We start from the raw sequence: 142,188 nt of genomic DNA on the forward strand, positions 1-142,188 counted from the left end.
GGGCTCTTCAACACAGGAATCGAACCCACATCTCTTATGTCTCCTGCATTGGCAAGTGGGTTCTTTACCAGTAGGACCACCTGGAAAGCCCACAAGTGGCCGGGCCCTCTCCAAATTTTCTCCTGTAAACAGGAACTGACTATCCTTCTGAACACATTTTTAACGGACTGTAGTAGACATGTAAAACTGTGTTTAACCTCTCCACAAATGGTGATTATGATGGAAGAAATTTTTACACATTGAGGTTTGAGGAAGTCATTATAGCTTATACATGATTTAACTTTAACTTTATGCTAACTAGAAGAGCTTGTCTTATGGCCTGTCAAACATGCATTGTACATCTGCTTTAACTATTACAAAAAATAATGTATTTAAAAATCAAAATAGAGTAACTATGGTTCAGGCATCCACAATGGAACTGGGTGGCCACTGTGGATATGGTTTCATGTATGTTCTTGCATCACTGAGAACTTAAATTTTCTGAACTGTATCAGACTCAAAGATGCCATCAGTCATTCTCAAAATGATACCTTTTAGCCTCTGCCAGCTGTAAACTCTTGGTATCAAGGTCTCCGCTGGCAACTCTTCTAGATGCCTAGCAATCCTTGCTTAACAAGTATACTTAATTCTTGCCAGTTCTAGTCCTCTTATCAAACAATTTATGTGATTTTGTTTTTTGTCTTCATAAGCCCCTTGTTATTTTGTAGCTGGCTGGGACACAATTTGAATGCTTCTCAAATCTATGTCTCTCAGGCTACGGTTCTCAACTTGGCTCAGATGAAACTTTTCTATTCCTTTTATGGACTGATTATTTCCATTGACAGTTAGTATACTGCCTCCAAAGCAAAAAATTGGAAAGACAATCTTCAGTCTTGAGGAGCTTATATAAATGTAGGCAAGACTTGTGTAGTATTCATGAAGTCATTAGTGAATAACACACAACTAAGGCATATTCCCTGGTGGTTCAGTGGTAAAGAATCTGTGTGCAATGCGGGAGACCCAGATTCAATCCCTGGGTTGGGAAGAGCCCCTGGAGAAGGGAATGGCAACCCACTCCAGTATTCTTGCCTGGAAAATCCCACAGATAGAGGAGTCTGTTGGGGTACAGTCCATGGGGTCACAGCAACAAACACAACAACATTTGTAATGACTGAGAAGTATCCCATTATTCATTTAACCATGACTGTTTTAAAAAATCCCTCAGTGAATGAATCACATTTAGATTTTTTTCAACATTTCTCATATAAAAATAATACTTTCATGAACCTCTTTTACACATCTTTGCAATATTTGAGTAATTATTTCCTCAGAATAAATTTCTGAAAGTATTATTGCTGGGTAGGAGCTGCTAAGTCATGTCAGTCGTGTCCGATTCTGTGCGACCCCATAGATGGCAGCCCACCAGGCTCCGCCATCCCTAGGATTCTCCAGGTAAGAATACTGGAGTGGGTTGCCATTTCCTTCTCCAGTGCATGAAAGTGAAAAGTGAAAGTGAAGTCGCTCAGTCGTGTCCGACTCTTCCCAACCCCATGGACTGTAGCCTACCAGGCTCCTCTGTCCATGGGATTTTCCAGGCAAGAGTACTGGAGTGGGGTGCCATTGCTGGGTAGGAGGGAATGTATTTTTTAAAGGGTTTTACATATATATTACCAAACTTTCCTCCAGAAAAGTTATATCAATTATTTTATTTAAAACTTTACAAATCCCATACTCTTAAAATGACTGTCATCTTAATTAATTTTTTTGCAATTTCTTGTCCATCTTACTTTTTATGATTGGAAGCTAATTTTTAAAATTAATTTATAAGACAGCATATGTTAAGAATACTATTCTTTTGTCATGAATTGTACTCATGTTTATGTTTTGTCTTTTATTTTATTTATGCTAGGTTTTGTACACAGATTTTTTTAATGTAGTCAAATACATATTTTTTTCACTTTGGTTTCCATAATGTTTGGTTAATTCTATGTTTAGAAAGACCTTCTGCACTTAGGGCAGATGAAATAATTCATCTGTATTTTTAACTAATACTTTTACCATCCTCCCCCTTTTTTTGGATTTAAAGCCTTAGTTGAGGATTCTGGAAAGTTTGTCTTGGTGGTAAAGTTTTTATTGTATTCAGTCCTAGAAACAACCAGAGAAGCTAGATGGCACAATCTCATCAACAGTATTTATAACAATATTAAATGACAAGCTATCCCTATGAGGGCTTCCCAGGTGGTGCAGTGGTAAAGAACTGGCCTGCCACTTTTCGGGAGACTAAGAGATGAGGGTTTGATTCCTGGGTTGGGAAGATCTCCTGGAGAAAGGCATGACAACCCACTCCCTTATTGCCTGGAGAATCCCATGGACAGAGGAGCCTGGCGGTCTATGGTCCATAAGGTTACACAGAGTTGGACACTACTGAAGAAACAGCACACAAGCCTGCACATATCCATATAAACCCAAAGTACCAGTGGGGTGAGGACAAAATAGTGGGTCACAACACCAGCATGCTTTGGTGTCTGTGTGGGGGAAGCAAAGCCAAACAAGAAGATATCTGACAACCTGAAAACAGGAGAACAACAAAACTGTCAATAGATATTTATTGGAAAATTCAGCAAGCCAATTTGAGAACAGCAGACGAAATTAGAAGGGATTTTGCCCAATCCAATAGTGACTGTGCTCTGAAAAAAACAGCAATAGACCAGGAAATGTCAGAGAGTGAGCAACCACTTTTTAGAAGCAATAGAAGAGATAGCTCCATGAAGTTAGAAAAGCTATCCTGAACCATGGCTCCTAATGTGTAGGAAAACAAATTTCACAGGGAGGTGAACAGCAGAAAAAAAAATCAAGGTCAAATTATTACTGAACCAAATAGGGTCCTCTCACTCATTCACAATATAGCCAATTGATTGATACTAGGTTGTGGTGAAGGAAAGTGCAATATTTATTGCAAGGCCAAACAAGGAATATGAACTGCTAATGCTCAAAAGACCTGAACTCATCAATGGCTTTCAGGGAAAGGTTTTTAAAGACAGGGTAAGGGAGAGAGTTGCAGAGAGCATGATCACTTCATAGACATTTTTCTGATTGGTTGGTGGTGAGGCAATCAGGAATGAACATCATCAGCTTCATGGTTCAAACTGGTCTGGAGCCTATGTGCTTGTGGTAGCATGCAGTTAACTTCCTTCACCAGATGGGGGTTTCAGTATCTGCAAAGTACCTCAAGGACATGGCTCAGAATATCATCTTTGGCCCCGGAGAAAAAGAACTAAAGATGTTCGGTTTAATGGCTAAACTATTATTATTTTGTCTTGCTTGACTATTTTCCTTTGTTTCTGCCTTTTCTCACTTCCTCTTATTAAATCTGTTCTTTGGAACTCAGGGAAGGCTTAGGAGGCTAAAGTTTTTCTACAAACATGAGGCATGGCACAGGAAGGGGCTGGAGTTGTCTGCCCCAGAAAGGCCCCACAGAGTTCTCCTTGGATTTATTTTTGTTGCTCAGTTGCTATCATATCCAACTCTTTGTGACCTCAAAGACTCAGCAGGCCAAGCTTCTCTGACCTTCACTGTCTCCTGGAGTTTGCTCACATTCACATCTATTCAGTCGGCAATGCTATCCAACCATCTCATTCTCTGCTGCCCTATTCTCCATTTGCTTTCAATCTTTCCCAGCATCAAGGTCTTTTCCAATGAGTCAATTCTTCACATCAGATGGCCAATGTATTTGAGCTTCAGTTATAGCATTAGTCATTCCAATGACTATTCGGCGTTGATTTCCTTCAGGATTGACTGGTTTGATCTCTTTGCACTAAAATGGACTTTCAAGAGTCTTCTCCAGCACAATTGAAAAGAATCAATTCTTCAGCACTGACTTTGGAACCTAAGGAAATAAAATCTATCACTATTTCCAATTTTTCTCCTTCAATTTGCTATGAAGTGATGGGATTGGATGCCATGATCTTAGTTTTTCTAATGTTGAGTTTTAAGCCAGCTTTTTCACTCTCCTCTTTCACCCTTATGGAGCGGCTCTTTAGTTCCTCTTCACTTTCTGCCATTACAGTGGTATCTTCTGCATATCAAAGGTTGTTGATATTTCTCCCGGCAGTCTTCATTTCAGCTTATGATTCCTCCAACCCAACATTTTTCATGATGTATTCTACACATAAATTAAATAAACAGGGTGACATTATACAGCCTTGTCATACAACTTTCTCAATTATGAATAAGTCAGTTGTTTCATGTTTAAGATTCTAACTGTTGCTTCTTGACCTGCATACAGGTTTCTCAGGAGACAGGTAAAGTGGCCTGTTATACCCATCTCTTTAATAATTTCCCACAGTTTGTTGTGATCCACATAGTAAAAGGCTTTAGCATAGTCAATGAGGCAGAAGTAGATGTTTTTCTGAAATTCTCTTGCTTTCTCCATGATCCAACAAATGTTGGCAATTTGATTGAGGGTTTCTCTGCCTTTTCTAAACAAAACTTGTACATCTGGAAGTTTTCAGTTCATACCATGTTATTATAAGAAAAAAGAGAATAAGAGTGAAATAAAATCTCTACAAACAATGGAAATAAGCTATAAAGACATGCCAATGACACAAATCACCCATGAGTTCAAAAAGAACTAAAATACATTTAGAAAATAATATAAGATGTGAAAAAACAATAGAAATAAAAAATAGAAAAACACTGGAGTTTTTGTATAACAAAGAATTAGAATAACAGAAAAATTGATATTACAATCGAAAACTAAACTGGAAGGAATACAAAAATAAAAGACCACGTCAAAAAATGTCTTAATACAAATAGAAGATGAAAAGGAAGAAAACAATTTAAAATAAATAAATAAAGAAATGAAAATGATTCAAGACAATTTTTTTAATTTAACATAATAAGGAAAATCCACAATATGGATAATGTGAATACATTATAAAGAAAAATAAAGCAAAGTAACAGAACAAATTCTGAAAGCTAGAATTTAAAAAACTTTCAAGAAAGAGACAAAAAAAGATTTGAACCTATATTTGAAAGAGTACACCATAAGTCTAGGTATACCAACCTAGAATGAGTGATACAGAGATATAAACTAGTAAAATTATTGGATTTGAGAGAAAAAGAAAAAGAAATCAGTTGAGAGTGTTCACAGAAAGAATAAGTGACTTGACAAGAAATAAATTAGGTTATCATCAAACTTTTGGCAGCACTCATACCAAAAGAAATTGACATTAAAATACTTAAGGAAATTAATGATTTTATGATTAATGATTAAGGATTTTATCACCAACAAAATTGATATGCATTGTGACCAAAGGGAATAGACAAAAGGTTATTATCATGCAAGAGCTCAAAGAAAATTTTTCCTATGAGCACTTTTGTTATGTATCTGCTAGAGAATGGGCTTTAGACAAAGAAAATGACAGGAGAAAACGGACATAAAGAATATACGGGGACATTAAATACAGAGTTACTTGTAGAACTAATACTAAATAAAGGTTGAAAGAGAAAATAGTTTGCAGTGTCTATATGGTTCAATCATGCAAATATAGTACAAACGTATTTTAAATGGAGAGAGAATGAATAGAAAAAATGTTAATCTGTTTTCAGCAATTATAAAATTGATGGCAGTATTAGTATTACCTTTGTTGAAACTGTTGTTTACGTGATATATGGAAAAACAAACAAATAATACTAAATCATGCTAATTCCATTATTTCCTCTTTTCTTGAGATCCAGGATTCTCAGGGTTTAAGAAATGAGGTAAAGATGTATTATAGAAGAGATTTAGTTTTAAAAATCTTTGAAGCTGCATTTAATTTATAAGTATGAATGTATGAAGTGTCTAATGTTTCCATTCTGTCCACTGAAAAGGCTTATAGATAATAACCAACCAAGTAGTATTGAGTATTCCTCACCCCCAGAACAGATCATGGTTTTGAAATACCATTTCCTTGTTAAAGAAACTAAAGAGACTTGGACAAATGGTTGATTCCAGGTCCAGAACAAGAAGTACACAAGATAAGCCTAGAACATCTTGTAATGCTAGAAAGCCAAGAATCTAGAAGAACTACAAGGGTCATGACTAAAGGACTTGAAGGTCAACTTGAAAGGGCTACCACCAGTCAAAGATGGGACAATTATTTTTTAAGATGCGACAATCTTAACTTCAATAATAACAATAACTGCAAAGGGTTAAAATGTATCCTATATGTTTAAAAATCATAATTTCATAATGATACCAAAAAATTATTTGGTTACACTTGGAGAATTATATAGCATAGAATATTATCTTGAAAAGTAGTGAATTAAAGAGAAAAATTTATCTTTCTTGTATGATTTATACCAATAGGTATAGAAGTGGAAATGCCTCTTTATAAAAAGTATTCCAACTAATAAAAAAAGAAATGATTGTTTTAGAATATCACATTTGTAACTCCCAATGAAGTAATGGACTTAACGGATTTGGGCATTGAGCATCAACAGTTGCTAATATCACAAAAGACAAATTAGACATGAGGTTCCTCTTGATGAAGGAATATACCATCTCCTGCCAAAGGGAACAAACCTGGATCTGACCAAGCCTCTCAACCAGTTAACCCAAAGCTCTGAGGACAGAGAAGCAGGGAAAATAGCACCACAAGTTCGCAAACAGCGATGTGCAGACTAGGAGAAACTACAAGTCAAACATCCAGCACCTTTAACAGATTGTGAATTGTAAAATGAAGGAAGGATGAGACTAAATCATAATGTCCGGGATGTTCCTTGAGTAATAAAGTTATAGAGAAATGCAGATGAAACTGTTATGAAATCAGCTGGAGGTTGCTTTGCTGGGTGAGGCCAGTGTGACTGAGGTGGGCACAAGGAGGGGGCCATTGGATGACTGCTTTTTTTGCCCAGATGGTGGTTATAGGGTGGCAATTCGTAAAATATATTATGTCATTTGTTGGTTTTCTGTATTTGTGCTTCATTTAACAATAAAAGTAGTTGCAAAAATTTAGTCTATCTGGATTTATTTTGCTTTGGCATTGAGTAGTCATCTAATTTTATTTATTTTTCCCAAATGGCTAGTAGCTTTGTAGAACTTCATAAGAGCCACAGACCCAAGTGACAACTCATATAATACATTCAAAAGACAGTTACTTTTTCTTAATTGTTAATGAAGTTGAACATAGAGAAAAGGCCTTCATGATGTAGGTTTAAAACTCAGGTAGAATGGACATATGCCCAAGGGAAATAAAAAGTACTTATCACTACCAAAAGTCATGTGCTAAAATGCTCTCACAACTTTAGTCTCAAAAGCCAAAAACTGGAAACCACCCGACTGTTCATCAACAGTGGGATGAGTAAATAATTGTGGCATATCATGAGTGTCAAAAATGATACCAACTTACTACACCAACAACATAAATAGATGCAGGATTCCCCAATGGCTCGACAGTGAAGAATTCACCTGCCAATGCAAGAGACATAGGTTCCACCCCTAGTCCAGAAAGATCTCACATGCTGAAGAGCAGCTAAGCTGGTGAACCATAACTATTGAGTCTGTGCTCGAGAGCACTGAAGCCAAACTCTGAACCTGGGGGCCACAGAGCCGGTGCTCCACAACAAGAGAAACCACCTTAATGAGAAACCCACACACTGCAGCTAAGAGTAGCTCCACTTGCAGCAACCAGAGAAGACCCAGCACAGCAACGAAGACCCAGTGCAGACAAAAATAAATAAGTAAATAAATAAAATTCTTTTAAACAAATATGAATAGATCCTACAAACACAGAACTGAGAGAATGGTGATGCTGTCTAAATGAAGTTCAAGAACAGGTCATAATAACTGTATTTAATGCATTAAATTTAAAATACACTTAAAATTTAAATTTAAAAAGTAAGTAGCATGGGAAAAATAGGTAGAAAAGTCAGGAGGAAGTAGGACATCTAGGTAAAGCATTAAGCATGGGGAATATTTGATGCCAGTTTAGTAGTTCTCAGCTAAATATAAAACCAGCCCAAGGCTCACAGTTGAAGCTCTGGGCAGGGCAGGAGTGGCCAGTGAGAGTGACAATTCTGAGTACAGAGTGCAGAGCTGGAAAGGGACCTCAGCAATCTTCTGGCCCAGAGTCTCCAAACTCAGTGCTGGGGACCCAAAAGCTACAAACATTCTTCAGCAGAGGTAGGAGGAGTGAGGAAGAAGAGGGCAGGGAAGACCCACAAGAATCCTGAGTGCCACTGAGAAAGGCCCACAGGGCACACAGTGGGAAAAACAGCCCCTTTCCTGTGTGAGGTCTGGTGGTAAATAGCACTGACCAAACAAGAAATCAAAGAAGCAGTCCAGCCAAGAAGTGTACAGCTGTGAGAACTGCCTCAGTTCTGGGTTGTGTGGCTGGAGCCCCAAGATGAGTAAGCAGGTTGGTCTACTCTCCCACTTCTCTGGGGTCTCTCCTCCCTCACCCTCTTCTTCTCGTGGAACCAAGAGTAACCCAGAGACTCCAAGACTGACCAAAACTCACACTGAAATGCAAGTTGCCCCTAACTTGTGAGTCACTGTGGGTCATCTCCTCTCACATGATGCTTCTGATGCTGGGAGCAAGGATGACATTCAGAAAGGCCAGGAACCAGGCTCCGCTGTCTCCACCATTTCTAGCTGCATGGTGTGGCCTTGGAGGTTGACTTGGCATCTCTAAGCCTTGCTTTGATCATCTATAAAACTGAAGCAATAGCACTGTACTGTGAGATGAATTATACTATGTAAAGTACAGAACTGGCTCAAAAAGAGGGCCCAACCTCTGTGACTACTCGTACTGGAGCCAAAGCCTTGGGCTTCCAATTCACTTGCTTCTTGCACAACTGTGAGTCAGCTCTGCCCCTCCCTGACCCAGGTCAGGCTCCATCGTCACTTTTCCTCTTCTCCACTGCCCAGGACCACTCTGTGCGGAAACTTCTCCCTCAGAAACTCCTGCATACAGAAGGAAAATGAGCTTAATTATGAGGATGACTGGAGAGGCAAGAGGTGTGATTTACTGAAAGTTTGTCTCTGCCAAATTCATATGCTGAAGTCTTGACCCACAATGTGCTGTTGTTCAGAGCTGGAGCCTTCAGAAGGTAGTAGGTTTAGATGAGATCATGAGGCAGGAGCCCCTGGATGGGAATAGTGCCTGTAGAAGAAGAGGAAGAAAACAGATCCCTCTCTTCCTTCATTGTGTGAGGACATGTCAGGCAGGTGGCTGTCTGCAAGTCAGGGAGGACCCGAGCGTCCTGAGGACCCACATCTCAGCAGGGTGAGAACAGACCTCAGAACTTCCGTTTCAAACCCAGCTTCTGCCACAGGCCTCAGTCTTTAGCAATGCAGACTGCAGAAGACTATCTTCACATCTTTATTTGGAATTCAGTTCAACATTTCTCATATGCTTTTTCTGAGCCAGACACCAGGCTAAGGGCTGGAGCTTCTACAACAAAATGTGAGGTTTGTTGATCTGAAATAAATAGACTGCCATTTATTTCTCCAGCAAAGACGGGTCTATTTGGGTTCAACAAAGAATTACAATTCAGGGTCTGCAACCATGGCAAGCCACATGCAAGTCTCTCTTGCACAGTAAAGGAAGGAGAATGCTTTTATAGAGTGAAAAAGGAAGCTGGAAGGGTTATCCTAAGCCAAGAGTTCCAGGGTTGTTGACTCAGTCTTTACCAGAAAAACCATCTCTTCATCCCACCTGGGCTCTGCTATCATTGCAAGGTATGAGAGCTCCCCCTTCTGGTCTCCCAATCCTATTTAAATGAGATTGCTGTTGATTGATTTTTTTGTATTTGCCCCTTTGAAGCAAGAACTTTCTTTGAAAGCAGAACTGGTCAAAAATCAGGTTTTTTGGTTTCAGCGACTTTTCATCTCAATATCAAGAAGGACCTTTGCTGCTAGTAGTGTCTCAAATTTAAGGGAAATGGCACGTTTTGGAGACCTATTAAGGTCACATCCAAATAACGAGGAGGGGTAGGAGAGAGAAGTCTCAAGAAGGTTTTACCTAAAGACTATTATCTGTTATCAAGATCACAGATATTGAAGATCATATGAAGTGTTATGTATCATCAGAGGTTGGGCAACAAACTTCCAACAGGCCTGGTCCAGATATCTTAGAAAAGTAGTCTCATCAGATGTCATCTACTTCAGTTTGAGGAAATCTATACTTTTAGGTCACCAGACAATATGTAGATTCAGTCAGAGTTTGGCACTTTTTTAAGGTATATCACATGAATCCAAGAGTCTATTCCTTGGAGTTTGGCAGCACAAGGGTTGGTTAGTAGTACCTGATTGGAGTCTTTCCAGTGAGGTTAAGTAGAGTTCTTCTGGATGGGACTTTTGCAATATGAAATATCTAGGTTGCAAAGTATAATATGATGCTTAAGGCCTTCATTTCCCAAGAGCTCACTGTGAAAAAACTGCTCTACCAAAAAATGGGCTTCCCTGGTAGCTCAGATGGTAAAGAATCTGCCTGCGATGCAGGAGACCCAGGTTTGATCCCTGAGTCTGGAAGTTCCCATGGAGAGAGGTTGGCTACTCACTCCAGTATTCTTGCCTGGAGAATTCCATGGACAGAAGCTATATGACATGTGACCATGGGGTCACAATGAGTCAGACACGACTGAATGACTAACTACTGCACGTCGCCAAAAAAATGGTTATTTTTTAATAGAAGCAATTAGGTATTTGTAGCATTGAAGGATCTCTCCTTTCATCATCTGTCAGTCAAAAGAAGCACAATCCAATTGCATTGGGCGTTCTATGACTATCTCAAAGGATGACAGTTTATAGATTATAAGAAGAGTGATGTTGACATTTAGAAGGACCAATGTTAATGCTTTTAGCAAGGGTATTGGAAAGGCCTCTATGAATTTTTGCTGACTGAATTTTAATAATGCCATTAGTGCATTCAACTAAACCAGATAACTGAGGATGATAAGTACAGCTGAAGTGTTGTAAGATCTGCCAAATAGCACAGTTTGTTAAAGTACTTAACCAGAAAATTAGGTTTTACTCCTCAATCACTATGCAGTTTGAGAGGAGTTTCCCAGGTAAACAGAAATTTTCCCGAAGGACTTTAGCTACAGAAGAGGTCATAGCCTGTCTCCAAGAGAAGACTTCAGTCAAATGTGAAAACACACAGACCATGACTAAAACATATTTATATTCATGAGATGAAGGAAGCTGAATGGAATCCATTTGCCAAAACTTGAATTGTCCATTGGGCCAATTAAAATGTCCTGGAGCAGTATGAACATGTTTCTCTGGGTTGTATTTTATATAAGTGGGGCAAGTGAGGTAGGTATTTTCTGTGACCTTGTTCATTTCCCCTCATCAACACTGATTCCTGAGTGATATCATGTTGTCAGTAGACCAATGGCTTAATGTGTGTACAGTGGTGAACATTGGGGATTTTAGAATCTCTGGTAGGACTGAGTTATTATTTGACCTCAACTGAGAAAATTTGATCAGGTCAACATTTGTTCAATTTCCAATCTTGTTTTTCCCTTCCTTGGGTCCATTGTTGAGCTTCTCTAACCAGTGTTTCTTTTTTAATGTTTATTTGGCTGTCTTGGGTCTTAGTTGTAGCATATGAGATCTTTGCTGTGACATGTGGGATCCTTCACTGTTGCATACAGACTCTCCAGCTGTGGTGCTCAGGCTCAGTAGTTGTGTTCCATGGGCTCCAGATTCTGCAGGATTCAGTAGTTGCAGCATGTCGACTCTCTAGTTGTGGTGTGTGGGCTTAGTTGCTCTGAGGCATATGGAATCTTAGTTCCCTGACCAGGGATCAAACCCGAGTCCCCTGCATTGTAAGTTGGATTCTTAACCACTGGACCACCTGGGAAGTCCCTCTAGTCAGTTTTTCTAAGTTATCATTTGGGGAAATAGGGCTTCCCCGGTGGCTCAGATAGTAAAGACTCCACCTGCAATGCAGGAGACCTGGGTTCAATTCCTGGGTTGGGAGGATCCCCTGGAGAAGGAAACAGAAACCCACTCCAGTATTCTTGCCTGGAGAATTCCATGGACAAAGGAGCCTGGTGGGCTCCAGCCCATAGGGTTGAAAAGAGTTGGACACGACTGAGTGACCATCACTTTCCTTTGGCCTGTGACAGAGGTTTGACTACTGCTGGTCCCATTAAAGGCAGCATTCCTTGCCAAAATGTCAGCAAAGTGATTTCCCTTAGCTTCCAATATGTCAAGTTTAGAATGCCCCAGAATCTTAATAATTGTGAAAGTGGCAGGTTAAAGTATTGCATCTAATACTTCCTGAAGATGGGGACCATTTAAAATTTTATTTCCACTAGAAGAAAAGAAACCATACTGCTTTCACAGCATTCCAAAATCATGAGCTATGCAGAAAGCATGTCTACTATCAGTATAAACATTGGCAGCTTTGTCCTTGGCTAAAGTACAAGCCTGTGTAAGAGCATATACCCACCTCAGCCTGTTGAACAGAAGTAGCCATAGTAAAGACGCTGTCTTAACAACATCAAAAGGAGTTGCAAGAGGATCTGTTGTGTAGTCGCTAAGTCATGTTCAACTCTTTGCGACCCCATGGACTGTAGCCCACCAGACTCCTTGGTCCATAGAGTTCCTGTATACCCAGCACGATATTTACCTTAGTCTCCTTTCAAATACGAACCATTGGTGAACCATGAGAAGTCAGTGTTACTCAAAGACATATCTAAACATCATCATGGGGAATCAGAAAGTGATCCATCAGCATTAAACAATCATGAGGGACATCAGATAGTGGGAGGAGAGTATCAGGGTTAAGGATATTAGAACATAAAGTAGTTAGGTAAAGAGGGTTATCAATAGGACTTCATATGAGGTGAGGCAGCTGACTGAGAAATGTTGAGTGTGATGAGAATTCTAGAGAACTTTGACTGAATGAGATGCAAAAATGGTTAAAGGGGATCCCACAATGATTTTCTCAGAGGTCTTAACCAAAAAGGTAGTATCCATAATGGCACTCAAGGCAAGGAGGGTATCCGTGTGCCATTGGTTCAGTTGCTGACATTAATACCCTAAAAGCTGATGGTGGTCCCCTGTAGGGTGAGTACCAACTCACTGTTGGGTGAGTACCCCAAGGGCATACCCTTCCTTTTCACAGACAAATGGTAAAAGGGAATCTGATAACTGTGATGCCCAATTCATCAAACTCTGCTTTAAGGCCTTGAAAACCATGTTGTCAGGTTCTTTTCATAAAATTGGGACGCGTTCTTATTCTTTAGTAAAACATAAGTGGCTTATGCTTTAAGTCTCTTGAAGCTTGACCATAAGAGAAAAATTTGTAATTCAATTCTAGCAATAAACAGCTAGTCTGAGAAAACTTCCCAGTTGGTACTTAGTACAGGGTTTTGGAAAACATTATTGTTGCTGTTCAGACATTTCTCCAAAGAAGACATACAGATAGCTAACCAACTCATGAAAAAATGCTCAACGTCACTCATCATTAGAGAAATACAAATCAAAACTACAATGAAGTATCACCTCACACCAGTCAGAATGGCCATCATTAAAAAATCTACAAACAATAAATGCTGGAGAGGCTGTGGAGAAAAGGAAAACCTCGTACACTGTTGGTGGGAATGCAAACTGATACAGCTACTATGGAGGACAGTATGAAGATTCCTTTAAAAAACTAGGAATAAAATTACCATACGACCTAATAATTCCACTACTGGGCATATATCCTGAGAAAACCATAACTGAAAATGACACATAATGACATACATACATCAATGTTCACTGCAGCGCTATTTACAATAGCTAGGACATGGAAGCAACCTAGATATCCATTGCCAGATGAATGGATAAAGAGGCGGCAGTACATATATACAATGTATATTATACATGTTTTACATAAAAAGGAATGAATTTGAGTCAGTTCTAGTGAGGTAGATGAACCTAGAGCCTGTTATACAGAGTGAAGTGAGTCATAAAGAGAAAAAAAATCACATATTAACACATATATATATGGAATCTAGAAAGATGGTATTGATGAACCTATTTGCAGGGAAGCAATGGAGATGATTGCCTCCTCCTTTCTAGAATGAAAAACACTAGATATCTCTTCAAGAAAATTGGAGATACCAAGGGAACATTTCATGCAAAGATGGGCACAATAAAGGACAGAAACAGTATGGACTTAACAGAAGCAGAAGATAATAAGAAGAGGTGGCAAAAATACATAAAAGAACTATACAGGATCTTAATGACCCAGATAACCATGATGGTGTGATTACTCACCTAGAGCCAGACATCCTGGAATGTGAAGTCAAGTGGGCCTTAGGAAACATCACTACAAACAAAGCTAGTGGAGGTGACGGAATTCCAGTTGAGCAATTTCATATCATAAAATATGATGCTAATCAATATGCCAGCAAATCCTAGAGTGCTGCACTCAATATACCAGCAAATTTGGAAAACTCAGCAGTGCCCACAGGACTGGAAAAGGTCAGTTTTCATTCCAATCCCAAAGAAGGGCAATGCCAAAGAATGTTCAAACTACCACAAAATTGCACTCATCTCACATAATGCTCAAAATTCGCCAAGCTAGGCTTCAACAGTACATGAACTGAGAACTTCCAGATGTTCAAGTTGGATTTAGAAAAGGCAGAGGAACCAGAGATCATACTGATAACATCTGTTGGATCACTGAAAAAGCAAGAGAATTACAGAAAAACATTTACTTCTGCTTCATTGACTACCCTAAAGTCTTTGTGTGGATCACAACAAACTGTGGAAAATTCCTCAAGAGATGGGAATATCAGACAACATTACCTGCCTCCTGAGAAATCTGTATGCAGGTCAAGAAGCAACAGTTAGAACCAGACACGGAACAAAGGATTAATTCCAAATTGGGAAAGGAGTACATCAAGCCTGTATATTGTCACCTTGCTTATATGCAGAGTACATCATGTGAAATGCCAGGCTGGATGAAGCATAAGCTGGAATCAAGATTGCCAGGAGAAATATCAATAACCTCAGATATGTAGATGACACTACTCTTATGGCAGAAAGTGAAAAAGAACTAAAGAACCTCCTGATTAAAGTGAAAGAGGAGAATGAAAAGTTGGCTTAAAACTCAACATTCAAAAAACGAAGATCATGGCATCTGGTACCATCACTCATGGCAGATAGATGGGGACACAATGCAAACAGTGAGAATTTATTTTCTTGGGCTCCAAAATCACTGCAGATGGTAACTGCAGCCATGAAATTAAAAGACACTTGCTCCTTGGAAGAAACGCTATGACAAACCTAAACAGCATATTAAAAAGTAGAGACATTAACTATGCCAACAAAGGTCCATCTAGTTCAAGCTGTGGTTTTTCCAGTAGTCATGTATGGATGTGAGAATTGGACCATAAAGAAAGCTGAGAGCTGAAGAAGTGATGCTTTTGAACTGTGGTGTTGGAGAAGACTCTTGAGAATCCCTTGGACTGCAAGGAAATCAAGCCAGTCAATACTAAAGGAAATCAGTCCTGAATATTCATTGGAAGGACTGGTGCTGAAGCTGAAGCACCAATACTTCAGGCATCTGATGCAAAGAACTGACTCATTAGAAAAAACCCTGATGCTGGGAAAGACTGAAGGCAGGAGCAGAAGGGGGTGACAGAAGATGAGATGGTTGGATGGCAACACTAACTCAATGGAGATGAGTTTGAGCAAGCTCCAGGAGTTGGTGATGGACAGGGAAGCCTGGCATTCTGTAGTCCATAGGGTTGAAAGAGTCAGACATGACTGAAGGACTGAACTGAACTGAACTGAATGGAGATGCAGACATAAAGAACAGACTTGTGGACACAGTGGAGGAAGGGGAGAGTGGGACGAATTGAGAGTCTATCATTGAAACATATGCTTTACCATATGTAAAACAGATAACCAGTGAAAACTTGCTGTATGATGCACGGAGCTCAATCCCAGTGCTCTGTGACAACTTAGATGGGGTGGAAGGTGGGAGGAAGTTTCAAGAGCGAGGACACATTTGTATGTCCATGGCCAATTCATGTTGATGTACAGCAGAAACCAACATAATATTGTAATGCAACTATCCTTCAATTAAAAATAAATAAACTTTTAAAAACTGAATAGTGTTGCAATGTTTTTTAAGTGTTGATCTAAATTACTTTGTCCAAGGATTATAAGAGACTATTATGAACAACTATATGGCAATAAAATGGACAACCTGGACGAAATGGACAAATTCTTAGAAAAGTTCAATCTTCCAAGACTGAACCAGGAAGAAATAGAAATTATGAACAACCCAGTTACAAGCACTGAATTGAAGCTGTGATCAAAAATCTAAAAATCAAAAGCCCAGGACCAGATGGCTTCACAGGAGAATTCTATCAAAAATTTAGAGAAGAGCTAATGCCTATCCTTCTAAAACTCAAAAAATTGCAGAGGAAGGAACACTTCCAAACTCATTCTATGAGGCCACCATCACCCTGATACCAAGACCAGACAAAGACAACACAAGAAAAGAAAACTACAGGCCAATACCACTGATGAACATAGATGCAAAAATCCTCAACAAAATTTTAGCAAACAGAATTCAGCAACACATCAAAAAGCTCACACACCATGATCAAGTTGGGTTTATTCCAGGGATGCAAGGATTCTTCATTATACACAAATCAATCAATGTGATATACCAAATTAACAAATTGAAAGATAACCATATAGTAATCTCAATAGATGCAGAAAAAGGCCTTTTGAAAATTCAGCACTCATTTATAATTAAAACTCTTCAAAAAATGGGCATAGAAGGAACCTACCTCAACATAGTAAAGTCCATATTTGATAAGCCTACAGCAAACATTATTCTCAATGGTGAAAAAGCTGAAAGCATTCCCCTGTAGATCAGGAACAAGACAAGGGTGTCCACTTTCACCACTGTTATTCAACATAGTTCTGGAAGTCCTAGCTTCAGCAATCAGAGAAGAAAAAGAAATAAAAGGAATCCAGATCAGAAAAGAAGAAATAAAGCTCTCACCATTTGCAGATGACATGATACTGTACGTAAAAAACCCTAAAGATAGTATCAGAAAATTACTAGAGCTAATCAGTGAATTTATCAAAGTTGTAGGATACAAAATCAGTACGCAGAAATTACTTGCATTTCTATATACTAACAATGAAAAATCAGAAAGAGAAATTAAGGAATCAATCCCATTCACCATTGCAACAAAAAGAATTAAATATCTAGGAATAAAGTTACCGAAGGAGACAAAAGAACTATACACAGAAAATTATAAGACATTAATGAAAGAGATCAAAGATGACATAAACAGATGGAATGATATTCCATGTTCCTGGGTAGGAAGAATCAATATTGTGAAAATGACTATACTACCAAATGCAATCTGCAGATCCAGTGCGGTCCCTATCAAATTATCAGTGACATTTTTCACAGAACTAAAACAAAAAATTTCACAATTCATATGGAAACTGAAAAGACCCCGAATAGCCAAAGCAATCTTAAGAAGAATGGAGCTGGAGGAATCAGCCTTCCTGACTTCAGATTATACTACAAAGCTACAATACTTTACAATACAATACTACAATCATCAAGATAGTATGGTACTGGCACAAAAACAGATATATAGACCAATGGAACAAGATAGATAGCCCAGAAATAAACCCATGTACCTATGGGTACCTTATTTTTGACAAAGGAGGCAAGAATATAAAATGGGGCAAAGACAGCCTCTTCAATAAATGGTACTGGGAAAACTGGACAGCTACAAGTAAAAGAATGAAATTAGAACACCTCCTAACTCCATACACAAAGATAAACTCAAAATGGATTAAAGCCTAAATGTAAGACTAGAAACTATAAAAATACCCTTAGAGGAAAACATAGGCAGAACACTTGATGCCATAAATCAAAGCAAGATCCTCTATGACCCACCTCCTACAGTAATGGAAATAAAAACAAAAGTAAACAAGTGGGACCTAATTAAACTTTAAAGCTTTTGCTTTAAAAACGGAACGATAAGCAAGGTGAAAAGACAACCCTCAGAATGGGAGAAAATAACAGCAAATGAACAAGTGACAAAGGATTAATTTCCAAAATATACAAGCAGCTCATACAACTCAATGCCAGAAAAACAAACAACCCAATAAAAAAGTGAGAAAAGACCTAAACAGACATTTCTCCAAAGAAGACATACAGATGGCTAACAAACACAAGAAAAGATGGTCAACATTGCTCATTATTAGAGAAATGCAAATCAAAACTACAATGAGATATCACCTCACACCGGTCAGAATGGCCATCATCAAAAAGTCTACAAACAATAAATGCTGGAAAATGTGTGGAGAAAAAGGAATGCTCTTGCACTGTTGGGAATATAAATTGATACAGCCACAATGGAAGATGGTATGGCGATTCCTTTAAAAACTAGGAATAAAAGCACCATATGACCCAACAATCCCACTCCCAGGCATATACCCTGAGGAAACCAAAATTGAAAAAGACATATGTTTCCCATTGTCACTGCAGCACTATTTACAATAGGTAGAACATGGAAGCAACCTAGATGTCCATCAACAGATAAATGGATAAAGAAGTTTTGGTACATAGACACAATGGAATATTACTCAGCCATAAAAAGGAATGTATGTGAGTCAGTTCTAATGAGGTGCATGAACCTAGAACCTATTAAACAGACTTAAGTAAGTCAGAAAGAGATAGATAAATATCTAACATATATATATGGAATCTAAAAAAACAGTACTGAAGAATTTATTTACAGACAAGCAGTGGAGAAACAGACATAGAGAACAGACTTATGGACACAGGGAGAGGGGAGGAGAGGGTAAGACGTATGGAAAGAGTAACACAGAAACTTACATTACCATATGTAAAATAGATAGCCAACGGGAATTTGCTGTGTGGCTCAGGAAACTCAGACAGGGGCTCTGTATCAACCTAGAGGGGTGGGATGGGGAGGGAGATGGGAGGGAGGTTCAAAAGAGGGGGGGATATAGAACAAAATTCTGTAAAGCAACTATCCTTCAATAAAAAATAAATTAACTAAATTACTTTGTCCAAGAGATAATAAAATAACTGATAAGTTGAATAATCATCTAGTAAACTAATTGTGGGAAAGGCTACCCACTCTAGTGGCCTGGCCTGGAGAGTTCCATGGACTGTATAGTCCATGGGGTTGGAAAGAGTCAGCAACTTTCACTTTCATTTTTCATACTAATTTCCACATTTTTATATTTCACATTAGTTGTAAATAGAATACTCTCACATATTATGAAAGAAAGAGTTTGGGAGGAGAGAAAAAGACTCTCCTTTGCCTGGATTCCTCCATGGATTGGGCGATAAACTCCAAAGCTCTGGGTTCATACAGCAGAATTTAGTAGGTGCATCCCATCCATGTGCACTCATCTGTATATCCTATGACCTACATCCAGTCAGAGATTAAAGGAAGGCACATGCTCCCAGGTGTAATAATGAGACAACCACAAACATCTCTGCATTAGCTCCACAAATAAACCCACATACCATGAAACAGACGGGTGGTTGCATAAATCTGCCATCTCTCCATTCAATACAAAAAGCACAACAATTGCCTCCAGCAATAAAGACTTACATCCACAATCAAGCACACGATGGTAAGATAATGTTACTCCTGCTCATCCCAGAGAAATAATTAACTATCACTCCCTCTCTTCACCACCCACACCTAGCCAAACAGAGCTGCTAATCAAGAACCAGAGATACTCAAGTACCTGGGCTCCAAGGAGGGGGTCGTGTGATGGGGAAGGGGGACACTGCATGAAGAACACCTTGTGTTCTGGGAATTCCAAGTGGCAGCCTGGCCAGAGAAGGATGGGCCAAACTGGAGCAAATGTAATGCTGTCTATTTCTGCAGGAGAATCTCAGGTGTGGAAGGTCACTGAGAAATGGGAAGGCCCCCACAACTCAGCTCCCTCTGTCTTGAACGCTCTGAAAATAAAAGCTCCTCTGAGGTCTCAAATTGAATGAATATTTAGAGCTCCCCATTCAACAGGAACTTACTGAGTACTTACAATGTGTCAAGAACTGGGATACAACAGTGACCAAAATGGCATTTCTTGATCTTGTGGAGTTTCCATTTTCTGTAGAGGGAGGTGATAAATATACAGGCTATGAGAAGATGACAAGTACTTTAGAGAAAATAAAGCAGGAGACAGGTGAAGAGTGGAGCAGGTGTGCGGTCATAGAAAGTGTGACTGGGAAGGTAGCCTTTGAGCAAAGATCGCAGAAGGTAAGGACTGCTGGGAAACAAACATAGGGAGGACTATTTCAGACAGAGAGAACAGTTCATCCACAGGCTTAGGCTGGAGCCAGCCTGAGCTATTCAGTGACCTGCAGGAGGCCTGTGTGCTTGAGACTAAAGGCAAAGAGGAGGAGAGTATAGACCAAGTTGAAGAGAAACAGGGGCAGAGCTTTGTGGGCCTTGGAGGGCTCTGTAGGCCCTTACCTTTTTCTCTGATCAAAATGAAGAGGCATGGGGTTAGGGAGGCAAGCAGAGCAGGCCCTTATCTGACTTATATTTGAAAATATCCCCCTGGTAGCCCTGGGGCTTAAAATCAGTACTGACTCCATCAGGCTAGGTGTTCTGAGGCTCAGGAAGGTAGGCAAGCTTGGGGTGAGCCTGGGGAGAAAACTGACCACTGGAGCAACAGGCAGGAAAGTGGAGGAAGGTGGGAAAAATGGCCCTGGGCTCATCTCAGGCTTGGATGAATCAGCACTGAAGGTCACTGATTCAGGATGGGACCACCACCAGAGGCACCAGGAAGGATATTTGTTGCATGGGCACCTGAGTACCACAAACAACATCTCCACCACCACACCTCTCCACTATGCACAGATCCATCACACATACCTCCACCATCCACACCTCCTCCACCATCCACCACCACGCACCTCCATCACTCCACATCTCTACTACGTACACCTCCACCACACACTCCAGGTAGCCACCCAGCATGGCTATTTCACCTAAATTTGGAACCACCCCTCCTATCCCCTCCTTGCTTTTTAAATTCCGATAGGACCCCTGGTATTTGCCTGCCTTATTCACCACTGTATTCACAGGGCCTGTCCTCCTCAGGTAAGCAGGCATTCTTGAGAGTGACAAAATGAAGGAATATGAATGGTGGTGCTATTGTTCAATACAGCTATCTACTATATGCAAACAGGAACTACCCAAAGGCAGGAATTTTTTTTCCTTGTTCTTTTCAGTGATTTAATAAACACTGTTATGTGCCTGCCCTTTGAACCCATGTGTCCAAATCTGGAAAGTACCTGGCATACATATTGCCATTTTGCCCCTCTTTCCCTCCCTTTGTCTCCCCTTCCCTCCTTTCTCATTTCCTCACTTCCTCCCTCCCTCTGTCCCCTTTCTCCTTCCCTCTCTCCTTTCTTCTTCCCTCTAGTCCTCCCTCCCTGTGCCCTTCTCCTTAACCTCCCAGTCCCTCTATCCCCCGCTCCGAGCCTTCACCTCTGCGCACAGAGAACCTCATAGGATACAGGCACAGCCTTGCTGCCTGAGCACCTCAGGGTCAGGAATGGCACTCCACATGGGAGAGGTGGTATTTTAGAATCAATGGAGCCAAGTAGAAAACCTGTGCCAAATATACAAGCTGGTTCGTAGACTATGATAGTTCACTGGCAGTTTTCATTAGAAGTTCAAAGTGTGTGGGGACGTGGATCTTCTCATGTCAAGGCAAAGTGGGGTTCAGAAACAATAGACTGTACATGTGTGATGACCAAGACACACAGCGAACCCAAAAGAGCCAAGCTCATAGCCAAGCAAGACAATGGGCAGGTGCTCCAGCCATCTCCTCCAACCCCCTCCCACCTGCCGCGTTATGGGGAAGATGACACTGACCCCAGATGCACAGGCCGGGTGAAAGCATAAGAGAGATTGGTTTCCAGGAGGAAGAGAGCAGCATGAAGACTCACAGGCAAGGGCAGGATACAGCTTGGGCCACAGGCACCACTCAACTTCTGGACCCTTCACTGAGCCCCCTCATTCCTCCAAGGGGCACCTAATGGCTGATGGTCAAACCAGAAGTTTTCCTCCGTGTTCAGTTTTTGGGAGAAGGAAGACCAGGCTTCAAGACGGAGAGATAAGCCATGCATGGGAGCCCAACCAACTTCCAGCAAGATTTGCTGGGAAATGAGCACAGAAGCTAGGTGGAGACAGTTGGTAGGAGGTAGAAACCAAGGGCCTGCCCCACCCACTCAGCCTTAGGTGGCCTGCTCTTGCTGGGTCACTGATTGGCACACTCTTGCAGATGCACCTATTGCATCAAAAGGATTTCTTCCTAGGTGTCTGCTGAGAGAAGGGAAACAAGCCTTAGCATTTGCTTTTGGCTAACAGTCCTGAGATCCCATCCTTTTCTCCCTTCACTCCAGAAGGGCCTGTCAGTGGAGACCTGAAAAAGTAGGGGGAAGTGAGACCAGGAAGCCCAGTGGCATGAGAACACAATGGGTATATCCTTGTCCAAGACTCTGATTCCATCCATTCTCCCAGACGCTGACAGCTCGGCTCAGGCCCTGACCTTGTGCACATGCCCTACCTCAAGCAGACTCAGGTGGGTGGTCCCTCACCTTCTCTCATGGCACAGCCTTTTAGGATGAACTTGGCAGACCCTGTAAGCAACCCCTCCTCTAACCAGCCTGCCATCCCCAAAGAGGATGTGTTCACCTCCCCCTGACCTGAGGCCTGGTCCTCTTCTGTCTGGACCAACATGCCTTCCTGGCCATATCTTTCCTGAGGCTGGCACTCTTGATGAGCTAGTAGAAGGGCTGGGATGGGATGGGACTGGTCCCCCATCTGTGACAAAAGGAGGGACCCCTCTCCCTGCAGCCCATCATTTCACCTCACAAGGGTGAGATGATCCTGGGGTGGCCTCAAGAACAGTCTGTCTACCTTTTTCCTGGGAGCTGATACAGACAGAGGAGGACGTCTCAGAGGCATGCATGACCTGTGGTGATCCAGTCAGCCTGCACAAGGGTCTGAGGCAGGTGGGTCTGGAGCTGTACAAAGTCAGGGTTTGTGCTCAGTGCCAAGCCCTCCTCCTGACTCCATGTTCTTTCTCCTCTCCACCTCCCCTGCTTGTCCTACCCATTCAAAGTTCTCCGTGCAGTTTTTGAAAGTGAAAGTCGCTCAGTTGTGTCAGACTCTGCAACCCCATGGTCTATACAGTCCATGGAATTCTTCAGGCCAGAATACTGGAGTGGGTAGCCTTTCCCTTCTTCAGGGGATCTTCCCAACCAAGAGACTGAACCCAGGTCTCCCACATTGCAGGCAGATTTTGAAGTTCTGTATTATGCTTGCAGAGGAGGGTGGGAAGGTAGGTGCAAGGCCCATATAGCCCAGCCACCATGTCTGTTTCACTCTGAACTCCACCAAAAGGAGGGCATGAAGGCATGGCTACATGATCATCTACTTCTGTGTGGGATACAGAAGGCGTGAGCTTTCCCATCAGGTGGTTCTCACACCCCAAGGCAAGGGGTGGAGGAGGGACTGAGTGGGTACAGAAAGAGGGCAAAGGGCAGGGGGTGAAGGATAGGACTGTAGGCAGGACTCCCTTACCCAATGTCTCCCTGGCTCAATGTCTTGTTCCTTCTAGCTCCTGAATCCTCCCTGACCTGATCTCATCACCTCCCAGCCTCCACAAGCCCTGCTCACAGTGAGCAGGTTAAATCCTCAGGGGACTATGAACAATTCATCTTCAACCCACACTTTGAGGGGCCTCTTCCCTAAGCAGCAGATGGCAAGTAGGAAAGGATCAGTCAGTTCCCTCAAGAACAGAGGCCCCCAGCACAGGCCCCCGAGTACAGGCTTCCCCAGGCTAGGGCCCCCAGGATACTTTCCCAGCATAGATTCTTCTAGCACAGACCTCCCCCCAGAAGAAGCCCCTCTCCAGGACAGACTCCCCCAGCTTTGAGTAAACTGGAGAACAAGTCCAGGATGCTTGACAAGGTTAAGAGAATCCCTCCAAGCAGAGCTCACCCTGCAACAAAGGCCCAAGTGCCTAGGAAGCTGGCAGCCCTAGCCTTCATAGTCAGGCCCCAGCTGTGGGGAACATGGGTACCAAGACACACCTTACAAGCCTGGTCCCCACCTTTCTGAAGGGAAGTCCACCTCTCAGGCCTGGGGTTCTGTGGCAACCCTGCCTCAGCACTGACTACTCTTGAGAGCTAATTTGCTTGCTTGTCTTGCTCAGATGTGTTCCTGTATGTGGTGTCTGTGTGCACACCTGTTCTGTCAATGCAGTACCAGAACTTGAGTCAAATGTTGGTCACATTTCTTCCAGGCTATAGACCTGCAAGGATTTCCCTCAGGAAACACAGCTCAGTGCTTACTCAGAAGCCAGGCAGTGCTGGAATCATCCTCAGCTCAGACACATGCAAGCCAACACAATCAGGCCTCAGTTAAGTCCCGGACTCCTTCCTGTGAGCCTTGGCTTCCTCACCGGGAAACAAAAGTAATGAGGACCTGCCTCCAGGTGCGTGGGTGGCAAGTCAGTGAAAGAACCTCAAAGCCAGATTAGCAAGAGTGATGTTAAACCCACACTCTGTGCCTTGGCAACACAGAGGCACCTTGCCAAAGAGGATGAGGGGTCCCCAACAATCCAATAGTGGATATTATTTTTTTGTTAGTTTATAAGCAAGAATTGAATTTAATCAATTTATATATATATATATATATATATATATATGTTTTTTCAATTAATTTATTTATTTTGATTGGAGGATAATTACTTTACAATATTGTGATGGTTTTTGCCATACATCAACATGAATTGGCCGCAGGTATACTTATGTCCCCCCCATCCTGAACCCTCCTCCCACCTCCCTCTGCACCCTATCCCTCTGGGTTGTCCCAGAGCACTGGCTTTGGGTGCCCTGCTTCATGCATCAAACTTGTACTGGTCATCTGTTTTACATATGATAATGTACATATTTCAATGCTATTCTCTCAAATATCCCATCCTTACTTTCTTCCACTGAGTCAAAAATTCTGTCTCCTTTCCTGAGATTCCTTAATAAAACTGGGAATAGAACTGCTATATGATCCAACAATTCCACTGTTGGACATACACCCCAAAACCAGAATTGAAAGGGGCACATGTACCCCAATATTCATTGCAGCACTATTTACAATAGTGGATATTTTTAAAACATAAACAAAACTCAGAATTTTGTTGAACTCTCTTCTGTTGCAGTTTGGCAACGTTATATTGATAATTTCGCTTGTCAGTGCCTAGGGCTTCTAAGGGCTTCCCTGATAGCTCAGTTGGTAAAGAATCTGCTTGCAATGCAGGAGACCCTGGTTCGATTCCTGGGTCGAGAAGATCTGCTGGAGAAGGGATAGGCTACCCACTCCAGGGTTCTTGGGCTTCCCCTGTAGCTCAACGGGTAAAGAATCTGCCTGCAATGCAGGAGACCTGGGTTCGGAAGATCCCCTGGAAAAGGGAAAGGCTACCCACTCCAATATTCTGGCCTGGAGAATTCCACGGACTGTATAGTCCATGGGGTCGCAAAGAGTCGGACATGACTGAGTGACTTTCACTTCACTTCACTTCAGGGCTTCTAAGGCCTTCGTCACGTCCAAGAAGTGATGAAGGTGGACTGTGGGACAGGGAGGTTCTCAGTAGATGTCAGCCTGAATTCCCATCAGCCCCGCCCCTGACTTCTCCTTCATCCTTTCCCTCTGGGTTCCAGCCCCTTCCCAGATCTCCTGCCCTGTACCTTCCTCTCTTTCTCCAGAATGCCTTTCATCACTTGACATACTACATAGTTATTTTATTTTTCTCTCTCCTCCTTCTTTCTTGCTTTGAAAAAAAAATTTAATTTTAGCACATAGCTACTTCATGATTTAAAATTTGTTTACATTTTTACTAGTGTATAATTTATATACAGCACAGTGCAGATAGCTTAGTTGATGAAGTTGTGTGTATTTTTACAGTTGAGTGACAATCACCCAGGTGATGATTTAATGCATTTCCTTCACCCCAGAAGGTTCTCCTGTGCTGCTTTCCAGTCAATACCCTCAAGAAGTAATCCCTACTGTTACTTTTATTCCCAGTGTTTAGTTCTGCATGTTTTTAAACATGTATGAAACTTTCACTTCACTTTCATAAACAGTTTTGTTGTTGTTGCTCAGTCATTATGTCATGTCCAACTCTTTGCAACCCTGTGGACTGCAGCCCACCAGGCTCCTCTGTCCATGGGATTTCCCAGACAAGAATACTGGAGTGGGTTGCCATTTTCCTTTCTCCAGGAGCTCTTCCTGACCCAGGGACTGAACCCACCTCTTCTGCTTTGGCAGGAATATTCTTTACCACTGAACCACCAGGGAAGCCCACATGAAATAATATAGCATATTTCTTTTGCTCAATTTTATGTCTGTGACATCTACCCATGTTGGTTGTGAAGTGTTATCAGTCATTTGTTTTGTTTTCTTTGTTTAATTGCTTTTTCCTACTGAGTAGTATTGTATGAATATGTACTTTATATATACACTTTATCTGTGTGAGTTTAGGGCCATTATGAACATTCCTGTGTCTTTGGTGGACATATGTACTCATTTATGGATATATATTAAGGAGTGAAATTACCAGATCATAAGGTATACATATATGCAGCATTAGTAGATAATGACAAACAGTTTTCCAAAGTGTACCAAGTTACACATCTACCAATGCCATATGAGAGTTCCAGTTGCTCCATATGCTTGCCAGCACTTTCTACTGTCAGGCTTTTGATTTCAACTATCTCTAATGGCTCATGGATATGAAGAAGAATCTCACTGGGGCTTTAATCCATATTTCTCTGATGACTAATTATGGTGCCTGTTCATTTGTATATTCTCTTGTGAAAGTCCTATGTGTTTTTTTCTAAGGGATCCCAGGCACTTTAGTAGGGTATTCAGTAAAGATGTGCTAAATGAATGGGTAAAAAATGAATCAACAAAATGGATAAAATCCACCAGAATAAGAGGCTTACCCTCACCACTGGCTGCCACTATGCTTGTCTTCAAAGATCTCCAGCACTTTGCAGATTTGTCTCCTTTGGTTGGGCTTCCTGGGTTGCACTAGTGGTAAAGAGCATACCTGTCAAAGCAGGAACTGTAAGAGATGCAGGTTTGATCCCTGGGTCAGAAAGATCCCCTGGAGGAGGGCATGGCAACACACTTCAGTATTCTTGCCTGGAAAACCTCAAGGACAGAGGGTCCTGGTGGGCTACAGTCCACAGGGACACAAAGATTCAGACACAACTAAAGTGACTTAGCAGCAGCAACAGATCCTTTGGTTACATGCATAAGAGTTGTGGTAGAACTGGGGCACTTTGGGAAGCTATTAGAAAGGTCTGAAACAGGATGCCAGCTTCCCAGCTGAACAGCTTGGCAAGCACATTGCTAAACACTGCCAAGCTTGAGGCACCCCTTTATGGCTCTGGGTTTCAGAGAACAGAGAGGGAGGTATGCAAGCAACAGGTACTGACACATTTATACATTTCCCTACCATTCACCAATCTCTACTTTCTACCCAGTCAGATCCCACCCCTTCTCTCCAGCCCAGACTGCACCTGACATTCATGTTCCTACTGTAACCTAGGCAATCTTGAATTCTCACCACTCAGCAAAGGGCAGGACAGAAGAGGGTGACAGTTCTCAGAATGAGAGGACTATAGGAAGTATAGCAGGCCTGAGTCCCAGAAGTGGGGAGGTGTGCATGAAAAACAGAAATACACTAGGAACCCAGAAGAGGAGGAAGTGCAAGTTTCACACCCAGAGTAAAATCCCAGTGGGGAAATCTAACCTGAAAATCCTGAAGTACAGGATTAGGGGGTGACAAGGGGGCCCTTGTGGGAGGATCCAAGTCTAAGGAAAGGTGGAAAGGAGAGCAAGAACACTGCCTGAATTCAGAGAAGTGATATGTAAAGATTCTGTGGCCTCATTGCTGACTGCAATGGGCACACAAATCCACGCCTCATTCCTGCACTCACCGATGTAGCACTCTTTGAGCACCATTACATACCCACCCTCCACTAGACATCATAGATAAACAAGCAAGTTTCTGATATCATGTAGTTCACATGCTAGCCAAGTAGATAAAGGCATAACCATGCATAACCAGTAGTCATGTATGGATTTGAGAGTTGGACCATAAAGAAAGCTGAGCGCCGAAAAATTGATGCTTTTGAACCGTGGTGTTGGAGAAGACTCTTGAGAGTCTCTTGGACTGCAAGGAGATCAAACCAGTAAATCCTAAAGGAAATCAACCCTGAATATTCACTGGAAGGACTGATGCTGAAGCTGAAGCTCCAATATTTTGGCCACCTGATATGAAGAACTGACTCATTGGAAAAGACCCTGATGCTGGGAAAGATTGAGGGCAGGAGGAGAAGGGGACGACAGAGGGTGAGATGGCTGCATGGCATCACTGACTCAATGGACATGGGTTTGGGTAGACTCTGGCAGTTGGTGATGGATAGGGAGGCCTGGAGTGCTGCGGTTCATGGGGTCACAAAGAGTCAGACACGACCGAACGACTGAACTAAACTGAAGTTAAAAAAAGTCTCACAGTCCTCAAGAAAACCATTCTAAATCCTACAGGACCTCAAAGAGTGAGCTGGAGAGTTCTTGGGGTGGCTACAATCTTGAGCAAGTTCCGGGAGTTGGTGATGGACCGGGATCCTGGCCAGCTGTCATCTGTGGGGTCACAGAGTTGGACACGACTGAGTGACTAAACTCACTGACTGATGCAAAATTAGAGTGTTAGTAGAAATAAAAACAAAGTATCCCAGAAACTGAGCAGGCGGTGGTAAGGGAGGTTAAGTCAAGGGGCTGCCATAACTTGACTTGTGTTTAGAACTGTCATTCTGGTGGTAGCCAAGGGAGAGAAGTGGGGAGAGCCTGGGGAAATGACCATTGTGAGGGATGTGGAGAGAGCATCTTGGCCAGGTCGGGGGTGGGGAGACTTAGCTAAGAAGTTGTGGGGGCCAGTGAGAGGCCCTGGAGAGGCAGAGCTGAGGGGGCTGAAAACCCTGGAGGTGAAGATTCAGCGGGAAGGAGGACTCAAATCTACTTCGGGGTTTCTAGCCAAGGAAACTGAAAGGTCAAGGGTTCACTCAGTCCAGGTTGAGGGAGGCAAGGAGAAAGGTTTGAGGGCAGGTGGAGAAGAGAGCCCTGGATTCTTCCTGATTATCCCACATTCAGCCTCTCCTCTCCAGCAACTTTCCCAGGCCCTAGTGAAAGTGAAAGTTGCTCAGTCACGTCCAACTCTTTGCGACCCCATGCCAGGCTCCTCTGTCCATGGAATTCTCCAGGCCAGAATACTGGAGTGGGTAGCCATTCCCTTCTTCAGGGGATCTTCCCAACCCAGCGATGGAACCCAGGTCTCCTGCACTGCAGGCAGATTCTTTACCATCTGAGCCACCAGGGAATCCCGGTGTAATTCAGAGAGTGGGATCTGGGAAGTTCAAAGGCGGGAGAGAATATACCTCCTAACCCTGACCACGTCTCTCAGACAGACCTGAGCCACATCAGGACTGGGCTGTTGGAGTGAGCTCTCTTCTGGGGACCCAAGAACCATACTCAGAGTCTGTGAGTACCCACAGCTATCCTTCCAGGCCAGGGCTCTAGACGGGGCCTCCCCCACTGCCCTAAGCCTCCCCCGTTGCCCTGTCCCTGGCCTACTCTCCAAACCAATAATGGAAACATATCATCTGACATATATTGTGGAGGGGACAATGAGGAAAAGTTTTTTGAAGATGCAGGATGATCTATACTTCATTTACATATTTATTCACCCATACAGCAAATAGTCACAATGAGGCTGCAGCTGCGCCAGGTGCGGAGCGTGACCACAGAGGATAAGGCAGACCTGGCCTCTGGCTCCTAGGGCAGGTGTCTGGGCTACTCAGCAGTGTCTCCACCCCAGAGACAAGATGCAGCAGATCTCTAAGGTAGTAGTTGATTAGCTCAGGAGGGCAAATAGTGGATTGAGGGCTGTGGGGCTGGTGTCAACTTACCATGGCCAATAATGAATACCTCTTGGCACCAGGGCCAACACAGACTCCCTGGTCTGGTTTCTTCTGCGTGAAATAAGAGGGCTCAGCTGCATAATTTGAGCAGCTCCTTTAGCTCAAAGATGTATTGTTCTGTTCTCCTCTTTTGCTGAGGAGGAGCCCTCTACCCTAACGGACTGACTTTGCAGGGCCAGGCAGCTGATAGGAAAGTAGGAGTAACTCCATGCAAATTTCCTCCACTCAAAACACTTATGTTTCCTAGAAGGCCCAGCTGTGCATCTTCTGGTTTTTTAATGGCTGAGCAAGATGCTGGTAATTGCTTACCATTTTAAGCACTGTTTTCTAGCAATATGGCATTCTGGTTAGAATGTAAATCTCACAAGGGGATAAGGAGGCAAAGAGACAAAACTTATGACTTCAGGATGGTTCAGATTCCACTTCTCACAACAAGGAAGGGAGAAGGGATAAGCCCCATTCTTGTTCTTGAAGAAAAGGTAGATGGCTGAGGGTGAAGGAAGGCTGAATTCTGAAATGCACGTGTTTAAAAGAAATTATAAAGTAAAATAAATTGTAAAATCCAGCACATGGGTTCTCAGAAGGAGGCTGGAGAAGCACAGGAGGCCCTCAGGAGAGCAAGAGAGACAGGGCAAATGGAGTCAACCTTTAGACAGGTAGACCAAAGGACAGAGAGTCTGGGCTGGGCACTGCCCCAAGCATGAAATCTGCAAGGAAATGCAGAGGGTGGAGAAAGCCTTTGTACGAAGCCTTTGCCCAAAACACTTGTCCATGTGTCCTTTCTTTCCTCTGCCACCAAATTTGCTCATTTATTTGTCTACCCATTTTTTTAACCACTTGTCCATCTGTCCCTCCATCCACCTCTGCATGCCACAAGCATGTCGAGTGCCCAGTATAAGCCAGGCTATGTACAAAAGGGATTAATTTCTGGTCCAAAATGGAGATTGAGCAACTGCCTCCTATCATACTCTGTGCCAGAACAGAAGGAATCGCAGAAAACTGTCAAAGGTGATGAGTGGAGCAGGGTGGGAGAATGAGGTGGTGGGGGCACATATAGTTTGTCCTTCTGTGCTTTCTTTTTCCGTAATGCCACTATACCATCACAGTCACAAATGAAGGAAGAAAGGTGGCCCAAATGAAACATAAATCCTGAGGTGGGAATCAAGGGTACAGTCACACATTGCGTGTGTGGATTCTTATAAAAAATAATGAATACACATTTTTAAAGGTATACAGTGGTTAAGTCTGATGTGAGGGTCGGACTCCTCCATACTGTAGGGAAAGATACAGAGGGAAACTTGGTAACAAAGTGTATTAGTCTACTCAGGCCCCCACAACAAAATACTGCAGACTGGAGTGGCAGAAGCAACAGAAATTTCTGGAGGCTGGAAGTCCAAGTTCAAGGTGTTGACAGAGTTGGTTCCCTTGAGACCTCTCTCCTTGGCTTGTACATTAGTGCCTTCTCTCTATGTCTTCACGTGGTCTTTGCTCTGTGCACACATCCCTGGTGTCTCTCTGTGTCTCAAAATTTCCTCTTCTTCTAAGGACAACAGTCAGATTGCATAGGGCCTACCCTAATGGCCTCATTTTAACTTAATCACCTCATTAAAGGCCGTGTCTCCAAATACAGTCATGTTCTGAGGTACTACGGGTTAAGATGACAACACAGGACTTGGTGGGGAGAAACAATTCAGCCCATAACACAGATAATAGTTTCAACAAGGACAACAATAAGAAAATGACAGTCACAAAACACACATCTTCCATAGGCTCCTAGAGGAAACGTATGAGCCAGAATGAATGGAACCCTGTCCAAGGCAAGTGTGATAATGCAGGCTCACAATCAGGCAAAGTTCAACTTCAATGAACCGTCTCTAGGAAAGGGCCTCACAACGTCTCTCAAGGGCTTGAGAAGCTGGTACCCTACCAAGTACATCTCAAAACTATTGAGATTATTAAATGATGCCTTTATACTCTCTATCTTCTCCCCGTCCTTCCACAGCCAGTGAGTTGGGTCTTCTCACCACAATCAACATTCTATCAATCCTAAGGGGGAAAGGGGGCATCCAATGTGGGGGACAGGTTCACCTCACCTGTCCCCCACATTGGATTGAGGGCTTGGCCTCAAGGATGACAGTACAACTGGCCAAGGGCAGGCACCCTGGGCAAGGCTCCTTGAGTGGGAGAAGTGAGGGGGCAGTGCTCAGCACTTGGGGTGCTGGGGGCAGTTTGGCAGTCCTGGTGACTAAGACACCCTCCAGTAGGGAAAGAAGGGTATGGGAGTGCCAGGATGTTGCATCACAGATCTAGAAATATAAACACTCCTCAAAGCAACACCAGTGTTAACACTAGCAAGACGTCTTGGTCCTCAGCTGTTTGCTTGCCATCTCCACAGCTATGTGCCTGGCCCTCACCCCCCTGTCTGTGCTGGGCCTGGGGACTCAGGCCTCCAACAGCCAACCTATCAGGTGCTTTGAGAACCCCCAGTATGAAGAGATGGTGCAGCTGACCCAAGATGGGCTGGGGCAGATGGCCGAAAGGAAACAGATAGTGGTGATTAGAGCAGGCATGGCAGGGCTCACTGTTGCCAAGACCTTGCAGGATGCTGGCCACCAGGTATATGTGGGGAAGGATCTGGGAGGGTCCTGCATGGGGAACTTGGACAGAGGGAGGTGGACGGCCTTAGAGAGTTGGGGCAGGGGACTGGGTCTAGGGCTTAAGACGGGGGTAGAAGGGCTAGGAGAACCGGATGGTCTGATTCTATAACAGAGGGAGACCTGGGGAAGAGGAAGGAGGGCTGTGAGAGCCTGCTAGGAGGGGGTGTGTCCATCTTCACTGAGGTCAGGAAAGGGCCGTCTTTCTAGGTGACTGTCCTGGAGGCCTCAGGGTGTGTGGGTGGCAGAATAGAGACCCACAGAGTGCCCGGAGCACAGTGGTATATGGATCTGGGTGCCATGAGGATACCCTACAGCCACAGGTAAGGTTGGGAAAAGTGTGGGCGGGTAAGGAAGACTGGGGGCATGGGCAGTAATCTCATTTGTACCCTCAGGATTCTAGTTTGTGGAAGTGATGAATAGCCATGGAGAGGTTAATGCCACTGGAAAAATTCATTACTTTTTCAGAGAGAAGGGAACACAACACAGCACACAAGGCCCTGGCGATATATTGGGATGGTCAGAAAGCAGAAGACAAGAGCAAGCAGAAGGTACAGACCACAGCTTTTACTGGAGTTTCTGAGGGGAGGCAAGGTAGGACAGAGTAAACAGCTTAGACTTGGCTGGTTTGAATAATTACAATGGGCTCTGGGCATGGGTCTAGGCATGGTCTCTGGTTGCCTGGTACCTGGCCCTGGGTGAATTAGGGCAGGGGAAATATTGGCTTGGTGTGTGGGTAGGAGTATGGCCTTAGATCAGCCAGGCTGCACAGTGAAAGGAGAGTTCTAGGCAAGCTGACATGTAGGAGAGACATAAACACATGAAAACATAAACATAAACACATAGGTTCGGCCCTATGATGAATGAATATCAAATAGAAGGAATCTAAGAACACACAGTTAGAACACACAATTTGAACTAGCAGTCAACATCAAGGCCAAGACAAATAGTAATGAGTGAGAATCTTTTCCTGGAAGTCAGTACGGCTGGATCTGACCCCATCTCACAGCCTCAATGTTTCATTCTATATATTGGGCATAATGGCACTGCCCTGTCTGCTTAGAAGCCCATGTGGAGGACCCTGAAAGCTAACTGGGATGGGAGAGTACATTGAAAAGTCAAAAGTGGCCTAGTAGGTTTGCTAACAATGGTAATAAAGAGTATCCATTGAGGAGGATGCAGTGTCTGATAGGAGCCCTGGCACCAGGAATTGGCACCAGTTAACCTCATGAAGGGTCATCCTAAAAGGGAGTCCTGCTCCATGGATAATGCAGGGTGGTGGAAAATGCTTCCTAGAGACTTGGGAAAGATGAACATGGCCTCCGGGGAAGATAAGACCAGAGGACCCTGCCACTGCGCTCTTCATGCCGCCTCCTGGGCCTTGAGACCAGAGAACTCAGACAAAGTGAGAAGGATCTTGGTCAAAATAGAGGACAAGCCTGGTGTGATGGACAAACCACGAGAATGGTGGCTCTGTTCCCTCGTGGCCCTGCTGCCATGAGTGTAGTGCCAAGGAGGCCTGCAGTTCAGCCTTTGGACAGAGGCCAGTAGCTGCCAATAAATCTATGGGGAGCAAAGACAGAGGCCCTGGAACAGGGACAGCTGGCAGGCCTCCTAAGCTACTTCTTAGGATCATATGAGGCTCATACAAGTGAAGGGCTCTGCAGAGTGTGTATACATGAGAAGTAGCACAGAGAGTTAGCTGTTTTCCTATTATTAGGGCCAAGAAGAACATTTTGAGGCTGTCAGAGCCCAGTATGGCAGGCATACACACGGTAGCCCGCAGGAGCCTGGCTGAATGGCCTGGCCACACCACTCTGTCCAATTCTGTTTCTCCTTGTCCCTGGATGCAAAGCAAGGGTTCTCATGTTGGCTTCCAGATCCCCTGCCTTCTCTCCCTGGACATGGTTGGCTGGTTTCAGCAATACCTGATCACAGTAGGGAACCTGAGCCGTGGGGCCTTGCAGATGGTGGACGACCTGATGAATATGTATGGTGGCTATTACCACACCTTCTTAGAGATCCTGCGTAACTTCATCTTCTTCTCCCAGGATTCCCGATGGGAAACAGGCTGGTGAAATGGGGAAATGGGCATGGGTGAGCCAGTTACTAACCAGGACATTTTGGGACTGGTAGAAAGCTTAGATAAATTGGGTGGAAAAATCCCAAAAGAAATGGGGAAGTGGGAAAGCAGGGGTTTCCAAACTCCAATGAACTCAGAATCACTAGGGGCCTTGTTAAACACAAAAGGTTGAGCCTTACCCTGAATCTCTGATTCAGCACATCTGGGCTAGGACCTGAGAACATGCCTTTCTGACATGTTCCAGGGGCTGCTGCTGCTTTCTGTCTTTTTGTTTAGGAGCCCCACTTTGAGAACCTCTGACTAAGAGGCAGTCACATCAGGAAGGTACGGATCTGCTTTGCTCTAAGCCTCACCTGCTTTCTGGTTACAGACATGAGGGTCCTTACAAGGTGCCTCACTGTCTTTCAACCAAGGAAGATGAATCAGGGGTACTAACTCCAGACTCCATCCATCAAACCCCTGGTCACTGTCAGGATAGTCTGAAGCTGCAAAAAGAAAAGAAACCGAGACTCACTCTCCCTCAGAGTTCTGTGACCTGATTCCTACCAAAAAAAAAAAAAGTGCTACAGATATTCAGGAGGGGACATCAGAGCAGGTCCATTAGAGGGCTTAGCCTCTGTGCAGTCCAAATGGCCCATCCTCTGCCTAGCCTTGTCCATCAACATTCCTCCTCCTGTCTCTCCCTTGCCTGCTCACTCTCAGACTCGATGAAATCACTGGGGGCTTTGACCAGCTCTCCCATGCCCTGCATGCTGCTCTCTTGCCCGGGACAGTTCAGCTCCACTCGCCACCAGAAGAGGTGGAGTCATACGGAGGTCACGTACACATCACCTACCAAACGCCTGACCCTCTGAAACCCAGGGCAAGTCTGACTGCTGACTGCATGCTTGTGGCCACCACAGCCAAGGCTGCCCAGCTCCTCTGTTTCCAGCCACCTCTATCCCATGGCAAGGAGAATGCACTGCGATCCATCCACTACAGCAGTGTCACCAAAGTTGTTCCTGGCCTGCATGCAGAGTTTCTGGGAGCATGAAGGTCTCTTTGGGGGTGAGTCCGGCACTGATCGGCCTTTCCTCTTTATCCACTACCCGTCATACCTTCCCGGATGGCACAGGAGTCATCCTCACCTCCTTTACCATGGACGACAACTCCTCTTTCTTTGCTGCCCTGGATCATGCCCAGGCAGCTGATGTTGTCTTGGATGACCTGGCCACAACCCATGACCTCTCCAAGGAGGAGCTGAGGGCCCTGTGCCCCTATTCCATCATCAAGCACTGGAGCCAGGACTCCTACTCCATGGGTGGTTTTGCCTGCTTCAACTCCCTACCAGTATGTGGACTATGCCCAGGAACTTGGATGGGTCCACTTTGCTGGTGAGCACACAAACCTGCCTCATGGCTGGATTGACACAGCCATCAAATCAGGGCTCAAGACAGCACAGAACATACAAGAGGCTGTGGGCCTGGCTTTGACAAAGGGCCCCAGAGATCCAAAAGAACCCCACTCCAGAATGGAGCTATAGCTACACCCGAAACAATATTGTAAATCAGCTATACTTCAGTTAAAAAAAAAAAATGGAGCTATAGCTACACCTGAATTGATCATGTAAATCAACTATACTTCAATTAAAAAAAACGGAGCTATAGCCAACTTCTTGACATTAGAAATTAGAGTAATTCTGGTCACCCTGGCCACCCAGGAATAGTATCAAAATCCACTCTTTCATTTTATCTCCACATTTTTCCAAAAGTGTCAACCAAGAGGTGTCATATAAGGCCCAGGAACAGAATCCCTCTAATAGCTGGCCACCCATGATCTTGGATTTATTGGTAATGCCTCAACAACAGCAACATATGATATAGTAGTGATTAAAACAGTAAAGCATTCATTAAATTTAAGGCTATCACTAAGTATTTTATCTACATTCTGACTGGCATCTGAATAATTATAGAATTGAATGCTGAGAGTCAGAGAGGCCTTCGATTTCCAAGGGCCTCATCTGGGGTCCTTGGCTCTTCTATTATTCCTTTAATCTGAGTCTACTCCTACCTACCCTCCCCATGTCTACGCCTCCATCTCCCATGACTGTTAATTTTAAGGGAAGCTGAGAACTTGGATGGAGACAACTGTGTGATCAGCAACATGCTCAAGGCAATATATGTATATTGGGATTAGGTTTCAACATAAGAATTTTGGGGGCAACAAAAATGTTCAGTCCATAGCAGGGACTATATGTTCAAATAAGTGTGATAAGTGACAGATGATGGTGTTTGTAAGGCATAATGCCAGAAGTGTGCTTCTTCCTGACTGAGGGCTGATGTCATCCATTATGCAGAGAGCAAGTAATGTTTTTAAGTAATTATAGATTCATCAGTTCAGTTCAGTTCAGTCGCTCAGTCATGTCTGACTCTTTGCGACCCCATGAATCGCAGCACGCCAGGCCTCCCTGTCCATCAACAACTCCCGGAGTTTACTCAAACTCATGCCCATCGAGTTGGTGATGCCATCCAGCCATCTCATCCTCTGTCATCCCCTTCTCCTCCTGCCCCCAATCCCTCCCAGCATCAGGGTCTTTTCCAGTGAGTCAACTCTTCGCATGAGGTGGCCAAAGTACTGGAGTTTCAGCTTCAGCATCTGTCCTTCCAATGAACACCCAGGACTTACCTCCTTCAGGATGGACTGGTTGGATCTCCTTGCAGTCCAAGGGACTCTCAAGAGTCTTTTCCAACACCACAGTTCAAAAGCATCAATTTTTCGGTGCTCAGCTTTCTTCACAGTCCAACTCTCACATCCATACATGACCACTGGAAAAACCATAGCCTTGACTAGACGGACCTTTGTTGGCAAAGTAATGTCTCTGCTTTTTAATATGCTATCTAGGTTGGTCATAACTTTCCTTCCAAGGAGTAAGTGTCTTTTAATTTCATGGCTGCAGTCACCATCCACAGTGATTTTGGAGCCCCAAAAAATAAAGTCTGACACTGTTTCCACTGTCTCCCCATCTATTTCCCATGAGGTGATGGGACCAGATGCCATGATCTTAGTTTTCTGAATGTTGAGCTTTAAGCCAACTTTTTCACTCTCCTCTTTCACTTTCATCAAGAGGCTTTTTAGTTCCTCTTCACTCTCTGCCATAAGGGTGGTGTCATCTGCATATCTGAGGTTATTGATATTTCTCCCGGCAATCTTGATTCCAGCTTGTGCTTCATCCAGCCCAGCGTTTCTCATGATGTACTCTGCATATAAGTTAAATAAGTAGGGTGACAATATACAGCCTTGACATACTCCTTTTCCTAGGAAGTTGCAAAGACAGTACAGATAGGTCCCTGTGTCCCTTTCATCCAATTTTTACCAATGGTTGCATGTAACATAATTGCAATATAATACCAATATCAGAAGATGACATTAATACAATGTGTGTAGTTTTATCACATGTGCATATTCTTTTTTTATTTTTTTTAATTGGAGGATAATTGCTTTAAAATGTCATATTGGTTTCTGCCATACATCAACATGAATCAGCCATAGGTATACACATGTCCCATTCCCCCTGAACCTTCCTCCCCCCTCTAACCCCATCCCACCCCTTTAGGTTGTCACAGAGCACCAGGCTGAAATCCCTGCACTGTACAACTTCCCATTAGCTATCTATCTTACACATGGTAATGTATTTATTTTAATTCTACTCTCTCAATTTGTCCTACCCTCTCCTGCTCTCCCTGTGTCTACAAGTCTGTTCTGTATGTTGGAGTCTCTACTTCTGTCCTGCAAATAGTTTCATCAGTACCATTTTTCTAGATTCCATACATATGTGCTAATATATGCTATTTGTTTTTCTTTTTCTGACTTACTTCACTCTGTATAGCAGACTCTAGATCTATCCATCTCTCTAGAACTGGCTCAGATTCGTTCCTTTTTATGTCTGAGTTATATTTCCTTGTGTATGTGCACCACAGTTCCTTTATCCATTCATCTGTCAATGGACATCTAGGTGGCTTGTGTGTCCTAGCTATTGTAAGTAGTGCTACAATGAACATTGGAGTACATGTGTCTTTTTCAATTATGTTTTTCTCAGGTTATACGCCCAGTAGTGGGATGGCTGGGTCATATGGTAGTTTTATTTTTAATTTTTAAAGAAATATCCATACTCTTCTCCATAATGGCTATTAATTTATATCCCACCAACAGTGCAAGGCTCTCCAGCATTTATTCTTTGCAGCTTTTTTTAATTTTAATTTTTTAAATTATGAAAGTATGATAACACATTTACAAGAGACTTGGAAAACACAGAACAAAGTTACATATAGCTCCATTATATATTAACATTATTTTTAAGTAGATAAATTAAGGTTTTTAGTTGGAGTTTCAATATAAAATTCTCAAAAATTAATAGAATGAACAGACAGAAAAAAGTAGAAGGATACAGTGGACCTGAAAAGTACTATTAACCAATTCAACATAATTAAGATTTATACAATTTTCACACAACAGCAGGGTACGAATTCTATTCAAGTTCCCATAGGCCAAAACCAGGAGACACTGGAACATATACAGGGACATAAAACAAGATGCAAAAATGTCATGGTCTAAAGGTATTAAAATCATACAGAATCTGTTCTATCACTGTAGAACTATGTTAGAACACAATATCGAAAGATATTTGAAAATAACCCACATATTTTTCAACTGTAATGTGACAGTTACCAAGAGAAATCTTTGACTTAGCCATCAAAAGCCTCAAGAAGATTAAAAGACTGGAATAACACAGAGGGTGATTGCAGAGAAGAAAGCATTTAAGTGAAAAACTAATGTCAAAATGAAAAACTAATATCAAAACTAATTTAAAAACTCCATGTATTTGGGAGTTCAATGTCCACTTTTAAATGATGGGTGTATTTAAGAAGCCATAACAAGAAACATTAGAAAATATTTGTAAAAACAAAAATGAAAAGAGAATTTATCAGAATTTGTTGCATGCAGCTAAAGCTGCTCATTTCAACTAAATACAATGTGGAATCTTGAATACGGTATGAAAACAAATCATGGACACTAGCAAAATATTTTGTGAAATTTGAACAAAACCTATACTGTGCATGCTAAATTGCCTCAGTCATGTCCGACTGTTTGTGACCAAGGGTTTCCATTCCCTTGTTCAGGGCATCTTCCTGACCCAGGGATCAAATCCACATCTCTTATGTCTTCTGCATTAGGCAAGCAGGTTCTAAACCACTAGTACCACCTGGGAAACCAAAAACAGACTAGATAAAAGTAAAAGATAATCATACAGTCCAGTTGCTTTTAAACATGGCTGCTCTTAGAATCACATCTGGAGGTTTGGAGAAAAAAAAAATACCAGGGGCATTTGTTTTTTTCAAAAATATCCAAGATAATTCTAATCTGCATCTGGATTTTAAAAACTGATTACAAATTTTTCTATTAAGTGTTAGTTTCAGCGATATAGAATTCTATTATTTTCTGTTGACTAGTCATGATACAATGGTATTAAAACAAAGATACATAATCACAACAGTAAAAAGATGTTTATCAGCTATCACAATTAATAGCAGTCAAAAAATAAAAGATAATTATAATTGCAAGCCATAATGGAAATAAGATTAACTTAACAGGGCTTTCTAGGTGGTGCTAGAGGTAAAAAACCCATCTGCCAATGCAGGCGACTTAAGAGATGCAGATTTGATCCCTGAGCTGGGAAAGACTCCTCTGGAGAAGGAAATGGCAACCTACTCCAGAATTCTTGCCTCGGAAATCCCAAGGACAGAGAAGCCTGGTGGGCTATGGTCCATAGGGTCACAAAGAGTTAGGTCACAAAGAGTCAGACATGACTGAAGTGACTTAGCATGCATAAAATAATTACTTACAACTTGGGGGGTTAAATAGGGGATTGGAATGCAAAAGTAGGAAGTCAAGAGATACCTGGAGCAATAGGCAAGGTTGGCCTTAGGGTACAAAGTGAAGCAGGACAAAGGCTAAAAGAGTTCTGTCAAGAGTACACACTGGTCAAAACAAACACCCTCTTCCAACAACACAAGAGACAACTCTACACATGGACATCACCAGCTGGCCAATACCAAAATCAGATTGATTGATTATATTCTTTGCAGCCAAAGATGGAGGAATTCTATAAAGTCAGTAAAAACAAGACCTGGAACTGACTGTGACTCAGATCATGAGCTCCTTGCTGCAAAATTCAGACTTATATTGAAGAAAGTAGGGAAAATCACTAGCCCATTCAGGCATGATCTAAATCAAATCCCTTATGATTATATAGTGAAAGTGACAAATAGATACAAGAGATTAGATATGATAGAGTGTCTGAAGATCTATGGGCAGAGGTTCATCATACTGCACAGGAGGTGGTGACCAAAACCATCCCAAAGGAAAAGAAATGCAAGAAAGCAAAATGGTTTTCTGAAGAGGACTTACAAATAACTGCGAAGAGAATAGTGAAAAGCAAAGGAGAAAGGGAAAGATATACAAAACTAAATGCAGAGTTCCAGAGAATAGCAAGGAGAGAAAAGAAAGCCTTCTTTAAGTGAAGAATGCAAAGAAATAGAGGAAAGCAATAGAATGGGAAAGACTAGAGATTTCTTCAAGAAAATTAGAAATATAAGGGAATATTTCATGCAAAACTGGGCACAATAAAGGACAGAAATGATAAGGACCTACCAGAAGCAGAAGAGATTAAGAAAAGATGGCAAGAATACACAAAGGTACCATACAAAAAAGGTCTTAATGACTCAGATAACCACGATGGTGTGGTCACTCACATATAGCCAGACACCCTAGAATGTGAAGTCAAGTGGGCCTTAGGAAGCATCACTATGAGCAAAGCTAGTAGAGGTGATGGAATTCCAGCTGAGCTATTTCAAACCCTAAAAGATGATGCTGTGAAAGTTCTGTACTCAATATGCCAGCAAATTTGGAAAACTCAGCAGTGCCCACAGGACTGGAAAAAGTCAGTTTTCATCCAATCCCAAAGAAGGGCAATGTCAAAGAATGTCCACCATCATACAATTGGGCTCAGCTCACATGCTAGCAAGGTAATGCTCAAAATCCTTCAAGTTAGGCTTCAACAGTACATGAACCATGAACTTCCAGATGTTCAACCTGGATTTAGAAAAGTCAAAGGAATCAGAGATTAAATTTCCAATATCCATTGGATCATAGAAAAAGCAAGAGTTCCAGAAAAACATCTACTTCTTCTTCATTGACTACGCTAAAGCTTTTGACTGTGTAGATCACAACAAACTGTGGAAAATACTTAAAGAGATGGGAATACCAGACTACTTTACCCGCTTCCTGAGAAATCTGTATGCAGATCAAGAAGCAAGTTAGAATTGGACACAGAACAATGGACTCATTCAAAATTGGGAAAGCAGTATGTCAAGGCTGTATATTGTCACCATGCTTGTTTATCTTATATGCAGATTACATCACGGAAAATGCCAGGCAGGATGAATCACAAGTTGAAATCAAGATTGCTGGGACCTGGTGTGATTCTGTCCTGCGTGACTGCTCATTCGAACAGTAGTCATTTAAGTCCGTCCAGCTTCTCTCCCACTTAAGTGTGTGTCGCCAACCCATGGAGGATTCAATGGAGATGAACATGAGCACCCTGAGGCCCTAGACTATCTTTTCAGTTGTGAACTAAAGGCTGATAGAGATTATCACGTCAAGGTGTATAATGATGAACATGAGCACCAGTTATCTTTAAGAATGGTCAGTTTAGGGGCTGGAGCAAAGGATGAATTATGCATTGTTGAAGCAGAGGCAATGAATTATGAAGGCAGTCCAATTAAAGTAACACTGGCAACTTTGAAAATGTCTATACAGCCAACAGCTTCCCTTGGGGGCTTTGAAATTATATCACCTGTGGTCTTACAGTTGAAGTGTGGTTCAGGGCCTGTGCCTATCAGTGGACAGCACTTAGTAGCTGTGGAGGAAGATGCAGAGTCAGAAGATGAAGAGGAGGAGGATGTGAAACTCCCAAGTATATCTGGAAAGTGTTCTGTGGTAGCAAGATTCCCCAGAGAAAAGTAAAGATTGCTCTGATGAAGATGAAGAAGATGATGATGATGATGATTTTGATGACGAAGTTGAAGAAAAAGCTCCAGTAAAGAAATCTGTATGAGATACTCCAGTCAAAAATGCACAAAAGTTGAAGCAGAATGGAAAAGACTCAAAACTGTCAACACCAAGATCAAAAGGGCAAGAATCCTTAAAAAAAAAAAAAAAAAAAAAACAGGAAAAAGCACCTAAAGCACTGAGAGGACCTAGCTCCGTAGAAGACATTAAAGCAAAAATGCAAGCAAGGATAGAAAAAGGTGGTTCCCTTCCCAAAGTGGAAGCCAAGTTTATCAATTATGTGAAGAATTGTTTCCAGATGACTGACCAGGAGGCTATTCAAGATCTCTGGCAGTGGAAGAAGTCTCTTTAAGAAAATAGTTTAAACAGTTTGTTAAAAAGTTTCCGTCTTATTTCATTTCTGTAACAGTTGATATCTGGCTGTCCTTTTTATAATGCAGAATGAGAACTTTCCCTATCAGGTCTGATAAATGTTATCCACGTTCCATTCCCAAGAATGTGTGGTCCAAAATGCCTCTTTAGTTTTTAAAGATGGAACTCCATCCTTTGCTTGGTTTTAAGTATGCATGCAATGTTATGATAGGAATAGCAGTAGTGGTGGTCAGACAGATGGAAATGGTGGGGAGACAAAAATATACACGTGAAATAAACTCAGTATCTTAATAATAATAATAAAAAAAAGATTGCTGGGAGAATATCAACAACCTCAGAAATGCAGATGATACCACCCTAACGGCAGAAAGTGAAGAGGAACTAAAGAGCCTCTTGATGAAGGTGAAAAAGGAGAGTGAAAAGGCTGGCTTAAAACTCAGCATTCAAAAAACTGACATCTTGGTTTCTGGTCCCATCACTTCATGACAAATAGACAGGGAAAAAATGCAAACAGTGACAGACTTTATTTTCTTGGGGTCGAAAATCACTGTGGATGGTGACTGCAGCCAAGAAATTAAAAGATGCTTGCTCCTTGGAAGAAAAGCTTTAACAAACTTAGACAGAATATGAAAAAGTAGAGACATCACTTTGCTGACAAAGGTCCATATAATCAAAGCTATGGTTTTTCCAGTAGTAATGTACTAATGTGAGAGTTGTACCATAAAGAAGGCTGAGCACCAAAGAATTGATATTTTGAACTCTGTGCTGGAGAAGACTCTTGAGAGTCCCTTGGACTGCAAGATCAAACCAGTCAATCCTAAGGGAAATCAACCCTGAATATTTGTTGGAAATATTGATACTGAAGTATTTCCTATTCCTCCAATATTTAGCAGACTTAGCGATTAGACAACAACAATCCTATCAGAGGTTTCCCATAGATCCTGTGGACTCCAGGGCTGGGTAACCTCAGGCTAAGAAACTAACAGAGACAGTGCAGCCCCACCTATCAGCAGATAATCAGATTAAAGTTTTACTGAGCGGGACCCTGCCCACCAGAACAAGTTCCAGTTTTCCCCAGCACCAAGACTGATGGTGAAGATGAAGCTCCAATACTTTGGCCACCTGATGCAAGGAGCCGACTCATTAGAAAAGACCCTGTCGCTGGGAAAGATTGAAGGCGGGAGGAGAAGGGCATGACAGAGGATGAGATGGTTGGATGGCATCACCGACTTAATGGACATGAGTTTGAGCAAACTATGGGAGATGGTGCAGGACAGGGAAGCCTGGCCTGCTGCAGTCCATGGAGTCACGAAGAGTCAAGACTCAACCGAGCGACTAAACAACAGTCCCTCTCATCAGCCTCATCCACCAGAGGGCAGACAGAAGAGGCAAGAAGAACTACAATCCCGCAGCCTCCAGAATGAAAACCACAACCACAGAAAGTTAATTGAAATGAAAGTGCAGAGGACTATCTCCCAGATGAAAGAATAGCATAAAATCCCAGAAAAATAACTAAATGAAGTGGAGATAGGCAATCTTTCAGAAAAAGAATTCAAAATAATGATAGGGCCAGGGGGACCTAGGATCCAGGATGACCCAGGATCTTGGGGGAAAAAAATGGAGAAGGTGCCATAAATGTTTATCAAAGACCTAGAAGAACTAAAGAATAAACAGAGATGAACAATACACTAGAAGGAATCAATAGCATAATAACTAAGGCAGAAGAACAGATAAATAACCTAGAAGGCAGATGGTGGAAATCACTGCTGCAAAACAAAATATAGAAAAAAGAATGAAAAAAAATTTGTACTCTGGGACAACTTTAAAGGCCCCAATATTCACATTACAAAGGTCCCAGAAGAAGAAGAGAGAAAGAACTTGAGAAAATATTTGAAGAGAAAATAGTTGAAGATTTCCCTACCGTGGGAAAAGAAACAGTCAACAAAGTCCAGTAAGTGCAGAGTCCCAGACAGGATAAACCCACACATCAAGACACCCAGTAATCAAACTGAAAAAAATTAAAGACAAAGATAAAATGTTAAAAGCAACAAGGGAAACACAACAAATAACATACAAGGGAACTCTCATAAGATTATCTATTTGTAAATTTTTTGATGATAGCCATTCTGATCAGTGTGAAGCAGTACTTCATTGTAGTTTTGATTTGCATTCCTCTAATAATAAGCTATGTTGATCATTTTTTCATGTGTTTTTTAGCCACCTGGATGTCTTCTTTGGAGAAATATCTATTAAGGCCTTTTGCCTACTTTTTGTTCGGGTTCTTTGTTTTTCTCATGTTGAGCTGCATGAACTGCTTACATATTTTGGAGATCAATCCTTTGTCAGTTGCTCATTCGCAATTATTTCCTCCCATCTGGAGGCTTGTCTTTTCATCTTGTTTATGGTTTCCTTTGCTATCCGAAATCGTTTGAGTTTAGTTCAGTCAGTTCAGTTCAGTCACTCAGTTGTGTCCGACTCTTTGCGACCCCATGAATCGCAGCACGCCAGGCCTCCCTGTCCATCACAAACTCCTGGAGTTTACTCAGACTCATGCCCATGGAGTCGGTGATGCCATCCAGCCATCTCATCCTCTGTCGTCCCCTTCTCCTCCTTTCCCCAATCCCTCCCAGCATCAGGGTCTTTTCCAACGAGTCAACTCTTCGCACGAGGTGGCCAAAGTACTGGAGTTTCAGCTTCAGCATCAGTCCTTCCAATGAACACCCAGGACTGATCTCCTTCAGGACGGACTGGTTGGATCTCCTTGCAGTCCAAGGGACTCTCAAGAGTCTTTTCCAACACCACAGTTCAAAAGCATCAATTTTTCGGCGCTCAGCTTTCTTCACAGTCCAACTCTCACATCCATACATGACCACTGGAAAAACCATAGTCTTGACCAGATGGACCTTTGTTGGCAAAGTAATGTCTCTGCTTTTTAATATGCTATCTAGGTTGGTCATAACTTTCCTTCCAAGGAGTGAGCGTCTTTTAATTTCATGGCTGCAGTCACCATCCACAGTGATTTTGGAGCCCCAAAAAATGAAGTCTGACACTGTTTCCACTGTCTCCCCATCTATTTCCCATGAGGTGATGGGACCACACTTTACACGTTTCCCCATCTATTTGCCATGAAGTGATGGAACCAGATGCCATGATCTTAGTTTTCTGAATGTTGAGCTTTAAGCCAACTTTTTCACTCTCCTCTTTCACTTTCATCAAGAGGCTTTTTAGTTCCTCTTCACTTTCTGCCATAAGGGTGGTGTCATCTGCATATCTGAAGTTATTGATATTTCTCCTGGCAATCTTGATTCCAGTTTGTGCTTCTTCCAGCCCCAGCGTTTCTCATGACGTACTCTGCATATAAGTTAAATAAGCAGGGTGACAATATACAGCCTTGACGTACTCCTTTTCCTATTTGGAACCAGTCTGTTGATCCATGTCCAGTTCTAACTGTTGCTTCCTGACCTGCATACAGGTTTCACAAGAGGCAGGACAGGTGGTCTGGTATTCCCATCTCCTTCAGAATTCTCCACAGTTTATTGTGACCCACACAGTCGAAGGCTTTGGAGTAGTCAATAAAGCAGAAATAGATGTTTTTCTGGAACTCTCTTGCCCATTACTCTAGAAGGTGGGTCATAGAGGATCTTATGTGAAAATGTGTTCTGCCTATGTTTTCCTCTAAGAGTTTTATAGTATCCTTGTGTGCTCAGTCGCTTCAGTCGTGTCTAACTCTCTATGACTTTATGGACTGCACCCCACCAGGCTCCTCTGTCTGTGAGATTCTCCAGGCAAGAATACTGGAGTGAGTTGCCATGCCCTTCTCCAGGGGATCTTCCCAACCCAGGGATCAAACCCACACCTCCTGGGTCCTCTGAACTGCAAGCAGATTCTTTACTCACTGAGCCACCTGGGAAGCCATTTAGGTCTTTAATCAATTTTGAGTTTACCTTTGTATGGCGTTAGGGAGTATTCTCATTTCATTCTTTTTCATGTAGCTGTCCAGTCTTCCCAGTACCACTTTGTGAGGAGGCTGTCTTTTCTCCATTTTATATTCTTGCCTCCTTTGCCAAAGATAAGGTGCCCATAGGTGTGTAGGTTTATCTCTGGGCTTTCTGTCTTGTTCCATTGGTCTATATTTCTGTTTTTGTGTTAGTACCATACTGTCTTGATGATTGTGGTTTTGTGAAAGTGAAAGTCACTCAGTTGGGCCTGACTCTTTGTGACCCCATGAACTATAGTCCATGGAATTCTCCAGGCCAGAATACTGGAGTGGGAACCCAGGTCTCCTGCATTGCAGGCGGATTTTTTTACCAGCTGAGCCACAAGGGAAGCCCTTGTGGTAATTTTGTAGTACAGTCTGAAATAAGGAAGGTTGATTCCTCCAGCTTCATTCTTCTTTCTCAAGATTGCTTTGGCTATTCTGGGGTCTTTTATTTTACCATGCGAATTGTGACCTTTTTTGTTCTAGTTCTGTGAAAAAATGCCATTGACAATTTGATAAAAGGAAAGGAAAGTGAAGTGGCTCAGTCGTGTCTGACTCTTTGCAACCCCATGGACAGTAGCCTATCACGCTTCTCCGTCCATGGGATTTTCCAGGCAAGAGTATTGGAGTGGGTTACCATTTCCTTCTCCAGGGGATCTAATGACCCAGGGATCGAACCCAGGTCTCCCGCATTGTAGGCAGACGCTTTACTGGCTGAGCCACAATTTGAGAAGGACTACCTTAAATCTGGAGCAGGCAATGGCAACCCACTCCAGTACTCTTGCCTGGAAAATCCCATGGATGGAGGAGCCTGGTAGGCTGCAGTCCATGGGGTCACTAGGAGTCGGACACGACTGAGCGACTTCACTTTCATTTTCCACTTTCATGCATTGGAGAAGGAAATGACAACCCACTCCAGTGTTCTTGCCTGGAGAATCCCAGGGACGGGGGCGCCTGGCGGTCTGCCGTCTATGGGGTCCCACAGAGTCGGACACGACTGAAGCGACTTAGCAGCAGCAGCAGCAGCCTTAAATCTGTAGATTGATTTGAGTAATATTGTCATATTCACAATATTGGTTCTTCCGACCCAAGAACAAGATATATCTTCCGTCTGTTAATGTCTTTTATTCTTTTTTATCAGTGTCTTATAGTTTTCTGTATACAGCTCTTTTGTCTCCAGTTCAGTTCAGTCGCTCAGTTGTGTCCGACTCTGTGGGACCCCATGAACCACAACACGCCAGGCCTCCCTGTCCATCACCAACTCCCAGAGTCCACCCAAACCCAAGTCCATTGAGTCGCCTTAGGTAGGTTTATTCCTAGGTCTTTTATTATTTCACATGTGCATATTCTTCTAACTGCAACCACAACAAGATACAGAACTATTTCATCAACGCAAAGATATCCCTCTTGCTATGCCTCTTTAGTCACTTCTGCCCCACTCCCTACCTCCCAACATCTCCAAGCCCTATCAATCAGTAATCTGTTTTCTATCACTATAATTTTTCTTTTTTAAAATGTTATGTGAATGAAATCATGAAGTATGTGACCTTTTGATATTGACTTTTTCACTCAGCATAACTCCCTGAGGTATATCCAAGTTATATCCTGCATCAGTAGTTCATTTATTTTTAGTGCTGAGTAGTATTCTATGGTATGGTGGTACTACCACCTGTTTAACCATTCACCTGTTGAAGGGCATTTCAATTGTTCCCTGTTTTTTGGCTGTTATAAATAAGAGTGCTTTGAACATTTGTGTACAGGTTTTTGTGTAAATATCAGTTTTCATTGCCCTGGGATAAATGCCTAAGAATGTAATTGTTGGGTCATATAGTAACTGCATGTTTAGTTTCCTAAAAAAAAAAAAAAAAAAATTGCTAGACTCTTTCTTAAATGGCTATACCATTTACATTCCCGCTAGCAATGAACAAGTGATCCAGTTTCTTGTCATCCTCACTAGCATTTGCTGTTATCACTGCTTTTTATTTTAGCTATTCTGAAAAGCTTGTGGTGATATCTCATTGTGATTTTCATTTGCACTTCAACAACACTGAACATCAATGTCTTGTCCTGCCATTGGCTCATTTTCTAATTGGATTGTTTACTTTTTTATCATGGAGTTTTGAGAGTTCTCTCTACCTCCTAGATATGAGCCCTTTGTCAGAGATGTGGTTTGCAAATATTTTTCTTCTGTTTGTAGCTTGTCTTTACATTGTCTTAAGGTCTTTTGCAGAATAAGTTTTTCATTTTGATGAGGTCCAATTTAATATTTTCCTACATGTCATTTTTAAGAACTCTTCACTAAGCACTAGGTCTTAATGGTTTTCTCCTATGTTTTCTCATAAAGTTTTATAGTTTTAAGTGCTACATTTAAGTCTACGACTCATTTTGAATTGATTTTTGTATAACATGTGAGCAATTTTTCAAATAAATTGTATTATTCTTCTACTAATAAATTGTATATACTCATGGTAGAAAAATCAGCAAATGCCTGACATTAGGACAAAGAAAATTAAAAATTTTCATAATCCTACCAGTTATAGAAAATCAGTTACATTTAGTATATGTCTTCCCAGCTTTTTTTAATTCTTTACACACACACACACACACACACACACACACACACAACATATATATATATACTTAGGTTCCTTCCAATTCCTTTTGAAGAGGAGGGAAAATTTCAAAATGAAACTTAAAGGTTAGATGAAATTTCATTCTCTTTCTTATTCATTCTTTGATTGGCCAGCTTTACAGATGAGAAAACTAAAGCTTAGAGAGAATAGACAGCTTGCCTTCTGAAAAGTCCAGTCAGGACTTGCACTCAGCTAAATCTGACCAGCAGTCATCATTTGCTATGCTATACTCCACACGATGCTGAATTACCAAAAGGAAAAAAAAAAGCCAACAGCTAGGAAAGAGAAAAGCAGAGGCAAAATTACTTGTTCAAGGGTAGTTTGGTAAGCCAAGCTGTAACTAATATGGAGGTAGGCTATATCCTAACAGCCTGGCCTGGAGGTCTAGAAAAGATACTCAGGGAGAAATGAATACTTTCAAAAACAACAAATTAAGCATAGAGGGTCAGAATATTATACAAATACTAAGAAGATAGAACTTAAATGTGGCTGAAGAGTTTTTATTATTAAAATAGATTATTTTCCACAGGAGTCACAACAGAAAAATGAGCAGTGGAAATTTCTAGAATAAAAAAATTTAAAAAGCAGCTATAAAAGATATTTTGGGAACAATTAGGGTAAATTCAAATGTGGACTGGCATCTGATGACAAGTTAATGTTGATTTTCTCAGGTGTGACATGGAGTAGTGTAATAATGTATGCAACTTTCAAACGGGTGGGAGACTGAGGAAGCTCTGATTATGTCTAGAAAGAAAGAGAAAATGTGGCAAAATATTAACTTATGTCGTATGTAGGTAGAAAGAACACGGTGTTCGTTATGTCATTATTTTACTTATTTCAGTTTACTTTCAAAATAGAAAGGAACGTGTTGGGGTGGGAAGAATTTCCTGACTCCTTTGTATAGTAAAACTTGCCTGAGTCGTGAGCAGTGAGCCCCCTCTAGGTGACATCGGTCATTCTAATATCATTTTGAGTATTCGGGGGACTTTTTTTTTTTTTTTTAATCCTGGGCATTGGAAGACCTGGCACTTGTGGCAGCATCAGAGTTTTCTTTTGGGATCAGTTAGTGCTGTCTGCCTTGTATTAAGGTATCGTTAAGTATAGGACAGTGATCCACAGACAGCCGGCACTCCTTAACCAGACTAATCCTCTCCTCTGGTAATTACGTTCTCCTGAACAGAAAGGTAGCCAATATTGTATTTTTGGCGTTAAGTTGAAACAACAACACAAAAAACCCCAATAAAAATGCTTTCCCTGACCGGGAATCGAACCCGGGCCGCGGCGGTGAGAGCGCCGAATCCTAACCACTAGACCACCAGGGAACACATAAGAGAGCCCTCTACTGTAAGCTAGACTAACTGTATAAAATGTGACGTAAACTGAATTGCTCAATGCGGTTACTAGAACCTCCGGTATTCATACCGCCTCCTTCTTCCACCTGACCGGTTTCTCGGCCGCTGCAAAGCCGAAGAAAACAGATAATGAAGAACCGGAGCAACGTAAAGTCTGAATATGGCCGCTGTCTCAGAAACAGAAAACAAAAACTGCCAGCACTAACGGGAAATGTTCTTGGATACGTTCGCGAAAAGTTGCAAAAACACGCCTGTCAGAAGTGGGATTCGAACCCACGCCTCCATTCGGAGACCAGAATGCCCTCGGGGAAGGTATACACCTTGAGTCTGGCGCCTTAGACCACTCGGCCATCCTGACACGCTGAAAAGAAGTTGTTCTGGAACGGCCTGCTTTCTGCGACAGCCTGCTGCGTTGCCCCGCCTCACTGCGCAGGCTGTCGGCGGATCCACCAGGTCAGGGCGGAGGAGAACCTTGCGCTGGGCGCCTGCGGCTGCCTGCGAAAGAACTCTTGGAGAATGCCGGGTTTGAGTTCCTGACGACTGCCTAGCCTCTCCGGTTGGCAGGAAAATCGAGTCAAGAAGCAAGGACAATCCCGCTAGAAAACCAGAGGGTTTAGTGACCATCCGACCCAGCAAAGGAAGGAAACTACAGTAGCAAAAGCAAAAAGAAAGTGCCAGGTTTCTGCCCATCGGGCGACCCGCCACTGCCAGATCCCAGGCTCCCGCCGCACGTGCCTGGCCCTACCTGGGGAAAACTGGCTTGTTGAGTGAATAAAAGGAAAGTGTATGGAAATAGCTTGCCACAGAGGAAGCAACAGTGATTGCCGTTGTTTCCAAATTATTAGGGCTTTCTGCCTTATTGTCTTTGGCATACCCATCCTGTTAAGACCCACACCTCCTCCTCTACCAAGTCACCCAGTCCTGGCTAGAGATAATGGAGGGCTATCTGTGTTAAAGAAGAAAGTTACTCGTTCTTGACACTCCTTAAAGCACTGTAAGGAAGACTTTATTAAATGGGTGGTGTGGGGGATAGCAATCAAGATATGTATGGCTACTACTGCACCAGGGTCTTGCAGTAGGAGAGGTGAGATTGAATTCAACTCTGAGTACAACAAGCAAGACTGGAAATTTATAGCCAAAGAGAGAGGTAGGGTGCATTCAGTGGATGAAAAATTACTAAGGGCGCGGCGGTGGGGGGGCGGGCGGGGGGTGGGGGGAGGATTCTGTCCAAAAGGATATCTAACTGGGTTCTTGCTGAAGGTAGACCAGGATATTAGATATCACCTGGTAGAGGACCAGGAACCCCATTATATATTCAGAGTGATAATATATCAAGGATGGGGTATTCTGGTGAAACATACTGAGCAGGATTTCTGCTAAAATTGAATGTTATAGAGACAAGCTTGAAAGTCCAAAGTCAGGCCTAGTTGAAAAAGATTTCAGGGGGAACAGTTTTAACAAAAGAGAGCAAAGATAGCAAGTGTGCTTTGGCATCAACTGGGAAGTCCCGCTTCTTGTGCTCCAGACCACATACCATTCAATCACTCATTCATTCATTTATTCACTGAGTCTTAATCGATATGTTTTTGTTGTTCAGTCTATCAGTCCTGTCCCACTCGTTGCGGCCCCGTGGACTGCAGCACGGCCAGACTTCCTTCCCTGTCCTTCACCGTCTCCTGCAGCTTGCTCGAACTCGTGTACATTGAGTCGGTGATGCCATCCAACCATCTCGTCCTCTGTCATCCCCTTCTCCTCCTGCCTTCAATCTTTCCCAGCATCTGGGTCTTTTCTAATGAGTCAGTTCTTTGCATCAGGTGGCCAAAGTATTGGAGCTTCAGTTTCAGCATCAGTCCTTCCAATGAATATTCAGGATTGATTTCCTTTAGGTTTGATCTCCTTGCAGTCCAAGGGGCTCTCGAGAGTCTTCTCCAACATCACAGTTCAAAAGCATGAATTCTTTGGCGCTTAGCTTTCCTTATGGTTCAACCCTCACATCCATCCATACACTACTGGAAAAACCATAGCTTTGACTAGATGGTCCTTTGTGGGAAATTGATACAGCAGTGAACAAAGAGGAGGTCCCTACCCTGGCAAACTGACTGCTAGTGAAGGGGATAGTCAGCCCAAAGGAACATGCAAGCTGTGAGGACAAAACAAAAGCAGAGCAATGACATGGTGCAGGTCTATTTTTAGACTGTGATTGTCAAGTAAGATCTCACTGCCTTTTTCTAAAAATAATTTTCAAAAAGTAAAACACATGATTCCAAGCAAATATATGAGTGATGCATGTAGCAAGATTTTACTCAACTCATTAATGAGGGTCTCTGTATGATGTTATAACCAATTCAAAGCAGATTTTGAAGAGTTTTTTTTTTTTTAATAGTCAGACAAGGGAATTTGAAAAGAGATTGCTAACAGATGTGAGATGGGTTAATTTATCAAGGGTATGATATTTAAGGTATGGTTTCTACCTTGGGTTTTTTGGTTTTTTTACCAGAAATAAATCAGGTGCCTCTCTTCACAAATTTTATTTGTGTTGTGATACATAGGAATCTTTGGCCTTGCTCCCACACAGAAACACTTTGCATCACTGTCGATTTTCTACAGGTTAATTTCTACCCATACAGAACTCTAAAATAGTCAATAGAAGCCAGTCAAAGGTGCACATGGAATCAGATAATCCCCAAAGAAGTGCTAGAGAATGCCAAGCCTTCCACTGTAAGGGTAACTTGTGTCCAAGAGAATCAGAGCCGAACAGCAGTGAAAGCTGTAAGAACACATTTTATCCAAGAACTATTGTAGTAGGAGAAAAGAGACCTTATATAATAGAACTGGGCTCAATTCCAAATACAGCAAGGAACAGTGGGGATTTATAGCTAAGGAGCAGGGTGGGGTCGGTGGATGGAAAAATCACTGTGAGGAGACATCAAGAGTAGAGAGATTCTTGCTAAACTGATTTAATAAGATTTCTGCTGAAGGCAGGCCAGGGTCATCATATATTACCTAGAAGATGGGGAGGGGGATGAGGAATTTGTTTAGCTGTGGGAGGGTGATCAGATATTAAAGGTAAGGAGATTTTTACTAGAATCCTAACAGGATTCTTATTAAAATTAGACCATACAAGGCAGAGCCTGGGAAGCCCAAGATCAAGGTTTAGTTGAAAAGAGGGCTCAGAGGAGCCTGGCTAAATTTTGGTCCAAGTGGGAATTTTTGTCACTAATAATATCTTTTCTATTTCCAAGTTTTAGATAATCTTTTCTTTCACGTTGGAGCCTTCACTGAAGGGAGGACATAAGCACTGAGAGAAGGGGGGGGGATGTTTTCCACAACCCTGACAATAATATTCTAATTTCTCTGGTGGTCTATTTGGCCTTCAGGGATTTCTGGCCAGTCTGACCTTACCTCACAGTCTCTCATGTACACCAGTGAGCTAGCTGAATTTTCCTCAACATGCTTAATCAGCCTTCATTCCTTCTAGCTCACCCAGAAAGTCCTGAGAGCCTGGAGGGTAAAGACCATGGATGCAGCAGAGAAGAAAACAAAATATTTATCTGTGCTTGAGAAGCTCACATTCCAGGAAAGAAGGATGGAAAGTAAACAAAATAATTATATGTGGGGGAGTAATAAGTACTATGAAGAAAAATAGAGAAAGAAGGGTAGAGGGAGAGGTAGGTGGTTCAGAAGGTCTCTCAGGATGTGGCTTTTGAGTAGACTGTCAGTGAACGACCAGATAGAATATCTGTGGGGAGAGAGAAGAGCATATGCAAAGTCCAGCAAAGAATGCAAAACAGACAGCGTGGCTGGGACTGCTTGGTTCCAGCCTGTATATTGACACTGAGTGAAGAGGAGAGCTGACGTTGGTAAGATATGGCCTGCATGGAGAGTAGATGGGAGAGCACAAGAATGAAGCAGAGAGAACAGTTGAGAGGCTACTGCAAGTTCCCTTGGACAGACCAGGGTCAGCAGGCCAGATGGTGATAGGCAGTCAAATTCTGGATCTATTTTGAAGGTGGAGTCAATAAGATTTATTGATGCACAAGAAGGAAAGAAGTGGCATGTAATTAGAGGTGTTTGGGCCTGAGCAATTGGCCAGTAGGGAAACCAGGGAGGAGGCAGATTGTGAAGGGAGAATATGGTTTTTGATCTTCAGGTTTAAGATGCCTATTAGAGGTGTCAAGTAGATAGATACAAGCATCTGAAGTACTGTGGGAGATATAAAGGTGGAAACTCATTAGCCAATAAATTGTACTTATCTGTATCCCTGCCATAAAACAGGGAATTCCCTGGCAGTCCAGTGGTTAGGACTACATGCTCCCACTTCAGGGAACACGGTTTGGATCCCTGGTCAGGGAACTAAGATACTGTGTGTGCAAAGGGCAAAAGAAAAAAAAAAAAGCCATAAAACAGAATGAGCTCACTTGGAAAGTGAGGCCAAAGACTGAGCCCTGGGACATTCTACTAAGTTGAGAAAGAAGAGGAAACTGCATAGAAGGCTGAGAAAGAATGGCCAGTGAGAAAGAAAGAAAAAGAGGAGACTGTGGTTTGTAGAAGCCGCATGGAGAAAGAAGGTAGAGGAGAAAAAAAGTGATCGAAAGTCCAATGCTGCCAAGGGGAGTAAGTTGAGAATGCAGTGGGTCAGGGTTCTGGTGAGGTTGGGGGAGAGACTGGAGATGGTGACAGGACATACCGATGCCTTTTGGGAGATGTTCTACCTGAAAGGGGATCGGCAATATGGAATGCTAGCGGCAGGAAACCACAGAATCAAGGTTTCGATTTATTTCATGGTGTGACATTACATGGCATGTTGTATTAATGGCAATGATCCAGTGTTGTTTCTCTCCTCAGCATTTCTTTGGACACCTCTGGCCATGTGGTGAGGCCTACTTCCCCAGGGTTTGGTTTTTTTAAAAAACTGAGGAGAAATAGAAGTAACATAAAATTAACTATTCAAAGTAGCATTTAATACATTCACAATGTTGTGCAACCACTATCTCTGTTTAAGTTCCAAAATATTTCCATCATTCCAAAAGGATACTTTGTACCTGTTAAGCAGTTACTCCCTGTTTTAGTCAGCTTGGGCTCCTGTAATAAAACACTGAAGACTATGTGACATAATAAAAATTTATGTTCTTATGCTTCTGAGGGCCCCACTCTTATGAAAGGGAAAGTGAAACTGAAGTTGCTCAGTCATGTCCAACTCTTTGCGACCCCATGGACTGTATGTAGCCTACCAGGCTTCTCCATTCATGGGATTTTCCAGGGAAGGGTACTGGAGTGGGTTGCCATTTCCTTCTCCAGAGTATCTTCCTGACCCAGAGATTGAACGTGGGTTTCCTGCATTGCGACCAGACGCTTTACCCTCTAAGCCATCAGGGAAGTTTTTGCACTGTTATGATGTTGTCTAAATCTAATTAGCTCTCAAAGGCCCCATCTTAAAATATCATCACATTGGGGAGTAGGGGTTCAACATGCAAATTTTGGATTGCACAATTCAGTCCTCAGCATTCCCTATTCCTCCCTTCATCTAGCCCCTGGCAATCACCAATATGCTTTGTATCTCTGTGAATTTACCTCTTCTGATTATTTCATGTAAATTGAATTTATATATGATCATATTATATATGATCTTTCATGCAGGGTTTCTTTCACTGAGCACACACACCAAGGAAGTATGCACCCATATTGGAACATATGTCAGTACTTCATTCCTTTTTATGGCTGAATATATTTCATTGTATGGATAGATCACAATTTGTCCATTACCAGACATTTGAGCAATGTTTGCCTTTGTGAATGTGCTCCCATAAACTTGTGTGTACACATGCTTAAGTACTTATTATCAACTCTTTGGCTAAATACCTAAGAATAGAATTGCTGAGTCATTGGTAATTCTGTTTTCCACATTGGAATCTGTTTTCCACAGTTGTTGAACAATTTACATTCCCACTGGCCACATATGGGGGTTCCAATTTCTCCTATATTCCCCTTGCCTTTTTAAAAGTATGGCCACTCTTACTGGGTATGAAGTGGTTCTTCCTATGGTTTTGATTTGCATTTCCATAAAGATTAATATGGGCTTCCCTGGTAACTTAGCTGGGAAAGAATCTGCCTGTGATGCAGGAGGCCCTTGTTTGATTCCCGGGTTGGAAAGATCTGCTGGAGAAGGGATAGGCAACCCACTCCAATATTTTCAGGCTTCCCTGGTGGCCCAGCTGGTAAAGAATCCACATGTAATGTGAGAGACATGGGTTCAATCCCTGGGTTGGGAAGATCCCCTGGTAAAAAGAAAGGCTACCTACTCTAGTATTCTGGCCTGGAAAATTCCACAGACTGTAGTCAGGTTGCAAAGAGTCAGACACCACTGAGTGACTTTCAAAGATTAATGTATTTTCATGTGCTTGTTTTTCACTAGTATGTCTTCTTTGGAGAAATGTGTATTCCTTTGTCCATTTTAAAAATTGAGTTGTTTGTCTTTTTGTTATTCAGTTGTAAGAGTTCTCTGTGTATTCTGGATACTAGACCTTTATTATCTATATGACTTGCAAGTTTTTTTTTTTCCCCATTCTGTAGGTTGTCTTTTCATTTTTTAAAAAAGGATTTATTTTATTTTCTGCACATGGGCTTTCTCTAGTTGTGGTGAGCAAGAAGTATTCTTCATTGTGGTTAGTGGAATTCTCATTGCCATGGCTTCTCTTGTTGCTGAGCACAGGCTCCAGGTACAGAGGTTTCAGTAGCTGCAGTGTGTGACCTCAGTAGTTGCTGGTCACAGGCTCCAGAGTGTGGGCTCAGCAGTGTGGCACATGGGCCTAGCTGCTATATGGCACAGGATCTTTCCAGACCAAGACTCAAACCAGTGTCCCCTGCATTACAAGGTGGATTCTTAACCACTGGACCACCAGGGAAGCCCTGTCTTTTCATTCTTCATAAGGTCCCTGATTCACACATTTTTTCATTTTGATTACAAGTAATTTTTCTGTTCTTTTGTTGCTCATGCTTTTGGTACCTTAAGAATCCACTGCCAAATCTGAGTTCATAGAGAGTTATCCCTAGTTTTTTCCTAATAGTTTCATTATTTTATCTCATATTTATGTTGTTGATCTATTTTAAGTTAATTTTGGTGTGTATGAGGTAGGGGATTCAACTTCATTCACTGCACATGGATGTCTAGCTGTATTAATACCATTTGTTTAAGAGACTATTCTTTCCCCATAGTTCAAAATTGATTGACCCTAGATAGATGGGCTTATTTCTGGTGTCTCAGTTCCATTCCAGCAGTCTATATGTCTTCCTTTATTCTAGTACCCCTCTGCTTTGATGACCTTTACTATATTTTTGTAATAAGTTTTGAAATCAGGGAGCATGAGTCCTTCAATTTTGTTCTTTTTCTTCAAGAGTGTTGAGGTTATTCCAGGGCTCTTGTAATTATAGATACATTTGAGAACTGGCTTTTCTATTTCTGAAAAAAAAAAAGAGAAAAAAGAAAAGAAAAGAAATTTTGTTACAGATTACATCACTAAGGGTGGTTTTGACTCTTAACAACACTGTATTCCAGGCAATGAATATGAGGTATCATTCCATTTATTTAAGCCTTTAATTTTTTTCAGCAATGTTTTATAGTTTTCAGTGTAAAAAGTCTTTCACCTTTCTAGTTAAATTTATGTAAAAGTATTTTATTCTTTGGGGGTTATTGTAAATGGTATTGCTGGTATATAGAAATGCAACTGAATTTTGTGTGTTTTTATCTTGTATTCTACAATTTTGCCAAACTAAACTTATTTATTAGCTCTAATAGTGTCTCTTTCTCTGTGTGTGTATTCTTTGGGATTTTTAACATACAGGATCATGTCATATGTAATGACAGCAAGTTTTACTTCTTCCTTTCCAATTTGGATGCCTTCTATTTCTCTGTCTTGCCCAATTGCTTCGGCAAGAATTTTTAGCACAATATTGAATAGTAATGGTGAGAATGGACATGTCGTCTTGTTTCTGATATAACAGGGAAGGTTTTCAGTCTTTCCACATTGGTTATGTTCTTAGTTGTGGGATTTTCATATATGCCTTTGATCATGTCAAGAAAGTTCCCTTACATTGTTTTTAAATGCATAAGACAAAATATATGGGGTTACAAAGGAAACTAATTATGTTGGAATTGTTATAAAAATGCTAAAATTAATTTGTGGTATAGTAATATGTGTGCTTATTTATTAACACATTAAATAACAAGATACAGAGCATTTTGAGTTAGTGATAAGTATAAATGACATTCTGAAATACCTGCAACTGTAATGTGGTATGAAAGTATCTATGATTTTTACTCATGACAGTAGGTCCTACTGTGGTTTGCTGTCTCCATTGTTAATGGAAGGAGATGCTCAATTTTAGCCAGAGTTTATTGAAGATAGATATATAAACTGTTTCCCTTTAAAACTCATAGGTGTCTGAATTCTCTCCACTGGAATCTCAGCTTAAGAATCCCTAAAGTTGTGAGAAAATTGTTGATAGAAAAGAGGGACATGGCTGGGATGGAGGTGTAGGGAAGTGGCAAGCTGTTGTGCCCAGGAAAGGGTTGGGCTCACATTTCCATATAAATGCTACAAGGACAGTAGCAAAGACTTCTTGCCAAATGATTAAGTCTGAAGGAAAGGGGACAGGGACATAAGGGTGTGTGCCCAGGGAATGGCTACAATGGTAGAACCTGGACTGTAAGCTGGGCAAAGAGAAGAGGGAGGATAGAGGTGGAGTGGGTCAGTGACAAGATGTTGGCTGGAGTTCCAGTAGGGTCAAGAGTGGACCAGGAGTGAACTAGAAAGAGAGGTGGTGTTAGAGCAAGATACTTGAAATACCTAGAATACCTTCTGAGAGCAGCTGAAATATTACCAGGTAGAAAGAAGACAAATTTTTTAGGGCTGTCTGGGCAGGACCAAGAAAAGCTATAAAGTTATTTGGCTAAATTCTGCATTGGCAGGTGGGTTCTTAACCACTAGCACCACCTGGGAAGCCCAATATGTTTATTAAAGGACAAATAAAAATGTGCTACTTGAAGTCCTGGAGGCTCAGTGGTAAGGAATCTGCCTGCCAATACAGAGACACAGGCCAGGAAGATCTCCTGGAGAAGGAAATGGCAACCCACTCCAGTATGCTTGCCTGGGAAATCCCATGGACAGAGGAGACTGGCAGGCTACAGTCCATGGGGTCACAAAAGAGCAACTCAAAAGCTTGATGCATAAGGATCTTGAGATAGACAAACTGAACTGTAAATCTACAGTTATTTAGACTTTAGACTACTAGGAGATTTTACCTCGGAGAAGTGTTTTATCACTGACATTGTTTATGATTGACAGGGTATAATTGTAATTAAAAAGCACTGATTTATTTGGTTTTATTTTTGCATTCAAATTCTTTATGGCTCTGGTTCTAGCTTCACTGGGCTGCATTCTTGCTGTTTGACCTCCTAGAAGTAGATACACAAATATAAGATAACAATGCCATGGGACTTACGGGGTCTTCTTACCTTGTTGTGGGGAGCTGGGTTAAGTGGAGCTGATTGGCAGAGCAAGAATTGGGGGCAGGCTAAGGAGGAGGTGGTGCAAGCATAGGGCAGGGTAGGATTTATATGGGGGTGGAGGATGGAACAATAATGAAGGGTCAGAGTCATCTGATTTAGAGGGGGTCTTTTCTTCCTGATCTTGGAACTTTGTCTCCTTAATGCCTTAGGGTCTTTCCCTCAAGCTTCCCAGTTGTTTCTCTGCTCTCCTTTGACATTTCTTTCCCGTATCCTGCCCACCCCTTAGACAAGATTTTTCCAAGATAAACTGAGCTTTAATGTATCAGCAAGGCCCAGACCTTCAGCTAGTAATGGCTTTGGAGATCCTGGAGCACTCACCACTATCACATCTGCTATCTCCTAGGCCCCAGTATAAGGTGTAGGCAGGGAGTAGGGGACTCAGTGGGCTTCCCTGGTGGTTCAGTGATGAAGAACCCACCTGCTAATGTAGGAGATGAGGGAGACGCACATTTGATCTCTGAGTCGGGAAGATCCCCTGGAGAAGGAAATAGCAACCCACTCCAGTATTCTTGCCTGGAAAACCCCATGGACAGAGGAGCCTGGCAGGCTACTGTCCATAGGGTCACAAAGTGTTGGACATGACTTAGCAATGGAAAAACAAAGGGGACTCAGTAAGTCTAGATGCTCAGGTTACAAAGAGAGTCTTATAATAACTTCTAAAAAGCCTCCCACAGTGCTCTGCCATCTCTCCTCCTCTCTCCATGTTGTACTACAGTGGGGTACATGGCAAGTGAATGTTTGCTACAAGCCATTCCCCATAAGCAACAGCCCCCCACCCCCACCCCATGTTATTGTTCATTCTGTCGTCATGATCTTAGAGTGTACCAAGAAAATACAGACTTATTTTTAAGTCTCAGTGGAGATGTAACCCACCTCATTTGTTTCCAAAAATTTTCATGTATGCTCCTTGAACACCATTCACTTCTTGCTGCCAAGCAGCTTTTGGATCCTATCTGCTTTTTCCAGTGTTTACAAGGAGCTCGTTTTGCCTTCTTAGTCTAAAATTAATGTCTTCAGAATATCAAGACTTTAACTAATTATCTTGAAATAGTCATCTCAACAGATGCTGTAGCCAGACTTGTGTTTTCCCAGTGGAGAGGGCTGAGGAGCAAGCATTTTGTTTTAGACATCATGCTGGGTGTCTGTACAACCCAGGGAAAGGGTTGGAATAAACAGAGACAGGCCTTACAACTAAATTTTTTCTCAACACATATCCTCACCTACCAAAGATACTTCTCACATTATTTTACTCCTGGCGTTATTAGCAGGTTACCTCTCTTCATTTACCAGGCCTTTTAGAGAAATAGGGCTTTACATTTTCGGCCCAAATGTAAAACTTTCTCAGTACAGAGAAAAAAAGATGAAAGACAGACAAGAAAAAGGTGAAAAGACAGAAAGAAAAAGGGGGCAAGAATAAGCTGAGGGCCAGAAAGGAAGGAAAATGGGTAATTAGAAGTAAAACAGAAGTGACAGTAAGTGGAGAGAATAAAATAGGAATAAGAGGACAGAGATGAGAGAGAAAGAATAAACCCATGACGTGAAGTAGGAGAGAAAAGCAAAAGGGAATTCTAAATGGACAGTCCTAACTTGCCAGGAAACAGTAGAAACATGTAGGGGGCCTGTCCAGGGGAGGGGAAAGACTCTTCTTTACCCTTCAGTCCTAATTTTAGGCTCCTCAAGTAAGCTTGACTTGGATGGCTAGTGTTTTATCAGTACCCTCTACTTGCCATTCTGGCTTCTTCATCTCTCATCTACATTTGAATACACAAGTGCATCCTGGTATAGAGGATGAAGATAACTAAGAGGGATGAAGATAACTAGAGGGAGCCCCTCTAGGGATGGAGAGGAGGAGACAGGACATTTCCTCTACTAGAGGAACCCTGTCTTTATCTAAGCTTTCCTCACCCATCACATCCACCCCACAAAGCAGCATATAAGACGCAAAGTTCAGATTTTCCTTTTATTTCCATCTTCATCAGGGGGAGAGGTATAAGGTTGGTCCACGTGCCTGGGTTCTAACCTCACGTTTTCTTGGAACTTTTCCCGAGTCCATGACATTTTTGCCTGATTTTCAAATGTTTCTTCCTTTCCTGGTATTTACTCTGGAAACACCTTCATTTCTTCAGCAACACACCAAAGGTCTAGGTGCACGTATCTCTGCTACAGCCTGGATGATAAGCTAGCTATGTCTGTAAATCCACGATTTTCCGCAAGCATTAGGCAACGGGGCCTGTCCTAGGGGGACCCCAAGCGGAGCCCACTCCTTCGGACTAGCATGGGCAGCGCGCGGGCCACCCGCCGGCCACGCATCAGGAAGGAGGTGGTGCGGGCACGAAGCGCAACTCTCGAGGACAGGAACGACCGGAGGGTGGAGCCGATCTCAGCAGTCGCGGTTGTCCGGCGCTCGCCTCGTAGGTCCGCACCCTCCTGACTTAGTCGGGTCACCTCGCGCGCGATCTGGTTGAAAAGATCCCGCTCCACCACCTGCAGTATCACCACGGCGTCCACCTGCACCACAATGTCTCCCCGCGACCGGCGATGTGGGCGTTGTGTGTTCCGCGGCGCTCCCTGCCGCAGCGGCGGAAAGCACCCGTGCTGCTGCAACATTCCAGAGGATAAGTCTCCCGGGTGCCAGCTTCCTTCCCGTTCATGTCCTCAGCCCTCCTGGGCCGCGACCTGAGTTTCCAGATAGCAGGCTGGTTTCTTATGAATCGTCCCGCCCCGCCCACTTGCCGTCACAGAAGATATTGGCGGGCCAATCTCTGGTGTGATTGGGCTCAGGACAAAGGCACCGCCCACTGATGATCAAGAAGACAAACGGATAGAGCTCCTGGAGAAGCTAATTGGCTGAAGAAAACAGATACCAGACGCTGATTGGATGAGAGAGAGACAAAGGGTGGGGTGTAGGACTCTAGCAAAGACTTGGGGCCTGAATAGGCTAATAGTGTCGGTGGGTCTCCTGAAATTTAGAGCATAAACTTCCTGTGGAGTGCTCCTTCTCCGCTTTATTATTATTATTTTTTAAGTTTATTTATTTATAACTGCGTTGGGTCTCGGAGAAGGCAATAGCACCCCACTCCAGTACTCTTGCCTGGAAAATCCCATGGATGGAGGAGCCTGGTAGGCTGCAGTCCATGGGGTCGCTAAGAGTCGGACACGACTGAGCGACTTCACTTTCACTTTTCACTTTCACACCACATTGGAGAAGGAAATGGCAACCCACTCCAGTGTTCTTGCCTGCAGAATCCCAGGGACGGGGGAGCCTGGTGGGCTGCCGTCTATGGGATCACACAGAGTCAGACACGACTGAAGTGACTTAGCAGCAGCAGCAGCAGCGTTGGGTCTTAGTTGCTTGTGCAGGCTTCTCTCTGGTTGAAGGATGTGGGCTCAGTTGCTCTGAGACATGTGGGATCCTAGTTCCCTGACAAGGGATGGAACCCACATCCCCTACAATGGAAAGTGGATTCTTAACCACTGGACCACCAGGGAAGTCTCCCTTCTCCACTTTGAGTCAGGATTTCAGATCAAGGCTGTAGCATTTGGCTCTCCTTGAACCAGGGAAGTGGAAAGTGATTTTTCTATTTAGAAAGAAGATATTGAGAACTCAGAGGGTACAATAATAATATCAGATAGAGCTTTTCCCAAAGCAGGAGATAAAAAGGAAGTCATGGTGCCATCTAGAATCCAGAAAAAATAAATGTCATGAGGATAAATGTAATGTCTCCCCACATGAACCCCTAAGCCTCCTCACAAGTTCTTCATGGGGAGACTTAGGAACTTAACATGAAAAAAGCAACTGGCAGTTTCAAGAGGCTGTAAAGTAACTCAACAGAGCTAAAGCAACAAAAAGCTCAAATATAATAATAATTTTTGAAATGGGGTGATAAAATGGAATTCTTAGATTGAGCTAAATACTGAAGGCAGATTGGGCTAAGAACTAAAGGCAGAGAAGAAATATAAAGAATCCCCTCTTCCCATCCATGCCAAAGTAGTGCTTGTCTTCAGTACCTACAAAGGAGGGTGACTATTGAGAGGGTTGGCTCATCCCTTACTTCAGTGATGTAAGAAATTGAAGAGAGATTGAGAGGGGAAAAAAAGGATTTGTTTGGAGAGGGTTATTGGAGGGTTAAGGGGTTTAGAGCTTTGTAATTTTGAACCATATCAGACTGAGAGAACCAAGAGTGTGCCTGAGTCTCAAGTCAAGTAAGGGACTTTTTGTTATTATTATCTAAGAGTAACCAAGAATTATTAAACTTGTTTGTAATTTCATGCATGGGAAAGAGAAAATAGTGTTTTGCAGATGTCTACTAAGGGACCATGAAAGGAAAGATTTTTTTTTTTTTTCCTGTTTGTCCCCTGTGGAGTCCTGTTCTTTGGATTAATGAAGGATCTTTATTAATTAGCAAAGTATCTGGAATATATGAGTGATCTTTCCTCCAACCTTATATTAGGCAGACAAATACCATGTTGAGTCATTGGTATCATAATTCAAGAGTATGAGATAAGCAGGACATACTGGATTCATCCTAAAGGGTAGTTTATGATTGGATACCGTGTCATTTTGACTGTCTAAGCTGCAGAGGAGAAGCCTGGGATAGCCAACAATCTCATATACTGACAACAAACACACAAGCAAATAATTTCAGAGAACTAGAAGTGCTGTGAAGGAAATAGACAAAGTGGGCAGAGAATGACAAAAAGGATCTGAGTAGGTGATCTTGGAGCTGAGATTTACATAATAAGAAGGAAAACAACCACATGAAGAGATGGAGAGTGGGTATTCCAGAGAGAAGCGACTCTCTCCAGCGTGTTTGGTACATTTGAGAAATAGTAAAAAAAATTTAAAAAAAAGTGAGACTAGTAGGACAGAGTAGACAAAGTGAGGAAAGGTGGGGGAGGCCAGAGAAACAGCCAAAGGTCAGACAACACAGGGCTTGATGTCATAGTAAGGATTTTGGATTGCACTGGTGACCATGAAATGTTTTAAGCAGGAGATTTCCTCCTTCCTGCCTTGTGCGGGTAAGAGCAGAACGAAGCAAATCAATCTAGCAAACACTCTGTAGATGTGATTGTTATAGGATATTGAGATGGAGAGATTATTTGGATTATCTTTGTTATTTTTGTTCAGTTGCTAAGTTGATTCCAGCTCTTTGCTGGACTGCAGCACGCCAGGCCTCCCTGTCCTTCACTATCTCCTGGAGTTTGCCCAAGTTCAGGTCCATTGAATTGGTGATGCCATCCAATCATCTCATCCTCTGTGCCTTCTTCTCCTGCCCTCAATCTTTCCCAGCATCAGGGTCTTTTCCAATGAGTCGGCTCTTCACATCACGTGGCCAAAGTATTGGAGTTTCAGCATCAGTGCTTCCAATGGGTATTCAGGGTTGATTTCTTTTAGGATTGACTGGTTTGATCTCCTTGCAGTCCAAGGGACTCTCAAGAGTCTTCTCCAACACCACAGTTTGAAAGCATCAATTCATCTGCACATACCCTTCTTTATGGTCCTACTCTTACATCCTTACATGACTACTGGAAAGACCATAGCCTTGACTATACGGACCTTTGTCAGGAAAGTGATGTCTTGGCATTTCAATGTGCTGTCTAGGTTTGTCATAGCCTTCCTTCCAAGAAGAAAGCATCTTCTGATTTCATGACTGTAGTCACCATCTGCAGTGAATTTTGAGCCTAAGAAGAGAAAATCTGTTACTGCTTCTACTTTTTCTCATTCTATATGCCATGAAGTGATGGGCCCAGATGATCTTAGTTTTTTTTTAATATTGAGTCTTAAAATTTTATTTTTTGGGATTTTTTAGGTGGGTCCAAACACTTTCACAAATATCCCTATAAAAGAGAAATAGAGGGAGATTTGATGCAGACAAAAGGAGAGGCAGCAACATGACTAGAGAGAGATTGGAATGATGTGGCCACAGGCTTGGGATTGCTAGTTCATCACCAGAAGCTACCAGAGGCAAGGAAAGGATTTTCCCCTAGAATCTTTGTAGCAGAAATATTGCCCTGATGACAACCTCATACTAACTTCAGGCCTTCATAACTATGAGTGAAAAAAAGTCTATTGTTTTTAACCACTAAGTTTGTGGAGGTGTCACAGCAACTACAGAAAACTAATACAGGTGACCTGGAGTAAGGTTTTAGCAGTGAAAAAAGCTGGAAATGATCGGATTCACAACAAATTTTTGCAGATAGTATCAGCAGGATTAGATGATGTAGTCAAGGATCATTCTGAGGTTTTTGTTCTGAACAAGTGGGTGGATGATGGTAACATTTACTGGGAACCTGGGTCTCCTGCATTGCAGGTGGACTTTTTACCATTTGAGCTCCCAGGGAAGCCCTTTAAAGCTGAGGGGCCAAATAAATGAAACAAGAAGAAAAAAGTCCAGAAGAGAGAGGACTTGGTCCACGGAAAAACCCCAAGCTAATCCTCTGAAGAGGATCCAACAAAGGAAAGGAAGAGCCAGGGAGGAGGGAGGAAAACCAGGTGTGTGTGAAGTCACAGAAGTTTAGCTTCTGTGAGGGGAGAGGGGTCATGGAGGGAAATATCTACATTGTCAGATATTGCTTTAAGGGTAGAGAAGCAGAGATGGAGAAGGAAATGGCAACCCACTCCAGTATTCTTGCCTAGAGAATCCCGTGGACAGAGGAGCCTGGTGGGCTGCTGTCCATAGGGTCGCACAGAGTCGGACACAACTGAAACGACTTAGCATGCATGCATGCATTGGAGAAGGAAATGGCAGCCCACTCCAGTATTCTTGTCTGGAGAATCCCAGGGACAGAGGAGCCTGGTGGGCTGCTGTCTGTGGGGTGGCACAGAGTCGGACACTACTGAAGCGACTTAGCAGCAGCAGCAGAGAAGCAGAGAACAGACCACTGCCTTTAACAAAGTGACTGCCCCAGGTGACGTTGACAAAGCCCGTTCTAGTGGCTTGGTAGAGAGAAAAGCTCCACTGGAGTCAACTGAAGAGAGAACGGAAGTGCGGAATAGTCCACAGCAAATCTGGGCAACTTTTCGGATGACTTCTGTCGTGCGTATGTGCTCAGTCACTTAAGTCATGTCCGACTCTGTGCGACCCCATGGATTGCAGGCTGCCAGGTTCCTCTGTCCATGGGATTCTCCGGGCAAGAATAGTGGAGTGGGTTGCCATTCCCATCTCCAGGTGACTTCTGTCGGGGAGCAGGGAATTGGGAGGGACAAAGAACTACAAAGTAGGAATGGTTGCAGAGGCCACATCCCTGGGCTGGTTGAAGGGGCTGGGGTCGGCGCACGGGAGGAGGACTTGGCCCTATGAACTTCGTTTCCCTAAGTCTTTGGCCACCAAACACAGGAGCTCGCCGGGGCAGCGACCTTCCACAGCATTTGCACGGTTCAGCCAGGAACGTGAGCAAGTTTGTATGGGAACCACGGCTCCCAGCAGGCGTTGCGCTGAGCGGCCAATGCGCATGCGCGCGCAAGCAGCCTTCCCCTCTCCCCTTCCCCCCAAGCCCCGGAGCCAGTTCCAGGCTGGAGTCACCGACGCGAAGGGGGACGGGTTCCTCTTAAAAGAGAAACACCGGCGGCGCGCGCGAGGTGGGCCCCTGTCCTCCCGCCGCTCTCCGGGCCTGCGCGCTACACGGGAGAGGCGCAGGCGCAGTCGGGCTGAGGGCGGGTGGGGGCGCTCAGGTAAGGCCGGGGTGGGGGTGGGTCGCGGCGGGAGCTCTGGGCGGCCGGGAAGCTGCCTTAGGAATTGGTCCATCCGACGCAGTGTGAGTGTTCAGTGGGGCGGCCCAGAACGGAATGGGGGATGCCCTCCAGACCCCCGCCCCTCCCCGGCTTTACCCAAGTCGTCCCAACTGTGAGGAGCTCTTCCAGTGCAAACGACCTCGTCCCTCATTTACCAGTAAAGACTCAGGCCTTTTTCAATATAAAACTGTTACCTTACCCTTGACTCCGCCCTAGTTGAAAATTTCTTACCCCATAGCTCCAGTTCTGCACTTCAGTGTGCCGGGGATCAGGCCGTTCTGACTTTGATGCTGTCCCCGTACCTCCCACCCCCACGATACCCACCCCCTAGCACTGGTTTATACGCCCTGACATGTAAGCAGACTTGGTTTGGACCCGGTGGCGGCGAATGCTGTTGCAGTGGTTTGGTTCTGCCCCAGTTCACCGATGAGGAAACTGAGGCCCGGGCAAAGGGTGGAGCTGGGGCCTCTGGACCCGTATCTGATCAGCGTCTCCTCCACCCCGCAGGGCCTGGTACTCATGGCGGCCTCCCCTGCGGACGCGTCCCGCAGGCGGCGGGAGAAGCGGCGGCAGTTGGATGCTCGCCGCAGCAAGTACCGCATCCGCCTGGGTGGCCATATGGAGCAGTGGTGCCTCCTCAAGGAGCAGCTGGGCTTCTCCTTGCACTCGCAGCTGGCCAAGTTCCTGTTGGATCGGTTAGGGCCCGGGTCAGGGGTTCTGAGGGAGGGCACCCAGGCTACAACACCCAGCACCTTACCCATCCCCTCTCCCGACACCAAGTGTGGTCCTGTCTCCTTGCCACTGGCAGATTTCTCGTTTCAGAAACAAGGTCAGGGTGGTTTGTGAGCTCCCACGGTCTTCCCCCACCTCTTGGTCCCCTAGTGTGTGAGTGGCCAGAGCCCAGGGCAGTTGGCCACATGGGCCCTTGCTTGACCTGCCTCTTGTCCTCCTGGCAGGTACACTTCTTCAGGCTGTGTTCTTTGTGCAGGTGGGTAGGGAATGGCTGGGGGTAGAGAATTAGGAGCCGGAGGGGGAAGAGGGGGGCAACAGGGAGTGGTGTGACCTAGAAACACCCTCCCTAAGGAGACTGGATCAGAGGGCGCCTTGAGTGAGTTTGGGAAGAGATGGGGGGGGGGGGGGGGTTGGACAGCTGAGAGGGGCCACCTGTGGAGAAGGGAGCAGGGGGTTGGGGTATAGGGCTGTGAATGTGGCTCTTCAGGATGAGAGGAGAGGGCCTCCCAGCTCACCCTTGACTGTTGCCTTTACTGCTCTAGGTCCTGAGCCTGTGGCCCCCAAGGAACTGCAGTATCTGGTGCTTCTATCTCATGCTCACAGCCGAGAGTGCAGCCTGGTTCCTGGGCTGCGGGGACCTGGGGGCCAAGATGGGGGGCTTGTGTGGGAGTGTTCAGCCGGCCACACCTTCTCCTGGAGCCCCTCTTCAGGCCCCAAATCTCCAGAGGAGCCAAATCCGACCCCTCTTCCAAGTACTGACGAGAGGAGCTGGTGCCCAGAGGCCAGGAGTGGGCAGGAGCCTGCAGGTAGGCTGGGGGAAAGAAGAGTTATGGAGAAAAAAAGAGGGGCACTCAGAACCCTATTGTGTAACTCAGAACCCCATTCTTCAAAAATCCTTTCTCAGTGGAAAAACTCTACGCTGATAAGGAAATATAGCCTCAATATATTTTTAGGTATGAAAAGCAGAATACAGAATTGGATTTATTGTATGTTACCATTGGTGGATAAATAAGAGAAGAAAGGAATTTATTTGTATGTACTTATGAATGTATAAAAATTTCTGGAAGGGCATATAGGAAAACAGGTTACCTACAGGAAGACTGAGGTGGCTGGGGTATGGATTGGAAAGGAGACTTTTCACAGTGTACCTTTTTATACTTGTTTCTTTTTTTGGGTCATGTGAAATGTACCATCTCTAAAATCAAACAGTCTTTCCTACTCCAGTAGCCTGTGCCCCTTTTCCTTCTTCTTCCTAAGAGTCTTCCCACCACTTCAGGTCTTAGAACTTCACCTGTCCTCATCCCTCCAGTATAGAACTCCTTCCCTTTTGACCTTACCTGTGCCAACAGGTTTGGAATCTAACTGTGATGAGAGGGTTCAGGAGGCCAGGATGCCCAGGTGAGTCTGGGGTTGGGGAGAGGGGGACAAGATAGACCTGGGTGGACAATGGAAGTGAGGGAGCAGGACTTCACACTTGCCTTCCTTGGACCTGCAGGGGTGTGGGACCCCCACCGGAGACCTTCCCATCCCTCGGAGAAGATGGGGAAGAGGAAGAGGAGGATGAAGAGGAGATGCTCAGTGATGCTAGTCCCTGGACCTACAGCTCCTCCCCAGATGAGCAAGTTGGGGCTGAGGGAGGATGCTGAACCAGAGTGGGCTAGTCGGGGGTGGGGGGTGGGTGGTGGCTGGGGTGGGGGGCACTCAGAGCTTTGCTTTGCAGACTTCAGGGAGTGGCTTGTTGGTGGAGAGGGCAGGGTAGGCTTTGGGGAAGGCAGAAAGAACTAGAGATTTTGAACTGGGTGGAAAGTGAGTTTGGGATCTTTGCAATTTAGGGATTGGGGTTGGGCTGGGGCTGGCTGAGGATCCATGAGATAATGCCCTCCTCTTCATTCTCCTTTCAGCAGTGAGCCAGATGTCCCCAAACCACCCCCTTCCCCTGTCACCCATGCACCTAAGGATGGGGAGATACCCCCGGCCCCTGCAGCCGTCCCAGCTCCTCTTGCTTCGCCATCCTCATCAGCATCCTCTTTGGGTTCTGGAGCTCCTAGGCCTGTAGAAGTCAGGATACAGCCAGAGCTCAGGGGGACCCCTCAAGCAGACCAGCAGACTGAGCCCCTGGCCAGGTAACCTGATGGCTGAGACAGAGGGCAGGGGCGTCCTGGGACATGGCCCTCCCTCGAGGCCCTCCGCTCCCTCTTTGCTGCCCATAGCCCTGGGAGTCAGGCTCAGTCTGCTCTGGCCTCGGCATGGGATGAGGACACTGCTCAGATTGGCCCCAAGAGAATTAGGTAGGACTGGGGAAAGGGGCCCTGGGTAGGGAAGGGTGAGGAGGGAGGTGGGGGAGTGCCTGCACGAGTCCTCCCGCTTCCTGTTCTCCTCGCTCAGGAAAGCTGCCAGAAGAGAGCTGCTGCCCTGTGACTTCCCTGGCTGTGGAAGGATCTTCTCAAACCGGCAGTATTTGAATGTGAGCATGTGAGGGTACAGGTTGGATTCTGTGTAGCCTCGTGGGTGGAGGAGGAGGGCTGAAGGAGAAACTGAGGTAAAGAAACCTGGGGTGTGGAGGGAATTCAGAGCCAGGGAGAGAAGGGTTGGGATGGATGTACAGAGCTTGCCTACACTTATAATCACTAATCCAGGTGACTGGTAGATAAGGCAGGAAACCAAGCCTCAGGGGCACAGCTGCTGCCACTGTGCTTGTTGCACAGGCCCTCTGTTGGCCACATGGAGATAATGGTGGCATTCCTCAGGCTTTTGAGGTGCTGGTGACTGTTCTAAGCACTTGATATGTGTCGAGTCTTCTGATCTTCTCAACATTCCTGTGGAGTGGGCACTGATACTATTCCTGCTTTGCAGATGAGGAAACCAAGGAACACAGAAAGATTAAGCATTGCCGAAGGCTTCTCATTAATGTGTTAAGGTGCTAGGGTTCCTCAGTCCATTGGGCTGCCTTGCTCTGCTGGCTCATGTGGGTGGTTTAGGAGACAGTCTTGTCCTCAGCCTTACTACAGGAGAGATTTGAGGCACAGAGACAGAAGAGTCCAAGCCCCACACTCAGCGAGAGCTCTCACAGGGCTCTGAGGCTGGGGGGCCCTAGACCAGAGGGGTGGTGAGGCCTGGGTGGATGGGATTTGGGAGAAGGGGAAGGTTCCCATGTGGTTGCAAAGCTCTAGGCTTTTGATAAGAACATCAGGGCTGGTCAGACATATTTGAGTCTATTAATGAAGGAGACTGAAGTAGCTTCCAGCAGTAGTTTAAATATGGGGAAATGGGATTATGGAGAAAGGGAAAGCCCATGCAGCTTAGTGAGCCAGGATGTGAAAATTAGACCAGATAAAAAGAGAAATATTTCCTAGAAATACTTGGGGAGTTAAGGTTGAAGAACACACTACCCTTAAAAGTGTTCCAAGTTGAGAGAGAGTGTGTTTCCAAAGCACATTTAGGAGAAAATGATATAATCCCATGGTGAGCTATTAATAAAATGTAGGCCTTCTGAGAGACACTGTTGGGCATTGATATTGATATCAAGGAGAGTAATCATAACCACCCAAAATGTGTTCCCATCCCTGGCAGATGGCAAATATATAGTTAGGGAACCAGGAATGTCAGCAGCACTGCATTTTGTTCAGGGAACTGGGCATTGCAGGGTGATGTTGTGACAAGAAGGTAAGATAATGGAAGTTGAGGGCAGGGCAGAGTAAGGGCAGGGTGGTATCAGGAAGGGATGGGATTGGGGTGCTCACATATAGGTGAGGACTGGACCATAGGTGAGGCGGTGACAAGAACTGCTAAGGAAGAGGGCAGAAGAGCCTGCCTTCTGGGTCAGCTCTGGTGGTCTCCCTGAGAAAACCATGTGCTTCCTTCCCTAGCACCACAAGAAATACCAGCACATCCACCAAAAGTCCTTCTCCTGCCCAGAGCCGGCCTGTGGGAAGTCCTTTAACTTTAAGAAACACCTGAAGGAGCATGTGAAGCTGCACAGTGGTGAGTTGTGGAAATGCCTTCTCATCTCCCCACTGTGGGTCCTGTCACCTCCCACTGTGGGTACCTTCCCCTCCCCTACAAGGCCCATCACCTCTTATCTGCAGGTTTTGTCACATTGCTCTGGGATAACTCTTCATTCACACACTCATCCTGCACTCTCTTTCTGTTGAGATCTTGCCTGCTTTAAACTGTTATAAGTGCTTGGATTCGGCAGTGAATAAAGCAGGCAGTACTCACCTTGTAAGATGTCCACTCTACTGACACTGGGCCACAAAGAGCTGTGAAAGGTGCTTTGAGCAAAGACCTAAGTGAAGAGAGAATGGAGGCTTAGCCATACCCACAGGCAGCTCATGAGAGGATCCTAAACTAGCATCTCCAAGCATGATCCAGGAATGGAGAGGAAGACAGGAGGTTAGAAAGGAAGAGAGGTCAAATAGGCAGTAGAGGCCTCCAAAACCATCTTCACAATGGCTTGGCTCCTGGCCACGTGTGATGGGCACTGGTATGTTGGAGGGAGGGACACAACTGATTTTAAAAGGAGCATTGTGACTGCCATATGAAGAATAGAGGGACTGCAGAAATGTGCAGCACAGTAATGGCAACCTGGAGAGTCGGTGAGAAGTAGCTGGAGACTGACGAGTGAGTGAAGGTGGATCCCGGGCTACTGTGGGTAGAACAGATTGTCCATGGTTGGGACTGTAGAGTCAGAGGACTTGGAAAAAGCCTTGAGCCTGAGCACCTGGATAGAAGGTGATGTGATTCCCTGAAAATGACACATAAGCAGGCTTCAGGAAAGGGACATGACATTTTATCTGGGACATGCTAATCAGGTGTTCTAGAAAACATGAATCTGAAGTTCAGAGCTGTTGGGTAAAAAAGAAAAAAATGTTCATCATGAGCACTTGGGTGGTGTTTAGAGCTGTGGGTGGAGTGTTTCTACAGGGAGAGAGTGAACATAGGTAGAGAAGAGGTCTGAGCAGGGCAGGTGGGAAGGTCAGCTACAGAGGGGCCAGGGAGGCAGCTGAAGAGCAGTATCCGAGGAGCCAAGTGGAGAAAGCGCTCTAGGGAGGAGGGACGGGTGACCTATGCCAGTGCTGCCAAGCTGAGTGAGATGAGGATGTGGACAAGCCACCAGATAGGGTAGTGGAAAGCTATCCTTGACCAGATGACAAAATGGCATGTGACAAGGGAGATAGCAGCCAGCAGGGGGTGGGTCTGGAGTAGAGAAGAGCTGAGGAAGTGAAGACAGCAAGTACGGACAACTCTTTCGAGTTCTGCTGTGAAGGCAAGCAGAGAAGTAGGTATAAGCTGGAGGGCAGGATCATACAGAGATGATCCCACAGAGAGGAGAGGCTTGCTGATGCCAGGGTTGGGCATCCTTAAGTCAGTGAGGAGGGGGTGTGTCTGGGCACAGTTGGAAGGCAGCCACAGGGAAGCAGGAACTATTCACATATATGGGCACAGAAAGCAAGTTGCCTGGTGGATTAGGTGAGGGGAGGATGTGGGCGTTCTTTCCCGGCTCTTTTCTTCTGGGTGACTTATAAAATGAGGTTATTGCTGAGTGAGTTTGGTAGAAAGAGGAGGTCATGTGCAAAATGCCCTTCTGGACTCTAGAAAGTGGGAGAGTGAACTGATCAAGGAAATGCAGAGGTACTGTGATAGGGCAGTGGGGAGGCTTGACTTGTAGTTGTGTATGAAAGTAGAGCCCAAGGTGGGGTATCGGGGAGTTGGTTGTCTGTCCTGCTCAACACACATGTGCAGGCCTGGAGCAACCAAGTGTTGTGTTTATCCTGAGTTGGGTTTTAACCAGGAAAATATAGCTGAGGAAAAGAGAGACAGGTGAAGTGAAGGAAGGCCATGAAGATGCCTTGGAAATGGACTCATCACAGAGAAGGGAAGGAGACAGTGGGAAGGCAGTGGGCCACTGAACTGGCGGCCTGGAGTTGTGGGATTACTGTAACAGGACAAAGGATGACTGGAACTAGGATGCTTGAAATTGTAATTTCTACATGGTGCAGTGATGGTGCATAACCTGGGAGTGGTGGCTGAGGAGGGTGGGGGGGCCAGGTTAGTGAGGGTCTGGGAACCAGGAGAGTGAGGGCTGGACATGTAGAAAACAAATTGACATCAGTGGTAGTGACTGAGGAGAGAGCCTGGAGCAGGAGTTGTGTGGAGTACAAGTTAGTGATGGGGATGAAGGCTATAGGTACATGTGTGTGTGGTCTGATGGCAGGATATACAGAGCGGTGGTTGGGCAGAAGACTACAGGATGCCATGGAAAGGATGGCTGTCTCCTCTGCTGCAGGAGGTGCAGGAGAAAAACCATACCAGGCCTGTGAGAACTGCTAGAGATGGGCAATGGGCAGGTGCTGTTAAGAGCTGGCAGGCGGGTTCAGGGAGAAAGGAGAGGGGATTGGCTCTTGATACCCACATGGTGTCTGTCAGGTCACAGGGCACTGTTGTGGGGCTGGGAGGAGGGAGACATGCAGACTAAATAGGGACAGTACTCCTTTGGAGGACTGGAAGGGGTGGGCCAAGGAGGGCCTCAGTTTGGGGATGGATGCTTGGCTATACCCTATATGCCCACAGACACCCGAGACTACATTTGTGAGTTCTGCGCCCGGTCTTTCCGCACCAGCAGCAACTTGGTCATCCACCGGCGCATCCACACTGGAGAGAAACCCCTACAGTGAGTGTGGGGAAGGGAGCCTGGTGTGGGGTGAAGTGGGGAGGTGCTGGAAGGAAACCTGGGAAGCTGGGACCAGGAGGAACCCCTGGAGAAGTCAAGATGGGCTGAGGCACCTTCTCTCACTCTGCTCCCCCTGATTTAGGTGTGAGATCTGCGGGTTTACCTGCCGCCAGAAGGCATCCCTGAATTGGCACCGGCGCAAGCACGCAGAGACAGTGGCTGCCTTGCGATTCCCCTGTGAGTTCTGTGGCAAGCGCTTTGAGAAGCCAGACAGTGTTGCAGCTCATCGCAGCAAAAGCCACCCTGCCTTGCTCTTGGCCCCACAAGAACTATCTGGTCCACTGGATTCCTGTTCCAGCATCTTGGCCTCTGCATCCCTGGGGGCCAGTGAAGGATCCAGGTCCTCTCTGGCTCCTCAGGCTCCCATGCTGCTCCCTTAGCAGCAAGTATTCTCCAGAATTTGGGGGATCCAGGGACTGGAAAGGAGCAAGAAGGGCCAGATGCCTGGTGTCCAGGAACTAGGGTGATGGGGAATGCAGGGCAGGGGCAAGACCGGATTTTAGGGGAGCCAGGCTACTTGAGTCTTTCTAAAGGACAGAATAAACCCAGTATTTTACATAGACCTGTGTGGGCAGAGTGAGTATTTTGGCACCTGAGGTACAGAAATCTTGATTCTTTAAGAAACAGGCTCTGCTGGAATGTGCCTGAGTGCACCCTAAGTGCAGGTCCTGTTCCTCTCTCTGCAGCCCCCGACCTGCCCCCACTGTGAGGACCCAGCTTTCTTTCCCAATTCACTTTGGCTTCCCTTTTTTCTGTGGAGAGTCACACACACTCTTGCCTTCAAGTAAGGCAGGGTGTGATCACTAGGTCATTCCAGAGGGATGGGCTGGAGAAGGATTAGAGGTATGTGACTCTGGGCCACATTTGTATTCTTTGTCAACCAAGACAACCAGATGTATAGGAGCCCCTGAAGAGTCTTGCCTTCCACTGCAAAAATGAGGGGGCTATATACATCCAAGGTTGCTGAGCTAGCCTGGGAAGGGACCAGAGACCTTGATTTTTGAAAGGGCCTGTTTCTTGGGTGACTCTTGGTGTTTGCGAATACAGCAGCCTCAGGTTTAACAAAGGGAGCTCTTGGCATCTAGAACTCAAACAATTCTTTATTTCACCACCTGCAAGAAAAAAAAAAAGGCCAATTCCAGGGAATTTTCAACCCTGCACTGTGGCCTCTGTGGAGCTGTTTTCCTGTGGTTCCAAGTGTGATTTGTACATAGCATTCTCACTCCACTTGGCAGTGCCCAGCTTTGTGGACCCATGTGGTCTTATCTCAGATCCCAGGCTAATGTCCCCTACCTCGAGAACACTATCCTGAGAAGCACCCTGATCTGTACACCAACAGGTCTGTCCCATGAGACAGGTGGGCAGCCATGCTGAGGGCTCATGCCCACCTTTACATGCTGTGAAGCACTTCTCTAAGTGCTTCTGATGTGGAGATATCTTTCAGAAAACTGAGCTCTTCCACTATTTCTCTGCAAATTTCCCATCTCTCAGAAGCTGAGGGAAAAAGCAGCAAGAGACTAACAGCCAAGTGAAAGGAAGAGGCGAGAAGACCACAAGGCTGGTGGGATGTGACTCTAGCCACATCTATAGTCATTACCTGAAGAGATAGGATACCAAAAGTACCCAGAAAGAAAAGGTAGAGGGGACTCAGGCTGCAAAAAGGAGATGGAATAAGAGAAGACAGAACAATGATGGGAAGACAGGCAAGACCTGAGAGCACAGCAGCAGGGATTCGTCACACCAATACTTGGATGCTGTTCTACGCGTGGGGTCTGAGAGGTTTTCACTGCACCTACACCTTAGAGGGGGAGAAGGAAGGACTGAGAACAGGCAAAGAGCTGACAAGGGTTGTAGGTGTAGGGGCACAGTGAGAAGCCAGGTGAAGTTCTACCAAGAGATGGAGAAAGGTGATAGGCCATGCTGTCTTTCCACAGACCTCTGCAAGTTGTCCCACCGTCTCTGTGGCATTGTATGAGTGCTTGTCTAGCCCACTCCAGAGAAATCTCAACAAGTCTCTCTCAACTGAGGCAAAAAACGCCCTGGCTTTTCCTGTCCTGCTTGCCCAGCAACTATGAGTGCAGTGCCTGCCTTGGGCTGAGTGGCAGCGGCAGCAGGAGCAGTGGAGGCATGAGCACGCCTGTGGGCTCGCTGGTGCTGTGACAGGGAGCGGCTGTGGCTAAAACATTTGCCACACTCCGCACATTCCGCGGGCCGCTCGCCCAGGTGCGTCTTGCGGTGCAGTGCCAGCTTGGAACCCACACTGAAGGCCTTGCCACACTCAGGGCACTTGTGGGGCTTGTGGCCAGCATGGTTGCGCCGGTGCACATTGAGGTTGGAGACGCATGTGAAGCACTTGCCGCACAACTCACAGCGGTAGGGTTTCTCACCTGTGTGGGTGCGCCTGTGCTTTGTGAGGTCTGAGCGGTCGCTGAAGCAGCGGCCGCACTCAGTACATGGGAAGGGCCTCTCACCTGTGTGGATGCGCTGGTGCACCACCAGGTCAGAGCGCTGCCCGAAGCCCTTGCCACATGTGGCACAGGCATGTGGCCGCTCTCCCTGATGGCTGCGCCGATGGCGCAGCAGCGTGGAGCTCTCACTGAAGCGTCGCCCGCAGTCGCTGCAGGCGTAAGGCTTCTCGCCAGTGTGTGTGCGCTGATGGCGCACCAGTGTGGCGCTCTCCAAGAAGCCCTTGCCGCACTCCGGGCATTTGAAAGGTTTCTCACCCGAGTGCGTCTGCAGGTGTCGCGTTAGCGTGGAACTCTTGCCAAAGCTCTTGCCACACACACCACACTGGTGTGTGTCCAAAGCACCTGGCTGCCGAAGTGTGGAGTCACTGGGGCTCCTAGCTGCGTGGACACGCAAATGGCTCCGAAGTCCAGCGCCACTGTGGAAGGCCCGCGAGCACTGTGTGCAGCGGTGGAGTGTGTCAGCAGGCACAGTTGGTGTTCCCCACGGGTGCGCCCGTGCCAGGTGGAAGCGCAGCGCGCTCTGGCGGAAGGCTCGAGGGCACAGCGGACAGCGGCGGGGCCTCTCAGGAGGGTGCCAGCGGCGCCGGTGCAGCAGCAGAGCCGGGAGGTGTGGAAAGCATCCACCACAAGCTCGGCAGCGGCAGGAGCGGATGCGCCGTCTGTGTACGCTCTGGTGCAGGTCAAGGCGGCCGCTGTGGCGGAAGCTCTGGCCACACTCACTGCAGATGTAGAGCGTCTGGCCCGCGTGAGTACGTCTATGTGCACGGAGGTCTGAGGCCTCTGCGCATCGCTCACCACACTCTAGGCAGCGGAAGCTGCTGTCACCACTGTGGGCGCGCTCATGCCGCAGCAGCACTGAACTGTAGCGGAAGCTCTTGCCACACTCACTGCACCCATAAGGTCTGCCCGCTGCCACCTCTGAGGCAGCGAACATGGTGAGGGCCAGGTTGGGAGCCCTCAGGGTGCAGAGTGCCACTCACACTCTGGAGTCCACCTTCTCCATCTGCGTTATTTTTAAGGCATAGAAAGGGAACAGTAGCAAAGGGAAAGAGAGACCTGGAAAATTGGTCTGTAGATTCCAGGGTTCCTTCTCTCATGGCAGGTGCTGTGGCTGTTTCAGAGGTGGGCTGCAGCTAGGTTTACCATGTACCATGAGCCCTGCAGAGAGAAGGTCACTGTGAGCTTCAGCAACACCTATGACAGCTACACCTTGGGGAATGGAGGGTCAAGCACAGGCTCCCTGTTTTCTGTAGCTCCCTCAGTTAGGTCATCTCTTGAATTCCATTCTCCAAGAGAGGAGGCAAAACCATGGGAGTCCTAGAAATATAGGCCAGGGAGGCGTGTGTCCTTGTGCCACTAGGAAGGGCAGGAGGGACTCAGAGGGAAGTTTGCCTCCAGTACAGTGCTCAGAAGAGGAGGAAGAGTGTCCAGCTTGTTTTATAGCCTTAGACCAGGGATCCCAGCCTGGTCATGCACTAGGAAATGACCAAGGAGGGATGGGCAATGAGAAGTCCCCTAGGCCTAAACCAATCAAAGCCTCCTTCCAAAGACTCAGGGTTTCCTGAGTAACCAATGTGAACTGAGCCAGGCCTAGACTGGAAGTGGTGAAGCATAACCCCCTCAAGCAGCAGCAGCCCAGGCAACAGGCTCAGGAATGGCTGGGACCTGAGCAAGGGAAGGTATTTGACAAAACGGAAGTATGGCTCCTTGGCCTTGGACAGCACCTGATAAGCAGTCACTCCACACCAGGGCACAGTCTCCAAGTTCCCTGGCCTAACCTTAAGAAAGTGAAGCAACTCAGGACCCAGGAAAGGGGTAAAAGAATATTATCAAAAGTTGATGGTATTATTAAAGAAAGTGAAGTGAAAGTCGCTTAGTCGTGTACAACTCTTTGCAACCCCATGGACTGTAGTCCATGGAATTCTCCAGGCCGGAATACTGGAGTGTGTAGCCTTTTCCCTTCTCCAGGGGATCTTCCCAACCCAGGGATCGAACCCAGGTATCTCACATTGCAGGCGGATTCTTTACCAGCTGAGCCACAAGGGCAGCCCATTACTGAAGAAGTGCTTTTCAAATTTCTAGGGAGGGCGGGGAAGGAAGAAGGAAAATCCTTTCTGATTCTCAGGGCATCCAAGTTGTTTGCAAACATTCTGCAGACTTTCCTCACTACCCCAGCTCCAAGGATCTGAGAACCTGAAGTAGCAAAGAAGCCCCTTTATGGGGATGAAATCTGCTCTGCTATTCTCTTTATCTCAAATGGTATCCCTGAATCCTTCTGACAAGTTGGCCCAGATGGCTGTCCATGAGTAGGATCAGCATTTGTGCACAGAACTTCCTGTGCCCTCTATCTAAAGCACAAATGGGGCTGCTCTCCTAACCTGGCTGGCCTCACCACTGACTGCCTCAAGACCCATGGCTCTGTCCCCAGTTCAGTTCAGTGGGACATGGGAGACAGGTATAGTCACTATCAATTACAGCCATGTCACCCAACAGATCAGAGATAGGAAGTAAACAATAGTCATCAGTCATTTTCTTATTAGCAGATGGCAACTCTAAATTTCCAGAGCTGTGGTTAAAACACCCCACAGATGGGGTTCTAATCTTCTGGATGCAAATGGAGTCAATTTAAAAAAGCCTTTAAAGCTAAGCTACAGACCTGCAGGAGTGGGCTCTGAAGCTTCTGCTCCCCTCCGTACTACTGGGCAGGAGTGGCTGATGTAGGATGTTCTCTCTCTGTGCCTCTGGAGCAGGGTGTGCTGTGCCCTGCAGGAGGGATAAAATAAGAGGGAAAATGTGATTTTAAACTGAGCAGAGAGGACAGATGCAAGAAGAGAGAAGGGAACATTTCCTGAAAGAGAGGTATTTTTTAAACGGATATTTTCAAGTATAAAAAACAACAAGAAGAGTATCACAGATCATTCACTCACCTTCAGCATTTATTTACATTCTAAATTATGGTTCATCTACGACATCCCTCCAACTTGCCCCAGCCCATACTTGTTTTTGGAGATGGGGTGGGGGAGGTGCACAGGAATATTTTAAATCCTGGTCATCTTATTCAAAGAGTTTTAAAATCTGTAATTAGGAGTAAGAGACCTCTGCAGACCTGAGAACAGACTTTAGAGTGAGTCTCTTGGTTCTCCCAGAAGGAGTTTTCAGCCCAGACACCTGCTTGGGTTGTTGATTCTAACTGATCAAAATCAAAGTAATGTTTGCTCTCGTGTGAATAAAACCTCTCAGGGGTCAGTGGTTGATCCCAAATGCCAAGGAAAGCAAGGCTTATGTCCTAGTGAGTGTTCCCCTCACCTGAGTGTCTCTGGAGACCCTGGCACCTCTCAGGCCAAATTTCTGGGATCGAACCCTCTACCAGTCTACCGCTTTCAAGGGTACATGTCCAAGGAAGGTAAGACAAATGTACAAGCATAAACACACACACATAAATGACATAAACAAAGATACCATTTTGCCCCATTACAGACATGGAATAAGAGACCCTGGTCTAGGGTGCAGGTTTGGTGCTTGAGTGTCAAGGTGTATCCTTCAAGTTTCACTTCTGTTCACCTTACCCCATACTGGAGCTTGCCCTTGAAGGAAACGGTCTATGCCTGGAAGAAAATCTGAAAAAAAAAAAAAAAAAAGTATTACCCTGACAACAGAACAATTTCCAGACTGTCCTAACCATCATTTTCCTGATTGAGTTTTGAAGTGTTATACCACCAAATTTCTTTGACCCTGGGGAAAAAAATAAGTACAAGGGAAGGGGGTAATTATGTGTGAATTTACAAAAAATCCTAGTTGTTTAATTTTAGTAGCTTTCAAGTATTTAATACTTAACAGATTTATTATATGTAACTAATAAAAGACAAGTACTAAGAAGATAAGCTAATGGCAAAACTTAACATCACAATACATTTCTGAGTTTCGTTTACCACAAAACGTATTTGTTTCTTAGTAGATATTGCCAGCATTTCATGTCATATCTAATGGTTCACAGGAGTGTTGGACTAAATCAGGATTTAGTACATTTACTAACAATCTTCTGTGAGAGAAGTGTAGTTCTTTTTCTTCTGAGTTGTACTGTTCAGTCAGAATAAAGATTTTCCTCCCTGGTTATCTTTTCTGCCAGGTCAACATTTCTGGGGCATTGTGAAGAGGTGAATGATCATCTCAAAATTCCTCCATCTTTAAGCCAGAGTTGGATGCAGATGTGGGTTTGAGGGCCAAATGGCTTGGAACACATACAAAGGGAGGCTGCCCCACCTCACAGTCCCTGGAGGGGACTGCACGGAAAGGCCACTAACCTCCCTGGCCCTTAGAACCAGAGAAGATGGCCACTCTTCTCGTCTCCTAAGATGTAGGGCTCTGGCCACACCCTCCAGAGGGTCCATTTGCTCTTCAGGAAAGTGAATATCTATAGTGCCATGTAGATCTGTTTGGGACTTGGGGTTGTGACTAGTGCAAAGCCTATCTCTGCTACTCTCCTAGTTGTTACTAGCATCAGTATGGAATGGCTCTCGTATGTTCCTGTGTATGTACCACTTTCCTCCTCCCACTAGTCCTTTGGGGTGGGTATTACTGGGTACCCCTGTGTGACCTAAGGTTCCCCTGCGGTGTGAGCTTTTCTAGAGCCACTCGGGTGGCAAGTGGGTCCAGGGACAGGAAAGGGATGGCAGGCCAGGAGGCCTGTCTCTGATTCTCCCTAATAGTCTCCAGCCCCCTGGCCCCGGCCAGTTGATAGTAGCAGATCAGGAAGTCCCAGGTGACCTCACAGGCTGCCATGGGAGTTGGGCTCACTTGTGCTTTGCATTCGATTCTTTGCAATCCTGGTATGAGAAAGGAAACCGTTGGCCTTAGAAGTGGTTTGGAGAGTGGTAGCTGAATTTGGGAGAGAAGACTCTTCTGCTGGCCTCTCTCTATATACTTAAACCCCACCCTAGTCCCAGCCCTAAAGTCTGTTCTGTTGCCCCAGGCTTAATGACAGTGTAGTCTCAAGGACTCCGAGATACCCCTAAAGGCAGATGAAATTTTACATCCATTATGAAGCAAATGATACACTTTTCACTGCTGGGAGGAGGAGGAGGGAGGAATTGGATGGATGGAAAAGTTTCCCTGGCCCACTGGAGCCTGATTTGGGTCTTTTCCACTTGTAGTTCTTTCTACCTGAAAGCCCTTTCCCTTCTTCATTCAATGCTCTGCCCCAATAATCCGTCCGCAGAGAAACCCTACTGAGCACCTCCACTCCTCCAGCCCACCCCCCGCCCCCGGCTTTATTCTGAATAATCAGTGAAAGTATCATTAAAGAGTGATTCCCAGTCCACTCTGGAAAGGTTTCAGTCTCTTTTCTAAGTGAGGATGGGGTATGAAATCTAGAGCAGCAGAGTGGTCACTCCTCACTTCCCTCTTTCCCTTAACAGAAACAAGGTCCAATATTTTAAAAGACCTTGTCTCTTCCAGCTTCAGATCCAGTCTGACATGTTTAAAGAGTTGGTGGAAACAGAAATGACAGTTCCCCCTTCCCCTCAATTGCCCAAGCCTGATCATGATCCAAGCAGATTCTTTTGCAACTTTTTTTCACAAAGATTTTTCCTGTGAAATCTGGGAAGTGTGGAGAAGGTATGTATGTTGACAGGGAGAGAACATAGCAGAATAGTTTATTCTCTATGTTCCTTTGACACTTGGGCAAGACTACAGCTCAGAAGAGCCAGAGGAGCCCAGAAGTGGGATGAGGGGAAGGACTATAAGGTGGTTTGCATTCCTCCTGGGCCTAGCAATAAGTTGGGCACACATAAGGCATCTAATGCTTTTTAAAAATGATGTATTAATCTGGAATGCTATTCTTTCAAGCATTAGGTTCCTGGAGGAGAGTGCCTCTCTCTAGTCATCTTATCCTCCATAGCCCTATCCCCTGCATACACTGCAAATACTCAGCCTTGGTTTACTAACTAGGAACTGTAACCTCTGTAGGGTAACTAGAGAGCCAAGTATCCAAGTTTTGGGTCTTCCATGACTGGCTGTGTGACCTTGGACAGGGGAGTCGTGTGCCTAACACTCCTGCCTGAGAAAACTCAGTAGAGGAAACTATTATAACGTCTCCCACGAAAAGAGGTAGGTGTAAAGTCTGAGAACGGCAGTTGCTGAGTTTTTAGGATTTACTCTTCCCAGGACAGTTTTGAGGAACTCTGAAAAAGGGGTCTGACTCCTACCTCCTAAGCATCCTAAACGTTCTGCAAAACCTTTCAAGGCCTTCTCCTCCCCGACTGCCCCCAACCCCCGCAAAGAACCCTACTTAATGGGATTAGAGAAGTGTGGGGCTTTCGCAGACCCTCGACAAACACCGGGGGCTTAGAGTAAGCATTGACGTTGATTACACATTTTAAGGCTTGGTGTCTAGCACTTAACGGGAGCTGAGAACAACTATTCGAGGAATGAAGAACGCCGCACCTGAGCAGATCGCCTTCCCTGGCCCCCCTCCGCAGCGCAGCCAATCCCGGGCGCGTCAGTTAGTTTTCGTCACGAGTTGCTGGTCAGATTCTCCTAGGACGAAATTTCCCATCCCTGGGCCTATCTCAACTCTTTGCTCTAGGCGCCAGCCCACCCGAAGGGCAAGACAGGGTACCAAAAACGTAGTGTAGAGTAGGGGGCGTTTAATATGGTCGGGACCCGGAGGCTGCCGCTGCCCTTTTTTTTCGGACTCAGCCTGGCGATATTTGCGTCGTGGGGCCGCCAGCAACGAAGGTCACAGCGGGAAGACTGGTGAGGACAGACGGAGGGCAAGGCCTGGGAGGAGCAGGCCGCGCGGCAGCAGCGGACGCGGGCCGGCCAATCCCTTGCTCCGCTGGGCCTCTGCGTCACTAGTTGCCAGGGCGGCGTTCTTCACTGCGGCAGACGCTGGCCGCCCGAAGCTGAGGGAAAAAGCCGGGCGACAATTGGGGATGGCTGCCCCGCGCTAACCCTCCCTCCCGCCCCTCGGTCCCCTCACCGGTCGCCGACTGGCTCCTCGGACACCGCGCGGCTCCCACTCAGCTGGGTCGCTGACCCCCGCCTCCCGGATTGCGGGACTGTGGCGGGGAAGGGAGGGAAGGAGCGCGAGGCGGCCTAGTGGGGGGAACTGGGAGGTGCCTCGGGATTGAGGGTCACGCTCCAGCCCCGCTCTCCCGTGTTGGCCAGTGGCCTGCCTCACGCCGGTGCGTCACCGGTTGCTGGGAGAACTACTAGACGTACGACGGCTTCACTAAAGGTTCGGCCTTACCTGCGCGGGCCGGAATTCCAGTAAGGGGGCGGGACCAATAGACGGAGCCTCTGGAGACTCCGGGCCCGCCTCCCTCCCGCGTCAAGGCCCCACCTTCTTCCTGGGATCAACCAATCCCTGCCTCCTCCTTTGCCTACGTCCCACCCCGGTCTCTTCCCGCCCAATCAAGAGGAAAAGGCTCTGAGCCCCTCGCACAGCCTCAGCGCCTAGTGGCGGAGTCCGGGTGCATGCTTTTGTGTTCCTGCGGTTCACAGGGGCAGGCGGGGACGCAGAAAGATATCCCCGCTGGTGCCGCAGCCTGGCTAGGGGTGCCCCGGGGTGGAGTGACCTTGGGGGCCACCCGCCCGAAAGTCCCGGCAGTAAGCTAGTGACTTCTTACAAAGAGGCCACACGTGATACCTGTTATCTTAATCCTTGCCACAGCCCTGCCAAGGAATTGATAACCCGTCCGAGATTGCACTACTAATATTGGGGGGTGCTCCTAGTCGGCTTTCCATTTGTCTCTACAAAAGCATACTGGCTGAGCTCTCTGTTCAATGTCTTGTTCCACTTAGATGTGCTGTTAATATTTTCCAGAAACGCATTTGGGGATGTGACTGTCTGCCCTCAGGGCTGCCTGTCAGGCTCCGGATGATGCCACTCAAGATCATTCTTTACCAGTTCTAATCTTCCTTTCATGGTCACTTAGTGCCACATATTTTGTCATCCATCCAGAGCTTCTACCCCTCTCCTCTGCTCAGTTCAGTCGCTTAGTCGTGTCCGACTCTTTGCGACCCCCATGGACTGCAGCACACCAGGCCTCCCTGTCCATCACCAACTCCTGGAGCTTGCTCAAACTCATGTCCATCGCGTCGGTGATGCCATCCAACCATCTCATCTTCTGTCGTCTGCTTCTCCTTCTGCCTTCAATCTTTCCTAGCATCAGGATCTTTTCCAATGAGTCAGTTCTTAGCATCAGGTGGCCAACGTATTGACGCTTTAGCATCAGTCCCTCCAATGAATATTCAGGACTGATTTCCTTGAGGACTGACTGGTTTGATCTTCCTGCAGTCCAAGGGACTCTCAAGAATCTTCTCCAACACCACAGTTCAAAAGCGTCAATTCTTCCGTGCTCAGCTTTCTTTATAGTCCAACTCTCACATCCATACATGACTACTGGGAAAACCATAGCTTTGACTAGATGGACCTTTGTTGGCAAAGTAACGTCTCTATTTTTTAATATGCTGTCTAGGTTTGTCATAGCTTTTCTTCCAAGGAGCAAGCGTCTTTTAATTGCATGGCCGCAGCCACCATCTGCAGTGATTTTGGAGACCGAGAAAATAAAGTCTGTCACCATTTCCATTATTTCCCCATCTATTTGCCATGAAGTGATGGGACCAGATACCATGATCTTAGTTTTTTGAATGTTGAATTTTAAGCCAAATTTTTCACTCTCCTCTTTCACTTTCATCAAGAGGTTCTTTAGTTCTTTGCTTTCTGCCATAAGGGTGGTGTCATCTGCCTATCTGTGGTTATTGCTCCTGGCGACCTTGACTCCAGCTTGTGCTTCATCCAGCCCAGCATTTCACATGATGTACTCTGCTGCTGCTGCTGCTAAATCACTTCAGTCATGTCCAACTCTGTGCGACCCCATAGACGGCAGCCCACCAGGCTCCCCCGTCCCTGGGATTCTCCAGGCAAGAACACTGGAGTGGGTTGCCATTTCCTTCTCCAATGCATGAAAGTGAAAAGTGAAAGTGAAGTTGCTCAGTCGTGTCTGACTCCTAGCGACCCCATGGACTGCAGCCTACCAGGCTCCTCTGTCCATGGGATTTTCCAGGCTGGAGTGGGTTGCCATTGCCTTCTCCGGATGTACTCTGCATGTAAGTTAAATAGGCAGGGAGACAATATACAGGCTTGACGTACTCCTTTCCCAATTTGAAACCAGTCCATTGTTCCATATCTGGTTCTAACTGTTGCTTCTTGACCTGCAAACAGATTTCTCAGGAGGCAGGTAAGGTGGTCTGATATTCCCATGTCTTTAAGAATTTTCCACAGTTTGTTAATGATCCACACAGTCAAAGGCTTTGGTGTAGCCAATAAAGCAGATGTTCTTCTGGAATGTCTTTGTTTTCTCTATGATCCAGTGAATGTTGGCAATTTGATCTCTGGTTCCTCTGCCTTTTCTAAATCCAGCTTGAACATCTGGAATTTCTTGGTTCACATACTGTTGAAGCCTGGCTTGGAGAATTTTGAGCATTACTTTGCTAGTGTGTGAGATAGGTGCAATTGTTCGGTAGTTTGTGTACACTTAGATCCTTCAAGCCCTTCCCATTGCTTGTTAACAACTGAATAAACCCATGCAACCAGCATTCGTATTAAGAAATGGAATATTTCAAAAATAAAAAGAAAAGAAATGGAATATTTCCAGAATCCCCCAAAACCCTTTGGCTCACTTTTTGTCTCTCCTCCCACGTAAAGAGTAACCATAATTCTGACAACATAAATTAGTTTTGGCTAATTTATAGTTTTGACTTCCCCGGTGGCTCAGACAGTAATAATCTGCCTGCAGTGCAGGAGACCCAGGTTTGATCCTCGAGTGGGAAAGATCCCCTGGAGAAGGGAATCTTCCAGTATTCTTTCCTGGAGAATTCCATGGACAGAGAAGCCTGGTGGCCTACAGTCCATAGGGTCGCAAAGAGTCCTACACAACTGAGCAACTAACACTTTGACTTTTCATTGATACATAGAATCATATTATAGGTGCTCTTTTGGAATCTGATTCATTTTGCTTAACTTTACATGTAAGGTTTATTCATATTGTTAAGTGTGGTTGTAGTTAGTTCACTTTAGTTGTTGTATAGTATTCCATTGTGTAACTATACCATATTTATTTACCTGTTCTACTAAATAAATACAGCTGATTAACATTTGGGTTGTTTCTAGTTTGGGGCTTGTATTAGTTTCCTAAGGTAGTTGTAACAAAGTACCACAAACTGAGTGGTTTAAGCAATGGAAATTTATTTTCTCACAGTTCTGGAGTCTAGAAGTCTGAGATCAATGTCAGCAAGGTTGGTTCTTTTGGAAGGATATGCAGAAGAATCTATTCCATGCATCTCCCCCTAGGTTCTGACGGTTTTGGAATGCTATTCAACTCTGCTTTGAATTCCACCCATTTTTAAAAGTTTAGTCAAATGCCATCTCCATAAACCTGGAGATGCCTGTGCTGGAATGCCCTTCTTCCCCATAGTTAAGAAAAAGGCTTTGCCCTGAAAACAATGCCCTGGAGCGTGAGCACAGGGCCTGCTCATCACAAACACTCAATGAATGTCTGCTGATACATGCAGAGCTGCATGGAATAGGGAGTACATGTTTGGCAGCAGGAGGCAAGGGAGTGGAAAACAGACACAGGTCTAGGGTGATGACAACCTGAACCAGAAGGAATAGAGGAGGCAGTTGCAGAAATGAAAAATGTGCCTGATGTAAGGTACCATTCATTTTAAGGTAGCCCTGCGTTGAGGATGACTGCAGGCTGTGTGCTAAGTCACTTCATTTGTGTCTGACTCTGTGTGAGTCCATGGGCTGTGGTCTACCAGGTTCCTCTGTCCATGGGATTCTCCACGCAAGAAACTGGAGTGGGTTGCCATGCTCTCCCCCAGGGGATCTTCCCCACCCCTGGATTGAACCCAGGTCTCCTGAAAGACAGACAGATTCTTTATCATCTCAGGATAATTCCAAAGCTCTTGAAGGCAAGGAAATGGACTAATTAGGATATTTCTGGACTCACTGGTCAGTACTGATGTCATGTGTTTAAGTGACACTGGTTAGTTCCAGAGGGGTAACTAGGATGGTGACAGATACATGATTGAATGGGCTGAGACTATTTAGCCTGGAAAAGAGAAACCTGTACATGATGACTGTGCACAGGTTTGACACACCGTCATGTGAAAGGGAGTTGGATTACATAACTTTCTTTTGTGCAGCTATGGAGAGAAGAACTCAAACAATGAAGGGAAACACAGGAAGGTATATTTTTTGTTTCTCATGGGAGTCATTATAGATGGAAATGATAATTGGTACCGCAATAATGAGTGTCGTGAGAGAAAGTTAGAAGGTCAAGAATGAAGTTATGGGCATATTTGTCAGTTTGAAATATTGAATCCAAGTGTTTCTTTCCCTACAAATTTATATCAATAAATGGGACAACTCCCAACACGGTTCCATAAATATTCAAAATATTTATGGAGGGCCTACCATATGCCAAGTGGTGTTCTACGCACTGGGGAATATGGCTGTGAACTGCCAGGTGAATTGCCCTAAAATAATCTCTGGCTGTGTCATACTCCTGCTAAAAAGCTGTCAAGGTTTGTATTAACCATTACATAAAATTTACCCTCCTGATATGACATTAATGCCCTTTTCTATCTGTTCCAATCTGCCTTTCCAATCTGTTCTCTCCAACTCTGCTAAACTCGATCAAGTTATTTAACCTCTAGTCCCTCAATTGTAAAAATGGAGGTACAACATACCTCAGTTGGTTGTCATGAGGATCAAATGAATAGATAGATATAAACTATTCAGAACTTGGTGCCTGGTACAAGATAAACATTGCATAAGTGTTTGCTGTTTTTTTTTTTTTAGTGTTTGCTGTTTTTATTGTCAGATGATATGAGCAAGTCAGGGAAAATAATTTACTTCTGGAAGACCCAGTAGATTTAACAAGGGTAGAAATAATTCTGAGATTTCAGTAAAGGCTCTCCCTTTTATCCATCTGTATTAGTGGACTCTACACTATGTATTTCTAAGAGCAGCAAGTATTCAGCCAGATTTTTTTAAAAAAACAGCTATATAATTGACATACAAAATTTCAGATATTGAAATGTATGGGTTGAAAACTCTGACATACATATACACAAATTATATCCTCACAACAATCAAGATAGAGAACACATCCACTACCTACGGGTTTCTGTGTACCACTTTGTAATCCACCACTCCCCTAGGCAACCACTGATCTGCTTTCTATCACTACACAGCAGTCAACTAAAACATTTCATTAGCAATTGATGGTGCTATTTATTAAATATTTGACTTATAGTAAGAAAAAAATCAACATAGAAGGTAGTTTCTATTGGTGAAAAAAACAAACTAAAAAAGGGTAGTTTTTAAACATGAAGGTAACATTATTTGAAGAAATTAAAAGTAATTTATGAGAAAACTTTATTTCTTTAAAAGATGACTTGTGATACTACCTAGTAACTGGTGGTGTTACTAACATCTTTATATGACTTTCATATTTTTATATTTCATTCATTAGACAACAGAGGTTAGTTATTTGTGTCAGGGACTGGAAGGGGGTACACTTGTAATGGGGAGAACGTTGAAATTGTGCTGTCCAGTGTATTAGTCACTAATAACATATGGCTATCGAAATTTAAATTAAAATTTCAGTTTCTCAGTTGCACTGGCCACATTTTAGGTTCTCAAGCACCCCTCACCTGGCTAGTGGCTACTATACTGAACAGTGTGGATACAGAAATTAGTTATCATTGCTCCAAGCTCTATTCTATAGAGCTAATTTAGAAGATTCTTGAGTATATTATCTATATGGGAGGCGAGGCGGTTCTAAGCTGAAGCAATGGCAATGAAATGGAGAGGAGGTGTCTCACCTCCAGATACTGAGATACTTAATGTGATGCTGAGTGAAGACAGCAGGATTCATTTCGGATGTCTTCTAGGTTTGGAGTAAATAGGTTGATGATTAAAATCATTCACCAACCAACTAAATATAGGAGAAGCAGCAGGATTTGGGAAAAGGGGATGGCATCAGACTTGTGTGCAATGAGTGAGAGGCAGCCATGGACTGGCCATTGGTCTGAGAAGCTGCTGGATCTCATAATCTGATCTGTGGGGATTCTAGGTAGAGACAGAGTTGCAAGGAAGGAGCAGTAGCCATGGGTAGGAATTGGAGCCATGTACTTGGGTGAGGGCTTTCAGAGAAATTAGGCTACATAAAGTCAGAGGCTAGTATCAGGGCCTGGGAAGAACTGACATTTAGGGCAGGATTTTCAAACTGTGAATGGCTCATGAAATTAACAGAATAGGTCTCCACCAGCATTAAAAAAAAAAACAGTAAAACAAATATTAATGTGCTTTGCATATTAAGTAAAGACCTTTTCCTGGGCCTTCCTTGGTGGTGCAGTGGTTGGAAGTCCACCTGCAAATGCAGGGCACATGGATTTGAATCCTGGTCTAGGAAGATTCCTCTCACTCATTGCCATGGAGCAACTGGGCCCCTGTGCCACAAATACTGAAACTGCGTGATGCAACTACTGAAGCCCATGCACCTAAAGCCCATGTGCTGCAACAAGAGAAGCCACTGAAATGAGAAGCCTGCATACTTGAAGGAAGAGTAGCCCCCTCTTGCCAAAACTAGAGGAAGCCTACATGCAGCAACAAAGACCTATTGCAGCTGCAAACAAAGATCTTCTTTTGAAAACTGAAATTCTTTTGAAAGTTTTGTTATGAATATATTTACATACATATATGTATACCAAGTTGCAAGGTAAAACATATTTCTGAGTTGATTAGTTTGAATATCACCAATTTATAAAATGACAGCACAGACTGCAAGCTACATGCAAACAAACTCCTGGCATGTAGCAGACACTCAGTAAACATACTATACAAAGGAATTAACCAATAGGTCAGGGAAAAAGAGGAAACTCAGGACAAGGGTGACTCAGAAGCTAAAGAAGGATGAGAGAGAAGTAACAACCCATTGTCAGATGTCAGTCACTTGGTGATACTCAGAGCTTATCCCTGCCATTTCTGTGGCAGGAGCAGAAGTCAGACTACAGAAATAAACAAGAGGTGAGGAAATAGAGATGAGAGAAAGGAGAGTGGAGAGTGAGAGACATTTGTTTTGTCATAGACAGAGGTTCACTACCTGCCTGGAAAAGATTACATTGGAAAGGCATGCTCTAGAATCGTGCTGTCCAATAATGGAATCAATAGCTACACATGGCTATTTAAATTAAACTTAAAAATGCACTTACTTAATAATACTAGGTCCATTTCAAATGCTCAGCTTACATATGGCACAGAGCTAATATAAAACATTTCCATCACTGCAGGTAGGTCTATTGGATAGTGCTGCTCTGAAAAAAAAAAACAAAACAACAAAACTCATAATGTTTATACCGGCCTCAATAAAACAAGCCAGTGCACAGCTCTCCCTAACCTCTTCCCACCTGAAACATTATCCAAACCTAGCAGAAAAACTTCTGCGGATTACATTACAATCCATACATGATGAGGGGTTCCCCAGGTGGCACTAGTGGTAAAGAACCTGCCTGCCAAAGTAGGAGACAAGACACCGGTCCGATCCCTGGGTTGGGAAGATCCTCTGGAGGAGGGCATGACAACCCACTCCAGTATTCTTGCCTGGAAGTATGATATGAGACATTATTATCTATCAGATTTATCTACTTAGAATTGCTACTTAGGGTCTCACTGATTCACTGGAGAAAAGTCAATTCTGGAATTTAAAAAATATATTTCCAATTTGGGGGGAAGAAAATCACTTTTAAATTACTTAAAAATATATTTGGGTCTACTTAAAAAAAATTTTTTTTTTTTACTTGTTTATTCACGGGGTGAGGGGATGGAGGGAGGGATGCACAAAGGAAGATGGAAAATTCAGCCCATTTGACTTCTTCACCTCAGAGGAAGTTAAGTCTTTAGCAAAAGTAAACCTTCCAACCTGAAGCCTTCCTTTCAGGTCTCTCCTGGTGACACTGAGAAGTGGTGACTTTAAGTCAGATCCTTTCACAAAACCATGTAACAAACTCCTCTTCCTCGTGGGCTTTTGAACAGAGTGCACGAGAGCACTGAATTCAGATAACAAAACTTCTAATCAGTGCTCACGGATTAATCGGCGATACCACTGCAACGACGTTCAGAGGGACAGAGCCTGGTTCGGGGAGGTGATGGCGAAGTGCAGCGCCAGAGCCATGGGGAGGACGCCGGCAAGAGAGAACGTATCAGAGCTGCCATTTAGACTTTGTTACTAACTAAGGGAACCACTGACTTCACTTGAATAAGAAAGTGAGAGTGAAGTCACTCAGTCGTGTCCGACTCTTTGCGACCCCATGGACTGTAGCCCACCAGGCTCCTCCATCCATGGAATTTTCTAGGCAAGAGTACTGGAGTGGGTTGCCATTTCCTTCTCCAGGGGATCTGCCCAAGCCAGGGATAGAACCGGGGTCTCCCGCATTGTGGGCAGACGCTTTACTGTCTGAGCTACCAGGGAATCCCAAACTCTTGGTTGCCGCATGTGGATCTAGCTCCCTGATCAGGGATTGAACTTGGGCCCTCTGTATTGGGAGGTCAGTGTCTTAGCCACTGGACCACCGGGGAAGTCCCTTAAAGTGAAAGTGAAAGTCACTCAGTCGTGTCTGACTCTTTGCGACTGCATGGACTATATACAGTCCATGGAATTCTTCAGGCCAGAATACTGGAGTGGGTTGCCATCCCCTTCTCCAGGGGGATCTTCCCAACCCAGGGATTGAACCCAGGTCTCCCGCATTGCAGGGAGATTCTTTACCATCTGAGCCACCAGGGAAACCCTTTCACTTGAATAAGGGGAGTTATTTCTGAAAAACCAACCCCTCTTCCCGGAGCACAGTCCGCTGAAGCCGGACTCCAGCAGACAAGTGCCACCGCTGCCGGATGCCCACAAGCCCACTTTCGACTTCCGGGGCGAGGCCGGAAACGGTTTTGGGTGCAGCCAGAACACGGCGCCGTAAAGCAAGATGGCAGCACTCTTTTGAGGCAATTGTCTAATCTCCCTTTAATTTCCAACCTTTCCCTATTCACCTCGGTCTCTCGACTTTCATTATCCTCCGTAGTTTTTCTCGGCACAACCCTCCCGTATTTCAGTTTCATTTATCAGTGGTAGAGAATGGGTTGGAGGCAATGTAAGGTGAGAGTCAGCGCCGTGAGACACCATTTTGTACGGAAAACGAAGGCTAGGAGTAGATGAGCGTTGAGGAATCCAGACGTGACCTGGTTAGCAGGAGAGCGTGAGAGGGAGGGGCGAGAGGGAAGAAAGGCGTTTTTTTTTTTTTTTAACAGGATGATGTATTTCCGTTTCCTTTCGGCCTCGTTGTATTTGGTTGGACCAGCTTGTTGCGGGGAGGGCGGGGGAAGATTGTTTGCAGCGGAGATCCGCGCACGGGAAGGTAAACTGAGGTAAAGTCGAACAGAGGGCGGGCTTTGCGCCTGGCTGTGTAGGAGGCTTGCGGCCAGCCAGGGTCCTTGTGATTTAGGAAGAGCGGGGGCTGGAGATGCGAGGCTCGGGTTGTCCGCAGAATTGGAGAGAGAAGAGGAGGTGGGGTGGGGCTGGGGGTTAAAAGGTGATCTGCAAAGCCAGACTGGGGTGGAATGACGCGGGCTGGGGAAGGGTTGGGGGAAATGATGGAGAGGATTTGGATGCGGAGGGAAGTCTGGAAGGCGCTGGTGGGGAGGGGCTGGGCCCAGAGATCCTGGGACGCGGGAAAGGAGTTGAGGGGGTTGGTCGGAATGTGGAGGTGTGGGAGGAAGGTAGTAAAGTCCTTGGGAGGCTGAGGGATGGAAAGAGGCTGGTAGCCGACGTTCGAATGCTGACCGTGTACTTGGCCATTGTTTCCCCTGCAGCTCCTCAGAGACTCTTAGCCAGCAGCCTCTGCTCAGGCCCAGCCTTCTCTCTCCAGTTGCCACCACAGCCTGGAGGCGCCTGCCTCCGCCCTCCCGAATGGTGCTCCTCCTCGCAGGCCTCGGCCCAGGATCCAGGCCCCCTTTGCCCCCCGCCTCGGAGCTATTGCTCCGGGTCTCTCCTGGTGGACTCCCTGTGACGGGGAGGGAAGGACTTTTGCATATACAAAGCTATAGCTCTTGGGACCCCACTGGCCACTTGAATCTCGGCCTCTAACCGAGTCTGAGGTTCTTCTTGTGTCCTGTTTCCACCCTTTGAGAAGAGAAACCCTTCTTGCCACCCAGAGCCCAGGAAGCCCCAAGCTGGGGCCCTGGTCCCAGCATGTCAGTCCTCTTTTATGCTTAGGGCTGTGCCTTCTCCCTGCCAGCATGGCTGAACTCAGGCAGATTCCAGGGGGGCGGGAGACCCCACAAGGGGAGCTTCGGCCTGAGGTTGTAGAGGATGAAGTCCCTCGGAGCCCAGTTGCAGAGGAGCCTGGAGGAGGCGGAAGCAACAGCAGTGAAGCCAAATTGTCCCCAAGAGAAGAAGAAGAACTGGATCCTAGAATACAGGTTAGAAGACTGAGCTGGGGGAGGACAGGGAAATTAGATTCTAGCTTTTCTGAAGAACTGTCAGATAAATGAGTTAGACTTACTCTTTTCCCAGTGCACTGGGGCAGGAAAGGAAAACAACGATTGTCAACAAATCATTGTAGTGTAGTGTCACAAGTGCTGAAAGAGTTGTGTAGGTGGGAGTACAGAGAGAGGCTGGGCCTGAGTGCCTGGGATGTGTTGCTGCTGGCTTTACTGATAAATTGAAGTGACAAATTGGCAGTAGGTGTAGGAAGCACACTTTAGGTCAGAAGAGAGTAGAACTGTTGTTTCTTTTCCAAATATGCCAAGGGGCTCAACAACCCCCTGGCGTATTTGGAATGGGATGTGAGAGAAGATGTATTTGAGATTGGAGGCAATTTTGAATCTTTTCCCCTCTTCTGCTTTCTTATCATTGCCTCCCAGGGACATTCTTATTTGTGAAAGGTGAGACTTTTCATGTCTTACAAAGGTGGCACCAGGCGTAGGCCTGTAACGAAATCTGATGTGTGCAGAGAGTTATATCAGGTGCGGTCAATCCTTCATAATACAGATTTCTTGCTTTGAGGATACTGGGTCAGTCAAACGAGTGGAGGAGCTGATCTGTTTGCCTTGGAGCATTTACTAGTTGGTAGAGGGGCAGAACTTTGTGAAGGAGGCCGTGGAGGAGGAGGACAGGCCGCACACGCAGTAGATGCATGACCAGCTGAGGCTGGATTGTGGTGTTTCTGGACAGTGGCAGGGAAGAGTTCCCTGGAGAAGCTGTTTAGGTAGGTGAGAGCCGGGGTGCTCCTGTATGTTTGGGGCCTGAGTCTGCTGTTTGGTATGGTAGCATCCCACAGATTCTGATGTGGCAGTGATTCACACCTCTGCAGGTGAGCAAGAGCCTCCCAGCGCTCTCATTCCTGGGCTTCTCTGTCAACAGACCTTTATTAGGTTACTTTAGTGAGTCAGGAAGGTTTCAAAGCTACTCCTCGCATTCTTCCTGCTTTCTCTTGGTGGAGTTTCCTGGGACATGTGTGGGGAAACTGTCTGTGCTGATAGCGTAGTAGTGGTGAGCCATTTGTTTACTGGCATGAGTCAGTAATTTATTTCTGCTCTGTTTCATGGGCATTGCATTGAAAACAACTCAATTTCTCCTGCTAGTTCTATATAGATTTGTTGTCCGCCTAGGAAACAAGTTGTAGTGAAAAAAAAACCTTGGGCTGAGATTCAAGCCTCTTCTAGCCCTATGATTTGTGATTTTCATGTAAGTTACATAACCTTTTCAAGCCTCCTTTTCTTCACTTGTAACATGGAAGCTTGGTCTAGCTTATTTGCACAGCTCTTTGCCACTCTGCTCTGACCCTGTCCTGTGATTCTTTTCTTTTACAAACTCTCTTGCCTGTCTTTGATGAAAGTTTGTAGGTCTTGCTTTGAGAAAGAGATCTCTGTTTGTCAGGGAGGAGGGCCTGTTGATATCCTTCATATTCCCCTCTGCATCATTCCTTGCTCCACTCAGGAGGAGAATCAGTTGTGATTTCTTTGCTCAGTTGCTTCTGCTCCTGTGTATTTTTCCATTGCCTACACAGGCAAAAGTGGTGGTGTGAAAAGGCAGCTTTCATGCTGCGCTGTTCAATAAAGTAGTCACTAGCTGCATGTGGATATTTAAATTCAGTTAAGAATCAATAAAAAAAAAATGCAGTTCCTCAGGTGTTGCTGGCAGGGCAGATGTAGAACATTTCCATCATCATCGACAGTTGTATTGGGTGAACTCTGTAAGGGTCCGAGAATATTGAGCGAGAGTAAGATTCATCTTGCCTTCAGTGAGCTTGCAGTGTTAATGAAGCAAGAGGGACAGGAGGACCCTAGTCTCTCTTGCTAAACCAAGAGGCACGTTGTGGAATGTTGTAGGTTATGTAGGGAGGCAAGGTCTTATTTTAGAGGCCTCCCTCGCTGATGAGACTGGTGTAGTTCTCTGGCCTCAGCAGAGATGCAGCGTCTTCTTGCTGTGTGGGAGAGGCAGCTTGATGTGAGGAGCGCCTTTCATGGTGAAGGCTGGTGGCCTTCAGCTCTGAGTTTGGGCTCTTCTAGATGAGAAAGACATTGGGTATGTGTCTTTTGAGTTTCTTTGTAGTGTTGGCAACACTACAGTGTTGTTCTTTGTAGTGTTGGCAACACTAGTGTTGACAGTGTGCAAGATCATGTTATCCTGATCCTGTGTTTTAGCACTTTAAATAGATTGGTGCATTCAGTGGGTCTCTACCCACAGATCCATCAGTACCTATCAGGAAAGTTTAGAAACACTTGTTCCTGAGCTTCGGCCAGACATTCTTCTCTTGTTTGGGGTGAGAAGTTATGACTGGTGGCCTGGGTGAGTCCACTGATCCAAGGATAGTCCAAAGATGGAGACCCTCTTCAGGTATTTTCTGGAACTCCCAGAAGTGGTCCTTTAGGGCCAGGCTCTTTCTGGCGTGGGGAATGGGGATTCTTGGCAGACAGGCAGCTTGTGCCTTCTTGTCTGGAAGTTGTCTAGAATCCTTCTGGAAGTTGGAGGGAAGCCAGGTGGTTGCCAGCTGTAGGCCTACCTGAAGTGTGCTGCATCCCAGGGAAGTCCACTGGATGTCTCTGTGTGCTTGACCTCAACACAGTTTTTCTGAGGCATCCAGGCTGGGCCTTAGCTTTCTGAGAGGCAGGGTCCCAGTGACAGGAAGGAATAGAGGAGGGTAGTACTGGGATGGGCCTGGGTCTTCTCTCCTATGACCTTTCTCAGCCCTGTTTGTGATGGACACATTTCTTTCCTCAGGTAAGTAGATGCTTTCATTCACCTCCTCCTCCTCGGAGTGACTTTGCAATCTCTGGATTGTCTGAAATGTTTAGTTTAGCTTGCTCTGGAGGTCATTTTTACTTTATTTCTAAGTCTTTAGGTCATGGATCACCCCAATCCTCCTGACTGACTGGGGACTTGGGTTTTTTTTTTTTTAATCAAGATATATCAATATTTGATTTAGGGTATTATATAAATTTCGGGTGTACAACACAATTTATGAGATTATACTTCATTTTGGGCTTGAGTGTTTTAATGGCTTGCACAAGTTGGGCAACAGCATCTGTCTCCTAACTGCCTTTGACTCAGTGGCCTGGCATCCTGGGCATCAGCCTGGTGTGCTCCGGGAAGGTCACCCTCCCTGCGGGCTGCAGGCTCACTGATGGATGGTGAATGCTGACTCAGGCTTCATCCTCCTCGAATTCGATTTCAGTCAGGTGCCAGGAGTCCCTGGTGCAGCAGGCCAAATGGAATGTGTCGCCAGTGGCCCAAAGCAGAGCCCTGGGTGCTTGTTGGCTTCCTGCTGTGCTTTGCCCTGGGTTTGCCTCAGCCTGGCTACCCTCATCCCCTAATCCTTTGCCCTCCACCCTGCTCTCTCCCCAGTCTCCTTGTCCTGTTAGAGCTTTGTGACTCTGAGGAGCAGACCTCAGAGTTAATAGGAAGCCTTTTTAAATTGCTGGACGTGCTTCATGGGTACAAGTTTCAGTGTAGAAAGACATATATTCCTGCTTCTGTAGACCAAGAGCCAAAGTCTTTTGTTTTCTTTCCAGTGACGATGACTTGCCATTCACTCCTCTGATGATCTTGTCAGGGTCTGAGAGTGCTTTGGGCTGTGGAACCAAATGGGATCCTGTCTTAGACCTTGGTTCACTCAGAGGAATGTTATAGGTGCCTTTTCCCCACTTCTTCCTCTTCTCCCCAAAATTATTATTATCTTACCAGGACTGTAGGTGGTTTTCTTAGGTGGTGGTACTCCTGTCTTTGAGGCATCCGTCTAAGGACTTCAGTAGTCCTAGGAATGTAATCAACAGTAGCAGAAAGCCAGATCATAGGTCAGGTCTTGGGTCCCAACTCCATCCCTGATTCCCTGCCCTATTGTTTCTTGTCTATCAAATGTGAATGGGTTGAGATAGAGAGTATTCCAGTGGGAACTGCTGAAAGGACTGGTCACCTCCTCCCTTAGATTATCTGAAATCCCCTGTGGGCCAAGTCCAGCCACAGAAAGCAGAGCCCAAAGAGGGCCCAGTTGCCTCTCACCCAGACAGGAATTGTCTTTTCTGACAGTTTCTTTGTGGTGATCTCATTAGCTGAAAGTGACGTTCTTGTCAGGAAGGCACCGTGAAACTCAAGACTGTGTGTGTGTAGGGTGGTGTTGGCACTGCCCCAGGCTTCCTCTGGGGTTCTCTGAGCCAGAGAACCGGCTGCCTGTTTTCCACAGTGGCCACTTGTTACCGTATGAGCACTGAGTTGTGTGACTAATCAGTGGATCTTGTGCACTAACTTCTAGATCTACACAGACCAGTACAGGAGCCACATGCGACTATCCACGCTAAGGTGTGCTCTAAGGTCAGATGCATGTGGATTTCAAAGCCATGGTTTAAAAAAAAAAGTTACAATATTATGTCGATAACAGGTTGAAACTGTTATTATTTTAGATATATTGAGTTAAATGAAATGTACTGTTAAAATTTCATCTTGGTGGTTTTCTTTCTTTTACAAATGTGGCTTTTATAAAACTAAAAATTTCACATAAGGCTCACATTATATTTCTGTCAGATATCTCTGTTCTGAAAAGTTTAGAGACAAGTTTGTGGTCCTCTTTGAGGCAGAGTCTACATTGTTGTGAGTATGTGTATTTTCATATCATTGTTCCTGGTTTTGTTATATGTTTCCTCCTTTGTGTTCTATCTTATACTGTAATTAGAGCATATAACTTGATTTCTTGCATTCTTACTTGCTGACTCAAATCTTTTAGAGCTTGAGGTGAGGTACAGAAATAAAAGGACTAAAGGATCCCACAGTGGGCTTTTGAAAGAGCCAGGCGAAGTATGCAGGAGCAGTGATGGCAGCGTTCCTCACTGCCCGGTGCAGGTGGAATGTAGGGCTTGGCCATAGGCAGCAAGCAGACACCAGGCTGGCTACTGCTGGCCTGTCCAGGGCTCCTGGAGGAGGACGCTATAGCTGAGCACCACGCATCTCTCCAGGCACTGCTCCTCCTCGGGAGTGTCACTGGCTCCCTGGGCCCCAGGAACTTGACCAAGGGGAGGGGAGGATACTCATGGCCAGCACCCTCCCTGCCACTGAAAGGCACGGGTGGCTTTTGCGTCTTTAGCCAGTGCTTGGGGCCAGTGAGGAGTTCAGGCCAGTGTGACTGGAGAACTTCTTCCTGAGGCTCTCCCTCCTTGCCATAGGATCTACTCTGTGGGGGCCTGGGGTCCTGTCACCACTGCCCAAGCAGTTAGAGGTCTCTTGAACCACGTGTTCTTCCCTAATCTTGACCTTAATTGTCACGAAGTCCTAATGATTTTGCATCCTGGATTTCCCAGGGATCTGCCCTCTCCTCTCCCACCTGAAGTACTACAGACAGCCTCCACTTTTGTCTCTCTGGCCCCTCCAAGCTTTCCCTACATTGCCCAAGTCTGCCTTCCTAAACCACCGGGGGCATCAAGCTCTGAGGGGTTGCCCCTGCCGTTGGGAGAAGTCCGAGTATCGTGTCCCTGTGCCCCAGCCTCTCTGGCTTCTCTCCTGACAGCCTGCCTGCCCCGGTCACCTGCTCTCCTGTTGATTCCCAGCCCTTATCATGCCCCCCTCTCCTATGGCTCCTCACACCACCAAGGGCCTGTTGCTTACTATTGGGCTGTGAGCTGCTGCATCTTTGTGCTCTAAATTCTAGGTTTCATGGTGCTGGGTGTCTAAGTGTGTAGTAAAAATATGCCGGGTGAGTAGGGCCCAGGGGTTTCTCCTTGCCTGGGACAGAGACCATTAGCTCTGAGGAGACTCCTGGCTGGAGTATGAGAAGGAGGTGGTGGTGCAGTCTGATGGCGACAGACTTGTTGCCACTGTGTTGTGTGCATTGGAGTTTTCCAACCTCAATTCTCTTGTCCTTAAAATGGGGGTTTACTACTTGATATAGAGGTGGAATTGTGAGGATTACAAGAGGCTGTATGTTACTAGATCTCTGACAAGAAGGCATTTGACAGTGACCTCCTGTTCCATTTCTTCCCTTCACTACTTGGCTGGACTTTCCCTCTGTGCCCATTTTCCTGCCCTGCCTGGTTCATATGAGGCTGCTTTCCTCTGCTGCTCTAACTTTCTGCCTCTCTCTGTGTCAGGAGGAGCTGGAGCATCTGAACCAGGCCAGCGAGGAAATCAACCAAGTGGAGCTGCAGCTGGATGTGAGTGATACTCCTTTTCATCACACTCTTGGGCTGGTTCCAGAGGTGCTTTCATCATTTTCTGTCCTCTTTCAGTACAGTGGCAGGGGAAGGGGCATGTATGAAAAACAAGAGGGGTTAGGACCCACGCGCGTGCCTCCCTCTGCCCGTGTCCCTATCCTTTTGCCAGGAGGCCAGAACCACCTACCGGAGGATCCTGCAGGAGTCAGCAAGGAAGCTCAACACGCAGGGCTCCCACTTAGGGAGCTGCATCGAGAAGGCCCGGCCCTACTATGAAGCTCGGCGGCTGGCTAAGGAGGTACGGCCAGCTGACCTACATTCTAGGGTGGGGGGCTGCATGCAGAGCCTGGCCCTGTAGTCTTCTGTCTCTGTATGGGGTGTGAGACAGATCACCTTTTCTAGTCATCTTTTCCTCTTGTATCCCCTTTGATTCATGCTCTCTTTGCTTGCTTCTCCACTTGTTTACGCCCTTTCCTTCTTTTAAAATTTTTCTTTATATAAATAATATGGTGTCACTATTAGAAGGCTGTAAGTGTAACTTGTAACTATAAAACAAGATAAGAGAACCAGAATCTTCCGCAGATTCAACCTCATGCATGTTTTGTGATTTTTGTACCTGAAAGTTGTTTTAATCAAGTATGAAGGTGACAGACACAGAGACAACTGCCTTAAAAAAGTTTATTACTTAGTTCCTAAGAGAATAGAGCCTGTCAGATTATTCAGGACTACATGGGGAAGCACCTGAGTGGGTGAGGAGGCAGAAAATGTGAGGGGAAAGTTTATCTCAGAGCTTTTATTGTAGAGCCTTTATTGTTGTTTTCGTGGGAAGGAGTGGATAAGACAGGGTAGGCAGCTTTGAGCAAATTTAGGATTGGCCAGTTTGAATAACAGAGGCAGGCTCTGGGCTATGGGGAAGGTCTCTAGTTTTCTGGTACCTAGCCTTTCAGTGATTTAGAGCAGGGGAACTACTGGCTTAAGAGAGTTAGATAAAGGAGGTGATGGGCTTCAGATTGCTGGATTTACATATAAAAAGTGTGCTCACAGAGTAGTTCACTGTCTCTAGAAATTAGGCAGCCCTAGAAGGGCCAGCAAGGCCTCCAAGATACCAAAACATCATGAAACATAGAAAATAAAAATGTGATTAATACAGCACAAATAATCTCTGAAAAAAAATTTTTTTTAATATATCCTGCCAAAATGGAATCACACACGTAGTGTTTTTATCTCTTTATTATTTGAAGACATAGTTCCATGTCAAGATTTACCCATCCATGCCATTGTTTTTAGGAATTTAAGATTTTCTTATGTACTATTATTTGTTTAACCAGTTTTCTGTAACTGAAAACTTAGGTTTGTTTCTAGTATTTTGTTTGGTAACTATGTTTATGATGAATATCTCCAAGCAGTTGTCTGGTTATTTCATTCAGCTTAACCTGCTGGACTGGAGCTGATGGTCTCAACCATCAACTAACCACCTTCCAAGTAAAAGGTGTGGATTTTTCTTTGTTTTCCCTAGGGCAAAAGTCCAGCAGCCTTGGAGAATGCTGGATTTTATACACTTTGCCCTCCACTGGCAGTGTCCTATTTCTACATGTATTTCTTCTCTTAGCTATACCCTTGCAACATATTCTTTGTAGAATTTTGCTTCCTCAGCACTTATCCTTAGTGCAGTTTGCGGGGTGAAGCCAACATTACAGTGGGCCTTTTTCCTTCTCTCTCGTCCTTGCCCAGGGAGGGTCTCCGTAGGCAGCCAGGGGTCCTTTGCAGCTCACTCTCCTGGTGGTCCTTCCCCACCCCCCCTTCCCAGGCCCAGCAGGAGACACAGAAGGCAGCACTGCGGTATGAGCGGGCTGTGAGCATGCACAACGCTGCCCGGGAGATGGTGTTTGTGGCTGAGCAGGGCGTCATGGCTGACAAGAACCGGCTGGACCCCACGTGGCAGGAGATGCTCAACCACGCCACCTGCAAGGTGAGCCAGGCAGTGCCAGCTGGTCCCTTCCGCCAGTTCTAGTGCTTTGTTTGCTTTCCCTGAATCCTGTCACCTTCCTCACTCCTTTCTGTCTCTCTTCTGCTCCTGCCTTCCCTCAGTTTTGATTCTGTTTCAGGAAAAGTCTGGTCCTAGCTCTCTGCCCTATTTGGCCTCCAGTGTGTCCCATATATACTTCCTTTTGACTTAGAAGGTCCTTCTTGGCTCTTCTTGAATCTTGCCTCCAGATGTGGGAGTGACTCAAGTAGTAGTTCATTCCTGAATGCTCTGGATTCAACTCTCCTTTGTTATGTTTAGCTGTGACCCTTTGTTTCTATTTTCTGAATATTCTTCCTTTCTTGCTTTTGAGCTCTGCCAGTGTACCTTGGTTCTTGAAGTATACCCTGTGTATTATTTCCAGTCTTTTCTATGGGGATTCCCTTGTGGCTCAGGTGGTAAGGAATCTACCTGTAATGTGGGAGACGTAGGTTCGATACCTGGGTTGCGAAGATCCTCTGGAGAAGGGAAAGGCCACCCACTCCAGTATTCTGGCCTGAAGTTGGCCATGACTGAGAGACTTTGGCTTTGCTTTTGTGAGGGTTGAGGAGTGGGAGGATCCCTGGCATCAGCTCTAGTCTCCCACCTTCACCTTGTAAAGAGCAAGTGTCTTAGTCCATTGGCTTTACTACAGAATAGCAGACTGGGTGGCTTAAACATCAAAAGTTTATTTTCTGGAGGCTAGGACATTTCAAGATCAAGGCACAGGCAGATTTGGTGTTTGCTGAGGGCCTGCTTCTTGCTTCCCATACAGCCAGCTGTCTTTTCACTGTATTATTACGTGGCTGAAGGACTGGGGGAGCTCTTTGAAGCCTCTTTTATAAGGCAGATAATTTCATTCATGAGAGCTCCCTGCTCTTGAGCTAATCACTTCTTAGAGGGCCCACATTAAGGTTAGGATTTCAACACAAGAATTTTTTTTTTGCAGGGGGATGGGGTGGGGCATGTACTTCTCTGGTGGTTAAGATTTCACCTTCCAGTGCAGAAGGTGTGGGTTTGATCCCTGGTGGGGGGAGCTAAGATCCCACATGGCTGGTGGCCTGAAAAACCAAAGATAAAACAATGTAACAAATTCAATAAAGACTTTAAAAATGGTCCACAGTTAAAAAACAAAACACCTAAAAAAAAAACTTTGAGGGGACACAGTCATTTATTTTGTAGGAGTAAGTGTCAGCTCCTGATGAGTGGTCATGTCTCAAGCTTTTTTGTGTGCTCCTCCTTAGTCCAGGCCCATGGGTCACATGAGGGCAGGAGTTCCACTCCTCTGGAACTCACACAGCCCTGGGGGAGGGGTTGCTGAGTCTGTGTGTGTGTGAGGTCGACTCCTTGGTCTTGGTGGATGCGGTGGCTGGAGCCCTTGCCTGTTAGCTGCTTGGACGTGGAAACCTGGAGAACCCAGTGCAGAGCTGTGGCTCTCCCAGTGAGGCTCCTCCCTCCCCCCAACCCCCAAGGTTGAGCTCTGAGAACCGTGATGTGGCAGATGTGTCACAGATGGATGGACATTTCCTGCAGGCTCGTGCGCGGGCTAGAGGACCTCAGCACCTCTTGGCAGCAACAAAGCTGAGGTGGCGGGTGGTGCGGGTAACAGTAGGCAGGCGCGAGGACCCAGGGTTCCCTTGTGTCTTGGCAGCTCAGTGCCGTCTCCGGGCTCTGTAGGCAGTTTAACACTTGGAGTGACAAGACTGGGCAGGCTGTAGGGGCAGGAGTGTGGCTCCGTGTTCAGTGATGTGTGTGCCCCGCCCCACTTGGCCCAGGTGAACGAGGCCGAGGAAGAGCGGCTTCGTGGTGAGCGGGAGCACCAGCGGGTGACGCGGCTGTGCCAGCAGGCCGAGGCTCGGGTTCAGGCCCTGCAGAAGACCCTCCGCCGCGCCATTGGCAAGAGCCGGCCCTACTTTGAGCTCAAGGCCCAGTTCAGCCAGATCCTGGAGGTAGCTGAGTGGGGGACGGGGGTGGGGGTCGGGGGAAGGATGGGAGAGGGGGCAGGCTAGGAAGGGAGGGCAGGTAGAGGGAACACTAGTCTGTTTCTCTGGGCCATCCACCAGGCCCGTGTAGTGGGACAGGTATGTTCAGAATGACTCCATAGGAATGGGAGTTGGGGTTGGAGAATGGATGCTGACAGAGAAGGGAGGTAAAGGAGATGTGAAAATTGGCGGAAACCAGAGAGAATGGGGAGCGAAGAATTGGCCAGATAGGGAAAGGGAACAATGGGAAGAGGAGAAGCAGTGGGTGGGAATGAAGACCTAGGAGGAAGGCCCTGGAATGTCAGAAAGGACCAGGGCAGGTTGCTGGGGAAGGAGGATCCCAGGAAAAAGGAGTGGAGAGGGGCTGGGTAGGGTTGGTTCTGCACTGCAGATGAGTGGTTGGGGATGAGCAGAGCCCAGATTGGGAATGGGACATCTCAGTGGGTTTGAGAGGACTTGGCAGCTCCAGGGGCCTCAGACAGTTGCCCAAAGGGTCACCTGACTCTGACCCTCCCTCTGCAGGAGCACAAGGCCAAGGTGACGGAGCTGGAGCAGCAGGTGGCCCAGGCCAAGACCCGTTACTCAGTCGCCTTGCGCAACCTGGAACAAATCAGCGAGCAGATTCATGCACGGCGCCGGGGCCAGCCTGCTCATACCCCGGGCCAGAGGCGCTCCTCTCCAGTGGGGGCGGAGGCTGGGCCTGATGGTGGCGAGGATGCGGACAGCGGGATCATTGAGGGGGCGGAGGGTGGAGGGCTGGAGGAGGGCGTCAGCCTGGGGCCTGGCCCTGCCCCGGACACCGACACGCTGAGCCTGCTGAGCCTGCGCACTGTGGCTTCGGACCTGCAGAAGTGCGATTCCGTGGAGCACCTGCGGGGTCTCTCGGACCACACCAGTCTAGATGGCCAGGAGCTGGGTCCTCGGAGTGGGGGTCGTGGAGGTCGCCACCAGCGCAGTATCAGCCTGTAACCCCGTGCTCAGGGTGGCTGATGCATTCATACCACCACTGGCCCAAGGAGGGCCCTGCAGGTTCCTAGCTCCCTCTCCTCGGGTCCTTGCTTCCCTCAGAGAGGGCAGGTTGGCTGTGTCTTGAGTCTGTTGTATATGTCCTGGCTTTCTCACCTGGCCCTGCCCCCCACAGGTGGCAGCTCTCTTTGCCTTACCCTTTCAGAAGGCTTATCTTTGGCTCCGACATCTCCTTTCCCTGTGTTGGTCCTTCATAGTCTGTCTGTCTGCTGCCCTCTTTCTGACTTCTGTCTGGTTTTTCCCCTCAGGGAAATTTGTCTGGGCGGCACAGGGAAAGCATCAGAGAAGGTGGGCACTGGATCTGGGTCCCAGCATCTTGGTCCCCCCAGCTTGAGTGAATGGATGGGTCCCCCTCCCACCTACTCATCTCCCAGGTGGTTCCTGGGATGCTGCGGAACCCTCCAGCAGCCCAGCAGCCCATCCTCTGTCCCAGCCTGCTCGTGGGTAACATGTAAGAAGTGCTGCAGGACTGTGTGCCTCTGGACGACACCACCCATCCCTTCAGTACTCCCTCCTCATGACCGAAGCCACCTGTGCCTCAAAGCAGGACTTGAGGGATACTGGTGTCAGGGAAGGTGAAGCCCAATCCCATTGTCAACAGAGGGGACACTACCAACTCCAAACAGGCTCCTGTGTGCGTTGCGTTTCCCCAGCTGGGCTGTGTCCAACATTGCCAAGGTGCTAGTGGGTCCATATTGGGGGGGTGGAGATGTAGTGAGGTTCTGACGGCTGAAGCTCTTCCCATTTCTGCTGTGGAGTTAGGTCTGTTTACTTTTTCTGGGTAGAGGATGCTGAGCCAAATCTCAGAATTCTTCTACAGGGTGGAGTTAGGGAATTTGGTGCTCAATTGCTCTCCCTCACTCTTCCCAAAACCAAACCATACCTAGTCCAGGATCTCTTGGGGGATGCTCAGGTTTGGCTGCAGAACCTCTGCTGATACAGGGCAGGGTTGGCCTGCGGTGAGGGAACCCACCCTCCATAGGGAGCAGTTTCAGGTGTCTGATGGCACTCCCATGCTGTGTGGGGGAAAGGCAGGGAAGCTACACTGGATCTGGGTGCCTTGGGGAACCGATCCTCCTGTCCCACCCCAGGAGGGCTGAGAGCTGGACTCTGGACAGGAGAATTTGTGCCTAGGCCTGTGTGCTGCTGCCATCAACTAGGGGGGGTGGGGGGTGGGGAGCAGGCCTTCAAATTGAGGTTGTCTCCCTGTCCCAGGGTTAAAACAGGATGGTCATGATGAGAACTGCCAGGTTTGAGGTGGCCATGGGTGGAGGGAAAATGGAGGAGGACGTGGGCGTGCGTGCGTGCATGCATGTGCCTGTGTGTATGGGGGGAAAGGGTCTGCCCCTGATTTTATTTAAATAAAATAGTTTATGTAACAGTAATGTTTATTGTCCCTTTCAGGGGAGGGAAGAGGAGAAAGGGGTGAAGATGGAGAGAAGGGAGGAGCAGGGTGAATGAAGCAAGGTGCATTTTGATGGAGTAGTCAGGGAAGGTCTCTTGGGAGGTGAAGGATGAGAATGATCAAACTTCCAGCCATGAGAGGAGGGAAGGCTTATGGCCACAGGGCTGGGGTGAATGCACATCAGGTCAGTGGTGTCTGGCAACACTCTCCCCCACCCCCCACAACCACCAATCTGCAAGCCAGGAAGGGATCTCTGCAGGGTGGAGTGGGTGTGTCAGCCACTGGTGGTATAGATGAGATGGTGCTGCCAATCCTGGACATGAGCATAAATAAAGGGGAGGGACAAGTAGGATTATGGCATTTAGCAAATATACAGGGTGCCCAGTTAAACTTGAGTTCCAGATAAGACAGTATTTTTGCCTCCCTGCAGTGTTTAGGACATACGTGTTGTCAATTGTCTGAAATTAAAATTTAACATAGGTAAAAGGTGACTTTCAAGTCAGGGCTTGACCTGTTGTGGATCAGGAGGAGTTTGAGTACGTTTGGACCGGCAGCCTGTGAAACATCTGGTGGAGTCAGGTTGGGGAAAAGATAAGAACTTCAAAAGCTGCGGAGGTGGAGTGAAGGCTTTCAACTGAGCCCTACCAGAGGTGAGCCTGCATTTATAACCAGCTGAGGACCAAGTCAACTGAGGGATGGAGAAGATGCTAACAGGGAGGAGGAAGGGGAGAAACTGAGTGGGAAATGGGTATCTTGACCTTTAAGGGGCAAGGTGAAGGCCAGCAGTTAAAGGGACAGGAGGGCAGAGGAGTGACCCTGGTGATCTTAGATGGTAGATGGGCCATTAGGAGCCACCATGTACCCTTTGACAAGATTGTCCAGGTGTGAGACTGCCTTTCCTGATCTGACTTCTTAATTGAGAAATAAATGCAATAAGGTAGTTGGGTGCCAAATACTTGCTTTATCACTGGAAAAGCTGCTCTGAGTATATGGCCTGTGTCCTTGGCCAAGTGGGTCCAGGGTCCTGCTTCCCTATGCAGTCTGTGGCAGTGTGGGACCTGTAAGGCTCCTCATTCAAAGGAGCCCCCAAAAGAAGGGCTGGCCATGCCTACCAGTTTCTCTGTGCAAGATCACCTACTAGATGAGGCAATAGTGGAGAGAGAACAGGAGGGTTAACGCTAATGGTTGAGCAGGGCAAATGTGCCCGCAGCCCTATTGTAAGAGTAGCGGATTGCACTGTGTGTCCCACGTACCAGGCATATGCATTGACCCATGTAGCACCATGACCACATTAAAGGGTAGATACCACCACTATTGCCTTTTCATAGATGAGAATACAGGCACAGTAGGGGTGCCCAGTCCTCTGCGCTTATCCTTGTAGAAGGTAATGGAGGCAGTTGAACTTTAGAGCAGGGGTCCCCAACCCCTGGGCCATGGACCAGTACTGGTCTGTGGTCTGTTAGGAACCAGGCCACACAGCAGGAAGTGAGCAGCTTTGCTCTCGAGTCCAAACTCTTCAGCCTTTGAGTGAAGGTGCCAAAAGGAACTAGAGGTGAGAAAGTAGAGGGAATAGTGTAGTCAACTCTTAGGAAGTTTTACTGGGAAGACAAAAGGCTGGGAACTGTCAGGATGGTCAAAGGAAATTAAAGTAAGCAAGAGATGGTGAAGTTATGGGGATCTGGAGCCTTCTCCATTTTTGTAACATGTTACATCATGGTCATAGTGATAATGACTTGTGAGTTATGGCCTCCTCAGGTGAGCAATGGGGCCTCAGTCTCCCTGGCACCCATCACCTAATAAATGTGCTTTTGTGTCTCCCTGGCGTGATCCAAATCTATAGCAGGTTATAGGTGGTCCCTGACCTACAATAATTTTTTTTGATTTTTTGACTACAATGATGAGAAAGCTATACACATTCAGTAGAAACTACTTCAGATTTTGAGTTTTGTTGATTTTTTCCCCTGGGGTTAGTGGTGTGTGGTATGATACTCTTGTGATGCTGGACAGCGACCACAAGCTGTAGTTCCCAGTCAGCTGCATGATCATGAGGGTGGACAACTGATACACATAGAACCATTCTATACTCATACAGGCATTCTGTTTTCCACTTTCAGTACAGTATTCAATAGGGGCTTCCCTGGTGGCTCAGGCGTAAGAATCCACATGCAATGCAGGAGATGTGGGTTCAGTTCCTAGGTCGGGAAGATCCCCTGGATAAGGAAATGGTAACCCATTCCAATATCCTTGCCTGGGTAATCCATGGATAGAAGAGTGGCAGACTACAGTCCATGGGGTTGGAAAGAGTTGGACATGACTTAGTGACTAAACAACAACAGTATTCAATAAACTACATGAGGTGTTTAATATTTTATTATAAAATAGTCTTGTGTTAGATGTTTTTGCCCAATTGTAGGCTAATGTAAGTGTTCTGAGCACATTTAAGGTAGTTTAGGCTAAGCTATGATGTTCAATCAGTTAAGTGTATCAAAGTGCATTTTTCACTTAGGATATTTTCTACTTGTGATGGGTTTGTCAGGATGTACCCTCCTTGTAGGTCTAGGAAAATCTATACTTTGTTAATACTGCAGTTAGGAGATAGGGATCTGTATCTATGGTCCTAGAAACTCCACATCTCCAGGGGGTGGTTTTCAAATTTATGCTTCAATTTTATGACCTGTATGATGAGAAAATCTAGATGTGTTCAATACAATGCCACATCAGTGATCCATGTTAGCAGTTCTCTGAAGCTTCATAATGCAATGAAATTCACGAAGGGAGCCCTCTTCCCATCTTGTGCCAAACCAGGAGGCCCTTTATAAAGATCCCACTGAAGGTTGGATTTCCCCATTTGGATGTGATTTTTGTAGTCTTCCTTACTCTGCCTTGCATGTGGCAGGGAGATGGGCTTCTTGGGCTGTTATGGTCCTGCTCTGTCAGTAGGGGGCAGCAACCACCAGGAAGCCAGCGAAGTGAGCTCTTGGGTCTCCAGCTCTGTCAGCATTATTGCGTTAGTCCTGCAGCATTACGACGCTCGCCTCCTGGGCACTGGGCAGCAGGGACTGGGAGCAGTGGGGTGTGGGTTGGGGTCCATACCCACGAGTTGAACCTTGTCCCCATATGGGCCTCTTGCCTTCCGGCTTGTCTTGGAATCAGCAACTGGGTGAAAGCTGGGGCGAGTCTGCTGTGGGGCATGTCGTTTGAGACCACATGTTCTATGCCTGTTGAAATACTAGTGTTTCTTCTTAGAGCTCACTTCTTTTATTTTCCTTTCTAGTGTTCTGCCCCTTTCCCTCCCTCACCCTTTTTCCATATTACCCTCTTGGGAAATCCCATTGACTTTTCCCACCACACTGTGTCATAGCCTAAACTAAGGGAACAAGGGGACCATTTCACTGGTTGGCGAAAGTCCATGTGGTTTATTAAGAAATATTTGGGCTTCCCAGGTGGCATTGGTGGTAAAGAACCCACCTGCCAAAGCAGGAGATGTAAGAAACGGAAGTTCAATTCCTGGGTTGGGAAGATCCCCTGGAGAAGAGCATGGCAACCCACTCCAGTATTCTTGCCTGGAGAATCCCATGGACAGAAGAGCCTGGTGGGCTACAGTCCATAGGATCACAAAGAGTTGGACACGACTAAAGCAACTTAGCACAAGAAATATTTACCAGGATCTTCCAGATTGCCAAACACTGGTAGGGCTTGCTAGGAACACAGAAAATATACCATGGGTCAGACATACAGGTAAGGAATACAGGGGTACACTTAGCTAATAGATGATGCAGGGCAGTAAAAAAATAGATCATTAAAGAGGGATGCAGTCAAGAACGCTCTGGGAGGTTTGTCGAGCTGAGGATACTCAAGTTCTGAACCAGCCTCTGGCCTTTGGCTGGAGATGGTAGCAGGAAGACCCACCGCACCCCCTTGCCCCTGCCTTCCAGTCCTCCTGTCCCTATGCTTCACTCTTCTGAAATCTGGCCTGAGCTTTTCTAGCCTGGGCCTGTGTCACCCCCATGTTGGTGTTCTCAGGGCCTGGCTCATGGCACTCTCCACCGAACATCTGCCCCACAGGCTTGCTTATACTCATGCTACTCTTTGCATACATTTCCGCCCTGCTTAACTTAGATTTCTGCCTGTGGCTTGAGGCCCAGCTCATGTGGAATTTTGACCAAAGGCCTTTCAGGTTTCCTAGCTTTCCAGCCAAGTCTGAATTAATCCCACCACCCAAGTTCCACAAGGCTCTTCTGACTTAATGCAGCACTGGTCCAATGTCACCCCTGGGGTCTTTCCTGACTCTATCTTACTCAGTACGTAACATAATACAATAGACATTGTGACTATATGTTACTCAATACAGTGATTCTATGTCATGTATGGTCTAAAGTGGGATACTTGAGGGAATTCCCTGCAGTCCAGTGGCTGGAACTCCATGATTCCACTGCAGGGGGCGCAGGTTTCACTCCCGGTCAGAGAAATAAGACCCTGAAAGCCACATGGCAAAAAAAGAAAGAAAAGGAGACTTGAGTGTGAAAGGGGGGAAGATGTGACCCAAGACTGAAAGGTACTGATCCCACTGTCCACAGAGGGCTGTCATTGACTTGCCTTTGCCAGAAGAGGCTGTGTGCACATTGCATGAGCATCTTAGATTCTCTGGGATTTGGTGTTCCAGTCTGCAAGAAGTGGGTCTGAACTGGGTAGATAATCTCTGAGGTTATCAGAAACACTGAAATTATATGACCAGTGAAGGAGACTGGGCCTGTCAGAGATGTTTCGGTGGAGGATGTGATACAGTGAATGTGTTGGGGTCAGCGCATGAGAACTCCAAGACTAGGGTTGATTAAGGCCTAACCCAGAGTTAGTGGAAAGATGCTGGACATTTCTGTTTTGGGTATGAGGAGATGACTGTCCATTGTGGTCAAGGAACTTGGAATGGTGGGCAGTGGTTTCTCCTTCCCCATGTGAGGCAGGTGGTGGTTGCAACACAACAGGGACATATCAGCTTATTCATCGATGTAGGTCAGAAGAGAGGGTGGAAAAATGATTTTTTTCCCTCATTTAGGACAGGGGATCATTGTGACCTAGGATGGGATAAAGGTCAGAGCTGTGGAGTTTGGCAAGACAAGGCAAACTCTTCTTTCCTCAGCTGCTGCTTCATCTCACATGCTTTCTGTCCCTTTTCTTCTCTCCTTATGATTTCCATGACAACATTAGAAGGGCAGGGTCCTCTCCATATCCAACAGGAGGGAATTTCATTCTTGCCTTCTCCAGAGGTGATGCAGGAATTCTTACAAGTGTTGTGGGGCTGTGGGAGGAGTGATTTGTGGAAGCTCCTGGCATGAAAGGCTTCCTGGCTTTTAGGACTTGCCGCTATTTAGGGGGAAGATGAGAGGCCCTCACCTAACATCACTCTCCCTCCTTCTAACCTCAGTGTTGCTGCTGTGGTTTCGGCCTCCCACTCTTCTTGGAGAGAGAAGCCAGAAGCCCACCTGCCCCTTTACCCCTGGGTGTATGTGTGCGTGCTGAGTCACTTCAGTTGTGTTCAACTCTTTTCAGTGCTATAGACCATAGCCCACCAGGCTTCTCTGTCCATGGGATTCTTCAGGCAAGGGTACTGGAGTGGATTATCATGCCCTCCTCCAGGGGATCTTCCTGACACAGGGATCAAACCCTTGTCTTAAGTATCTCCTGCATTGGCAGGTGGGTTCTTTACGACTAGCGCCATCTGGGAAGACCAAACCCCTGGGTGGGAGTGTGCACTCCTGCTCTCCTCCCATTTGTCCTTCTTCTAGCTGATCCTTACTCAACCCCTGCTTTCATGTTGGACAGGATTTCCAAGACTTCTAATTACAAGTCACTGCTTCTCTCTCAAACAGTTGTACTTAGCATTCGGACTGTGGCTACCCAGTTGGAAGGGACCCGTCAAGAAAGGCATGAGGCCTTAGGATGGTCACCCTTAGAGAGGAAAGCTATGTGTTCACAGCACCAACAAAAACCAAACTCAAGGTTAAAGAAAATTGCAGCCAGGTATTTAGTTAACTTGTCATCTTCAGTATACTATTTATTTTTTTCTGAATTGATTAAAAAAATTGATATAAATATATATATATATATATATATATATGTGTATATATATAGAGAGAGAAACCACAAGAACTGGAGAAAGTGAAAGAAGTGGAATAAAAGAGAGGAAGCAAGACAAAGATACGTGTGTGCACTCAGCTGGAGGGAGGGACCTGAGATAAGAAGAGGGCAATACCCCAAGGTGACAGAGCTGGTAGCAGAGATGGTGCTCAGAGGTGCCTGGACACTAATTGAGCCAAGTCAGATTTATAGCTTTCCCTTATCTTGACTTGGCCTAAGTTTTATAGGGGTGGGACCATTCCTGGAGCTCTGTACATTCTGCAACCGTCTGCTAGCCAGATTTATGGCTCTGTTGTCAGGGAAATGACTGATAAATCTTGTCTCAGACATGCCCTGCCCTCCATTGGCTCCAGCAGTGTTTGATATCCAGTAATGGAAAAGCAGATCCTGTGAGTTGTGAAAAAGAACATTCAACTGAATAAATTTTAAACATCTTACTGCCTTTATTCAATAATTCATGAATCCGGTAGCGTTCCATCTAGTGGATGGAAAGGAGCTCCAAGGAGCTGTACAAATGAAAGACATTTATAAGCAGAAGGGAGCAGGAAAAGGGAAGACATACTGGCAAAAATAGACTGGTTGTAGCAAGATCACCTTCCTTTAGGCGGCTGCAGACGTCCACCATGCAGATTATTTCACTAGTGATGACCAGATAATTCCTGGTTGACTGGTTTAAAATTTCATTCCTGGGAGAGGCCAAAACTATAATTACACTAAGCATTAAGTCCATGGGGCTTAGCGTAAGTGACTACATTTTTGGTCTGTTTTCTTGCTATCCACAGGGTGAATTCAAGACATAGGCAGAGCCCATGGAAGACATAGAGGAGAGAGGTTGCCATCCCAGGAAATTCTTGCATTCTTTCTTGGAAGTAGCTATTTTATTACCAGAAGAGGACCAAGGGGGATGTTCCTTAGGACATGCCCAAGGACCTTTTGGCAGTTCTGCACAAAGAGGATTTAATTGCCTGAGGATTTGTATGCTGGAACCCAATCAAAGCTGAACAAGCCACTTTTTAATCAAAACAGTGTTGTTTTCATGAGTTCTTATGGGATCTAAGAATTTTGTGCATGAAAATGTCAGTGCACTGAGAAAAGAAAAAATATTTGCTTCTCACCTGTCCTTCACCTTAAACATAGCTCAGTAGGGAGATATCACCCAGAGACTCTGGCCCAAAGAGGATTCTTCTAGAAACCTTGTTCCTAAAGTACATTTGTCAGACAAGCAGCATAAATATCACCTGGAACTTGTTAGAAATGTGTGTTCTCAGGCCCCAGCATTCCAGACGTACTGAATCAGAAATTCTGGGGGTGGCACCAGGACCTACTAAACAAGCCCTCCACATGATTCTGGTGCTCCCTGGAGCCTGAGGATAGAAAGGTATAAGGGATGTGTTAAATGCATGTGGGGGTCCTTAGATTTGCACTTCATTTACCTTTTATTTGCCAAAATGAGTAACTTGGCCTAACTTTAAAGGAGTGGGAAGTACAACTTACAGTGTGCCCTGGAAGTGGGAGTTCTGGGTGTTTTAGGCCATGTGTGTGCATGTGTGCTAAGTTGCTTCAGTTGTATCCTACTGTTTGTGATCGTATGGGCCATAGTCTGCCAGGCTCCTCTGTTCATGGGATTCTCCAGGCAAGAATACTGGAATGGGTTGCCATGCCCTCCTCCAGGGGATCTTCCTGACCCAGGGATCAAACCTGTGTCTCTCATGTCTACCTGCATTGGCAGGTGGGTTCTTTACCACTGGCACCAACTGGGAAGCCCATTTTAGGCCATAGATAGTGTTAAATAACAAAAATTCAACTGGGTAAATTTCCAAGATCTAATTGGCTTTATTGAATGAATTGTGAATCACTCAGCATCTCATCTAGCAAGCAGAAAAGGGCTGCAGGATTGGAAGAATTAATAGTCTTAAAATGGTCATACTACCCAAAGCAACAAAGGTTCATCTAGTCAAAGCTGTGGTTTTTCCAGTAGTCATGTATGGATGTGAGGGTTGGACCATAAAGAAAGTTGAGTGCCAAAGAACTGATGCTATTGAACTGGTGTTGGAGAAGACTCTTGAGAATCCCTTGGACTGCAAGGAGATCCAAACAGTCAATCCTAAAGGAAATTGGTCCTGAATATTCATTGGAAGGACTGATGCTGAAGCTGAAGCTTCAATACTTTGGCCACCTCGTGCAAAGAACCGACTCATTGGAAAAGACCCTGATGCTGGGAAAGATCGAAGGCAGGAGGAGAAGGGAACAACAGAGGATGAGATGGTTGGATGGCATCACCAATGCGATGGACATGAGTTTGAGTAAGCTCCAGGAGTTGGTGATGGACAGGGAGGCCTGGCATGCTGCAGTCCATGGGGTTGCAAAGAGTCAGACATGACTGAGTAACTGAACTGACCCAAAGCAATCTACAGATTTGATGTGATCTTTGTCAAATTACCCATGACATTTTTCACAGAACTAAAACAAATAATCCTAAAACTTAGATGGAACCATAAAAGACCCAAAATTTCCAGTGGAATCCTGAAGAAAAAGAACAAAGTAGGAGGCATAACCCTCCCAGACTTCAGATAATACAACAAAGTTACAGTAATCAAAACAGTGTGGTATTGGGATTTCCCTTGTGGTTGAGTGGTTAAGAATCCACCTGCCAATGCAGGGGACATGGGTTTGATTCCTGGTTTGGGAAGATCCCACATGGCTTGGAGCAACTAAACCCATGCACCACAACTGCTGATGCCCACACATCTAGACCCTGTGCTCTGCAATGAGAAGCCACTGCAATGAGAAATCTGTGCACTGCAATGAAGAGTAGTCCTTGCTCACTGCAACTAGAGAAGGCCTGCATGCAGCAGTATAGATCCAGCACAGCCAAAAATAATAAATAGATAAATAAAATTTTAAAAACAACAACAGTGTGGTATTGACATAAGAGCAGACATATGGATCAATGAAACAGAACACAGAGCCCATAAATAACCCCACAATGGACAATTAATCTTTGACAAAGAAGGCAAGAATATGCAATGGAGAAAAGAGTCTCTTTAGCAAGTGGTGTTGGGAAAGCTGGACAGTGGGATGCAAATCAATGAAGTTAGAACATACTTTCACACCATAGCCAAAAGTAACATAAAATGGCTTAAAGAATTAAATAAAAGACACAACACCAAAGAACTAGAAGAGAACATAGACAAAACATTCTCTAGACATAAGTTGTAGCAATATTTTCTTAGGTCAGTCTCCCAAGGCAATAGAAATAAAAGCAAAAAGTAAACAAACGGGACCTAGTAAAGGAAAGGAAGTCATAAATAAAAGGAAAAGTCAACCTATGGACTAGGAGAAAATATTTGCAAACGATGAGACTGACTAGGGCTTAATTTCCAAAATATATAAACTCACACAACTCAGCAGCAACAACAATAACAACAAATGCAAGCAAAAAATAGAACAACTAAATATATATCCCTTCTTTAGGGGAACTTCCCAACCCAGGAATTGAACTGGGGTCCCCTGCATTGCAGGCAGATTTTTACCAGCTGAGCTACCAGGGAAGCCCAAAGAAGATATACAGATGGCCAATAGGCACATGAAAAGATGCTCAACATTGCTAATTACTAAAAACAAACAAATCAAAACTACGTGGTACTACCTAACACTAGTCAGAATGGCCATCATTAAAAAGTCTATAAATAACAAATGCTGGAGAGTGTGTGGAGAAAAGGGAACCTTCCTACACTGTTGGTGGGAATGTAAATGGGTTCAGCCACTATGGAAGGTAGTATGGTGATTCCTCAAAAAACTAAAAATAGAATTATATCATTCAGCAATCCCACTCCTGGACATATACCCAGATAAAACTATAATTAAAAAAGATACATTCACCACTATGTTCACAGTAGTAGTATTTACAATAACCAAGACATGGAAACAAGTGTCCACTGACAGATGAATGGATAAAGAAGATGTGGGTGTGTGTGTGTGTGTGTGTGTGTGTGTATGTGTGTGTGTGTGTGTATAACGGAATGCTACTTAGCTATAAAAAATGTTTTACATAATGCCACTTGCAGCAACCTAGAGATTAATCATACTAAGTGAAGTCAGTCAGAAAGACAGATACCATATGATATCATTTACATGTGGAATCATGGCACAAATGAACTTATCGACGAAGCAGAAACAGGTTCACAGACATACAGAACAGACTTGTGATTTCCAAGGGGGAGGAGAGGAGGGGAAGGGATGGCTTAGGAGTTTGGGATTCGCAGGTACAAACTATTATACATGCATGTATTACTGAATTATGTTGCAGTATGCCAGAAATGTAACACAATGTCATAAGTCAACTATAAATGAAATACATTTTAAAAATATTAAAAAAAGAACAGAGCTCTGTGGGGGCCCAGGGCCTGGTCCATCATGGGTTCTCAGGAAGAAGGGGACCAGCTAACCCTGGTGTGCCCAAGACAGTCCTGGAAGCACTGGAAGTCCCACATCCCAGAAAATAGCTCAGTCCTGGGCAAACCAGGACTACTTGTCCCCCTATTAGTGTGGTAGTGAATGAATAAATGCCCAAGTCACTTAACATATATATTTTAAGACTCAGTGAACTGAGTCCCATGCTCATCCCTTTGCAGGGCATTTCTGTAACAGGAGGGAAAGGGACAGGTTTGTGGTAAACGGATTCATTTCTACACAGCCCAGCATCTCTTCCAAACAGCCCCACTGTTCAACATTGCAAATGGATGAGTCTTCCCTGTTGAATGAGCATTAAGTCCATTAGGCACCTTTCCTTGGCCCTTCTTTATCTTCCTGGCTATCTCTTCTGGCAAGTAGCTACATTGTTTACAAGGCATCTGTTGACATATGCCTTATCTTCCCGGATTTGCCCTGGGTTTCCCTGGCTCTGCTGCCCTCCGAAAGGATGAGCCCTTTAGCCCCACAGTTGAATTCTTTTCTAAGTCAAAAGGTCCATGCTAGAGCTTTGGTGTTCCCTACACAGCCTCCAGCCCCAGACCCTCAGAACAGAAGCAATTGCAGCCTGGCCCTCAGACCCTCAGGCAGCTTGGACCCATGTGTTTTCCAGTTCTAGGTGAAATCAAGCTGAGAAGGAATCAGACTTCATTTGACCTGAGATGTCTGTGGCATCTGGCTGGCTCCTCCATCCCATCTCCTCCCCATCCTGGCCAAACAAGCCAAAATACCTCACCCCCTTTGGTGGGCTTTCAGGGATGCCATCTCTCCTGAAAGCTTCTGAGAAGTGTGACCCCATAGATGCCACAAAGACAGACACATCTGGCTTGAATCCCAGCTCAGCCATTTAGCTGGTTGATTTCAGCCATCAAAACACAGGAAAATGGATGTTGGGGCTTCTGATGGGACTGAGGTCCTGGGAGCTGGCACACAGAATGGACACAGTGATAACCAGAGAAAAATTGGTTGATGCTGAGTGCTCCAGGAGGGCTCCTGACTCAGGGTATGATTGTCTCCACACTTGAGGAAGAGTTTTCAGCTCCTGTTACTGCCATTCCAGTAACTGAGGTTGTCATGGAGGAGCCCATGCTGGGAACCACTGAGCCCTAAGCATCATTCCCAACACCTCTGAGCCCACTGACCAAGCCGTGGGAGCAAGTAGTCATGTACAGTGTTGAGAGCTGGACAATAAAGAAGATTGAACACCAAAGAATTGATGCTCTGGAATTGTGGTGCTAGAGAAGACTCTTGAGTAGGCCCTGGAGAGCAAACCAGTCAATCCTAAAAGAAATCAACCCTGAATATTCACTGGAAGAACTGATGCTAAGGCTGAAGTTCCAATACTTTGGCCACCTTATGCAAACAGCTGACTCATTGGAAAAGACCCTGATGCTGGGAAAGACTGAGGGCAAGAGGAGAAAGGGGCAACAGAGGATCAGATGGTTGAATGGCATCAGGAACTCAATGGACATGAATCTGAACAAACTCCAGGAGATAGTAAAGGACAGGGAAGCCTGGTGTGCTCCAGTCCATGGGATTCCAAAGAGTTGGACATGACTTAGCAACTGAACAACAAAAATATACTTCAATTTAAAAAAATAAACAAACAAAAGCAAACAGATCCCCTTGACTGGCATCTCTCAGCCAGGGAAGGCTGTCTAGTCCTAGGCATAAAGCTTCAGGATAGTATTGTTAATAGAATAGCTCAGATATGGTGGTGAGTCCCAAAGCAGGGGTCAGAGTGTTCTTGCAAATTCAGAGACATCCTGGTTAGCTTGTCAATAACCTTCATTTGCTGTTTTACAAAGCACTTATATAGCCATATGTTCTCCTATAATACCATCAGAGACAAGTAGAGAAGGTGTTTCCTCCCCTGGGAATGGCCTTCACCACTCACCTGTCTGGTGTAGTCCCACTCATTTATCTTGCAAGACTCAGGGCAAGTGGTTTTCCTTCTCTGCCGACTTCTCCAATTGAACTCTAAAGTGGTCCCGGCATCCCTTCTGCCATATGCTATGCCTGAAACATTATGTCTTATCATGTCTGTCTCTCCTGTGGGCAAAGCCATTCATCACCCATCACTGGATCCTCAGAGCTGCTGCAATATCTTCCACCTGGAAGGTGTTCTGGAAGTGTTGAATGAGTAAGTGGGAGAAGATAGAGATCAATTAATTAAGAAAAAACTGCAGAGGCATTTATTTTAAGTGGGGCATTTATAAGGCAGCTAGGGAAACACTGATTAGGCCAAATTAGTGGGTGGTCTTCAGGGTCAAAACTTTGCATTGGGGATGTTAAGTATCTTTAGTGTGGTCTATGTCTCTGAGGTTGTCATTTCCATGGATCAAGTGGGGACGGTATTAACACACTGTGAAATAAAATTTGTATTTTATGGCTCCCGTCACTCTGCATTGTGTATCTGACTTACACATCAACCAGACTCTCCCATCTGCAGAAATACCTGCTCAACCCTAAAGAGCAACCATTCTCTTAGCATCAACAAGACAACTGCTTAAAAGATAAACTACCAGGCTTCCCTGGTGGCTCAGTGTTAGAGAATCTGCTGCCAGTGCAGGAGACACAGGTTTGATCCCTGCTCTGGGAAGATTCTACACGCCACGGAGCAACTAAGCCCATGAGCCACAAGTATTGAGCCTGTGCTCTAGAGCCTGGGAGCTATTGAGACAATGTGTCACAACTCCTGAAGCCCTCACATCCTAGAGCCTGCACTCCACAACAAGAAAAGCCACTGCAATGAGAAGTTGGTGCACCACAACTAGAGAGTAGCCCCCACTTGCTGCAACTAGAGAAAGGCCCGTGCAGCAATAAAGACCCAGCACAGCCCCCCAAAAAACCTAAATATTATTTTTTTTAAAAGATTAAGTTCTCAATTTTGTAAGGGGTCACATGGCCCACTACTTCATACTTGTGGATTTGAATGTGTAAATTGTCAGTAATACATCATTTGATGTACAGCCCTCTGTCTCAAAAAACTTAAATAAATGTGCTTTGACTTCTATTGGGCAGAACAGTTCTCGGAACATTTTGCGATGCTGTTGCTACATTCTTTTGTAGATTGACTGATTAACTTTTTGTCAACAACACAGATTCTGACTTAGTGGACCTGGAGCCAGGGTCCCGGAGCATCTGTGCACACTTGGAGGAGTGAGTCCTTACATCCTCTCCAGAACCCCACTGCAGTGTGTGCAACAAAACTGCTGCTAGCAAGGCACTTCCACCTAACTGTACTGCATGATTTATGTTATTTAAAGGACCCAGGTCTGGGAAATATATTTGTGGACAAAGAATACCATTTCAGAGAGTCCCTTGGACAATAAGGAGATCAAACCAGTGAATCCTAAAGGAAATCGGTCCTGAATATTCATTGGAAAGACTGATGCTGAAGCTCCAATACTTTGGCCACCTGATGTGAAGAGCCAACTCATGGGAAAAGACCCTGATGCTTTTCAGGGAGAGGTTGAGGGCAGGAGGAGAAAAGGGTGACAGAGGATGAGATGGTTGGATGGCATCATTGACTCAATGGACATCCTTGACTCAAACATAAGTTTGAGCAAACTCCAGGAGATAGTGAAGGACAGGGAAGGCTGGCATGCTGCAGTCCATGGGGTCACAAAGAGTCAGACACAAGTGAGCAACTGAACAACAATAAACAAAAGATGTTGTGGCCACAAAGCCATCAGCCACCACTGTTACCCCAAAGGTGCACTCTGAAGGGAACTGGAGAAAAACAGGATAATGACCCCAGATAGTTAAGGTGCATATCAAAGGAATAATTTCAATAAGCCCAGGCGCCTGCATCTTCCCATACATAGAAAAGCACTAAAATCATTAACTTGAGATGTCTGTTTTTTGCTATTAGCAGTAATTTTTGGATGTCAGCCTACATTTTTTTTTTTCCCCAGCAAAAACTCCTATGTATCCTGGCTCCTTTCTTACCTCTTTGGAACAGTTCCTCAGAGCTATCTGAGGGGCTATATCTTTAACTTAAAGTCCTCAGTAAGTCTACTGAATAAATCATAATTCTCAGCTTTTAGGTTGTGCATTTTTTTCAGTTGACATATTGATTTTGGTTTTTGTGATATTGTGATATCTATCTATCTATCTACCTATCTATCTATCTATACATTGGTCTTCCTCCTGTTCTTGGCACAGAGCTCCTAAAACTCTTGGAATTTCCTAAATGATATGAACTATAAAGGTGTCTTTTGTTATATTGATGAGGTGACTCTTGGAAAGCCCCTAGGTAACCTTGAGGCTGGAGACTGTTTGCTAGGGGAACCAACCATGTGATTAGAGAGTTGGACATTTTGGTCCACCCCCCCCAAACCTAGGAGAAAGGGCCTGGAGATTGAGTTCAAGGGTCTGGAGATTGAGTTCAATCATCAGTGGCCAACCGTGCCTACATAATGAAGCTTCCATAAGAAGCAAACAATGTTTGGAGAACTTCCAAGTTGGTGGACATGTGGAGTTTTGGGGAGAATGAAGATTCCAGAGAGCATGGGAGCTCTGCACCCCTTCCCGCATGCCTTGTCCCATGCATCTCTTCCATCTGGCATTTCCTGAGTTACATCCTTTTCTGATCCAGTACATAAAGTATTTATCTGAGTTCTTTGAGCTACTCTAACAAATTAATTGAGCCAAAGGAGGGCCATGGAAACCCATCTACAGCTGGTAGTTCAAAAGCATGGGTGACAACCTGGACTTAGGATTGGTGTCTGAGGCGGAGGTGAGGGCAGTTTTGTAGGACTGGGCCCTTAACCTGTGGGATCTGAGGCTATCTTCGAGTCGATGGTGTCAGAATTGAGTTAATTCCTTAGTGGTGTTGAATAAAATACATATCAGAGGTTTGTTCTTCTAGTAATTATATTTTGATTTAGAAGCCTAAAATATTGCAAAACAAATTGATATATTAATAAAATTCTTAGAACCATATTGAGTCATTAAATAAGTAAAAAACCAATTTCTTGAACATATAGCAATGTACTATTATTAAGATCTCTATCCTAGAAGACTTTTAATTCAGACTTGTAAAGAACTTGGAATCCTTACACTCTTACCCATATATCAAGAAAAAGCTGGACAAACTGAAAATCAGAGGCTCTTCTTAGACTCGTCAGAGAACTGAGTTTCAGAGAACATTTCCAACTTGGAATCTGGAGAGACAGGCAAACAGAGAACATAGCCAAGATCTGTTAATCTAGAAGGCACTGGAGACATTACCTAGTAGGAATACTTATATGGTCATTTTGACGAATTGCTGGAATTTGAGTGTGGATCAGTATGAGACTGAGAAACTCCTGGGGGTCACAATGTTAGGGGACCCCTTACTTTTGCAGTTGTCACCTCCAGAAATCCCAAGAGGTTTGCCCAGGGAATTCTACATAACAGCCTACTATCTAGGGAAAAAACATTACCAGGGTTTATTCCACCAGGGGGTGTTTTGCAGAAAGTTTTCACTTTCATCTCAGGTTCGAAGGATTTGTTAACAAAATAAGCCACTCGTTATATACAAATAAATAATACCAGTATTTATTAAAAATTACTTATCTTACTTTCAATGCACTAACATTAAAAGAAAAGAGAAATAGAAACAGCAGAGGATACATCACCAAATTGGGTTTTGACCAACATCAGGACTTAAACAGTGGTGGAAAGTCCTGTGACACAGTACATCTGGAGTCTCAGTTGGGAAAAGGTCCCAGGCAGTGTTTCCACTTCATAAGGGAGACTTCAAAAATTGCAATTCAGGGTTCCCGTTTATAATCCCAGGATGCAAGCAAGCTACATTAATCTGTGAGCAAATTGGAGCTCTGGTTTCATGTAGATATTGTTTGTTTTGTTGTGGAAAACATGGAATGTTGTTAAACCTGGGGCTTGGTTGGCTAGACACCCTCCAGGGGCTCAACAATCTCAAAATTCCTCTGCCATCTTATCTAAGGTGCTGCAAGGCTTGCCCTCACAGCAGGCAGTCAGTCACAGTCATTCATGGTCAGGGCAGTGTCCAGGCAGGTTAGAAGCAAGGTCAGAGGCCTGCTCTGCTTTGTCTCTGAAGCCTAAACAACACTATTTAATTTCCCTAACAGGGGGAAGGGCATTTTTCCCACCCCAGCCCTTTGTAGTTTTCCTAACTCACCTAGGGAGGGAGGGTTTTGAAGCTTTAAAAGAAATATTTGTGAAGGCCACAGGCTAACTAAAAGACTAAAACTTGATTGGAAGATTATAGAATGCTTCTCCTTCTCACACCTTGCAACGACACCAATGTGGCTCTAATATACTAATCATGAATTACAGTTGAGAGAACTACAAGACAAAGGTTCTTTCTCTCTGAGGAGGAATACTTAGGGAAGCTCAAAGTAATAAAGGTTACAAAATCAAGGAAACTAGTGGAATTTGAAGCCTCTAGTACCTATAAATTTAGAATGCATTAAACAAAACACAACTCCAAAGCCCAAATTCTAGTCAGGTTAATATAAATTCTCATATTAAAAGATTTACCTCAGTTCCTATTCCTACGTAAAGCATTTTAAGATTTCTACAAAAATATTACACATTCATGCAAAAAGGCAGAAAGAGAACAATGTCATCTAAAGGGGTAAAGTGAACATCAAAACCTGACCTATACATTGAAATTATCAGAGAATTTAAAGTAACAGTTTAAAGTAACAGAATTTAAAGTAACATGTTAAGGGTTCTCATGCAAAAGGTAGACATCATGCAAGAACAGATGAATCATGCAGAAAAAAGAGCAAAACTTAAGAAAGGATAAAAGAGAAAGGCTAGATGTAACAGAATATATAACAGAAGGAATAAAAAGGGAAAATGATGAAACAGAAATGAAGATCTCTCATGAGTAGTCTTGACAGGGTTGAGGAAATATGGTCTTGAAGAAAGATCATTAGGAACTTCCCAAATTGAAATGCAACAGGAAAAAAAGAATTGGAAAATATACCCAACACCCAGGAACTATGGGACAGTTTCAAAGCATTTAATATATGCATATTTGGAATACCAGAAGAAAGAGAAGAAAAAGAGACCAGAACAAAATAAGTATTTGAAGTAATAATGATGAAAAATTTTCCAAAGTTAATGGCAGACCTTAAGTCATAAGGCCAAGAATCTTAGAGGACATTAAGCAGAATAAATACCAAAAATAAGTACACGTAGGCATCATATTCAAACTGCAGAAAATCAAAGAGGAGAAAATCTTGAAAGAAGTCAGGAAAAAAGAAAACAAAAGCCATGCCAACCTACCTTGACTATAGCGAAACAAGGTAAAGAATTACAGCAGACTTCTCATCAGAGAGCATGCAAACAAGAGTGAAGTGAAATATTTAAAGCGTTGAAAGAAACACACACACACACACACACACACGAATTCTATATCAACAGAATTATTTTTAAAAAGTGAAGGATGGACGAAGACTTTCTCAGACAACTGAAAACTGAGAGAATTCACCAACAGATATGTTAAAAGCATTTTCTTGAGGTAGAAAGAAAATGATAAAGCATAATGGAGGATAATGACACTTGGATCTACATGAAGAAAACAAGAACACTGCAGGAGAAATATTTTAAATGAAAAGAAACCTGGGACTTCCTTGGCAGGTCAGAGGCTAGGACTCTATGTTCCCAACACAGGGGTCTGGGGTTCAATCCCTGGTCAGTCTCACTTGCCACACCTAAGAGTTTGCATGCCACAACTAGAAGATCCAGTGTGCCACAACTTAGGCCCAGCACAGCAAAATATATAAATAAGTAAAATATTAAAAAAAAAGAAATCTTGTGCAGTAATTTATCTAAAAGCTAATTTGTTTAATATAATAAAATAAGGGGACTTTCATGGTGGTCCAGTGGTTAAGAATCAGCCTTCCAATGCAAGGGACATGGGTTTGATCCTTCGTTGGGGAATTAAAATCCCACATGCCATAGGGCAACTAAGCTTGTGTATGCTGCAACTACTGAGCCTATGTGCCTCAACTAGAGAGCCCATGTGCTGCAAACTATAAAACTCACATGCCCTGGAGCCCATGCACCACAGGTAGAGAGAAGCCTGCGTGCTGCACCAAAGATCCCATGTGCTGCAACTGACTTGATATGGCCAAAAATAAATAAATAAACAAAATATTAAAGTAATAAAATAGTAACAGTATATCAGATGGTTTAGCAAGTGGATAACTCTGTCATCCATGTTCCTGAAATAGGCATAAAGTGGAATAGTGTTATCTGAAGGTAGAGTTAAATTATTTAAAAATGTGTATTGTAAGTTCTATAGCTAATTTTTTAAGGAAGTAGAAATGAGAGAGAGGAGGAGATTAAGTAGAATTATTTTGAATACTCTATTTACACCAGAGAGGGCAGATAAAGAAGCCTCTGACAATGAATAGAAAAAAGTTATAAACATTGTTGACATTAATTCAATTATATCAATCACTTTAAATGTGATTGCTCTTGTGTGTGTGTGTGTGCTCAGTTGTGTCCTATTCTTTTTCAACCCCGTGGACTATAGCCCACCAGGCACCTCTGTCCATGGAATTTTCCAGCAAAAATACTGGAGTGGATTGTATTTCCTTCTCCAGGGGATCTTTCTGACCCAGGGTTCAAAACTGCATCTCTTGTGTCTACTGCATTGGCAGGCGATTTCTTTACCACTGTGCCACCTGGGAAGCCCTGATCTTAGTATACTAATTAAAAGACAAAATTGTCTTTTGGATTAAGAAAAAAAAAAAACAAACCAATTATGCCCTTACAAGAAACCACTTTAAATATAAAGACCCTGATAAGTTAAAAGTAATGAAAGAGGGAGAGATATAAGATGCTAACACTAATCAAATGAGAGCTGGGGTAGTTATATTAATTTTAGACAAAGAATAATTAAATTTGTCAAGAATTAAAAAGGATTCCTGCAAAATGATAATGGAGTCAGTACTTCAAGAAGATAGCAGTCTTAAACATGTATATTACAAAATAGTATAAAAATATGTGAAACAAAAACTGATCAAACTAAAATAAATAGACAAATTCACTGTTATGGTTGAGATCCCAATACCTGCTCTCAGTAAGTGACAGATCAATCAAGCAGGAAATTAATAAAGATATATTTGACTTGAATAGCACTATGAAGTAGCTAGATCTAATTGGCATTTTTTAAATATTCCATCCAACAGCATGTCAAACTTAGGTGGAATATTCACTGAAAAAGACCATTTCTGGGTCATAAAAGTTACTTATCCCACAACTCCACTCCATGAAATTAAAAGACACTTGCTCCTTGGAAGAAAAGCTATGACAAACACAGACACGGTACTAAAAAGCAAAGACATCACTTTGTTGACATTCATATAGTCAAAACTGTGACTTTCCTAATAGTCATGTACGGATGTTGGACCATAAGGCTGAGCATCAAAGAACTGATGCTTTGGAATTGTGGTGCTGGAGAAGACTCCTTAGAGTCCCTTGGACAGCAAGGAGATCAGAAGAGTCAATTCTAAAGGAAATCAACCCTGAGTATTCATTGGAAGGACTGATGCTGAAGCTGAAGCTCCAATACTTTGACCACCTGATGCAAAGAGCCAACTCCTTGGAAAAGACCCTGATGCTAGGAAAGATGGAAGACAGGAGGAGAAGGGGGTGACAGAAGATGAGATGACTGGATGGCATTACCGATTCAATGGACATGAGTTTGAGCAAACTCTTGGAGATAGTGAAAGTCAGGGAATCCTGGTGTCCCGCAGTCCATGGGGTTGCAAAGAGTTGGACATGACTTAGCAACTGATCAATAGCAACTCTACTACTGGATATATGGCCAAAATAACTGAAAGTAGAATCTTGGAGATATTTGCACATCTATTTTCTAAACAGCACTCTTCACAATAGCTAAGAGGTAGAACCAACACAAATATCCATTGACAAATGAATAGATAAAATGTGGTATATACATACAATGGAGTATTATTCAACCTTGAAAAGGACATTCTGACACATGCTTCAACAAAGATTAACTTTGAGAACACTGTGTTAGTAAAGTAAGTCAGTCGCAAAAAGACAAGTACTGTATGATTCTGCTTATGTGAGTTACCTAGAGTAGGCAAATTTATTAAAAAAAAAGTGGAATGGTAGTTTCCAGGAGATGGAGAGAGGAGAAAACAGGGAGTTATTATTGAACATGTACAGAGTGTCAGTTTTGCAGTATGAAATAATTTTGGCAGTTGGTTGCACAGCAATGTGAATATGCTTAACAGAACTGTACTGCACACAAATCATTAAGATGGTAACTTTTATGTCATGCGCTAAGTTCATCTACCTCATTGGGACTGACTCAAATGCATTCTTTTTTATAGCTGAGTAATATTTCATTGTATATATGTACCACAGTTTTTGTATTCATTCGTCTGTCAATGGACATCTAGGTTGCTTCCATGTGTGAGCTAAAAAATGTTGCAATAAACATTGGGGTACATGGCTCTCTTTCAATTATGGTTTATTCAGGGTATATGCCCAGTAATGGGATTGTTGTGTCATACGGTAGTTCTATTTTTTGTCTTTTAAGACATCTCCATGCTGTTCTCCATAGTGGCTGTATCAATGTGTGACACACGGAGATCAACCCAGTGCTCTGTGACAACCTAGAGGGGTGAGATGGGGAGGGAGATGAGTGGGGGGCTCAGGAAGGAGGGGACATATGTATACCTGTGGCTGATTCATCTTGATGTATGGCAGAAACCAACACAGTGTTGTAAAACAACTATCCTCCAATTAAAAAAAAACAAAAAAATAAAAAGCTATAGTAATAAGGTAGGGGTCTGCCATATTTTTTTTATCATTTCCATAAAGCACTTAAATAATCAATGTACAACTTTAAGAAGTCTAAAGGGAAAGCAAAAATATTATTTTGAAATAAATAAAATACAATTTGTCAAGTTTTGTGAAATGTAGTGAAAGTAGTGCATGGAGGGAAATTTATAGCATATAATGTATATATTAGAAAAAATCATTAACTCAAGGTTTTCCCCTTAAGAAACTGGGACAGACAAGCAATAGCCTAAATCAAGCATAACAAAAAGAATAATAAACATTAGTGTAAAAACTATAAAATTTAAAATGGGAAGCCAGTAGAAAAAAATTAATGAAAAAACCTGATTCTTAGAAAAGATCAGTAACATTGATAAGTCAAGTTAACCAAGAAGAGAAGGGAGGAGCCTCAAATTACTGATGATCCCATGGACATACTATGAACAACTCCATGCTCACAAATTAGATGATTTTATGAAAAGAACCAATTTCTTGAAAGAGACAAATTGCTAAATCTCACAGAGGAGAGATTGGTAAGCTTAATAGTTCTATATCTATTAAAGAAATGGAACAATAATTATTAAACTTCAAAAAAAGAAAGCACCAGGCCCAGGTGGTTTTATTGGTGAATTCTAAAAAACATTTAAGAAAGAATATGTAACAATTCTCCATATTCATTTCCAGAAAATAGCAGCACTGTGAACACTTCCAAATATATTATATGAGGCCAACTTTATCTTAATATTAAAACCAAATAAAGACATCACAAGAAAGGAAAATAACAGACCAATATTTCTCATGAATATAAATTCAAAAAATCCTCAAGGAAATATTAGCCAATCAAATCAAACAATGTAAATTATATACCACAACCACATTAGATTTATTTCAGGTGTATTTGTGAATGCTATGTCACTTCAGTATCTGACTCTTTGCAACCCTATGGATTGTACCCGACCAGGCTCCTTTGTCCATGGAATTCTCTAGGCAAGAATACTGGAGAGGACTGCCCTGCCCTCCTCCAGGGGATTTTCCCGACCCAGGGATAGGAGCTGGTCTCAGGCGTCTCCTGCATTGGCAGCCAGGTTCTTTACCACTAGCACCACCTAGGAAGCCCTTTATTCCAGATATGCAAGTCTTAGTCAACATCTTAAAATCAATCCATGTAATTAATCATATTAATGTACTAAAGAAGAAAAAAATCATATGATCATATTAATTGATGCAGAAAACCAGATAAAATCCAACACTCATTCTTGATAAAAATTCTCAGCAAATTAGTAATAGAATAAAACTTTTTTGTTTGACAAAGAATATACAGAAAACTTACAGCTAACAACATACACAATGGTGAAAGTTGAATACTCTCTTAAGACTTGGAAGAAAGCAAGAGTGTCTTCTCTTATCATGCCTCTTCAAAGTCGTACTGGAAATCCTAGCTAGTGCAATAACAAAATAAAAAGAAATAAAAGGTTAAAGATTAGAAAGAAAGAAATGAAACTACTTGTGGAAGTATATACAATTGTCTATAAACAAAATTCCAAAGAATTGACATACCAAAAAAATATAATGATACAAAACAACTCATGGAGCTAAGCAAATATCACAAGATCACAGGATACTAAAGTTAATACACAAAAGTCAATCGCTAATGTAGAGGATATCATGCTAAATGAAATAAATCAATCATAACAAGACAAATATTGTGTGATTCCACTTATATGTGGTACTTAGGCAGTCAAATCATAAAAACAGCAAATAGAATGATGGTTACTAAGGACTTGGAAGAAAGTAAATTGAGAGGGTATTGTTTAAGTGTACAGAGCTTGTTTTTCAAGATGAAAAAGTTTTGGAGGTTGGCTGCACAACAATGAGAATATATTTAACACTTGAAAATGATTAAGCTGGTAAATTTTATGTTATGTTATATATTTTACCATAATCAAAACATAATGAAGACAAAGCATATTAAAAAGAATTGTGTGTGTGCTTAGTCGCTCAGTCATGTCTGACTCTTTGCAACCCCATAGACTGTAGCCCGCCAGGCTCCTCTGTCCATGGGGATTCTCCAGGCAAGAATACTGGAGTGGGTTGCATGTCCTCCTCCAGGGGATCTTCCCAACCCAGGGATCGAACTCAGGTCTACCGCATTGCAGGTGGATTCTTTACCATCTGAGCCACCAAGGAAACCCCCAAAAGAATTACATTCTTAAATACTAACAATGAACAATTGGAATTTGAAATAAAAGATGCAGCCACAGTGTTGTTCAGTCAGTCAGTCATGTCTGACTCTTTGTGACCCCATGGACTGGAGCATGGCAGTCTTCCCTGTCCATCACCATTTCCCAGAGCTTGCTTAAGCTCATGTCCATTGAATCGGTGATATCATCCAACTGTCCGGGGAGTTTGTGATTTCCTCGGTTCTGTCTAGTCGCACCAAAAATTTGAAGCGATGGATAGATCAGTGTTACAGCCCCGTGTAATTTCCATGGATGGACCAGTGTTACAGCTCTGTGTTACAGCTCAGTTTTATTTAGAAAGCAGAGGAAAATACATCCTTGAGGCATGAGGGCAGGCCAACCCAAAAGACACAAAGAGAAGAGAAGCCCCAGGCTCAACTTTGGCTCCCTTTTTATGTTTTTTTCTCACCACCCTGAGCCTGCCCTATGTAAATTGGGCTAGCCAGGAGGGCTGTTTGCTTTACCTGAGGTCCTCACTCTGGTCCTTGGACCTTCCTTTGTTCTATTTTCACGGGCTTTCCCCTTCTTTGTCTTTTAGCCACCACCATTCTGGACTCATTTTTTCCTATTCTAACTACCTAACATTCCTCCCTCAAGAGATGGGAGGCCCAATTCTTTGAGAATAGGGGTACTGAGGTCTCTCTGGCTACTTCCTGCTGAACTGGGATGGCGAGGAGCATTGGACCTCCTCCTCTTACCAGTCGCAAGCCTCAAAGTCCTTATAGCAGTGTCCATGTAAGGGTGAGTGATATTTTCTGTGGTCGGGTGTAGTTTTATATATCCTTGTTGAACTGGCACTGCTTGTTGTAGCTTGTTCACCTGGGCAGAGATAAAATGGGTTAGACAATTGATAATACATGGAGTAATCATAAGAAGCATCAGTATGGTGATAACAAGGATTAGTAGGGGCATTAGCCAACTCCAAATTCCCCATCACCAGGAGAAGGATTCCCCCAAAGAGAGATTGTAGCCACCCCAAGAACTCTCCAGCTCGTTCTTTGAGGTCCTGTAGGATTTAGAATGTTTTTCTTGAGGACTGTGAGAGTTTCTTTAACTTAGCTGGTGGTATTTACCCAGAAACAACATGTCTCACTCAAGATGGCTCAAGTCCCTCCTTGTTCAGGGATCAGGAGATCTAGCTCCTGTCTATTTTGGAGTACAACCCCTACCAAGCTGTGTTGGCTCTTTAGAGCTGTCCTGAGAAATCTTATCCCCAGAAACTTAATTTTGGGAGTGTTCATTAGAATGGCATGCATTTGTAGTCCTGAATAGGTATTTGAGAGCTCCCAGGGGCTCACAGGTGTATTGAGTGTCCTCTTCTGTTTCCTTCCATGGCTTGACTTGTAAGTAGTGAATCCAGGAGTCATGTCCTGGTACCTTGACTGCTGTGGGGGTAGAAAGTATTTCAGGACAGGGGCCTTCCATGTGGGCTGGAGTTGAGCCTTTGGGGACCCATCTTTCCAGACTTTAATTAGGACTTGAGTCCCTGGAGCATATAGTGGTGACTCTTTAGAATTTTTTGGCTCCTGGTTGACACCCCACAAACATATATCCTGTTGGAATTGCCCAATGGCCATGGTATGAGATGGAGGGCCTGAGCCTCTGGATCTAGGAAGAGGTCATTGACATAAGCAAAAGGTCTCCCATATAGCATCTCCTAAGGACTAAGACCAACCTGTTCCTTAGGGACAATACAGGTGCAGAGGAGAACTTTTGTTAAAGCCTCCTTCCATCCCAGGGAGGTCTCCTGGGTTATTTTTTTTAATCACTGATTTTAAGAATTGGTTGGCTCTTTTTACTTTTCCTGAAGACTGAGGCCTCCAGCACAATGGAGATAATAAGTAATGCCCAATGCTTTAGAGACCCCTTGGGTGACCTTAGAAGTAAATGATGTCCGATTGTCACTTTATAATGACCTGGGCAGGCAAAATCTCGGAATGATTTCCTGGAGCAGTTTTTTTACTATCTCCTCAACCTTCTTAGTCTGGGTGGGAAAGCCTTCAGTCCATCCTGTGAATGTATCTATCATGACTAGTAGGTATTTATACCATTGAGAAACTGGCATCTGGGTGAAGTCCCTCTGCCAGTCCTCTCCTGGGTAGATCCCATGCTTTGGTTGGGCTGGGCCAGTTGGGGTCTTCGAGCTCCTTGGGGTTGTTTAATTGGCAAGTGGGACAAGAGGTGACCACTTGCTTTATAGTCATTTGGAGGCCTGTTCTCTGAAGGACCTTTTTAGTAATCTTTGGAGGGCCTTCTTCCCTAAATGAGTGGTGGCATGTAAGGAGTTAACCAACTTCCATTGGAGGTTCCCAGGAAGAAAAAAGAGTTCCTCCTTTTGGAACCACCCCATATGATCTTCTTGAAAGCCCTTAACTCTTAGCTTTAAGAGTCTCACCTTCAGTATATGAAGGAGTTTCTGGCAAACTAGTCTGTGGAACTAAGGTGGCAACCCCTATTAGGTCATGGTTCTGTAAGGCTGCTATCTTAGCTGCCTGATCAACTGTTCGGTTCCCTCATGCCACTTCTGTGCTCCCTTTTTGGTGTCCTTTACAATGGGATACTGAAACCTCAGTGGGCAGATGGACTGCCTCCAAGAGTAAGGTGGGGACCCTCGGGTGGTCAAGTGGCCTCTTTCTTTCCAAATAGCAGCGTGTGCATGTAGCACCAGAAAGGCATACTTGGAATCAGTGTAAATGGCTTCTCTTTTTCCTTTTCCCAGCTCTAAAGCTCAAATCAGAGCTATGAACTCAACTAATTGAACTGAAGTAACTGGTGGCAAATTTTTAGCCTCTGTGGTCTCAAAATTGGAGACTACTGCATATCTGGCACTTCTTTTTCCATCCAAGACAAAGCTGCTTCCATCAGTGTACCAGATTTCCTCAGGATTGGTCAGAGGATCTTCTGACAATCCCTCTTGGGATTTTGTCCAGTGGTCCAAAATTTCTAGGCAAGAGTGAAAGGGGAGAGAGCCCTCAGGGGTAGGCAGGAGGGTGGCAGGGTTAAGCACCTCACAAGGGGATGTAGTCAGACCTGGATTTTCCATCAGCACTACTTGATATCTGAGGATTCTTTGATCAGACATCCATAAATGGCCTCTCCCATTTAGGAGTTGTTTCACTTGATGGCTGGTAAAAATAGTTAGTTTGCCCCCAAAAGAGAGTTTTAAAGCATCTTCTATCAGGATGTCAATAGCTGCAAGATTTCAAAGGCGGGGAGAGATCGCTTCCCAATAAGGGAGTAGGACAGTCAGGGACCACCAGAAACTTGTGGGAAAATATTCGTCCATCCCAGCAACAAAGAAGTGCTTGGGTGAATCTTTTTGTAATTGTTTTTCCTGTAGCACCCCAAATAGTACAGGTTTGGGAGGAGAAGGCTCCGGAGTAGGAGGGCAGGACAGAGTAGGTATTCCCTGTGTCAACCAAGAAATTCTTGGACCTACCTGCCACATTCAGTTTTACCCTTGGCTCTAGCTCCATGATGGTTATCTGTGAGAGGCGGGCTGGCTGGAGTGGGTTGCCTCATTCCTGTTGAACCATCATGAGGGAAGGCTTGGCACTTGACCTTGAGGCTCTTGAGTCCCGAGGGCAGAGTGCAGCCAAATGTCCCAATTGATGGCATTTGTAGCAAGCCATTTTAGGAGACTTGCCATGGTTTGGACACTCTTTGGACCAATGTCCCACCTGTCTACAGATTAGGCATTTGCCTCGTGCCTGGTCCTTCAAGGACTCGGGGTTTGCCATAGGGCTTCCCCGGAGGGTGGCCAGCATCTGGCCACGTCTTGTCTCTATCCTTTTCTCCTTTTCCTGGGCCTTGGCCTCCCACTCCTCTTCTCTGTTATAAAGCGTATCAGTGGCTGTCTGGACCATCTCATCTAAAAAGGCAGCAGAGTCCTGCTGCTGTAACTGTTGTAACTTTATCCTGATGTCTGATGCACATTGGGACAGGAATTTGTCCTTCAAAATCACAATTTTGGAGGGCCTCTTTCAGACTTTCCAGAAAGTCAGTGGGGTTCTCGTTGGACTCCTGAGTTATTACTGAGACCGGGCACAGTCCCACAAGTAATAGGCTTCCTTCTGTTTCCATGGGTGGACTTCCTTAGGGGTGAGTCTATCTGAAGCTTATCCTACCGGTACTGTTGCAACTTGAGAGCCGGGTGTCCCTGGGTCAGGATGCAGATTCTCAGGCAGAGTGAGGTATGACAGCCTCCTGGAGATCGAATCCTTGGTTAGGTCGAGGCATGTCAGCCTCCTGAGAACCCTGAACTGGTGGATCCCCAAGCAGGTTGAGGCATAACAACCTTCCAAGGACCAGATCCCTAGGCAGGTTGAGGCAGGTTGACTTCCCGGGACCCCAGGCTGGAGTTGGGCATCCCCAAGGCCTCCAGCATGAGGTAGGACTAAGTGAAAGTGCTGGGTAGGATTAAGTGAAAGTCGCTCAGTTGTGTCTGACTCTTTGTGACCCCATGGACTACACAGTCCATGGAATTCTCCAGGCCATAATACTGGAGTGGGTACCCTTTCCCTTTTCCAGGAGATCTTCCCAACCCAGGAATCGAACTGGGGTCTCCTGCCTTGCAGGCAGATTCTTTACCAACTGAGCTATCAGGGAAGCCCATAATTAAGAGGTTGTAATCTTAACTCATTGGTGGTTTGTCCACCAAGGAGGGGAATAGATACCATGATGTAAAGCAATCCAGGTCTGTGCCCTGAGACTGGAAACCTGGTGAAACAGCCATAACCTTTATCCTTTTATTGCTGTGAGAGAATGTAAGTTACTGATTTCCCTCCCCCAGTTCAGTTCAGTTCAGTTGCTCAGTCGTGTCCGACTCTTTGCGACCCCATGGACTGCAGCACACCAGGCCTCCCTGTCCATCACCAACTCCTGGAGTTACTCAAACGCATGTCCATTGCATCAGTGATGCCATCCAACCATCTCATCCTCTGTCATCCCCTTCTCCTCCCGCCTTCAATCTTTCCCAGCATCAGGGTCTTTTCAAATGAGTCAGCTCTTCGCATCAGGTGGCCAGAGTATTGGAGTTTCAGCTTCAACATCAGCCCTTCCAATGAACACTTAGGACTGATCTCCTTTAGGATGGACTGGTTGGATCTCTTCACAGTCCAAGGGACTCTCAAGAGTCTTCTCCAACATCACAGTTCAAAAGCATCAATTCTTCAGGGCTCAACTTTCTTTATAGTCCAACTCTCACATCCATACATGACTACTGGAAAAACCATAGGTTTCACTAGACGGACCTTTGTTGGCAAAGTAATGTCTCTGCTTTTTAATATGCTGTCTAGGTTGGTCATAACTTTCCTTCCAAGGAGTAAGTGTCTTTTAATTTCATGGCTGCAGTCATGATCTGCAGTGATTTTGGAGATCAAAAAAAAAAAAAAAAAAAAGTCTGGCACTGTTTCCCTTGAAAGTGAAACATGGAATTCTCCAGGCCAGAATACTAGAGTGGGTAATCTTTCCCTTCTTCAGGGGATCTTCCCAACCCAGGGATCGAACCCAGGTATCCTGCATTGCAGGTGGATTCTTTACCAGCTGAGACACAAGGGAAGCCCGTTAGGGGCATTGAGAGTATTTTAATAGGCTGGGTGGAGTAATGTTGCCTACAAGGGGGCAGGGTCCTGGTTGTAGGAGTTAGTAAGTGCCTTAAGAACAAATTGATAAGAGGCAATAGACCAGATGTTCCATGAAAGTGGAGTGGAGATTTGACCCAGAAGTTTGTAACTTTAGGAGAAGGGTGGCAAGGGTTTGGGCCCAAATGGCCTGCAGGCTAACTCCCAAAGTGGCAAACATTATCCCTGGAAGCAGAATTGCCCTTGAAGGGATGCCAACTGATGGACTTCTAGCAGGCATTGTGGGCCTGTCACCCACCTTAGCAGGTTCACTGAGAGATACTGTTGTTGCACATATTGTAGGAAACATGGAAGATGAAGGCCTGAATACCTAGAGGGATTGTTTATTATACAGCATTTCTCTCCCAAAGGCCAGCTATTTTCTGGTTGTTCCCCCAGAAGATTGAAGAGGCAACACTGTGGGCCCTGATGAGGCTCAGGAAAAGAGCATGAAACAGGAGGGAAGGGGGCAGGGCACAACTTTTGAGAGAATGACATAGCCCAAGGGCATAACATAAACCAATTAAAATCGAATGGGTCCAAGATGACAAGTCAAATTCAACTAAGCCTTGATCCCCAATCTGTAAGCTAAACGATACACCCAGAGGTGCCAGGACCTTTCCAAGGCACTGTCTCAAGATGGAGGAGTGGATGGTTTCCCAATTGTTGGAATGATCCTCACCCTCATTAGCATATGAAATCACCCAGCTTGCAAAAACTAACTGCACCACATTCCATGGCCACCACACTTTTCCTCTGTGATGGCCCACACCCTGTGGAGTATGCGTCTCTGAATCTGAAAAAATCCACCTCTTACCTATCACCGTGTCTCTCACTGAATTTTTGCAATGAGAAATCAGAGCCTGAGCTTCATTAGGTCCTGAAGTCAGGCCCCATGGGTGTTGGCCAGGCTCAAATCCCGGGAGAGAGGAGCTGAAGGACGGGAGGAAAATGCACTGGAAAAACGTGCTGAGGAATCCCCTTCATAACCTGCCAGAAAATCTGCTAAATATCTGCCCTGTGCTCAGTTTTCATTGGCCTGATCCTTGGCACAAAGAAGATTAAGGACAGAAGGACCCCCACCCGCTTGGGCAACAGCTACTAGGGCACAGCAGATAGTGGAGCCTTTGGGGCACGCTAAGGAGTAGCCCCTGCCAGAGTCCCTCAGTTGCACCCACTGCCGCTCGCCTGTTCATGGGGGGTTCGAGGAAACAAGAAATGAGAGATTGTAAAGGAATTAAGATTTTGTCAGTCATATGTCCTTCCAGCCATTAGGAGTGAGGACCTCCTGCCTTAACCAGAGGTCTTCTGGAATCTGAGCCTGAGCTGCGTGAGCTTTCTGCTGAGTTTGTTTTCGCTGTCCTGGTTTCTAGCACGCTGGGCTTCTTGTCACTTCCCCTGAGCTGGGTTTTCTTTGCTTTCCGCTTCCATTGCGGGAGCTTTTGCCAAGTTGGGCTTCTGCTGTGCTTGGCCTCCGCCTCTGGGGGCTGAGCCGAGGTTGTTTCAGCCGGGTTAAATCTGAGAAATGGCACCATAGAGTTTGGGGAGTTTGTAATTTCCTCGGTTCTGTCTTGTCACAACAAAAATTTGAAGCGATGGACGGATCAGTGTTACAGCCCCGTGAAATCCGCAGACCTTCCTTTGTTCTATTTTCTCAGGCTTTCCCCTGCTTTATCTTTTAGCCACTGCCATACTGGACTCCTTTTTCCTATTCTGACTACCTAACACAACCATCTCATCTTCTGTCACCCGCTTTTCCTCCAGCCTTCAATCTTTCCCAGCATCAGTATCTTTCTAATGAGTTGACTGTTCACATTAGGTGGCCAAAGTATTGGAGCTTCAGCTTCAGCATCAGTCCTTCCAATAAATATTCAGAGTTGATTTCCTTTAGGATTGACTGGTTTGATCTCCTCACTGTCCAAGGTACTCTCAAGAGTCTTCTCCAACACCACAGTTCAAAAGCATCAATTCTTTGGTGCTCAGCCTTCTTTATGGTTCAACTCTCACATCCATACATGACTACTACATAACTTTGACTATACGGACCTTTGTCAGCAAAAGTAATGTCTCTGCTTTTTAACGTGCTGTCTAGGTTTGTCATAGATTTTCTTCCAAAGAGCAAGCATCTTTTGATTTCATGGCTGCAGTCACCATCTGCAGTGATTTTGAAGCCCAAGAAAATAGTCTGTCATTGTTTCCATTGTTTCCCCATCTATTTGCCATGAAGTGACAGGACCAGATGCCATGATCTTCATTTTTTAAATATTGAGCTTTAAGTCAACTTTTTCACTCTCCTCTTTCACTTTCTTCAAGAGGCTCTTTAGTTCCTCTTTACTTTCTGCCATAAGGGTGGTGTCATCTGCATATCTGAGATTATTGGTATTTCTCCCTGCAACCTTGATTCCAGCTTGTGCTTCATCCAGCTTGGCATTTCTCATGATGTACTCTGCATGTAAATTAAATAAGCAGGGTGGCAATACACAGCCTTGATGTTCTGCTTTCCCAATTTGGAACCAGTCCATTGTTCCATGTCCATTTCCAACTGTTGCTTATTGACCTGCATACACATTTCTCAGGAGGCAGGTCAGGTGGTTTGGTACTCCCATCTCTTGAAGAATTTTCCACAGTTTATTGTGATCCACACTGTTAAAGGCTTTGACATAGTTCAATGAAGCAGAAGTAGATGTTCTTCTGGAATTCTCTTGCTTTTTTAATGATCCAGCAGATGTTGACAATTTGATCTCTGACTACTCTGCCTTTTCTAAATCCAGCTTGAACATCTGGAAGTTCTCAGTTCACATACTGTTGAAGCCTCACTTGGAGTATTTTGAGCATTACTTTGCTAGCATGTGAGATGCGTGCAATTGTGTGATAGTTTGAACATTCTTTGGCGTTGCCCTTCTTTGGGATTGGAATGAAAATGACCTTTTCCAGTCCTGTGGCCACTGCTGAGCTTTCCAAATTTTCTGGCATATTGAGAACCTAATAGGCCAGCAAATTTGACATAAGAGGACCTAATTTGACATAATCTCTTGACATAAGAGAACCTAATTTAGCCTAAGCCATTTTGTTTTAAGCCTAATGCTTGCCTGTGAACAGGTCTCAGTAATTAGCAATCTTAAGGGGACAAAAGAATGCAGGAACAGAGAAAAGGCAGTCAAACAACAGTGCAATGATAGAGTCCTAGTTCCTCTTTAAGGGGTATACATAATAATATATCTTTGAGTTCCACAGGAACTAAGGCCCTCATCCAGGTGAAGGATAGGATAATGATATTGACTCTCCAGACTTCAATCAACTAAAGCTTGGACTCTGTTGACCTTTGCCCCAATTCTATGTTGTTTTCTCTCTTAAGTCCCTTTATAAATATGCACGTGTCCTTAGCTTAAAACTCCAATTATGCTCTTTGGGGAGATTCTGCTTTGCGAGAGTCTTAGTGTTTTCCTTATTTGCTGTGTGCGTGCATGTTAAATCACTTCACTTATATCTGACTCTTTGTGACCCTATGGACTGTTGCCTGCCAAACTTCTCTGTCCATAGGATTCACCAGGCAAGAACACTGGAGTGGGTTGCCACGCTTTCTCCAGATTCAAGTAACCATAAATCCTTACTTGTCCCATGCCTTGTCTTGGTTCTGTTACTTGGTGTAACACCTGCCAAAAGATGAACCCAGTTTTTGGGTAACATTAGGGTTTTAACCTATGCACTTTGGGGGAACATATTCAGTCTATAGCAAAGAATATGTCTGGAGTCCCTTGGGGCATCTCTTAGTATTAACATGTCCTTGGTTAAGTTCTTCCTTGTATCAGTGGAAGATCCAACAGGTCAAACCAGGCAGGGATACTAATGGCCCAGACCATTCAGAAATGGAAGTTTGGGTCATTCCACCAGGTAAAGAGTTACAACCAGCTGAAATGCCCAGTGAAGGCAAAGGGAACACCGAATGGATAATAGAAGAAGGTAATTATAAATACCAGCTGTAACTAACTGACCAGTTACAGAATCAAGGACTGTAATTGTCATCAGATTTCTTCCATATTTTGTTATAAATATGTGTGTGTGACTCTCTACATATTTACATAAAACAAATATCTTTGTTTCCTTCCATGTCTTTCTTATCCTCTTATAAGATAAGATGTATTGGCTTTATATAATAGTATTTAAATATTGCTAACATTACATCATAGTATTTAAGTTATGGAATATCAGGGGGAAGAGTAAACATAGCCCAAGGACTTTGCATCTTCTTCTGAAGAATGGGTTAGGGTG

The 142,188-nt window shown here is 44.7% G+C and overlaps 4 protein-coding genes, 2 non-coding genes and 1 pseudogene across 27 annotated transcripts; 3 read left to right on the forward strand and 4 right to left on the reverse strand.

The window, feature by feature from the left end:
- Positions 1-8,765: 8,765 nt before the first annotated feature.
- On the reverse strand, positions 8,766-51,954 carry LOC122439222. 3 transcript variants are annotated; one of them, XM_043464312.1, is made up of 4 exons: positions 51,571-51,954; positions 35,162-35,293; positions 27,030-27,117; positions 8,766-8,929 (listed from the first exon to the last, which is right to left on the reverse strand). In XM_043464312.1, exons 1-3 carry the CDS (start codon positions 51,938-51,940, stop codon positions 27,032-27,034), a joined length of 588 nt encoding a protein of 195 aa, XP_043320247.1. In that variant the 5' UTR covers positions 51,941-51,954; the 3' UTR covers positions 8,766-8,929; positions 27,030-27,031. The 3 variants fall into 3 exon arrangements, with proteins under 3 accessions (XP_043320247.1, XP_043320245.1, XP_043320248.1); XM_043464310.1 differs by lacking the exon at positions 27,030-27,117; XM_043464313.1 differs by lacking the exons at positions 27,030-27,117; positions 35,162-35,293.
- On the forward strand, positions 42,412-43,370 carry LOC122439221 (annotated as a pseudogene).
- Positions 51,149-51,220, reverse strand: TRNAE-CUC. Its single transcript has one exon. It is a non-coding gene; the product is annotated as a tRNA-Glu (tRNA).
- Positions 51,503-51,608, reverse strand: TRNAL-CAA. The gene is made up of 2 exons: positions 51,571-51,608; positions 51,503-51,548 (listed from the first exon to the last, which is right to left on the reverse strand). It is a non-coding gene; the product is annotated as a tRNA-Leu (tRNA).
- Positions 51,955-68,269: 16,315 nt separating the features above from the next.
- Positions 68,270-76,571, forward strand: ZNF692 (zinc finger protein 692). Of its 13 annotated transcripts, none has more exons than XM_043465646.1 (13): positions 68,270-68,394; positions 69,055-69,242; positions 69,504-69,535; positions 69,822-70,085; positions 70,629-70,677; positions 70,775-70,897; positions 71,181-71,402; positions 71,490-71,567; positions 71,665-71,743; positions 73,146-73,260; positions 75,494-75,595; positions 75,850-75,949; positions 76,092-76,571. In XM_043465646.1, the coding sequence occupies exons 2-13, from the start codon at positions 69,067-69,069 to the stop codon at positions 76,387-76,389; spliced, it is 1,638 nt and encodes a 545-aa protein (XP_043321581.1). In that variant the 5' UTR covers positions 68,270-68,394; positions 69,055-69,066; the 3' UTR covers positions 76,390-76,571. The 13 variants fall into 13 exon arrangements, with proteins under 13 accessions (XP_043321581.1, XP_043321584.1, XP_043321582.1 ...); XM_043465647.1 differs by having other exon boundaries at positions 68,343-68,487; XM_043465645.1 differs by lacking the exon at positions 68,270-68,394 and adding an exon at positions 68,477-68,570.
- Positions 73,503-85,804, reverse strand: ZNF672 (zinc finger protein 672). 7 transcript variants are annotated; one of them, XM_043465661.1, is made up of 5 exons: positions 85,457-85,720; positions 82,044-82,094; positions 81,134-81,240; positions 78,481-79,635; positions 73,503-73,564 (listed from the first exon to the last, which is right to left on the reverse strand). In XM_043465661.1, the coding sequence occupies exons 4-5, from the start codon at positions 79,409-79,411 to the stop codon at positions 73,515-73,517; spliced, it is 981 nt and encodes a 326-aa protein (XP_043321596.1). In that variant the 5' UTR covers positions 79,412-79,635; positions 81,134-81,240; positions 82,044-82,094; positions 85,457-85,720; the 3' UTR covers positions 73,503-73,514. The 7 variants fall into 7 exon arrangements, with proteins under 7 accessions (XP_043321596.1, XP_043321593.1, XP_043321592.1 ...); XM_043465658.1 differs by lacking the exons at positions 73,503-73,564; positions 85,457-85,720 and adding exons at positions 84,919-85,379; positions 85,727-85,800 and having other exon boundaries at positions 77,090-79,635; XM_043465657.1 differs by lacking the exon at positions 73,503-73,564 and adding an exon at positions 84,919-85,379 and having other exon boundaries at positions 77,090-79,635.
- A 9,039-nt stretch (positions 85,805-94,843) lies between these two features.
- SH3BP5L (SH3 binding domain protein 5 like) lies at positions 94,844-108,623 on the forward strand. Of its 2 annotated transcripts, none has more exons than XM_043465662.1 (7): positions 94,844-94,960; positions 95,405-96,013; positions 102,170-102,232; positions 102,402-102,530; positions 104,040-104,201; positions 106,010-106,183; positions 106,739-108,623. In XM_043465662.1, the coding sequence occupies exons 2-7, from the start codon at positions 95,831-95,833 to the stop codon at positions 107,183-107,185; spliced, it is 1,158 nt and encodes a 385-aa protein (XP_043321597.1). In that variant the 5' UTR covers positions 94,844-94,960; positions 95,405-95,830; the 3' UTR covers positions 107,186-108,623. The 2 variants fall into 2 exon arrangements, with proteins under 2 accessions (XP_043321597.1, XP_043321598.1); XM_043465663.1 differs by having other exon boundaries at positions 94,844-94,950.
- The last annotated feature ends 33,565 nt before the right edge of the window (positions 108,624-142,188 follow it).

The sequence above is a fragment of the Cervus canadensis genome, chromosome 4, assembly GCF_019320065.1.
Source record: "Cervus canadensis isolate Bull #8, Minnesota chromosome 4, ASM1932006v1, whole genome shotgun sequence".
Classification (NCBI taxonomy): domain Eukaryota; kingdom Metazoa; phylum Chordata; class Mammalia; order Artiodactyla; family Cervidae; genus Cervus; species Cervus canadensis.

What these genes read in the sequence shown, in the direction of transcription:
- LOC122439222 (XM_043464310.1), bottom strand. Translation starts at nt 51,940, where the DNA reads ATGGGCAGAAACCTGGCACTTTCTTTTTGCTTTTGCTACTGTAGTTTC. An exon ending in TCTAAGGCGCCAGACTCAAG is followed by an intron (nt 35,294 to 51,570) that starts GTGTATACCTTC and finishes TTCTTTTTGCAG; the next exon opens with CTTCAGACTATCCTGACAGT. An exon ending in TGTCTGTAACCAGAAAGCAG is followed by an intron (nt 8,930 to 35,161) that starts GTGAGGCTTAGA and finishes TTCTGTATGCAG; the next exon opens with GAGTTTCTGAGGGAGAAGTT.
- ZNF692 (XM_043465640.1), top strand. Translation starts at nt 68,609, where the DNA reads ATGCCCTCCAGACCCCCGCCCCTCCCCGGCTTTACCCAAGTCGTCCCA. An exon ending in AGGCTGTGTTCTTTGTGCAG is followed by an intron (nt 69,536 to 69,821) that starts GTGGGTAGGGAA and finishes TTACTGCTCTAG; the next exon opens with GTCCTGAGCCTGTGGCCCCC. An exon ending in CAGACTGAGCCCCTGGCCAG is followed by an intron (nt 71,403 to 71,489) that starts GTAACCTGATGG and finishes TGCTGCCCATAG; the next exon opens with CCCTGGGAGTCAGGCTCAGT.
- ZNF672 (XM_043465660.1), bottom strand. Translation starts at nt 79,411, where the DNA reads ATGTTCGCTGCCTCAGAGGTGGCAGCGGGCAGACCTTATGGGTGCAGT.
- SH3BP5L (XM_043465662.1), top strand. Translation starts at nt 95,831, where the DNA reads ATGGCTGAACTCAGGCAGATTCCAGGGGGGCGGGAGACCCCACAAGGG. An exon ending in AACTGGATCCTAGAATACAG is followed by an intron (nt 96,014 to 102,169) that starts GTTAGAAGACTG and finishes TCTCTGTGTCAG; the next exon opens with GAGGAGCTGGAGCATCTGAA. An exon ending in AAGTGGAGCTGCAGCTGGAT is followed by an intron (nt 102,233 to 102,401) that starts GTGAGTGATACT and finishes TCCTTTTGCCAG; the next exon opens with GAGGCCAGAACCACCTACCG.